The sequence below is a fragment of the Primulina tabacum genome, chromosome 3 (assembly GCF_025594145.1).
Source record: "Primulina tabacum isolate GXHZ01 chromosome 3, ASM2559414v2, whole genome shotgun sequence".
NCBI classification, from domain to species: Eukaryota; Viridiplantae; Streptophyta; class Magnoliopsida; order Lamiales; family Gesneriaceae; genus Primulina; species Primulina tabacum.
The window spans coordinates 11,092,998-11,232,295 of record NC_134552.1 but is presented as its reverse complement, the minus strand read 5'-3'; the positions used below and the strand labels follow the sequence as shown (position 1 = coordinate 11,232,295).

Sequence of the window (139,298 nt, the reverse complement as noted above, 5' to 3'; positions counted from 1 at the left end):
TTTGTTTCTTTGGTGTACCATAAACCTAAGTCAACTGTTCCAGATATATATCGCAAAATTCTTTTGACAGCCTTTAGATGAGTGACTTTAGGATCAGCCTAGTACCTAGCACACAAACAAACACTAAACATGATGTCGGGATGACTTGCACTTAAGTAAAGAAGACTGCCTATGATGCTGCGATACTGGGTGTTGTCAACACCTGCCGCAACATCGTCTTTGGACAATTTTTCAGTCGACCCCATTGGTGTTTTCATGTGCTTAGTGTTCTCAGTAGAGAATTTCTTCACCAAATTCTTGGCATACTTGGATTGACATAGAAAGATATCATCATGCATTTGTTTAATTTGCAATCCAAGAAAGAAACTTAATTCTCCTACCATGCTCATTTCAAATGTGGTAGACATGCATTTAACAAATTCATCAACATGCTTTTGAGAAGAAGCACCAAAAATGATGTCATCTACATAAATTTGACACACAAGAATATCATGCTTCGATTTTTGAATAAAAAGGGTTTTATCAACCTCACCTCTTTTGAAGCCTAAGTCAAGCAGATATTCAGTAAGCCTTCCATACCATGCTCTTGGAGCTTGTTTAAGTCCATAGAGTGCTTTCTTCAACTTGTAGACATGGTTCGGGTGGTGTGGATCTTCAAATCCTTTAGGTTGTCTTACATAAGCTTCTTCTTTCAAGATGCCATTCAAAAAGGCACTTTTCACATCCATTTGATATAATTTTATGTCCATGTGACATGCAATAGCAAGTAAAAGTCTAACCGATTCAATCCGTGCAACAGGGGCAAACGTTTCATCAAAATCAATTCCTTCAATTTGAGTATACCCTTGAGCCACTAGCCTAGCTTTATTTCTCACAACAATTCCAGATTCATCAGTTTTGTTTTTAAAGATCCATTTGGTTCCAATAACATTCACATTATCGGGTCTGAGAACCAAATCCCACACATCATTCCTAACAAATTGTTCAAGTTCCTCATGCATTGCATCAACCCAAAATTCATCTTTTAAGGCTTCATTTATATTTTTGGGTTCCATGAGTGAAACAAAACAAGAGTGACTTACTTGAGAGTATACGAAAGTCATGCATACTAGTCCCATCATTTTGCGATAGTCTACCTTCTCCTTTCTTCTCGTTTGCATTCCTCCAAATGTTTCTCCAATGATCTGAGATGATGGATGATTTTTCAGAACCTTGCTGGGAATATCAATCTCTTCATTGGTTACACTGTCATCATTCTCAGTATACTTTCCTAGTTCATCATTTGATTCTGCTAGTGCAGGTGTTGTCTCAGGTGTTACAACACCGGGTGCAACATCTGTGTTAGGCAGTATCTCACTTTCGTTCAGCAGCCCATCAATATCATCCTCGATTGTTTTTCCCGTTAGATCTGCAAGATCATCAAAAACAACGTTAATAGACTCCATAGTCGTTCTTGTTCTCAGATTATACACGCTATAGGCACGACTATTAGATGAATAACCAACGAATAAATATTTGTCACTTTTAGAGTCAAACTTTGCAAGATGGTCTCGGTCATTCAAAACATAACATACACACCCAAAGACATGAAAATACTTAAGGTTCGGCCTCTTTCCCATGATGATTTCATAGGATGTCATAGTAGAACCACTCCTTAAGTACACACGATTTGAAATATGGCATGCTGTGTTCAAGGCCTCGGCCCAAAATCTCTTGGAAATATTCTTTGAACTTAACATGACCCTAGCCATTTCTTGCAGTGTCATATTCTTCCTTTCGGCTATTCCATTTTGTTGAGGAGTCTTAGGGGCCGAAAATTCATGAGTTATCCCTCTCTTTTCACAAAATGATATAAAGTGTGAGTTTTCAAATTCTTTACCATGGTCAGTCCTTATCTTACCCACCCTTAGATTATGTAGATTAGTAATCTTAGCATGTAATTTCTTGAAAACATCAAATGTATCGGATTTTTCTCTAAGAAATCTTACCCAAGTAAAGCGAGAGAAATCATCCACACAAACGCATGAATACTTCTTACCTCCAAGACTTTCCACTTCCATTGGACCCATAAGATCCATGTGCAAGAGTTCAAGACACCGTGTTGTCCCAAAGTGTTGCAACACTTGATGGGGAACACGTGTTTGCTTACCCTTTTGACATGCACCACAAACATACGGAATTCCAGAGGATAAATTAGGCATACATCTCACAGCATCGTACTTACCAAGATTCTTTAATGTCTTGAAGTTTGCATGTCCCAATTTTTGATGCCACAAGTTTAATTCACTCACCTTTGAATGATTGCATACTAAGTCTTCTCCAAGTTGATAGCAATTATCAGCAGACCTTGTACCTGTCAAAATACGAGTATTAGAATTATCAAACACTTCACAATTGTCTTTATCAAACTTAACATGCAAACCGTCATCACAAAGTTGACTTATGCTTATTAAGTTTGAGTTAAGCCATTCGACATAAAGCACATTGTGTAGATTAGGCAGTCCATCAACATTCAAGGTTCCTTTGCCAGCAAATCTTCTTTTAGCACCACCACCATATGTCACATGACCACTCCTCAGTTCAACATAGTCAATCAAATGGTCTTTAGAACCTGTCATGTGGCGCGAACAGCCACTGTCAAAGTACCATATTCCTGCAATGTTAGTCTTTAATGAAGTATAAATAACGGAACATTGAATCTTAGCCTTTGGTACCCAAACCCTTTTTACCGTCGATTTTCTGTTGGCAGTGTTGCGTCAGGTGTTATACAACACCTGTGGCAACACCTGTTCTGATTCACATCTCTTGTAATCATCTCTCAGTTTAAAGCAGTAGGGTTTGATATGACCAGGTCTAAAACAATAGTGGCAGATAAAGTGGCGTTTTCTGGATTTTGACTTCTTGGTAGATATTTGCCTTTTAGATGGAGCACCTTTTTCAGTTTGTGTAGCATTTGAGGTTTCAACACTTCCTTTGATAAAAACAGTTGGTTTTCTCTCAGTATTGGAAGATTCTCCAATTTCGAACAGACTGTTCGGATAACCAAGTCCAGATTTGTCATTTTGTCCAATCATCAAAAGTGAATCAAGTTTGGATGAACTTAAATTCATCTTGGCAAGAATTTGAGTTGCTTCTCCAAGTTCCTCTTTGACTTTGCATAATTCCAAATCTTTCTTGCTTAAGATTACTTCAAGTAGTGAAATTTGTGACTTTAACTCAGCATTCTCTTTGGAGAGAATTGCATTTCCTTTAGTTCTTTTGATCCAGTCTTCATATAATTCTTCGTACATCGTCTGCACACTTTCTAGAGTGACTTCATCATCATCTACCTCTTGAGTTTCAGACTGACTTGCCTCCGCAAGGGTTGTAGATTTAAGACATACTGAATTCGAAGAGGTGTTGCGGCCAGGTATTGCAACACCTGTGGCAACACCCAAAGGATTGATTTGCATTGAGCGTTTTTCCTTGATCACAGAAGATAACGATGTGTGATTTTCAGATTCACTTGATCCTTGATCATCATCAGACTCTTCATCACTCAAAGTGACAGCCATGCCTTTGTTTCTTCGAAGTCGATTGGCACACTCATTGGCATAGTGTCCAAATCCAGAACACTCTCTGCATTGTACTGAGTCCAAATTTCTGACATTTGATTGGATTTGCAATTCAGTTTTTGGTCGAAATTGTCCTTTCATAGGAGTAAACTTTTGAGCTTTTGCATAAGTGGTGATATTGGGCAACACAGATTTTTGTCCAATTTTCTTCTTCTCTCTCATTTTCTTCAAGTAATCACCGAATTTTTTAGTAATTAGAGAGATAGAATCTTCACCTAAATCAGATTCATTCACTTCTTTAGATATTTGAAGGATTTCATCATAAGAGTCAGTTGAAACTTCAAGGGCTATTGTCTTCCCTTTATCCTTCTTTTGTAAATCAAAATTCATCTCAAAAGTTCTGAGGGAACTCATTAATTCATCCAGGTTGATTGTTGAAGTGTCTTTAGATTCTTCAATTGCACAAACTTTGACATTAAATTTCTCAGGTAGAGATCTTAAAACTTTGTTCACCAATCTTTCATTGGACATGGGATCTCCAAGACTGTGAGCTTCATTAGAAAGTTGTCTCAACCGGCTATCATACTCAAGAATAGACTCCTTGTCCTCCATTCTCAAACTTTCGAACTTTGATGTCACCATCCTTAGCCTAGTTTTACGCACACTTGCGGATCCTTCATAGTACTTCTGGAGTATCTCCCAAGCATCTTTGGCGCATACACAAGTGGTGATTAAATTAAACATCCTTGTGTCAACATATGAAAATATAGCATTGAGAGCCTTGGAATTAAAGTGTGAAGTTTGCACTTCATCGACAGTCCATGTACTTTCAGGTTTGAGCCGTGTGTCTCCATCAGCATCCTCGAGTTTTGGTGGACTCCAACCATCAAGTACACGTTGCCAAGCTCTTTCTTCAGTGGATTTAATAAAAACCATCATCTTTACTTTCCACAATGCATAGTTTGATCCATCCAACACGGGAGGCCTAAAAACAGTATTTGTTGATCCTTCCATAATTCCTTTTCACTCTGAAAACAAAACAAAACAGGATCTCACTTAGTAGCGTCAAGTGAAAGCTCTGATACCAATTGAAAGTTCTGTTTCCACAGTGTATGTGTGAGTTGATAGTGAGTGTTGTGTGTATCAGAATGTAGGTGTTGTGCGTAGGTGTTGTAACACCCACGACAACATGCAGCGGAAATTATGATTTTAACACACCTACACGTAGCTGGAATAATGATAATAATACGAGATACGAGATGTAAATTATGCACAAGTATAAAATACTTGTGCGGTGCCTCAGAGCAAAATAATTCACTAGAAAAACTTGTAAGTTTACAAAAACCAATACTAGTGAAAGAATAAAACAACTCCCTTATTAAGGCGAGTAACAAATTGCATCCTAAACCTCTAACAAACCGTATAACCAAAATACATAGGATGCATCAACTGAGAAGTGAAAAAAATCTTCAAAACTCCACACACTAATCAACATGGTGATTAGGTGTTGTCTTCGGATGTTGGCAGCACTTCACAGCAACAAGTTATCAATCACGAGATGGCTTCAATCAGAAAACCTTTTCTTCGTACAAATGCATCTCTGTCTCTCCGAAAGTTTTTGCTCTGTATCGTCACTCTCTCACCCTTTTGTTTCTTCTCCTTTGAGTCCTATTTAACATAGAAAAACCAATTTCATTAGGAAACAAACTCTTTTTAAAATAAGGATAATATTTTAAAGATATTGTGATATCATATCTTAAAGATATTACGAGTCATATCAAAATATAGTCTTATATCACATATTGAATTTATAAGAGATCATATCATCAATTTCGAGATTATCCTCATGTCTAGAAATGACAAAATATTAAAGATAAAAAAAAAATATATCAAGGAATAAAATCTCTTTCACTGTTTGTTTTTGTATTTGTATGTATGCTGCGGTCAATTTTCCTCATAATCTTATCTTGGTGAAAGCCAAAAAAGTTGGTGTTAAAGCAAGTCAAACGAAGACAAAAAATACTAATAAAAATTAAATAATAGAAGACAGAGCGAAGTCAAGGTCTTGAAAGTAAAAATGAATAAAAAAATGTCAGCACAATTAGTTAATGCAAATAATAGGTTATTGAAGAAGCTGCAGACAAATAGGCCCAGCACCTACAAATAACGAGGCCCACGTAGAGGTCGATTAAATATTGAATTAAAGTATTGTTATGTGGAGTTTTCATATTAAGTTATAGGGATAGTTGTTTGCTCAAATTTTGGAATTTGATTTTCAAAATGAATATAATTGTTACGATTCATTCAACTACTTTTTCTCGATACAAAGTTTCAAATTTTCTGTAAAACATTGTATTAAACTTGTTTGGAGATTATAAACAAGTTGAAGGGAAAGGAAAGAAAAAAGTGTCTTCCAAGTTCAGGAAAAGGGAATTGGTTGGTAATGTCTGCTCTTGAAATGTGACTCAAATTTGACATTAAAATTTCTTTTTACAACAAAATAACACGGAAATGTATCAGCATGTCGGAAGTTAAAATAACGAGACTATCAATACCGCTTCCGATTTTCCATTGCCTTGAGAAGCTCATCCGTCAATTATGCAACTTCTTTAGCTTCATTTTGCAATTCTTCAGTTTGCCTCCTGGTTTTCTGAAGAAAATTGCAATGTTAAATGACTGTGGTATGGACCATCTGAATAGCTAAAGTACAGGAACATCATAGTTCAAACCGCTGAAGGAAACCGATACCCATGTTTTCGAGTTGGATATCACGATTATTATCCATAACAATGAAGAAATTTGTATTCACTAGAATCTTTAATTCACTATAAGTCAGTACTCGTGTGTTAGTTGAGTTTTTTGTTATGAGTAAATATACATCAAGTTTTTGTTGACGCTCCAAACGCTTATTTCTTGCTTCTCCAGCTACTGATGAGACGTCCTGGAACTAAACAACAGATGAAACAGCAGAGTTCTTTAGATGGCTCCAACCAGGTGAATGTGATAGCTCAAAGAAAAACCAGATGGAAATTACCCCAGTTTTCCTGTAAAGAACTTCAATTTCTTCCCTTATTCTAGCTCTGGGCTTAACATCAGCACCACCATCAAACAATTTTTCTCGTTCAGTTTTCTTCTCGACGTGATCGAAGAAAAATTTCTAGTTGCTCCAAGGACCTGGCCAAATCAAGACCAACACAAGTAATATTTTTTTAAATTTCTTTACCTTTAGCTCTGTTCTATACTTCATGGGATAGGATAGATTCCGAAGGCACCAGCTCATCTTTTTCAATGTCATCTGTGTAAAATCCTTGCATAAGCGTAAAAGAGCTCTGAGATGGGTCGGTTGGAAGAATCCAAGAACAGAATATGTTGTATCATTAAAATCGAAATCTACCCAAGTTGTTAGAATAATGACAACACATTATTCTAAATCAATTCCTCTAGTTCCAACCTCAACAACTTTTCCGGACTCAGATTCTGCCAATTGTGCCATGTTGTATCGCTATGCTCTCTGTTTTGCGGTCAGTAGACTTACCGTGGAGCTACTGTCTCTCAGGTATGATTCCGTTTTTTTACAGTGATCGCAACAATATTTTCTCCTTGAATTGAGGGTCACGACCACCATCTTCTCTTTTTGCTGCAAGAGCAGAATTTCTGACAACTACAGGGTTTGATTTAGTGTGTGATGGATTCATCAATTGTTGTTTCCTGCTCTCTTCTCTTCTCACCTCTGCGAATGACTGTTTAAGGCTTTCTAAGGTAGCGAAAAACACTCGTAGAATCAAGTTATCAAGAGTTCGTTGAAACTAACAAGGACAGTTCTTCTCAAAAAACAAAAAGAAAAGTTTGGTGGAATTTGAAAACTAGAAAACTTTCCAAGAACATGCACAAATCTACAAATTTACTTGAAGCAATAGTTATTGGTTTTTCGCGGTGATCACCAGAAAGTGAATCCAAAGATGGATGATAAGGCAACTGCAGAAGCTGTTCACAAGATGCTTCATACTTCAGAACAGACATTAATCCGTACTCATCGCCAACATAGCTGTCACAGAAGAGCAGAAGTCATTTATCACAAAGCCAATTCCAATCCCATTAGGCCAACCAGTACACTACTCTACGAAATGGAAATATCACATGTTCATATCAGATTTCGTACATAAAGGAAGAGCCACTGGAGATTGGAAGAAGAAAAAGGCAATCAGCCTGAAAAAACATTTGATGAAAAGCATGCATTCAACTTTCAATGAATGAATACAGCAAACCAAATCAGTAATACGAGCCCCTGAGAATATGCACAGAATTAGCAAATCATTCTTATTATTGTATTTGAGATATCGGCCCGAATACATGTTGATGTGGTCCAACCCATTAAAAAAGCCCATTTGTATTTTCAACGTAGTTACAACATTAAATTGCGTGCCTATCCGTATTGAATGATTTCATACGTATATTCTCCCTACTACCGATCGTTGATCTCTTTCTCTCCAGTTCGCTGCTGGTTTTTTCTGCAAATTCTGAGCTAAATTAGTAGAAGAAGGCGTCGTGATGACGGTTCCAGCGACCAAATATCAAGGTTTTTTACTCCTCCTGCATCTCTTTAATTTTTTTCTTACTATTTTCGCTTCCGTGGACTGTGATTTGTGGTTTTTGCTTTGTTATTTGGATATTTCGAGTGATGCATTCTGTGGAATTTAGTAGTTTCGTTTTAGTGCGAATTCGGTGGAGCTGAATTGCATGGATCACCATGGTAAACGAGTCGAGATTTGTTCTAATTTATTTCAAATTTGTGAAATTTGATACTCACAGCTTCAAAGCGTTTTTAATATGTTCAAGGTGTGTAGATCAGTTGGATTGATTGAATTCCCTGGTAGCGTAGTTCAATTTCGTTTGTGTATGTTTAAGCGAGTGTGAAAGATGCCCAGAAGTGTAGGGAATAAGAAATGCTAGCAAGACCATGAGCTGGGAAGGCTTATGAAAAAGTATGCGGTGATCTATATGTAATAGGTTTGCATCAAAATCAATTTGTTCAACTGGAGTGGATAAATAAAAGATTTAGTAGTTTTAACTTCTGAAATGATTTGATTATTATAATACTATGTGGGTGCAGAAAATAAATCTGAAGAGGCGAAGAGTGCTTTCGTTGATCTGCCAGCTTTAGATGTTTCTGTCGCATTCCCCCAAGCAACTCCAGCTTCCATCTTTCCGCCTTCTGGTAAGGATAATATCCTTGGGGTTTTAAATCACTATTGAAAAATTGCATGAAAATGCAATTATGGATGTGCTTTTTTCATTAAATTTGGCTACATCATTTGATTTGTTCATGTTCTCTCATACCTTTTACCGCACTCTTTGTTCAAGAACCATGGAGAGTAGCTAATCTTTCTCAATGGGACACCCGAAACCTCTATCTGAGATATTTGCTTGTTTTTAATTAGAATTATACTTTTCTGAAATGTTTCACTTTGCGTTTTCATTATACTAATTTAAACCTCTGAACTCACATGACAGTGTCGGACTACTACCAGTTTGATGATTTGTTGACACTTGAGGAGCAAGCTGTCCGATATAAAGTACGAGAGTGCATGGAAAAAGAAGTAGCTCCAATAATGGCAAAGGTATTTTGGTCATCTTCCATACAATCATGACATTACTGTCGCTTGCTTTATTATTGTGTCTAGTAAAATCTGTTATGAATGGAATAACCCTCCGTTTATTTTTTTATTCTTATTAACCACTTCATATAAGCAAATGAGAAGTTGAAATTTTTAGCATTTACTCTAAGAATTAACTTTTTGAAATGGCACCTTTCTTTGCTTCATGTTGGATCAACCTGAAATTGGGGTTGGGAAATTGCCTTTTCAGTATTGGGAGAAAGCAGAATTTCCATTTGAAGTTGTTCCAAAGCTCAGTGCTTTGTCTATTGCTGGCAGCACTATCAAGGTACTTAAATTATAAATTTCGATTTCCAGTTTCTGATCAATGGACACAAACTTGTGGCATTTAATTAAATGTATAATTCAGGGCTATGGGTGTCCTGGCCTCTCTATCACCGCGAGTGCTATTGCTACAGCAGAACTTGCCAGAGTTGATGCCAGCTGCTCTACTTTCATTCTGGTTCATTCCTGTTTGGCGATGCTAACTATTGGTTAGTCTGAAGTCATTTGCATGATTTATACCTTCTAGTTACTTACCAGTTTGTTCAGATAACTTGATGCTTAATGACGATGATAAAATCAAAAAGAGATTTGTTTGTCTGTCAGGACTCTGTGGGTCAGAAGAACAGAAGCAGAAATATTTGCCATCTCTTGCAAAGCTTCAGACTATAGGGTGTTGGGTGAGGATATTGTTTGCACAAGGCTGTATTCTAACACGTTATGCATCTTTGCTTCTCTGTTTTTAGTAACTGGAGTATGTATTCAATGGAACTTAGGGTCTGACAGAACCTGATTATGGAAGTGATGCTAGCTCTTTGAGGACAACTGCAAGGAAGGTTTGGTTTATTAGCTTTTTTCCCCTCATATCCCTATGCTTACGTTATCAATAAGTCGAGTATAAATTTTGGGGGACATGGTATGTATGGTCTTGTTCTCCATTTTTTAAATTAATATATCGGTTTTGATTATCAGGTTGAGGGAGGTTGGATACTTGAAGGCCAGAAGCGTTGGATAGGAAACAGCACTTTTGCAGACATTTTAGTTATATTTGCTAGAAACACTGCTACAACTCAAATAAATGGGTAAGTATAACTTTCTCTGATGTCCTTTCCACACAGTTAACTTTGTATTTTTGTATGCACAATGTCTGAAAATGCAACTTGGGAGATATTGCTACTGTGTTTTTATGCCTTCAAATCATCAATTTTCCATTAAGGCCAGGTCTGTGCCTTGCTGTTTCTTGTGATCCCTCGAAACATTGCCAAAATATAGGCATGTTTGGGCTTTAAGTTTTCCTATACCATCTGTCTACATCACTCATGGTAGAGCTTCATCTGCACAGATTCATCCTAAAGAAGAATGTTCCAGGTCTGCAAGCTACTAAAATAGAAAATAAAATTGGTTTAAGAATGGTACAAAATGGCGATATTCTCTTGAAGAAAGTCTTTGTCCCTGATGAAGACAGGCTGCCTGGAGTTAATTCCTTTCAGGATACAAGCAAGGTATTCTCAAGAGTCTTGAAGGTTGATGCAATGTTTTAGTTGGTTGTTTGTTAATGTGAATTTCCAGACAGATAACATGGGAAGCTTTATGGACCATCAATAATTTCTCTCGCGAATAAATTAGCTGAATGATATACTGGCTTCTTGTTGTAGCCTAGCTTCTTCTGAGTTTCTATGTGAATGCGACTCTCACCTTTTACTTTTAAATACTTTGATCCTCAAAATACATCTGTACCTGCAAATAGGTTCTTGCTGTTTCACGAGTAATGGTTGCTTGGCAGCCTATTGGCATTTCAATGGGTGTTTATGATATGTGTCACAGGTATTTAAACCCATCGTATTTTTTTGTGTGGTTCATTTAATAGAAGTTTTTGTAGGCTTTAACGTGAAATTGATTGATTGATATTAAAAGGTACTTGAAGGAAAGGAAGCAATTTGGTGCTCCATTGGCAGCTTTTCAGCTCAATCAACAAAAATTAGTCCTCATGCTAGGAAATATTCAAGCAATGCTCCTCGTGGGGTGGCGGTTATGCAAGCTGTATGATAGTGGTAAAATGACTGCTGGTCATGCTAGTATGGGCAAGGTCAGATATTACCGTTGCTCGATTTTATCTCAGGGGTTATTTATAATAAATTTAACTGATTAGTTTTTGTTCAATCTAGTCGTGGATTTCATTGAAGGCCAGGGAGACTGTTTCTCTTGGGCGGGAGTTGCTGGGTGGAAATGGAATTTTAGCCGATTTTCTCGTAGCGAAGGTTAGTGGCAGCATGCTAAACATTATATAAAAGTGGCATTTCATTGCAACAGTTGAGAGTTAGGTGTTTTTCTAGTTCTATTCTAACGAGCCATTATTGTGTAGTTTATAACACCATCACTTTAACATGCGACTTTCTTTTGTCAGGCCTTCTGTGATTTGGAGCCAATATACACGTATGAAGGTACGTATGATATCAACACATTGGTAACTGGCAGGGAGATAACTGGAATAGCCAGTTTTAAACCAGCCGCATTACGCAATCGAAGCCGCTTGTAAGCTGTACACTTTTTTTTGGATCGAGTTTCAGAAAAAGGCTTCGTGTTGGGTGGATTGATTTAAATTATTTTGGTCCTTTTCGATAAATGAATGTAGTAATTGATGTTGGTGGATGATGGATGATATTGAGGAATTTGTCGCATACCTGTTGTATGAATTAACTTTATGGCATCACAGAAAAACTAGATGGACACTTTGTTGCGACCAGTTTAAGGTTCTGCTCGTGGTTGTGTGTTGGAATCGTTGCATTACCAAACCAAGGTTACAGCTGTGCACCTAGATACGTATTAGCAAATTAGCATACATGACGTGAATTGTGTTTTTTGCTTTGTTAGCCTAATATGCCTCCTTTCTGTTCATCTGCAAGAAAATACTGGTAAGAGTATTATATTATACGTGTTTTAGATAGCATATGATGAATACTGGGTATCCGAGTGTTAATCGATTTCTTGGAGTTGATGGTATGTGGTTTCAGAGCAGCTTTGAGATACAATAACACATTGAACTATGATTGTCTTGAATCACATCTCAAAGGTTTGGAGGGGTTTGGTGTCGTCTGTGAGCTTTGTAAAGTGCAAGTTACACGTTACGATGTGAGGGTCTCGATGGAAACAGTTGAGAACATCCTATGGAAGTATCGGTGGCAAAAAACTTTTCTGTATGGAAAACAGCCAGCAGGTTTAGGCAAGACCTTAACTAGCGAACAAACTTCGAGAAGCTGGAGTACATATAGTTGTCCCTGTTGATATTTATGGACTCTGAATCACAAATCTCTTTTGCTCAACTAGATATCGGTGAAGGTTTTATTCTCCCCAGTTTCCTTCAATTGTTCTCTAATCCTACCGAATATTTAACTATTCCAATATTTTTGCCGGCGCATACATATTTCAGGTGGTGTTTGAAGATCACAATAATTTTTTTTAATCATTTGCAAACACTACCTTGGTCGTGACCTAAATTAAGTTGGCGGTCAAGAACCTTACAACTTTGTGCGGGACAGTATTTCACAAAACTTCTCAACGCATCCCCGACATCACCAGGACACACTCAGTTTCTAATCCAACCCCGACTGAGTTGCATCTCTCTGATATCTATTCGAGGATCCACCACCTCTCTGCTAGTTCATGCTTTTTCGAATCTTAACAAAAAAATCCTCAACAAGCTGTAACCGAATTTCACTTTACTATAAAAGTTTTCTTAACCTCTCAACAATTCCCATCGTCCGCACCACTTACGTCATTACTCTTATCAAATCCCTAACCTAAAGAAAGGATAAAAGGTACAACATAATGACAAAAGCTTTTATTTTTATATATGGCTATAACTAGCCACAGCCATGGCATGATAAAACACGCATCATTGGATCCCATGTATTTTCATTTTTTGAAAAACTTTATACGCCCAAATAACTATATTGAATATAGAAGTGGGAGTCATACTCACACTCGGTAGGTTATATGGGAAGAAATGAAGATGCAAATATGAAATCGATACAATTTAAGGAGCAGGGAAATACCTAATTTAAAAACGGAAACTTAAACAGAAATGTCATCCATTCAGCTGACAGAGTGTTACAAATGACATATCCTGAATGTTCAGGATTACCAACACAAGCCCGTCTTTCATGTTGAACTCAGCTTCATTTTGAATCATTAATGGACGCGTCCACATCTCACACACGCGTAAGGAATGAGTCTCAATAACAAAATCCAAGAACATAAGACGATGTTGTTAAAAAAGGCAAAGGAAATGCAACAATGATGAATAGCAGGCTATCACCTCTTCTTGAAGCCATATTTCTTCCTCTCATAAAACAGATCAGTTTTAGCACTCCCCAAGTTGACTATCTTAGGGCATCCATCCCTATCTTTTTCAAGCTGGGTGCACTCCTTGCAATAGTAGGCATCAGAGATCCCCACCCCACCACAGATGACACACCGGCCTTGGAAAGATCCATAATTGCATTCATCACATATACGAACAAGTGTGCACGGGCGCACATAGGAATCACAAACCACACATTTTCCATCATCTTTCTCACAAAGCCTTCCTATAGCTATCCCTGGTTGCTTGCGACACATGATTAAATCTGGATGATGCTTAGCCATAACCTCTGGAAAAATTCCTAGAAACAGTCACTGCAACAAAAATTATCAAGTTTAGGTAAAGCAAGCAATATAGTCTATCATTGCCAAAAATCCAATTTGCTTAGGACAGAAGGGAAGGTAAAAAAAATTACGAGAATAACAGACGCCAAATGGAACCATTTACTCCATGATCTTTTTTTGATAATAAAGAAACCAAATATCTTCTTAAACGTCATGTTAAAGGCCTAAATATTATTTCTCGTGCATCAAGCTTGAATTCCGATACAAATTACCTTTGCCTATACAGGACCAAGATCAGAAGTGATCTGCATTGTTTCAAAGAAAATGAACTTGGAGATGTAAAAAACAGGGAACAAAACTTTGCAGTCAAGTTTCTCCTATTTCTATTTACAATTGTGCCTTTTATCGAGACAAAAGATACAATTATTACAGCAGTATGTCCTAAACACCACTAACTGAAAGGAAATGTGAATGAAACCACATAAAAAATACATACAATGCGGGTCATAGCAGGTTCAGTAATCTTCATGCTCAAAAAAGAAAGCTACCAATCGTTACCCAAAATCTACTTCAATTCGTTTTTCCAAAATAAAAAAAACCTAAAGATACGAAATGTTCCAAAACATGAAATTTTAGGTCTTCGGATAGGGATGGAAACGGGATGGGTTTACCAAAATCCGGGACTAGTCTCGCAAAGGAAATATAGGACATGGGACCCGCCCCACCCCAAACCCGGTGAGTTTACTCCGGGTTAGACCTGCAAACCCGTTTGTATATACATCATCATCATCATCATAGCATATTCCCGCTAGTTGCGTAATCGGCTACATAGATATTAGTTATCCAAAATAAGTGATTTTCGCATATTTCATCTCTTAAACCAAAAAATATCCTCCTCAACCAACTATATCCAAGTTTTCAATAGTCTACTTCACCTTCTTCTCCTTTAACTAACATTTTAATCTAAGATACATTGGATTGGACCGTGTTTGGTCTCCTCTTCACATGACTAAACCATGTTAGACGTTTCTCCATAACATTATCTTCTATGGTTGCTACACCTAAATAGCTTGAAAAACCAAAATATTATTACAATTTCTTTGATAAGGGAAAAAGCAACCATGAGTGAAAAAGAATAAATGATCAATGCTCCATTCTCATATAAATGCTCTATAAAAATTCCTTATCATCATTTTTTAACATTTTCTAACTCAGAATTATATTTTAACTCAGTATAATATACTTTAAAATATTACATACATTAGCAGAAGCTACATATAAAATGATGATTCAAAAAATTCTAGATAACATGATATTTACAGAAAATATAATCACAGTTTTAATACCATATCCTACAACATATTTACTCAAAATAATTTTCCAAATTCCTCGAATGTTCACAAAATTAAATTTCCAGCAACCAAATAATTAAAAGGAAATTTATGTTCAAATTCATCAGTAGTAATATTTAGTAAAAATCCAACAAATATCTAACAGATGCTGTAAATTGTAAGGAATGAAAAAATAAATGAAGAGTTGGGACTTGGGAGGAGCATGGAACATACAAAAAAAGGAGAAGGAAATAGGGTGTATAAGAGCCCACGGCGGCGGTCGGCACTTGACTCAATATTATTAAATTAAACATATAATAATAAACAAAAACTGCCTCCAATTAATCATCCCTGCTTGCTTGACCACTCCAAATCATCGCTGTGTCAAATTTTGTACCCTCAAATAACTCGTATTCCTCCACACTAACCCTAATGAAATCACGAAATAACAAAACAGAGCCTATTTTAAATCTGCCAATTTTGAAGCTTGTGATCGATTGTGCGTGGTGTGTGTGTGTGTGTGTGTGTGTGGGTGTGGGTGTGGGTGGGAGGGACGAGAAAGAACGAGAAGTTGCACAGAACCTGGTGCGAGATGTGCTGACGTCAGAGCTGAAATAGAATTGTAGGGCAAGCAGTGGGGTGGACGACCGATTTCCTTTTTATTTTCTTTTCTTTTCTTTTTCTTTTTCTTTTTCCTGGAAATTCGGAACAGCCCCTCATCTTCCAGTTATTGCACTTTCACCCCGTTACGGTCACATCTCATCCCTTGCATATTGTTTGATATGTATGTCAAAATATGATCTCGTGTTAAGTAATTTACAAATCCATAGAGATTATTCTTCAGAAAATTGAAGCTAATAATTTAATATAATTCAAAGTATAATTATTATTTTAAAGCAATCGACATGTTATAAAAGAATTGAATAAAAAACACTAAACTCGTGTATATTAGTATACTCTACTGGTCAGAAAATATGATCATTTTTAGGAGTAAGAAGAATTAGCCCATATTATGATTAATTATGATGAAATCATACTAGTTTAAAAATAAATCTCCAAAGGAAAGATTTCATACCATTCAAAAGAAATAAGTAACACACCCAAAGCGATGATTCCACTTGTCCCCGATATTAAGAGATTCCATATAGATGAAATCGTGGCAATCTTTCTCCAAAGGCGAAGTGCGTAAAGCGTTCGTGGATTTGCTGGATCAACATCAAGTGCAGTGCATATTCACTCTAAATCGGATCACGTCACTTTTTTTTTTACCATCTGTCCCACGATGGATTATTTTCCGGCAGACTCTTCTTTCAACAACCGGTAAAACCTGCCTACCTTCTTTATTATTTCTTCATTTCTCACGCCCTTTCATCGCCTTTCGAAAAGTGCACGTAATCTGAGGTAGCACCTGAAGTTCTAGGTTCCACCACACAGGAGCTCAATTCAAGTACTGTAGTTCCAACCATAGTTGTCAATAACGCATAGCATCTCGTAGCGCAAAAGTTGCCCATGACTATAGCACATAACGTAACGAGAGTTATCTGAAAGTAAAGCACCATAAGTATATAAATATATAACATATAGTAACATCAATTCAAAAACATTAATTTTCAACATAATATTCATCAACTTTAATCGTAAAATATTAAAACCTGAAATTATTTTAAGTTTTTTCATTGAAATATCAGATAAAAGGCAAAAATAAAACAAAAAATACATAAAAATATAATTTCCAGCAAAAACTTAACTAAGTACATTCCAAAAAAACAAAAAATATTGGGGAAAAAAGACAGAAAATAAACACATAGCTTCGCTTTACAATAACGCCGCTATTTCAGCTATCATGATTGTCGTTGAAGTGCCAATAGCGAGGATAGCGACCGCTATTGCAAAGTCCATGGCACATAGCGGTCAGTAGCGATGTGGTGTTCGTCACGCTATTCGCTATAACGAGGGGCACAGGGGCTATTGATAACTATGGTTCCAACTACAAATTTTCTTTTGTGAAACACTGGTGGGAACAGAAAATTCCAACATATATGGACCAACTAAAATCTGCAAAATTATCCCATCTAGTTAACGAAGATTGCCGTAGGATTTCCAGGGGACGGTAGGTTAGAGTTTAAAACGGGGGCATACTCCCCAGCCTTTGCAGCAGCATCAGCATCTGTTGCAGACAAAACTTCCAAATGTTCGAGACCCAACTGCCGCTTGATCAATTCCGAATTCTCCTTAAGAACCTCGATTTCACCGAAAGGAAGCTTCAGATCCAGCGCTTGTGCACCGACGGCCTTAGCTTCATCTTTCTTGAACCTCAAGAACGGCATACACAGCTTCTGGATTTGTTTAAAGTTTCCTTCTTTACCAATATCGCTTTTTTGTAATTCGGAAAGGATCTCTTGATCAGGCGCAAAGGTGGTGGTTGCTGCATCGAACTTCATCTGGAGTATGTTCAGACATACCTTTTTCCAGCCGTCATACTGTTCGTTTACAAATATGAGGCCAACTGTCGGCTTGTTTTGAATGTTTGCTGCGGGTGTTTTGGCTTTCTTGGAACCGGAGATCTGTTTCTGCAAAAGCTTTCTCATAGAAACAATCGAATCTTGCAAATATTTGTTTGCCTTTTTTAGGGTAAGATCTGGTGAATCAGCTTCAGGCCATCCAGCTTTCACGGCATACCCATCCTTCTTCAAGAGCTCCTTCCACACATATTCGGCGTAATGTGGGCAGATCGGAGTAATAAGTCGTGTTTGGACATCCATAAATCGCCATAATAAATCACGGTTCATTCCCCCTGAAGCACAAGAAAGTCTATACTCGTCCCTTGCAGCTTGAAGATCATAGAAACCACTTTTTAGGGCTTCTCGGAACATGTATTCACTATAGTTCTTCTCAGTCATCTTGGCAGCAATATTTAATTCATTGTTGAACACACGGTCCGCATAAGTGGCGGCACGACCGCTTCTTAAAGTCGACTCGGCGGCTAGAACCTCTTCCATCCATGAGATTTCTTTTGTAAGACGTAATATCGCAGCATTAGCAGTCTCGAAGACAAAATTGGCATCATCCATTCCATCACCAGCATCTGCAAGGGAGAATCTAGTGGCATCAGCTGAAAATTCCTCAATAGCTTCTCGAAGAGTCCTGAAATTCCCAGTCGACTTCGACATTTTCTCAGAATTCAGCATAATGTGACCGTTACATCTGAATCCACGAGGCCAATGGTGCTTCGGCACGAGCGCTGTGTGGTTGTATATACAAAAGGTGAGATGATTTTGGATGAGATCCTTGCCAGATACTCTGAGATCAAATGGATACCAATAATCAAACTCTTGCTTCATCTTATCAAGAAGAGATGAAGATATTTCCGAGGATTTGGGATACGGTCCACCAACAAATAAGAAATCCCAAACCTCATCAGTTAGCTGTTCTGGTTTTACAGAAGATCTATCAGCCCCGTACATTTCCCCTCTCTGCAAAACATGTGCTACAGTATAGTATGCCATGTAAAGAGTGGAATCTGACAAAGACTCGACTAAGAACTCTTCATCCCAGGGAATACGAGTTCCTAGCCCAAAATTTCGAGAACATGCCCACTGATTCAACCAGCTCAAGGTGTGCTCAAAGCTGTGTCTTGCTTCTTCAGAATAAAGATTCATGCTAGCCAAACACTCCTCGGCTGATTTTTTCCATTCTTCTTCACCGTAAGTGATGTACCATTGATCAGTCAAAGCCACAACACACTCATCGCCAGATCTTGACATAACTTTTTTTTCGGGTTCACTATAAACCACACCAAGCTCCAACTCTAAAAGCTTGTTCCTTATCAAACTTTTAGCCTCTTGAACTTTCATTCCAGTAAACTCACCCACAAGCATGGTTCCCTCGTAGAATCCTCCCTTGTATATAATTTTCTTGGCATCATCGAGCTTTTCTCTTTCATTCTGACTCCTAATTTTTTCCTCAATGCATATTCTCTCTGCTGACTTGTCTCCAAATTCAGGGTGGTGGATGATGGGAATGATCTCGAAAGGCACAACCCATTCATCCTTCACACTGTACTTGGCTCTAAATGCTGGCTTTGCTTTCAAATCTTGGAGGGCCATGTAGTCGTCTGGAGAATCACTTGGAACACTGGTAACAATTCCAGTACCCTTGTCAGTAAGAACTGATAGCATGGGCAAAGTATATATAGTTTCATTAAATGCTAAAGGGGATTTCAAAGGCAGACCAATTAGATCTTGACCAGTCAATTCTAGCAAACAAGTTGGTTTCTCTGGAAAACGCGATAGCTTCTGATAAGCCAAATTCAAAGCAGCCCTTCTTGTTAAGATGAACACCTGGTTGTCGTCAATTTCGAAAGCCCCGTACTTTCCATCAGGCAACACCCAACAATTGGTTTGCCCATACATAGTCTCTGGTCTCAATGTAGCGGCAGCTAGGTAAACCTTCTTTCTCTCCAAGACACTCATCTTTGAAGGGAACGGGCCAATAACTTCCATTTTTATGAGAATATACTCCTGTGGGATAACACCTTCACCAGAAGCCCGATCGTGATCAGCACACGGTTGGCCATCCAAAGGTGAATATATAGTATATCTCAAGTCCTTAACAATCTTTCCCATTGCTTTCAATTTCCTCATTTGCCACCTCACAAATGAATCGAAATATAGGTTAATATCAGTCGTGATAAATGTACGCCTCCAATCACATCCCAGCCCAAAAGCCTTTAAATCCTCTACAGCCAATGGTGGAAAAAAGGTTAGCCAATGATACGGATTTGTGAATTTGACTATCTCCTCGTCGCTCAAACCATAACTCTGCATAATCTCCCATTGGTACTTGACACCACCAGACTTCGCCACAGCTTTCGATTTCTTACCTTTAAAGTTACCACCTGGTTGGGCTTCATTCCCTTCACTTCCATTCTCCGGTTTCCCCTTGGGCTCACCACTTTCTTCTTCCTGAACAATGGGAAAAACTGGTGGGTTGCCAAACATCTCGATCTCCCTGCTAAGCTTATCAGCTGAAGCCTTAATTGGCATCCCAGTACAATGAAAAGCAAACGGCAAGAGCACATTTGCTCCTCTCAATCTATGATAGGCGGTAGCAAATTCAAGCTTCGAAACGGAAAAGGCATGGCCCAAATGGAGATATCCATTCATATATGGGAATGGAAAGTTACCAAAGAACTTCTCACCTGGTTTTGGTGGTGAATCCTTGGGATTGGCCAGAAACACATTGCCATCATCCCACATCTTCTGTACCTGTGACTCAATTTCCAAAAGTTTATCCCTCCGAGCAAAGCTTTTTCCTGTTTCTTCCGTCATTTCGTTACCAGCTAGCCCACAAAGGCTGAGAGAAGAGAAATTAACGTGTCAAATTGATAAATTATGGAAAGCAGATAATGCTTTACGGCACAAGTATAATTTCAATAACACACAAACATAAAAGTGTTTCAGTATCATAGAAATTCTAAACGTAATTTCCTAGCAATCTCCGCAATTCCTAGGTAAACAAATTTTTAATGTTCTTAAAAACGACATGCCTGAGTAACAAACTTCTTTGCAGCTGACTAGCATTGCACTTATAACCACACACTGCAAGTGTTAATAAAAAAAATAAAGTGCAAATTTGACAGAATCTTGCACGAGCTATTTACCTCCAAAATACCAATCCTATAAAGAAAAATTGATGACAACACACACTCAAAGTCATAATTTTCTACACATCTTCTGGTATACCAAATAGAAAATTAACAAAATAAGTCACAAAAACATGGTGTCATTTACATTCGGCCACACAGATCTATAAAAATACCATCAATTATACAATTCTATTCCTTATACAATAAAATACATAAATTTAAACAACAATACACAATAATTTGAAAACATGAAAGAACAACAAAACATACCCTGATTTAACGAAATTGAGGATCTCAATGGGCGAGAGAAGGTTGCGCTGAAGAGTATGGACAATGCGTCTCAGTAAAATATGGGACGCCACAGCTTAGAAGTAACAGATAAGAATGAAAGCTCAAATGTAGACTTTGGCATAGGGTTTAAGGTCGGAGTACTTCCAAATTTGATTGCTCCGATAGAACACGGGTCGGGTCGGGTTTGTTCGAATAACCCGACAAAATTTGAATTTGAGCCTCTTACTAAGAAATTTTACCCCAAACAAATATGAAGTTACTTCTTTAAAGCTGCGACACTAATCGTATGTTGGTTGAGATGAGGGCATCGGAATCGGAATCAGGTTTCTAATTCTATTCTGATGTTTGACAAAAATTAGAATATAATTTGGAATTTGATTTAACCATTATAAATAATTTATTTTCCGTTAAAAAATCTTGTATTGTTTATTTTTTAAACGATTTGTTATTAAAAATATTTATATTTGACAAAAATTTGTGTGAGACGGTCTCACGGGTCGTATTTTGTGAAACAGATTTCTTATTTGGGTTATCCATGAAAAAGTATTACTTTTTATGCTAAGAGTATTAATTTTATTGTGAATATCGATATGGTTGACCTATCTCACAAATAAAAATTCGTGAGACCGTCTCACAAGAGACCTACTCTTTATATCTATATATCTATATATATATAAAAGCAGAGTTTTTGCCAAAAATAGTAATTTCTCGCCAAAATGTCATTTCTAAAAAAGGAAAGTTATATCATGAATATTGAAATATGTGTACTTCAATAAATGATAACTTCAATTATTGTTTGCATTGATTATATCAATTCATTTAATTCAAATTTGAATTTAATTCATTTTTATAATAATTCAAATATAATTTATATGTTATATGTTTTTTATTTTTTATTCAAATTGAAACTAAACTCTATTGAAAACATAAATTACATTAAAAAATTTGCATTGATTATATCAATCAATTTAATTTGTGATATGATTTTGTGTTACTATTATATATATGATATCCAAAATGCATATTATTTCGAGATTATCTTAATTTGAAAGAATTAATGCATTGTAATTTTATTCCAAAACCATATGTATATTATATATCTTGAATTGTCTTCTTAAAAATTCAAATAAAAGAGTCTAAGAAAATTAAAAAGATATATTCAAAAAATGGACATTAAATTACCCTCAATAAACATGTATACTACCATCAATAATAAAAAATGTTTGGCACCCAATGCATGCAATTCGAGATTTCCATAATTTTAAAGAATTAATGTATGGTATAATATGTCAAAAGCGTCCAATGTATATTTTTTGTCTCTTGGTATGTCTTATTTGAATTTTTAATTATAAATAATGCAATATTGCATATTATATTAGAAACCAATTTTATTCTATTTATCTTACTAAATCTATCTACTCCAAAATTGAATTTTGAAATGACTCCTCTTTTTAGCACCATATATGAGTTGAATCCTTCCAAGATGTAATGTTCGTTTAAATTTAGATTTGTTCGTTGTTAAGAACTACCTGCATATGGAAACAACGAGACATCAAGTTTGAAATATGTCTTTCATGATCGAGAAGTAAAAAATATTATTCTTCTATTTGTACAAAACTTTAATTATTACGAATTACTAATGTGATAATTTTCTTCTATATTACAAAGTTTACAGATACATGATAGTATAAAATGTCTCGTAATAGAAATTATTAAACCAATTATAAAGAAAGTACACATCTTATTAGAAAGACCTTATAAAATTTATTGACGTTGTTTTGGAATACACATAGTAAATGTTAATAAAATAACTTTTCTGATTTATACATAATTTACTTATATCACATTTTAATTTTTCTTTCAGAATAATAGGCTGTTGTGTATATTATGAAGTGATTTTGTAAATAAAATCGCAACCCATTTGGATAAAGATATTGATGAAACAATTATTGTTATCATTTAAATATGTCAAACACGTGTCATGTCACAAAATTGTTTGTGAATGTGGATTTAGACGAAATTACTGAATTTTTAAAAAATAATTTCTCATTAATTTTATTTGAATGTGATTTAAAAATATTTTTTTATCACATGTTAAAAAATAATAATATATAGCTTCTCGAAAATCAAAGAATTAAATATATATTAAAGTTGGTGGTCAAAATCAATACACTAAATATGATAAGCATCATGTCATTGCCTTAGACTAACACAATCTAAAATTTTGATATATGATAGTGATTATTAGCAAAAAAAATTAATCGACATATGTTTTTAAGAAAGTTTTTTAAAATTAGCGAAAAAAAGTTTTTATTTTTATTTTTTTATAATTATATTATTTTTTCAATTTAAATATATATTCATTTTTTACTAATTTTTAATAATAATATCATTCCGTGCATCGCACGGGTTAAATACTATTAAATATGGAAATTAAAGTTGTGGAGTCGGTTATTACGATATAATAGCAATCTGTTGACTCTTAATTTAGTTGATTTATTATTATTAATGTTATTTTTATTTTTATCATTATTATATTATTATTTTTTATATTTTTAATTTATTATTAATATTTTTTAATTAAAAAAAATTATAGAAGGAAAAGAAAACGTGAATAACTACATAAAGAAAATAAATATATGAGGCGTAAGGCAATGGATGGAGAAAGAAGTAGATGTTTTAACTTTTAAGTGTATATTTGGAATCTAATATAAGAAAATGCAAATTTTAAAAATTAATTTAAGCTAAGGTCAAAATTGATTATGGTAGCTTCTAGGAGGCCTTTTTTAATTATGCCCCATATAAATACCCATATATCGTTTATTAAGGAAAAAAATATGTTTTAACATATGAATAATATTTTTAAAATTAAATAACTGTTTTAAGAAATGAAAAAGAATAAAGTTTACTAAAAATGAATAATTTATCAAATTTTGATGAATTAGATTTTTAGTATTAAAACAACTATTTTTTTAATAGAAACAAATTATTTATAGATTTTTTATATAAAAATATTTTAAATTGATTTTGAAATAATTTTCTCAAAACTATAAATAATTTATGTTTGTCAATTGATAACATAGATGTTTGGATAGATAATACTTTATAAAATTTGAGAAGAACGCCTCAATTTACGAGCAAGTTAAATTATTTTATTTCTTTCCCACAACTCAAATTAATCTCCTACCGATTTTATTAAAATCTTACCTAGTTAAATGAAATTTCATTGAATATCAAGCTTGCTTTGAAAGTTCATATCTCCGAACACGGAAATTGTATTTTCAATTCAAAATCCCATAAGGTTGTGTCTGAGAAATTCAATCATATATTTACTTATTCAGATTCGAATTTCAACACTTCTCGCACCTTTTTTGTCGTGGGAAAGCAAAGCATAACATTGCATGACGACTGTTTTCGCATTACTTGATTGGGCCTTCATAAATTTACAAGCGCCGAGATTAGACTTATTCGATATATCTTATAGTTAATTGATCGTTTATCAAGCCATTTATCAAACTTTCGTAATCATCCGTAGCAAAGGGGTAAATTGAAAAATTAAATAAAGGATTGCGATAGAACAGCATTACAAAAGAAATGCTTTCATTTTACAACTATAATAATAAAATCAATCTTAAAGTGAAGTTTACCCGTTCTTATTCTATGTTTTGCCTCTTTCCTAGCGAATATATAACTTTTAGGGTCTAACACACACACAGGGCATTGGACTCCTGACTAACTAGGGTACACATTCTTGCTTGATTCGATTATTTGATATACCTGGTATATATATATCATCCTATATATATTATTTATATACCATTTAAGTAACTTTTGCAACGGGTTGTGTTCGAACCTGGTTCATCTCTTCTTGAGCAAGCAGACATCCCAAGGCAGGACCACAGAATCCATACTACATCAAGGATGAGCTCCAGCTTACATTACAGCAGAAATTTCAAAAGATTGGCGAAACAAAACACTTTCGAGTTGTGCAGGTCCCTGTAGCCACAGGAAAGTAAAAGACCATTTGTGTATAAATGCTAATAACCCATAGAGGATGCAAGATTAAGCCAAGCATACCATTGTATGTTAGGGTATCGACACATGCTTGGAATGCAGACTAGCCAAGCTAATCATGTCTCAATAACCTGGGGAAAGCTTGCCTTGCCCAAATATACCTGTTGCATTTCCTCTTTCCAGATCTAGATAAAGTAGAATTGACAGCGTGAAATTCTCCAGACTTGATTTATTTATGATAAATCTAAGAAGTACGAGTCATACCATCTCACGGAATTCTAGTCGAATATGTGGCACATTTGTCCTGTGTATGTCATTTCCATCCGGTCCTCGTTTAAAGTACTCCGTCCCAATCCAGTGAGACTGAAATAATATTTCAAGACTGAGCATCAGCACAAAGCTCAGTTACATACGATGTTGGTACAGAACAGAACGCTTCTAAGTGGAGGATGATAAATAAAATTCACACTGCATATACTTGCATCAGATTAACAAAAAATTTGGCTCAACAAACAGATTTATAATTCAAAGAGCATACGTGTTTCTTAATTATCAAGAAAATTTTTTTTTGTTTCGATTAGCTCAAACTGTCTTTCATCAAAAAAAAGTTAATTTATATTTAAGTCTTGACAAGAAACTAATTTTCTTTTAGCCAAGTACTCAATTTGGATGGATGATAATAATTAGCCTAACGTCTTCGATGCATAGTCCACATCAATGTCATTGACATTAGTAATTCCCATATTAACTCCATACCTTCAAAGCATGTGAAAAACCAGACTGATAAACTGAATTCCGAGCGATCTCACATAAATCACATGAACTTAACTTCCAAACCTAAAATAGCAAAAGGTTATAAAAAGAGTCAGATTTCATGAATAAGTAAGTATACAATTGGAAAACTAAGTTGGGCACACTTACAGAAGCAGCTATACTGTACTCTTCAACCAGGGGTTCTTTTGTTAAGTGGATCTGTAATGGATCATCAGTCGAGAGGGACACGTTAAGACCCCGCAAGAAGAATGTGGGAAAAGGATTTCGATGGTAGTCTAAAAATAGAGAGTTGTTGCTCAATGGTGACATCGCCAAACCAATCTGAATTATATGTCAGATCAGACCACTAGAAACTATCATAGAATAAGATGAATAGCATATATCAATCTCCGCCTTCTTACCTGGGCTAAGTAGTACAAATATTGAAGGACAGGAGATTTTCTCAGATTGATTCCATGTGCAATATTATGAGATGTAAGAAATGTTGCCGCAAGATGATCTATATCACCAGCCTGATTACACAGTGTAAATGACGTATACAGACTATAAAAGTAATGGACATTAAGATGAATGAAACCTGACACACTCACCTCTCCAGAATGGGGCCGGAACTTAATAGTTGTCATACCCTTCGACTCACGAAGCTGTACTGACAGTTAAAGTGACATCACAAATTTCGGAAATAGAGTACCAAATTGCAGGACATTAAATCAAGCATGGCATGTAAAATCATTTATGTTTATGGTGAAACAAATATGTGTCACAATTTACTAAGGAAAGGGGACAAATGCATCCTCACTCATAAGGACATTATCATCAACTAAAACATATCCCGAATAAACCGACTCTCCATAGACAGTGAGCGCTCACTTCACCTGTCCAAAAAGCTACATAAACAAATGGCCCTCCATGCAAGCATGCAAATACAAGTAGAAAAAAGGAACGATTTCTCACTACGACCTTTGAGACCAGGTAAGAGAGAAATTGTTTACAAAGTAAAGCCATGTACCTTGTTCAGGGTATAGAGGTTAGCATAGCAGTAGTATACATAGTACGAAAATGCAGGATTAAATATATTGGTCCACTGAGCAGGTGTAGGCATATGTTTTGTAGGCCGTCTTTCAGGTTTGCTTTCATCATCCACAAGATCCAGTCCAACAACCTATTTTGACCAAAGGTCGTGGTAGTTTAAAATAATCCCATTAAGAAATAATACTAAACATCCGAACCTCTGCCATAAATAGTTAAATTTCAAGGGCTATGCGACAAAAACGACCAAGCAATAACTAAGGGTAAAACAAAAGAAATAGCCCAGAAGTAAATGATACCAGTCTTGTACCAAAATGACTCGTGTCCACTATGAACAATCACGGCATATAGCATTCATTATATTAATAGAACCAAATTGGTGATTTTAGGTAAGCCCATTTGCAATTTTAATAGATTCTGATCTATAAACGTACTTGATAACTTGGAAGGGAAGTCATATGAATTGCATCATAATAAATTTAAATAAATATAGAGGAAAATTACCTGCTTTAAAAAAACATGCAACTGTGGATGTGAATCCGGATCGACAGTCACCTCAAACAAAGGCAGAAAGATGTTATCAAGGATGTTCTGAAATGAGGTGACAATCCCCATCTCCTTGTACACATTGTAGAGCCTAGGAAGCTACATGACAAAATTTCTAAAGTGAGAATGATAACAATCACATTTCTACATGATAAAAGAAGTTCTGGCAGATAAAGCTGACAATGCCAAATGCACAAGAAAAACTCTGACAGTCAACGCCCCACGTCGCAAATAACTTTTTTGTCGATAAAGAAAAGAGATTACATTCCAACCTACTTCATTTAATAGAATTTTACATTAAGATCAAGTTTCCTACTTTATTTTTCTCTCATTTTACCAAGTACCTTACCCGGAGTTGCGTCATCACAAATATAAATCTTTATGCATGTGCGGATTCCATGAACTTTATCAACATTCAAATGTTCAGAGAAGCACAGTATCAAATTACTTTACAAACTTTCTGGTTGATTGAGTGATGCTCTTCTCATGCTGATATTTAAATCAAATAGTCTTGTTTGAAAAGGATGTAATATTTATTCCCCATCAGATGAGTTCCTCTTACAAAATAAAATTCTATAATATAATCACTGGCGAGTAAAGTATATGATACACGAACACAGCAACTACTTTATTAAATGAATTAGGTACCAACATTTTACCTGAATCAACCAGACAACATTTTCACTGTATAGATCATTGTTTACAATCCAACTTGCCATTTGATCCCACTCACTCATTTTTCTGCCATATATTGATATTCGATATTCAGCCATCTGTTCAAGTGCAAGAGAAGAGCTCAGGACCAAAAGGAATATCTAAAGAAATGGCATATACAGATTATTTACTTTCTTTCCCCTGAAACGTATACTCTAGGAACTGTAAACACAGCACAAATAAAATACTTGTGAGGTGAAAAGATAAGAATTTAAAATGAGAAGACAAACAAAAAGTAAATTAACAATTGCCAACATTGTGGCAACCCAAACAGAAATAAGGCCCCTAATTTCATACAAAATTGTATTCAGTAACAGATAAATCCACCAAATGTTCTCCCAGACACGCACTTGATATTTACTTGCGGCCAAATCCGAAAACACTTGCTTAGTTAGCTCACCTAAGAAACGACCTGCTGGAAAAATTCATTAGTTAAATTAAACAACATCAATACATACGATCAACCGAAATCAAGAGGGGGTGAAGCTTAAATCAGAGGGGGAAGAAAGCACTTGATATGATCTCGTGACAACATCAGAGATTACCTTGGATCAGATTATCCTGCTTCAAAAAGATCTCCCTTAGTCTACTCTGACCACAGGGATTATATTTCAAGTTAAACTTGTCAAAGCGATGAAATGTGCTTTTATCAGCATGGACATCTAATAGATCAACATTCAGGTCGTAGCTGTCAAATATATCCAAACAAGAAGTCATTTACAGATTAATAATTATTAAAAATAAAATTCATAATATTTCCACTTTTCTGAAAGTCTGTGCGTCCTTTCCCTGAAGTGTAAGTCCATATCATTACCCAGTCAAATCCAAACTCTCAAAAACCTCTTTCAAAGTAAGATATGTCCCATCTCTGAAAATAACAACCTGAGACAAGGATATGAGGGTTAGCCATACGCAGCTGCATGACAATTAATATATTTTACTTAACAGATTCTATAACTTTGAGCTCCATTTATATCTTCCTTATACCTTTTGATCATTTTAATCTCATGCAGTCATGCTAAATGCTGTTGTTATTAGAATGAGGCCGGAATGAAAAGTAATAGAAAACAAAAACAATCCAACAGATTACCTCGTCAGGCTCCTTCCTCAGCTTAGACTTTATAAACCTTAAAAGATGTTTCTGGTTCATGCAAGCTGAGTGATGGACATGTGTGTCAACTTTTCTCACATTATAAAAATCTCGATGTGGTGCACTTTTTTGAGCCAAGAATTCTCTGTCCGCATTAAGCATCAGATGAAGGTTGAATTTCTGCTTCAAACACAGTTCAAGAATAAATCAGATGAACAATAATAAAGGCACATCAGGAGTAAACATTTCAGAAAAGTAATAGTGAAAATGATGAATGAACCTGTTCTAGAAGAACTAGCCTATGGTGACAAAGTGTTCTGATATTCCCAGCAGAAATAATTTTAAGGATATGATGCAAATCAGTGAAAAATGTGGTAGCATCAGCAACAGGATAAAGTTTCTCTTCAGCTGTAGTAAGAGAGAGAGAGACATTTAGGAGGCATACTACTAATAGAAAGTTCTATCAATAAAAATATATCACAGCTTACACTCTTTATTCGCATAAACATGAACAACTCCATCTTCCATCTGAAAATAGTGCTACATGAATTTGAAATACAAAAATCACGGTGTGACATTCAATTTTAAAAGACATCAGTGGCATATAAGAAACAAAAAATAAAAGGAAATTTTACTTAGAAAATCAAGTGTAAAAAAACTGAAACATGGCTTCGTACAGAGACTTACATCAGATTTCACCTCTGGAGTATGATCAAATGGGTTTGGAATTGGCTTTGGGGTATTAGGAGCAGATATGATTTCCTTTTCCCATGGAGAAACAACTTCCCTAAATACGTAACGCTTCCTCATTTCAAGACAATCTTGCAGATTGCAGTAAACTTCTGCTTCATCAGCAGATGGTGTCTCTGACAGCAATAACAAGGAACTGAAATCAATTTCTTGCATGCATACGTACCAAAGCCACCGTCCACGCACAGCACTTTATAAAAGTAATCAAGATGATCGTGCAGAAATTATTTTCAAAAGAAATAAACATAAAACTTCTCCAGTAAATAGTCGGCCATCAGAAGATAAAAGATGGAATCATATTCAAAAAACAAAATTACTATTCAATATCAAGAGTCAGAACCGCACATTTGTAACATGAATTTCATGAAATATCGTTCGATCTGAAACATTTGACACAATATTGACCAGTAATACCTCCAACTGTTTGACACATGATGATTATAAATAGGGAATATCTGATTCATATTCAAAATTATCGAATTTTAGCCGAATTCAAACATGTTCAAACTTCTTTCGAGATGAATTCGAGTCAAATTATTTTGTTCGATAATTCGCAATCTTTTATTTGATATTTCATATGTTTATTATATTATAGTATAATAATAAATTTTTTAACTATAACAATACACTCAACATCCCTCACTTTTCACCCATTTTTGCTTAGTCTTTGCCTCTTGCCCTCATCGTCGGACACCTCTTATTCTCCTCCTGAATTCTGACCACCTCCGTTCCACTGCTTGGTGCTGATTAATGTATATCGAAGCTAATATCGAAGAATATAAGTGTAGATCTACGAATCTAAGTGTAAGTTAGCTATCATTCGAAATGAAAATTATGATCAACTTTGAAGCATTGTTATATTAAATCCCATAAACAATAAATGATGAAGGTTTTTGCTTCAACCGTTGTAAGCTAAACTCTTGGCTTGGCGTGAATGGAAAGCTATGGCTTCGCACCTCTCACTGGAATATCACTGAAAACTATTCAATGGAAGAAGGACTGGCATAGATGACGACAATACCTGTAGGAGAAATTCTCAATCGCACAAAAGTTTCTTGTTCTGGTTCTTTTCTCAGAATATCAGCAGCAACAGGATCAGGTTGAACACCATGAAGGTCACCAGATACACTATGTGAGCGTATTATGTTTGATGTAACCATTGGCATCTGTTCTCCATTTGCATGGATATGATGATCTGGCACATTCTAAAATATGCTTTCAACTCAGGGCGCAATCAATTAAATACTCAAAACTTTTCTAAAAAATGTGAAAGGTAAATCATGGTTTGCAAATGCTTTAGGAAATCTAATTGTGCTGCTTGTGTTTGTTCCTGAGCAATTTCTATTTATCAATTCAGCTCACCTCATTTCCATTAGTATGAATATATGTTGTGTCTAATTTAGCGGCATCAATCAAATTATCTTCGGCGTCTGAACATTCTACACTCTCAAATGCACTAGCACTAGCACTAGCAACAGGTGATTTGGGAGAAATGGGTCGAGTATGATGGCCTGCTCTCATTGTTGAACTAGCGCCACCGGATTTCCCTGAAATAAAAGAAGTTCCCAAGCTTCATTATTAAGATAATCTATAAGGAGAAAAAATAACAAAACAAAAAACATAATTTCTGCCACCGGAATAATTGGCAGTAGTTACTGCCATTAAAACAAAACCAAGCTCTTGCAATATTTCATAGCCAAGGGAATTTTCAAACAACAAGAAGCATTCTTAGAAAAATTACTAGAACAAAACAAAACTCTTGCATTCACATGGCTTGTGATGTCAACAGCTCCTTAGCTACATTTTCTACATATTACACAATCATGGTAGTTTTCCGATGTTCCCAACCAATTATTTGTATAACTTCGATTTCTATGTTCGCCAAATACAGGTAAATATGGATTTGGCATTCTAAACCTACGGATGCAATATGGTAATCTAACCAGCAGTTCCAAAAGACTTGATCAAATTGTCAACAATTCCACCATTCTCGCTAAATTTTTTACAATGTTCCTAAAACGGGCTTCTTAAATTTAAATAAGTGAAGATGGAACACAAGATAACACAAAATCAGCCAATATAGGCGTTATCCATGATATAGCACCAAACAGCTTGACTTGAAGTGCGATGTATTCAACCGCAACACTTTTAACAGCAATATGTGCTCCAAACCTTCAGCTATCCTCCTTCCCGATGACGCATATTGAACCCAATTAATTGACTCGGTCAGCTAAACAAAAACGACCACAGTGCCCAGCCAAATTTGCATAGTACAACAATTATTTAATTTTTGTCCCACTTTTATCATATATTCATGTTCACATATATGTCCAGCACACACAGCTCATAAAAACAGATTAATTACTCCTGTCAGAATTCCGGTATTTGGATACCTTCAGTTAGCGTGTGGAGCCTCGGCAAACCAGGAGGGATATAATCAATGTGCACCGGACCGTTCCTCTTCTCCTCAACTTCGCCACCATCACCGGAAAAATCTGACACGTCAGGAAGAGACGCTGAACCACGGCGATAGCTCCCGCCATTGGCCTTCCGCCTCCCGTAGCTCCTTCTCGACGGATAATGCTTCTTGACATGCTCCACAGCGTCCCCGCCTTCATTCACCTCCTCTTTGTCCTTCTCTAGCGCTTTCGCGAACTCCAATAGATGATTCAAGGTTTTACGGTGCATATAATACGCCGAAACCGCCACAAACGACGCTCCAAAAAGTGCCGCCATAGCCAGATGCAGCGAATAAGCATCCATTTTTCTGTACGCATACAAAACACAGATTACAATTGTACGTCTGTGGAATTTGTGTGCGTTTCGATTGTTATCGACAGCGCCGATAAACCCTACTGGGGTGAGTGGGTACAAGGGAGCTTGGTTTGTATTACTCGGTAGGCGATGGTGAAGACGGGCGCTGCGCGTATTTATGGGGAAATCTGAGAATCCGAGATATCGCACATTAATTAATACTCTTTTATGGGTAAATTAAAAAAAAAATTACTCAACAAAGTTTATTCTGCACTTTTATAACCAAAATTTTATTTTTATTCTCTAATTAACATATTTATCCATTTCTTTTCACTGTATATCATATATTTTATTTTTTATTCCTATTAATTCTTCTTTGTTAATTTATATTAATAATAAAACTTTAATAAAATTATAAGTTTTATCAAATTACTTGATTTTTATACTATTAATATTATATTTTTATTATTTTATGATTAATGTTATATTATTAATTTATCTCTCATCATTTTTTCCAGTGTTATTTTTTATTAGTTGTTTGATTATATATTTTGAAACAAGGTTTTAAATTATTTAGTATTAATAATTTTTTCTTATAATTAATTATATTCTAATCTAATTTTTATATTTCTTTATATTTTTTATTAAATTCATATTTTTTATAATTAATATTAGACAAAAACTTGTGTGAGACGGTCTCATGGGTCGTATTTTGTGAGAATGATCTCTTATTTGGGTCATTAATGAAAAATATAACTTTTTACGCTAAGAGTATTACTTTTCATTGTGAATATCGGTAGGGTTGACATGTCTCACAGATAAAGATTCGTGAGACCGTCTTACAGAGACATACTCTTAATATTATCATTATAATTATCGATTCAATATTTTTTATCATAAATGATAATTTTAACTAATTCTTATTATTATTAAAATTATAGTATTTTTTTATTAGTTGTATTATTATCAAATTATTATTATTTAAAAAATAATGTATAGCAAGATAAATTTACTTTTATTATTTTGGATAATGATTCTGATTTTACTAAATTATACTGACTTATTGAGATGAGAAAAATGGAAATAAGATGTGTATATTATTAGGGGTGTGCAAAATTTCGATTAGACCGAATTAACCGATCGAACCGAATTAATTCGAAAATTCGGATCGGTTAATTCGGAAGTTCGGTTTTGAAATTTTAAACAATCGGTTAATTCGGTTAATTCGGTTCGGTTTCGGTTTTAATTTGAAAAATTCAGTTAAACCGAATTAACCGAATTAGTATATATATTAATTTAAATTGTATATGGACATTAAAAATGCATTAGAAGGACACCCAAATTTTCATACATTAGAAATAAGCTCATTCATTCAATGATTTTATTTTCAGTATTTTTATTTGTTATTGATATTTTTTGTTCAATGTTTCTTGTTATTTATAAGTCCTCCATTGTTGTTTTTTTTTTAATTAGTATTTTTTTAAAAAAAATCAGTTATTTCGGTTAACCGATTTGAAAATCGGTTCGGTTAATTCGGTTTCTATGAATTTAAAAAAAAATCGCATTTTTTAAAAAAAATCGGTTAATTCGGTTTCTATGAATTTTTCGATCGGTTCGGTTATTCGAAAATAAAATCGGTTAAATCGGTTATAGGTCTATTCGGTTCGGTCAGTAACCGAATAGACCGATTACACACCCCTGTATATTATGACATCTTATTGATGTTATTTATTTTTTTTAAAAAAAATGTTGTGTAGTTATCACAAAATTCGATGTCTGTTTTTATCATAAAAATAATTAATTCAACTAATTCTTATCGTTAATGAAAGTTTAATTTATTTTTATTAGATATATTAATATCGCATTATAATTGTTATTAAAAACATATGTGTAACAAGATAATTTTGTTTTAATTATTTTGGAACGTTATTTTTAGGACCGAGCGCTTGCCGCTTTATCAAAAGTTATAGCTAGTAGTAATGGTGCAACTCAAATCTTTTAAACCGCACAGCAGCTCAAGCACCACGATTCGATCGCTATACCAAATAGGGACAATTATTGCATCCAAAAATATCCCTCCCAATAATTGCACTCCTTGCAATTAATGGGAATCGAACATGTAACATTGGCTCTGATACCAATTTTAGGACCGAGCGCTTGCCGCTTTACCAAAAGCTATAGCTAATAGTAATGGTGCAACTCAAATCTTTTAAACCGCACAGCAGCTCAAGCACCACGATTCGATCGCTCTACCAAGCAGGGACAATTATTGCATCCAACATTATTTAATTTAGTAGATTATGCTAATTTATTGAGTTGAGAAAAACGGAGATAAGATGTGTATATTATGATGATTTATTAAATTTTTTTTAAAATAAATAAACATGTTACGCAGTTATCATGATATATGGTTAATACTAAATATGGCCTAAAAAGTATTTAATTTGATATAGCTCATACTTGGTTCTTCCATGTTAATACTTGAATTTGATGAGAAAATATTGAAGGCCACCATAAATGAAATTTGTGTTGATGTATCTAGAGAAAATGCATTAGGATGTATTATTAATGTTATTTATAGATTTTTTTATGCTAGATTAATCATTATAAATGAAGTCTTCTTGGAGTTTTCATTGAAAATGCATTATGATGAAGTATTCATGTGATTTAATACAAATAAAAAATTATTTATCTACTAAATATTGAAATAAGTGAGTACTTGAATTAACCTATAAATATCTTAAATTAAGATATCAAATACCCGATTTAGCCTATTTGATACACATATTTGTTTGAAAATACATTTTATATTTAACTGGTCACCATAAACGAAATCCTCCTAAGTTTTCATTGATGATTCGTTGCGATGAAATATTGATGTGATTTAATAATATATAAAAAAAACATGTTCTGACCAACCATCAATTGAGTGAGTACTATATTTAATTTAATAGTACTTAAATTGAGATATCAGAGACCTCCTGATTTAATGTGTATGATGCCCATTTTTTGTTACTTGATAATACTAATTTATAATTCTTATTGTTATTCACGAAATGTAAGAAAATAATTAGTTTGATATTATAGTTATTAGTATTTATTCACGATACTATTGGTAATTGTTCATTATAATTAGAGCAGGTCTCTTGTGAGACAGTCTCACGTATCTTTATATGTGAGACGAATCAACCATACCGATATTCACAATAAAAAGCAATACTCTTATCATAAAAATTAATGTTTTTTCATTGATGACCTAAATAAGATATCTGTCTCATAAAATACGACCCGTGAGACCGTCTCACACAAGTTTTTGAATACTTATTGATATTCATGAAACACAGGAGGATGTTTAAATAAAACTTATATATGAAGTATTAATTAATAAATAATAATGCTCGTTGAAAACGTTTGAGTTAAGTATTATCATGTTATTTCATAAATACAAATATTTATTGTTAGATGCATTATTTGTGATTTTATACGGTTTAAAAGATTTTTGTCGCATTATTAACATCAGTTATAATTTTTGGTAAATCAGCAGACGCTCGATGATACATGTATTATGAATGAATACTAATATATAATATCAAATCAATTATTATCTTGATATTCCATGACCACCAATATGTATCATAAATGAATTATGATGATACAAAAAATATAATAAATAATAATAAGTTTTATGAATGATTACCTTTCATAAGTTGAGTATCATTCATAATACTTATAATTGATGTAAAGAAAACATAATGAATTAATATAAATAATTATTATAAATGATCACTCTCACAAGATGATCAATCATTCATAATATTTATGAATGAATACTGGTGAATATAATGAAAAATTCTAAAAAAGTATAACATACTACGTAATTAACTGTATTATGTGATGAACAAGTACTAAAAAATCAAATCTAACACTAACTTCATTCATCGATACCATACAAAAATTGAGTATTTTCTCAAAAAATTGAGTACTGCAAGGTAAAATAAAATATTTGTTAATACAAATTAAGTACGTTTTAGGTCAAATCAATGTTTATCGTATTTTAAGATGAGTATATAACGTGTTTATTTTAAAAAAATAAATAACATTAATAAATCATCGTATTACATCTTCAATGACAAACTTTAACACGTACTTTATTTATTGCTCGTCACTCGAAGATCAAATATTTTCTAATAAAAATGAAGTTTCAACATGACAAAATCAAGTATATGTTAAATCAAATTATGTACTTGATAGACTTAATTATGTAATTGTATTCAATGATAACAACACAACATGTTTATTTTAATTTATAAATAACATCAATAAGACATCATAATGCATATTCAGTAGCAATATCAATACATATTTCATTTATTGTGATCACTCGAAAATTGAATAATTTCTCATGAATATCAACATGACAAAATCAGATATATGTTAAATCAAATAGTATTTGTTAGATCATATTAAATATTTAATTGTATTACATGATAACTACAATTAAAGTTGGTTAATAAATTAATAAAATGTGTGTCAGATATAGGTACCAACCAACATATGTTTTTATATTTTAAATTAAATTCAATATCACAAACCATCACATCGTGACGTGTTCGTAGTGTCACTTTGGTTTTTTTAAAAAACCTAAAAGAATATTGCATAAAATTCAATCATTTTAATAATCACCTTGGGTCATTTGGTTTTATTAGCATGATAATTTTAAACCGGACAAGATCTCGGTTCGAAATTTTCCCTCCTGCAACAGATCAATCCCACAAAAAATAAAATCATTATGATAATCCAATATCTGATTACGAATAAATTGCAAGCAATCTTAATTCTTATTATAATAGATAGTGTCGATTGTTTGTACAATGACTCGACTATTGGAATCATACCCGATTGTGATCGGAATAAGCTGGTTGAGGTATGTTTTTTGTGCATGTATACGTGGTCTTTGCGAGTGGATGGTGTTAGTGAAAGGTCTTTTTCCTCATCGACGTGAATGCAAAACGTGATCAAAATGATGCTACCAAACGATTCCTTCAGGAGAGGGGCAAAAAAAGTGTTACCCATTTTCTACATATCCACCTCACGCAAACATCAATAACTTGATTTATCATAACCCAACTTATATGTGTGTGTGCGCGCATATGAAACGTGTTTAGAAGATATATTCAGTCAAAAATCTTGCTCATAATATTATCCCGATGATCAAAATCAAAACAAACTTAATTATTTGACGTTACAACAAAATTTGTTTCTCTTGTATATATATATATATATATATATATATCTATATCCAATTATACATTTAATTTCGTTTTCTATTTTTTTTAATTCATTTATTTTTCAAAATAAACCTCAAGCGCAACCAAACAAAACCCTCCTGTTTCAACCATCCCATCACAATTAAGTAAAGGACAATCGAAATCATAGTCTGATTCAGATAGTGAAAGCCAATATTTATTATATTACAACATATTTTATTTCAGATATTATAAAAGTCGAAGCTTGGATATTTAATTATTTTTAGTTACATATTATATTCTATTGTGTCATCACAACATTTTTTCGAATGGAAAAACCGGTGAAAAATACTTAATCAAAACATTTTTTTGGGTTCATTTCTTACCCACAAAATCGTGATATTGTGTCATACAAAATGTGGTACACTTCATGTGGAAATGTGGTACTAAAAAAGTACCCAGGGACTGAACACAAAAAAAATCGACGGCTCGGAACTGAAAGCCAATTTCCCGTTTTCGAATCTCAATCATCGTCCCATCAAATCCATGACTATAGTGCGCATCTGATAAATATCGCAGTTCCTTCAAGAATCAATTACGGTTAAGTGGAATGAGATAATTTCTCAAGCAAAATCGAACACTCTTCTCGATCTGTTTATCAATAAACTATTAAGAACAAATTAAATCAGATGAACAAAGGTTGAAATTATTGAAATATTCCGTCATTCACAACCACCAATAAAAGATTCTTCTAAAAATTAGTAATCTTTTTCACAAATCGAATAGATCAAATCTTATACATAAACGAGGAAAGTAATTAAAAAAAGAGAATTTTATCACTTAAAATGGTGTGTGAGATAAATTTTACGTTGATTTGGGCACCTGAACATGTTGGCAACTTCGTAGGAATGCCAATTTGGTCGGCCACGATGAGAATCCAATTCTGTGTTGATTTGGGCACCTGAATCTGAAGCACAGGGAGCATAATGTGAAACATTTTGCAGTAAGGAGAGACATTGTTGAAGTTCTATTCCCATGTCCCTACTTTTATTTATATAGTACAGCTGCGGACGTGATGCGTATGTGTACAATATTTATTATAATTAATTTATATTAAAATAAATTTCACGTCATAATTGTAGAAATTATCGAGGTGATATAGTGTAATTTGATTATGATAATATTGAAAATGAGTTACAGTGACAATTTTGGGAAAAAAATAATGATGTGAGAGCAATTTGAGAAGAAAGAGAGCGTCCTCTTTTATCTATAGCTGATATGTTTTTTTTTTAATATAATAGTATAGATAATATGAATATTTCTCCATTAAAAAATAGTGAAAAAAGAAAAGAAAATTAGCAAACAAAATTAATAATAATGTAAAAAAAACTAAATAATAGACAATACTAATAATGATTTTTGTTAATATTTTATTAGCAGTTTATTTTTTTTAAAAAAATAGTTATTTATTAAATATTTTTTACTTTATTATTATCATCATTAAAATTTCATATTATTAATTTTTTTTTTCAATTTTATTATTCTTAGTTAAGTTGTTATCACTATTAATATTATTAGTTCATAATGTTTTCATTTATTTATATGGAAAACAAAAAGAAATATCTACAAATAGTTAAATTATCACGTGGATGAAGTAAATGTTTAAAATAGTGCTCTTTCCATGGTAATCCCTTCCATTTTTTCCTAATTTGTTTTTATTTTCACAATATTTAAACTTCAAAACATATTCTCGCATAAAACCCGATATTAAATTTACGGAGAAAAAAATTAAGAAACTCATCAACGGATATTTTATTGATTTGCTTGAGGTATTTTTGTCTATTTGCGTGAAAAAAGGTAAAAAAAATATATGATAATTTTCAATACATGAGGTATTTAGCTACTTTTTAAAAAACTAGAGTTTTTTTACCGTATATTAATATTTCATTTGAAGTTTCATGAAAGTTCAAAGTTGGCAAAAACTTGTGTGAGACGGTCTCACGAGTCGTATTTTGTGAGACAAATATTTTATTTGGAGTATCCATGAAAAAATATTACTTTTTATGATAAGAGCATTACTTTTTATTGTTAATATCGGTAGAGTTGACCCGTCTCATATATAAAATTCGTAAGACCGTCTCCCATGAGAACTACTTTTTTAAAGTTTCACATGGAGCTTGGATGTTATTATCTCGAATTGTATTTGATACATAACGAAGTATATCTTTTAGGAAACATTTGACTTTATTCTTTTGGTAATATACTAATATTAACTTTGATTCTCTATTTATTTTTTTAGTTATTGTATTTTTGCTATTGAAAATTATATACATGCATATGATAATTATCCTCGTCACTTTAGATGCAAACACGACTCATCCAAACAAAAAATGCTCGATCCGTCCTTGGCCACAACTTTGGGAGATAATGCAAAAAATAAATATTTCATGATCAAAACTGGAAGAGTACATTTTCTAGCAATTTGGTTACTATTTTTAATGGTGAGTATGAAAATTTAGTTAGTGAACTTTCGTGGGTCCAACTGGAGACGATCAATGTGGAATTTTAAGGCAAATATCAAATTATTCTGTGGTGGTGATGGCAAGTTGCCAAAGAGGTACTAAATAATATACACGTTGAATTCGTTCACCAGACAATGGCTTTGCTCGATAGTTTGATTGAAAAAGATAATCCGATGTGTTTAACGATTGAATTTTGTTAGTTGTCCAATAAAAGTTGGATAAAATAGTTGGGAGTTATATATACGGGCTTAGACAAACTTCTCATTTGAACTAGTTTGTGGAATTGAATTAGGTCCAAATATCAATTTTAACATGATATCAGAGCTCAAGTTCTACCGTTATGTGTTGAACTGTCTATAGTTGAGCTACACGTTTTGCCCATTGATGCGATCCTAGTGAAATGGATGAGCAGGGTCGGGTGCTCCACTGGATCAAATCAATAATTTATAGTGTTGGAGAATTTGAGTGAAGGTAATGACTTGGATTAACACCTGCAAACAATGAAAGGAACTCGTGAATGGGCGCCGGAGGGGTGTCCGGCGTGGCCACTCCGATGCTTAAGTCAGCAGGTTGAAGATGATAACCAGTGTAGCTTAGATAAAAGTAAAGGCTACTGGTGTAAATATGTGTGTTAGCATATGTGTTGGTGAATGAATCATTCTCCAGAACTATAGAAGAGAAGAGAAGAGGAAACCGAGGTCCCCCAAATGAATTACATACCTGCTATTTATAAGAGAAAAGGTAGTAGGTATCTTGTTTTCAATGTCTTCTTGCCACTTCCTTTCACGCCACCCTATTTTTCCATCAAGTCACATCAATAGGATTCTGTCAAGTGCGCTTCTCGAGACAAGATCTTATCTTCTGAACCACTCGAGTGCGGCACTGTTATCGAAGTGCCCAGGTAGACTGCCTTCCGGGAGATTTATACAAGAGCCCGGGCATATGACTGCCCGCGGAGTAGAGCATGGGCTTGCACCTGCCCGGGCTCAAGTGAATCTGCAGATTGATTCTTCTGGAGCCGGGCAGGTGCAAGCCCATGCTCTACTCCCCGGGCAGTCATAGGCCCGGGCTCTTGTATAAATCTCCCGGGAGGCATTCTACCCGGGCACTTCGATAAGAGTGTCGCACTCGAGTGGTTCAGAAGATAAGATCTTGTCTCGAGAAGCGCACCTGACAGAATCCTATTGATGTGATTTGATGGAAAATTAGGGTGGCGTGAAAGGATGTGGGAAGAAGGCACTGAAAACAAGGTACCTACTACCTTTTCTCAAAAACAGCAGGTATGTAATTCATTTGGGGGACTTCGGTTTCCTCTTCTAGAGAATGATTCATTCACAAACATATGTTAACACACATATTTACACCAGTAGCCTTTACTTTTATCTAAGCTACACTGGTTATCATCTTCAACCTGCTGACTTAAGCATCGGACTGGCCACGCCGGACACCCTTTCGGCGCCCATTCACGAGTTCTTTCATTGTTTGCAGGTGTTAATACAAGCTATTACCTTCACTCAAATTCCCCAACACTATAAATTATTGATTCGATCCAGTGGAGCACCCGACCCTGCTCATCCATTTCACTAGGATCGCATCATTGGCGCTGTCTGTGGGAACTTGAGCTCAAGACGTATATATTGTTTCCATTCAAAAGTAAGTCCGACCTTGCTCGGCACCTCAGTAAGCCCAAATCTGCTTGGCAAACATACAAGTCCGACCAGCTCGGCACTCAGATCTTATATGTGGATTTTATATGGGCTTAAAGCTCAGCAGCTACCCCGAATGGCTTGGAAGAGCATTTGCTATGCACTCAGTAGCATACAGCTATGTTAATCACCTAATTTAGCTCAACAAGAGAATTTTCACTCTACTAAAAATGAATTCGGATTCAATATTTCCATGTTAGCGATTTGATTTTTAATAAAACCAATATAGCAGCAAGAGCAGAAAGGTTAAAAACCCGGGTGAGATAAGGCCCCGACACCATATTGAAAGTCCGGGAGTTATGAGGCCCCGGTACATTCTCTTAAGCCCGGGAGGTATGAGGCCCCGGCATATTCTCTTAAGCCCGGGAGGTATGAAGCCCCGGCATCTTATTCTTGAAAGTCCGGGAGAGACGAGGCCCCGACATCTTATTAAAGCCCAGGAGGTATGAGGCCCCAGCACATTCTCTTAAGCCCGGGAGGTATGAGGCCCCGGCATCTTTTTCTTGAAAGTCCGGGAGAGACGAGGCCCCGGCATCTTATTTAAAGTCCGGGAGGTATGAAGCCCCGGCACATTCTCTTAAGCCTGGGAGGTATGAGGCCCCGACATCTTATTCTTGAAGGTCCGGGAGAGACGATGCCCCGACATCTTATTTAAAGTCCGGGAGTTACTGAGGTCCCGGCACATTCACTTAAGTCCGGGAGACATGAGGCCCCGGTTATTATCTAAAGTCCAGGGCTCCGTACACTGGCTCTGGGCTCCGCACCTCGACCACTCCAAGACCCAGGGATCCGTACCCTGGTTATTCTATAAGTCCAGGGATCCGCATCCTGGTTCGGGCTCTGCACCTCGACCACTCCAAGACTCAGGGCTCCGTACCCTGGTTATTCTATAAGCCCAGGGTTCTCAAACCTGGCTCGGGGCTCCACACCTCGACCATTCCCAAGTCCCGGGACATGTTCCGCGGCCCAAGGCTCCGCACCTTTGTTATTTATAAGCCCATGAATCTCAAACCTAGCTCGGGGCTCCGCACCTCGACCATTCCCAAGTCCCGGGACATGCTCCCCGGCCCAAGGCTCCGCACCTTGGTTATTTATAAGCCCAGGGTTCTCAAACCTGACTCGGGGCTCCGCACCTCGACCATTCCCAAGTCCCGGGACATGCTCCCCGGCCCAAGGCTCCGCACCTTGGTTATTTATAAGCCCAGGGTTCTCAAACCTGGCTCGGGGCTCCGCACCTCGACCATTCCCAAGTCCCAGGACATGCTCCCCGGCCCAAGGCTCCGCACCTTGGTTATTTATAAGCCCCAGGGTTCTCAAACCTGGCTCGGGGCTCCGCACCTCGACCATTCCCAAGTCCCGGGACATGCTCCCCGGCCCAAGGCTCCGCACCTTAGTTATTTATAAGCCCAGAGTTCTCAAACCTGGCTCGGGGCTCCGCACCTCGACCATTCCCAAGTCCCGGGACATGCTCTCTGGCCCAAGGCTCCGCACCTTGGTTATTTATAAGCCCAGGGTTCTCAAACCTGGCTCGGGGCTCCACACCTCGACCATTCCTAAGTCCGGGAGATATGAGGCCCTGACAATCTATTTTAAAGCCCGGGAGACATGAGGTCCCGACATCTTATACCTAAGTCCAGGAGATATGAGGCCCCGACATCTTATGCAAAGACCGGGAGACACGAGACCCCGGCCATTTTATCTCAAGTCCATAAGACACGAGACTCCGGTAGTTCATCCCATTTCTGGGAGACATGAAGCCCCCAATGCTTTTATAGAACAAGATTGATTATCTCTTTGGGAATCCAAGCATGACTGATCGGGACAGCGAGTATGACTCTAGCCCGACTATTTAAGGGATGGGTGATGATACCCTCATAAGAGCCCGGGTCATGGATGACCCGGAATATCAAATGGATTCCCAAATCCGAGTGAATCTGCAGATTGATTCTTCTGGAGCCGGGCATGTGCAAGCCCATGCTCTACTCCCCGGACAGTCAAAGGCCCGGGCTCTTGTATAAATCTCCCGGGAGGCATTCTTCCCGGGCACTTCGATAAGAGTGCCGCACTCGAGTGGTTCAGAAGATAAGATCTTGTCTCGAGAAGCGCACCTGACAGAATCCTATTGATGTGATTTGATGGGAGAAAGTAGGGTGGCGTGAAAGGAAGTGACAAGAATGCACTGAAAACAAGGTACCTACTACCTTTTCTCTTATAAATAGCAGGTATATAATTCATTTGGGAGACTTCGGTTTCCTCTTCTCTTCTCTTCTCTAGTTCTGGAGAATGATTCATTCAACAACACACATGTTAACACACATATTTACATCAGTAGCCTTTACTTTTATCTAAGCTACACTGGTTATCATCTTCAACCTGCTGACTTAAGCATCGGAGTGACTACGCCGGACACCCCTCCAGCGCCCATTCACGAGTTCCTTTCATTGTTTGCAGGTGTTAATCCAAGCTATTATATTCACTCAAATTCTCCAACGCTATAAATTATTGATTCGATCCAGTGGAGCACCGGACCCTACTCATCCATTTCACTAGGAATCGCATCACTCATAGTTGGATTATTCCTAAACTTGTTCGTGGACGTGATGTGGGTGTCTTAGTTGTCCTTTATCGGTTGGATAAAATCTCTGAGAGTTGCATATATGAGTTTGGTCAATCCTATCTTCTTGAATTAACTTTTGGGATTGAGTCAGGTTCAAATCACAATCTTAACAAATTTATATTATTTTAGACCAAAAAATAGATCAAGCAAAATGTTTAATAAATTCCAATAACCATATCGTCATGCTGCGTGAGGCGAGCTTTTTGACAAAAAAAAAACCTGCTTACGTTGTGGCGGCCTTTAATATGGAAATAAATAAATTGACCATAAATTCCAGATGTCAACTTTCCTGTCCCTTTCTCTTTTTTAACCCCCTTGATATAAATAATATAAAAAATGATATTTTGTGTAATATATATATATATATATATATATATATATATTTATATTTAAATCTAGCGATGTTCGAGTGGCCAACGGACATGAAAAGATACTAGCGTTGACCCAAGGTAATATTTATTAAATATTAATTATTTATTAAAATTTTGAAAATATCTTCTCATAAATATGCTCTCTTTTTTTTTTTTTAGATATAATGTTGAGAGAGATCAAATTTACGTCTATGAGATATACGTACAAAGTCCGGTCTCACAATATGTCCTTTTCAAAGCAAGGTAAATTAGTCTAAATTTTTAAAAATTAAATTTAAATTTGCATTCATTAATTTATCTTTAAAAATATATAAATTTTTGCACTCCTTGATCTAAAAAAATATTTTTGTATTCATCGTACTCGTATTTTTTCACGAAATCGTTACAAAACATTAAAAATATAATATTATTATATGATTTTTTGAGAACCAACCTGTTTCGTTCAATACGTGTCTTTGTCATTTATATATTTTTTTTTTGCAAAAATTCTAAATTATATTTATCGACTATAATCTCAAAATTCGCATGCATATATATCCGTGTGAATGAATGTGAAGTCTCCGTTGGCTACCAACGCATTGACTTGGTGAAGTAAACGCCCTAGGCTCACATGGCCAATTGGCAACGACAACTTGTGTAATTTCGAACCATTTTGTTTGTTTTTTTATTAAACATTGTTGTCTATGTCTTAATATCTTTTATATTATTAAACGAATTGAAATTATATCAAAACCATATTTTTTGTCAATTGATCCAGCTAGGGTATGGAATACACATTTTTTCTTCGAAATATGAATTTAAATTGTCTACTAATTGTGTATATATCTTTTTTTAATAAAAAAATATGTAAATCACTGGGATTGATTTTATGGCATATTACATAAATAATATTTTGATTTTAAAAATCAGACATAAAATATTTATGACACTAGATAAATGTGTTTTTAGTTAAATATATTTGATTTTTAAAAATGTAAGTGTCCGAATTGAAGTAGCAATACATTTTTGCTTTAAACTTACTTTAGCTGTGCATGACTTGCACGTCCACCATCCTCAAAGTCTACTCTTCTCGGTTGATTAACATCAAGTTCAAAATATCAAATACTAATTTCAAACATCGAATGCTATAATAATAACACTAATCATCTCTCTAGTACATCATTGTATCGGAATGGTGCTTGTGAGAGGAGCCTGGATTTGTCTCTGCGGTGTTTTACTGCTTCAATGCGCAGCCGCGGCCACCAGCTCCACCGTAGCGGACTTAGATGCAACGGATCCGGACACCGACACATCAGACATTTTAAAAGGAGCCGTCATCACGAAGCATGGCTGCCCAAGTAAATGCGGCGACTTGACTGTTCCTTACCCTTTTGGAGTCGGGAAAGGCAGCGGCTGCGGCCTTCAGGCAATATACGAGCTCAACTGCAGCGACGCTTTCGATCCACCTCGGGCGTATATTGGCAACATCCAAATCTATGAAATCTCCGACAACCAAATGCGAATCTCGAACGTCGTGGCGAAGAGATGCTACGATGAATACGGCGCAGTGGTCCAATCAAACACCGCCTCTTCCGACATCACCAACACGCCGTTCAGCTATTCGGAGCTGAACAAGTTCACGCTCATAGGCTGCGACGATTTGTCTCTAATCAGCGGCATTTCTGGCCATGTCTTCACCAGCGGATGCGTTTCACTTTGTTCGCAAGCAGAGGATGTGGCAATCGGCTCCTGCTCGGGAGTTGGGTGCAGCCAGACTTCGGTGCCCAAGGGATTCAAATACTATTTTACCCAGCTCTCAAGCCTTGGAAACCACACCGCCGTATTCTCTTTCGATCCATGCAGCTATTCTTTTCTTGGTGAGGCCAAAAGGTTCACTTTTCAAGGGGTTTCGGATTTCTCTGACCCAAATTTCGCTCAAATGGTCTCTTCCACCGTCCCGATCGTGGTCGATTGGGTGATCGGGAACTTGACTTGTGCTGACGTCAAGGATTCTCCAGATTACCTTTGCAAGGCTAATAGTACTTGCGTTGATTCGGATACAGTGTGGGCCGGCTATAGGTGCAGGTGTGAAGATGGATACGAAGGCAACCCATATCTGGAACCTTGCACAGGTTTTATAAATTACATTTCTTATAATGATGATAAACTTGATTGATTTAATGGTCTAAAACCAGAGTTCACGATGTTTTGTGACGACCTTTAATTTTGCAGATATTGACGAGTGTGCGGATCCGAGCAAGAACAATTGTGCGGAAAATAGTTGCATCAACACACCTGGAAATTTCAGATGTTCTTGTCCGAAAGGACAGACCGGAGATGGTAGACGGGACGGGGACGGTTGTTATGCTGTTAATTCACAGTTCCCTGTGCTCAAGGTGTCGTTAGGTAATTCGGTTCCAATGCTGATTCTATCTTGAAGTTGAATACTGGCGAGTGATAAATTTAAATTTTGGATTGCTGGTAAGGAAAACTTGTGAAATTTAAAACAATCGAAAAAATCTTTTGATGTTTTTTACCTCGTTCTTGGGAAAAAATGACACGGGTTGTTGAGACGATGCTTCAACCTTGGTAATTTCTTAACATTATTCAGCAGAAGATCCACTTTTAGCAGGTTTTAATCAAAACAATAATCAAGCGTCAGCTTCTGTATTGAAGCCAATTTATGCAGCTCAATCCGTCATTTTGTAATTTTCAAATGTTTTCTTGATATTTTGGAGAATAATGTGAATGTGCTATGTTTCATTTATCACAACACGACTTCCATTTTCCTGAAATGCAGGTATAGTATTCGGGTTTCTATCCTTGGTCATTGCTAGCAGCTTGGATATTGTTCAGCGTGAAGAAACGGAAACTCATAAAACAAAGGGAGAAATTCTTCCAGCAAAATGGAGGTTTCTTATTAAAGCAACAAATATCTTCCCGCGAAGGGTCAGTGGATTCCAGCAAAATATTCACGGTTGAAGATCTAGAGGAAGCCACCAACAATTATGCAGATGACAGAATCCTCGGCAGAGGCGGATACGGCACAGTCTACAAAGGAATCCTACCTGATAGTCGCATAGTTGCTATAAAAAAATCTCGAGTAATGGATGAAAGCCAAATAGAACAGTTCATAAATGAAGTGGTGATACTCACCCAAGTGAATCATCGTAATGTCGTCAAACTTTTGGGGTGTTGTTTGGAATCCGAAGTTCCTTTACTCGTCTACGAATATGTTTCGAATGGGACGCTTTACGAACACATACACCACAACAGGGGAATGACTTGGTTATCATGGGACAACCGTTTAAGAATCGCCTCAGAAGCAGCAGATGCCCTTTCATATCTTCACTCAGCAGCATCGATTCCTGTCTTCCACAGGGACGTAAAATCTGCCAACATCTTACTAGACGAAAACTACATTACCAAAATCTCGGACTTCGGGGCCTCCAGACTAGTCGCCCTGGATCAAACCGAAGTCACCACATTAGTCCAAGGCACACTAGGATACCTGGATCCCGAATACTTCCACACCAGCCAATTGACTGGAAAAAGCGACGTCTACAGTTTCGGGGTCGTGATGACGGAGCTTCTGACCGGGAAAAAACCAATCGACATGGAAAGAAGTCAAGAAGAACGGAACCTAACAACGCATTTCATAATGGCGATTAAAGAAAACAGACTGTTTCAGGTTCTTGATCCCCGAGTAATAAGAGAGGGTTCCCTGGAGCAGCTCCAGGCCGTCGCTGACTTGATAAAAAGATGTTTACACTTGAATGGCGAAGACAGGCCCACCATGAAAGAGGTGGCCAGGGAACTCGAAGGTTTGAGGAAGTTTAATCAGCATCCTTGGGCGCAACAACCGGAGATTCACGAAGAATCTGCGGGATTGATGAATAATGGTGCCGAATCAAACGATCTTTATGCGGCTTCAGCCAACCCTGCGGATCTTTACAGTATTCAAATGACTGCTTACAACAACAATACAGGTGATTTCTCTGGAATATTCAGTTTGGACAGCACCAGCCAAATGATGTTCCAACAGGTGAATCGGCCCCGGTGATTTTGGAGACATGCAATAAGTATGGAGCATACGTGAAGTTTTGTGAAATTTAGCTCTTATTTTTCTTTTATTTTTGGGTTTAAATAATTTTTCCGGAATTTGATTAAAGATAATTCCTGGAAATGTGTTTCATTGTACGTTATATATTGCAACGTATCGCTGGATTTATTGAAGCTTCTTTATTAATTAAACGTGTTTTATTATCAACACTTCGTTGTTATTTAAATTAGTTGAAATCGCAATTGTATTCTCACTAAAATACATCAATTTTATTTTACGTATAAATTATATATCCTTCAAATATGTTAAGTTGCTTGTTCTCTACTGATTTTCATGAAAATTCTTACGCCAATCAATGATGAATTGACGACCTTTTGAAAAATTATGTAAAAATTATGAAAAATATGTAAAAAATCTCTACAACATTCCAAATTGACCTTTTGTAATATTTTTTTATACAAATTATAGTTTCAAATGTTTTTATAATTATTTTCTTTAAAAAAAATTCGTGTATTTTAAATATTTAAAAATATTTGATTTAATAAAAAATATATAATCCAGAAACTCCAAAACATTCAAAATATACTCTTTTATTTATATTAATTTAAAATTTTAATTTTAATTTTTTTCAAAATTATATTTTCTTCACCTTAATTATTTTATTCGTTTATTTTTTTATTATTTAATTTGATTGTATATATCATTTAATTTGTGGAGTACTAACATTCCTATTTAATCAAAAAATTATGAAAATTTCTTTAAGAAAATAACGATGAAAAAATTAAAAACTATATTTTGCATAACTAATATTGAAAAAATGGTAAATTTTGAATGTTAGTGGAGATATTTGAATTACAAAAACTTTTTCTATTTTTTTTTAATGAATGAGTAATATGTTAGATAATGTACAAATGTTAAGGGTAGTTATTATTATTTTTACATTTATTTCATTTTTTTTTGTAATCTTGATAAATCTGACAGGAATGAAACGTGATTATCCCTTAATACTCAGAAAATAGTAATTTGCCGCAGTTTATAGTGCGATTAATAAAGATTGAAGTCGCCGGTATTTATTTCACTCAAGATTGGGTCTCTATACTGGAATGTTATTCTCGTAGCTTCAGGCCCCTAGATATTATATATCTATCATACTTATCGACGATCGATGAACTGATCGGATTAACCAACGAATTTTAGTTTCTGTCATTATGTATTAAACATAGACAAATAATAGAAACCACATTCATTTTCGAGATAATTATTAGTATTTTTAAGAGATTTATATTTTCTAGATTTTTCACACCGAGTGATCAATTACGATCAAGATAATATTTTTTTTAAAAAAAATTAAAAATCGGTGATTTTGTCCCTCTGAATTTGTGCATTTATATTTAATGTTAATAAAAAAATATATATAATTTTATACAAGTAATTGTCGAACTAGATAAATTATACAGACAACTCTCAAATTTTTTGGTTGGATTGACGAGTTTGTATAAATAAGACGTAGAATAATATTAAATAAAAATAATAGTATATTTGATTGATTATTAAATTCATGATGAGATGATGAATTATAATTTTATATTTTTTAAATAATTTAAAAATATAAATGATAAGATTATAATTTTGATTTAATATACATAAAATAATGAGAAAAAAATTTTTCGAATTGGATTATTAATTTTACGGTTAATGAGATCCTATATACGTGGGCACTACCCTCACTTCATTTCAACGGGTAAGATCTTGCCACACATACAATTTCAAAAAAAAAAGTGTGTCATATATATGCATAAACAAATTTTGGTCATCATCACTCTCATGGGGATAATGCCCACATGAATGAGATGAAATAAAGCTGATTTTACCAAGCGAAATAATGAAAGAAAGCGATGTGGTGTAATATATAGAGCAGCGCAGAAAGAATGAGCGGCCACACAACAACACGGGAATGCTGAAATCCTATTGGGCGAAACTCGTGGGAAAATTTGAAACTGCCACGTGTATCCCCACGCTCTAGATTCTTCTCGAACCCAATTCCTACCAAATCTATAAATTGCCTTTCCCGTAATTATTCTTCCTTGTTGCTCCTTAAACAAGCTTATAGAGGGAATTTTTTTGTGCGAAATTAGGTTTTTATTTATCTAGGATCGAAGCATGAAGGCTCGTTTTGGGCTGCTGATTATGGCCGCCGGATTGCTGCTAATGGTCTTTTGTGAATCGAAAAAGCTTGATCCTTACAAGGTAATGTTTCACGTGTTATTCGTACGTGTTGTTGTTGTAATTGTAATTATCTTATCCTTTTTTGCTTTTTTTGTTCTTGATTTGGAGAAGAGTGACTTAGGATTAGTTTCGGTGGAGTACCGAAAAATCATCCATGCTAGTTGTCATTCCTTGCGATTGAGACTATCTAAACAATCATGACAATGCAGCAAGTTCTTCGAAGAATTTGGTTGCATCGTTATGCGTGGAGAGAGATACAGTGAAGACCTCGACTTTTTCCTTTTATTTTGTGCGGAAGATGTTCTTACTTCTTCGAAATTTGAATGGTTATTTATCGATGAAGGGTTGGTTACACCCCTGTAGTGTTCCGTTGTTTTATTGAGAAGGCTTACACCCCTGTGTGCAAGTGTCCCGTTGTTTAATGGTGCCGTACCCGTATTTCTTTGTTTACGCGTGGGACTCTAGCTTTCTAGAAGGAGTCTAATGCTTATGCATAATGATGATGCAGAGAAAAGTTTCAAATTTTCCTTTGAAGAAAATATTTTTAATATCAGTTGCTTCAGTTTGCATATGCAGACAGATTTATAGTTAGATTTACCTATTTATTGCGAGACTAAGTTCTATGACATGCTGTTAAATCAACTTCCCGTTTGGAATAAATAAGACACTCGCTTTATCCATATTAAAATTAAAACTTAAAATTCTAGTTTATTATTATCTGAAGTACATGTGACAGTTTTGAAACAGCACAGAAAGTTGAGCATTATACTTCTTCCATCGAGAATTTCTTTTCATCACTTGATGGAGAACTTTTTTCCATTTTTTTTAACTTGAAACAAATTTATATGTTCTTTCAGGTACTCGGGGTTGATCGCAGCACAAGTCAACGCGAAATTCAGAAAGCTTTTCACAAGTAAGTGTCTGCTTTGGAATTTTGTGCTCTTTATTGTGTTTCGTTGGTCTTCTTGTTGATTATTATGGTCACATGGAAGTTTTATACTTCTTGGCTGATTTTTTGCATGTTAATGTGTTTTGTCAGACTATCACTCCAATATCATCCAGACAAAAACAAGAATAAGGGTGCCCAAGAGAAGTTTGCTGAGATTAATAACGGTACAACACTCTCATCTCCTTTGAGTTCCGCCAATTCGACGAATTCAGCTGCTACCGTTCAATATGAAAATAGAAATACAGTATTTTTAGAAGCCGTCCATGCTTTGGTGGGGTTAGCAAGGATTCATGGGGGCATAAAAATAAAAAATGCGTAGTGGGCTATTAGGCCAAACCTGTTTAAATAATGCAATAATAAATGCCATGAGCGTATTACAAACGAACCATGATACTGTTTTGTGTGTGTGTGTGTGTGTGTGATATCATTCAAAATGAAAACATTTCTGCTCTACTTTAGTCTCGCATAATGTCTAATAAGTTGTGGGTGGTGGTGCCTTTTGTTTTCATTTCCTTGTTTTCCCTGATACCTTTTCTTTTGGGTTCTATCTTCTATGGTCTGGTATATTCTTCTCTTGGTGAAATCTCTTGATCTTTGTTTATTTAATTTTTTCCAGCATATGATATATTATCTGACGAGCAGAAGAGGAAAAACTATGATCTTTTTGGGGATGAAAAAGGAAATCCTGGATTTGATGCTAGCACTTCTGGAGATCATGATGGATATACCTATTTCACTGGTGGCGAGCCCGGAGAAAGTGGGTTTAATTTTGGGCCAGGTGGACAGGGAGGTTCAAAGTCATTCTCATTTTCTTTTGGCGGTGATCCTGGTTATGGTGGGCAAAGCTCATTTGGTTTTGGTTTAAATGATATATTTTCCAATCTTTTTGGAGGTGGTAAGGGAGGAGGGAGTCAATTTGGTGGCTTCGGTAGTTCAAGTAGGTCTCAGTACGGAGGTCGGAATTCCGATAAGAGCATTTTATCTGTAAATTCAAAATTCTATAAGAAAGAAATAAATGATAGAGGGATGAGTTGGCTCTTGTTATTTTACTCTCCCGATCTCCAAGGGACACAATATTATGAATCTATTATAGAGGAGGTTGCCGCTCCACTGGTGGGAGCACTGAAGGTACAAGTTCATTTTCTATTCACATACTATTTATCTAGATAACATCAACTCATAGAATATGGAAATGTTAACATACACAGGTTGGAAGCGTAAACTGTGAATCTGAAGAAGCATCATTTTGCAAGGAGCTAGGTGTTCATTTACGCAGAGCTCCAAAGGTTTATGTTTATTCGTACTCAAAAGGTGAAAGTGGCTCTTTGGTCGAGTACAGTGGTGATTTAGATGTGAAAGGCTTAAAAAGTTTTTGTCGAGACAATTTGCCCAAATTTTCGAAGGGCGTTAACTTGAGTCAGTTCAAAGTTGCTGCTGAAGCTGTAACATTACCTAAAGTGATGCTTTTGTCTACGAAGAAAAGTACTCCTGTTATCTGGCGGGCACTTAGCGGCTTATACCACAAACGCTTTGCATTCTACAACGCAGAGGTAGTTTTAAGTGTGCCTCTCCTACAATACGAGGAATAGTTTTTTGTGGGTTTCGTGGGTGCTTACATTTTTCATGTCGTGGTACACCAAACTTGGATTTATGTTTGATGTTTGCTTTATAAAATGAAACTAATGATCATCTTGAATATTTATAGGTTCACGATTCTGATCCTTCTGTGAGGGCGCTAGGGGTCAATTCACTTCCAGCTATCATTGGCTGGCTATCAAATGGTGAGAAAGTGATTCTCAAATCTGGGATATCCGTGAAAGATTTAAAATCTGCTGTTCAAGACCTCAGTGGCCTACTTGAAAATTTTGAGAAGAAAAACAAGGTTGCTTCAACCAAAACAAACCATCCTGAATCAGGAGATAATCACATACCCTTGCTCACAGGATCAAACTTTCATGATGTATGTGGAGATGGATCTCCCGTCTGCTTAATTGTTGCTTTTAGGTCATCCAAATCAAGGGACAACCTTCAAACAATTTTAAAATCTGTAAGTAAGAATTTTTTTACTAACGAGTGTAACGACTTATGATGTTAAGAATAACCTATATTTATTCTGTGATGATGTAATAGAAGCAGCAATCTCACTGTCTTTATCTTTGCTTGGTCTTTTAGGTGTCTCAAAAATCATTCTCCAGAAAACAGACTGGAGTCTCTGGTCCGAGGACTTCAATTTCCTACTCTCTCCTTGATGCTACCAAGCACCAATCATTCTTAAATGCTTTCGAGAAATCAGGTTTCAAGTCATCACAAAAGTTCTTGGTGGCCTACAAACCAAAGAGAGGAACATTTGCTACATTTCAAGGTGACATAACTGAAGAAGCAGTCGAGAATTTTATAATTTCGATACTGAACGCTGATGTGCAGTTTACCAAGACAAAGCAAAAGCCTACTCTAAAATGAAAACCAAAATCCTTGTCACATGGCTAGCAAATTCTGTCGACCACATTCATAACGCGAAGATGCCCGCCCCTCTATCTTTTTGTGCTTACGCTGGGCATGTAAAATGTATACAAGGAGTGAGGCGAAGAGGGAAAGGTAGAAAGATGGACTTTGAAGAATTTGAGAGTATTAATAGCTATTTTCTTGCAATCTTTGAGATTGTATCGTGTTTTTTTAGACACGGAATATGTGAAGGATATAGTAATTAGAGTACATCTTCTTTTGTAGTTTTCCATGAATGATAGAAAGTCCACAGATAATTTATCTGATAAACAACTAGTTATGCTGATGTTGTGAATATAAAATGTAAATGCAGATGAGATGATTGGAGGTTTATTTCAACTACAAGTTTAAATTCGATTTTTTTTTAAATTTTTTTTCATGGTTAAATAAGATTATTGATCATCATCACTATCATTATCAGTAATCGAGTGTTTCTTATAGAGAATATCTTCTGGTTTTTTCTTAGAATTTTGGCTTTACCAAACAGTTCATTTTTTATAATTCTTCATAATTTAATAAAACACAACAAAATGTAAATTAATAATCCTTATTAAATATCAAAATTTAAATATTTAATCATAATCACATGTAAAATGCCATCAATTTGGTTTCTTTAGACAAATTTTGCCTAAATTGTGCAATAATATATGAAGTAAAATAATGTAATTAATAGTTTAGAAGAGTTAAGTATTCATCATAGTTTAATGGGGAAATTGAAATTAATTCTTCTTATGATTAATTTAAAGAATTCCATATTTTAGTCATGCGACTAAAACAAAAGTTAAGAAATTTGGGCTGGTGGAAGCCCAACAAAATTGGGCCCTTTGTCCCATTAAATGGACACCGACTATAAAAACGAGTGTTCACTCTAGGGTCTTTGGAATTGCGTACTGTCATCGCTCGGAATCGGATGTTCACTCTAGGGTTTTTGGAATTGCGTACTGTCATCGCTCGGAATCGGATTGCAATATTCGTCGGGGAGGCGTTCTGATTTCACAACCAATTCTCTTTCGCCATTAGAGCCAAGGTAGAAGTTTTTTTTTTTTAAAAAAAATCGTCGTCTCATGATTCCAGGCATAACTTGGTAATAATTTTATCTGTTTTTCAATTTTCTATTTCGTGTCATGTGTGGTGATCTGTAACAGTGGAAGAAGAAGCGTATGAGAAGGTTGAAGAGGAAGCGCCGAAAGATGAGACATAGATCTAAGTAGTGCATTTCTTTTATTTCTAACCCAGTGATGTATGTAACAAAATTTTGTTTTACGGTTGATTATTTCCCTTTTGTTCTGTTCTGATCGAGTTTGATTATAATTTCTAGAATTTGGTTAGCTCTATGTGATAGAAGGATTACTATCAAGTTCCCCCGACCATTTCCACCCGCACGACCGACAAGACAGAACTAGTTTAGGTGGATTTCTTGTATACCTTGCTGGTTCGATTTCACAGTGTCAGAAATCCGAGAAACTCGAAAGTATAGACCTCAGTGTTATTGATCTTAAAGATTCACCATCTTCCAACCGTTTTTAAGGCCTGGACAATCTTGTATACAAATTATTCGGGGTTTATACATTTGGTGGGATCATTCCTCAGTCTCTCTTTGGCCTTCATTGCAAAATCTTTGGATGAGTGATGACCAACTTAGTTTCCAAGTGAAGTGGTTCTCCCCTTGATGTTCCTATTCTGGAACAAGAAGAAACATACACTACAAAAAAATTTCGGTGTTAAAAACCGTCGCCTTATTTTTTTTAGGATAATATGGATAACGATAGGGTTGAGTTTATTTATGATTGAATTGTAATTTGGATAAAATATATTTTATTTTGTGCACATAATTAATGAATCGTTTGCATACATAGATTTTGTACGTATATATGGCAGAGCAACAACAGCAACAGGGATCACCTCCGGATGATGGTCGTACTCCGATATGGGTCGCAGATGGCATGTAAGTTATAAAATTATTATTTTTGTTTATTTAGTCTCATTTTTTGGTAAAATAAATTTGTATAATTGGCGTCGCTAATTTTAAAAAAATTTCGATAACAGATTTCAGCCGGATCACAATAAGGTTATACGGTTCATTACTGCTCAGTTTTCGTTACAGACATGCGATGAAGGTTATTCATGGAAGCGTGTCACTGAAGACCAGCGACAGTGGTATTGGGAAGGGTTCATTGTAAGTTTTGATATATAGATTTTTATTGTAATTGCTTAACATTTTGATTTATGGTTTTAAAATTAATTTTACGTCATAGTAACAATAAATCTCATTACTGTTGTCTTGCATTTTATTGACAGAAAAAATATAGATGGCCAAATCATCTCGACGATACCATCAAACGGCTATGGTACAAGAACATAGCTACACTGTATCGTCGCACTATTCACTCGTGGAGGCGTGCTGATCGTCATCCGCAAACAGTCAGCAACGAACGTTGGGCTTCATGGATGTTGGCATGGAGTGACGAGAGGTGGTTGGCTAGCGCAGCCAAAAACAAGGATAACAGGAATAGCGAGCCAGCAGGACCTGGGACTGGCACTACAAAGCACATTGCTGGCTCGAAGACTTACAGTGGACATTGCCAGAAATTGGTAAGTATGTTAATATTTCATTATTAAACATTGTGATTATTATTAAAATATATGATTTTACCGTCTCATAATGCAGCGAGAACAACATCATAGAGATCCGACGTCGTGGGAGTTATATGTTCACACACACCGACACGACGACGGATCGTTTGTCGACGAGCGTTCACGGCTTGTTGATGTAAGTATTATGTTTAATTATAGTTATATCATTTTAAAATATGTTGGAAAATATTGTTTTTATATAACTTTATTTTTTTAAAAACAGCAAGCCATGCAGGCTTACATGCACGAGTCGTTGACACCTCTCGACGATGGGACGATTCCTAGTCCGCCTACTTCGGGAGAGGTGAACAGCATGTTCAACATGGTCGTCGGTGGACCGAAAAAGGGACGAATGTATGGCTGTGGTTCCATGGCCTCCACGATCTATCCGGATGAGATGGCTCAACGTCCACGTGGAGGTTCGAGGAGTTCCAGCAGAGGATCGCAGGATACAGAGAAGATGCGAGCAGAGTGGGAGGCACAAAAAAGCATTAATGAGCATCTCCGTATCGACCTGCAGGCGACACAGAGCACTTTGGAGGCGACCCAACAGGAGAATGCGTCGTTGAAGGATAGGATGACGAGTCTGGAGGACCAGGTCCGTCGACTCATAGCTGGAGTACCACAGCCACAACCACAACCACAACCACATACATCTCAACGATTTCTGTATGGTCGAGGCTCATCTAGCAGAGGACGCGCTTTATCAGGGTCATCATATTTTGATGACCCATCATCGCATAATCGACGTTGGGGCAAGGTCCTGAGGTACTCGCCTGAGTACATTCCACCGTCACAAGACTCAGGTCACGACGATGATGATGGCGATAGTGACAATGCACACGACGACGATGATGGCGATGGTGACAATGCGCACGACAATGATGAAAATCAGTCTCCTTAGTTTTTTATTTTATCTACGCCTGTATTTATTGAAACTTATGAACGATTTGTTTTTTCAGTTTTATGACATTATTTAATTTTGTTGTTCGTTTATTTTATCGCAAAGTTTAATCGTTTCATAGATTATTTACAAATTTGAAATTCATTAGTTTAGATGATTTGAGGAGATTATTTTATAACATGAACAAATAATTATAAAACTAATTTTTTATATTAAATTATAAAACTTTTTTTATAAAAAAAATTAGCTACAGTTAGCGACATTTTTTAGTTAAGTTACAAACTGTCGCTAATTAGCAATGATTTTCGACTAAACAGTGACGGTTTTCGACTAAATCGTCGTTAATTAATCGTCGCTGATCTACTCAAAATCGTCGCTAATTAGCGAAGATTTTTTGAAAAATCATCACAATATGATGGCGTTGTCGACTTTATGGACGGTTTTAAGTTCCGTCGTTAAAACCATTGCTAATTTGACATGCGACACTTAATAAGAAAATTTTTTTGTAGTGATATTCTGAAAAAAGCATCGCACCATAAAACTGAACTCCTTAGCTCTCAAATTATTGCAAGAAAATTTCAAATACCCCCAGCATCAACACGGGGGTGCCCTTTTCTTGCGATCAAATACCCGCCAACAACGGAAACACGTATCAGACACCACAAACTCCTCCGCCTTCCAGCCGGTGGCAGCCATTGGCCATTGAAGAAGGAGCCCCTGCAGATATCCCACTCCCTAACTGTGTTGTTGATGGCTTTTGCGGTAACGTCGAAGCAGTCGACATATTTTCATTAGCCGAAACAATGGAAGGCTTAGCGGAAAATGGCGATACATGTTCTTCTGAAGAGCCTGATGACTCTAACCAGTCCTCCAGATTTCATAATTCAAAGGTTTCTTCCACATGCCCAAGCCCTAGCTGCTGCATCTCTAGCACAAAAGAAACTGATGTTTTCTTCTCCACCGAGTTCTAACGCTAGTTTTTCTTGACCAGTTGGTGCTAGCAACTTAAAAGGCTGCAGCTTTCATAGTTTATACCGATCGCTGGTGGAGCCCAAGGGGGCCGGACCCCGCTCCTGGAGCTTGCAAAAGTGATAGCACTAAGGAATCAACCAACAGACCAAAAATTGTTGAATTTTTATAGCATATTTTAGAACATGTAAACTTTTCCTCCTAACATATTTTTAATACATGTTAACTTTTCCTCCTAACATAATTTAGGTATCGCATGATACACAGCGAAAATTAACGTAAAAGAAGATTATTTAAAAGTTTATGGAATTTATAAGACTTGTTAATACATCTTTTTTATGTTACAAGCTATTAATTAATCTTCACCTACCCGTGTTTAAAGAGCTTGAAGACATTTCCCCTTCAGAAAATGAGTTATGTACTGCATTGGTGATAATACTATCACTTAACCCTAAAGCCAATAATCTTGATGTAATTTCTTCACTTCTCCTCGAACCAACTGAGCTTAATTGATCCAATAGTGGCAGCAATTCTTCTCTATTAAGATACTTCATTACTTGCCTCATATTAGGCCTTTTTTCTTCCTTTGGGTGAGAGCACAAAAGGCCGAGTCCCAACACTATTTCCATCTCTTCAACTACGTAATCTGACTTCAAATTGACATCAACTGCATCAAATATGCTGTTTACTTGCATACACTCTACCACCCAGTCCGCCAATATGACGTCGCGGTCCATCTCAAAAACTATAGGTGCCCTCCCACATGCCAACTCTAGGAGCAAAATCCCAAATGCAAAAATATCTGTTCTTGTTGAGGCCTTGCCAGTTCGAGTCAGTTCTGGTGCGATGTAACCTATCGTTCCCACCACATTTGTCGTGTGAGAGATTTTCCCGTGGTCGTAAAATCTAGCTAGTCCAAAATCTCCTAGTCTCGGATTCATATTACCATCTATTAGAATGTTACTCGACTTCACATCCCGGTGTATGACGATTTTTTCCCACTCCTCATGTAGGTACAACAACCCAGATGCAATTCCTTTGATGATATTAAATCTTTTCTCCCAATCCAAAAAATTGGTGCTGACATTTTCGGATTTGTACAGTAAGGAATCGAGACTTCCATTTGGGACATAGTCGTAAACTAGGAGGAGATCCTTTTTGTGCTTACACCATCCCTGAAGATTCACCAGATTCTTGTGCCTTAATCTTCCAAGACTCTCAATTTCTGCAGCAAATTCCCTTATCCCCTGAATGGAATTGTTAGACATGATCTTTTTTACTGCAATTTCAGTCCCATTTGTTGGTAAAACACCTCTGTACACAGCTCCAAATCCTCCAATTCCAATCATTTCACTTTCTTTAAACCCTTTCGTTGCCTTGTAAAGATCCCAGTACCGGAATCTACGAGGGCAATCCAATTCCCAGTCCTCCAAATGTTCAAACTTCATCATTCTCCTATACAAAAATATGCTTCCCAAAACCATTAGCAAGAATAGAAGCAGCACAGAGAAGGTTACAATAAGTACTTTTCTCGCCTTAGCATTATTTCTAGGGGATTTTTCAATAGGCTTGACAGGAAGCCCATCAAGATTCAGTGGATCAGCCATCCCATTAAGCTTGAAGCTCCATCCCAGGATATAGTGTGAGCTAACTTTTTCTCCAGTGGCTGCCGAAAATCCAGCATACATGGAAGATCTTAAATAGTTGGACAAATCAAGGTTTTCAGACATCAAAGGTGTGGCTGGCTTAGGATTAAGCAATGGAGAAAGTGTGACATTCAAAATTTTTCTGTGACCATCATACTCGATCCAAGCCTGGATTGGCGTTCCACTCTCCATGATAATCTCTTTGTTCTCTCTTGTTCCATTAAAAGCAAACGTCGCCGAATCAGTAGCCATGGATTTCATCCCATTCACATTAATCCCAACATGGTTCCCTTCAGTATCCGAGTTTTCTTCATGCCCATTCATCGTGTCGAATTCCACAAGAAAAACATGGTTTGATGGGCTCCCATCATTCCTCGAGTTGAAAATTCCCAGGTAATGACCTGGCTCTGGATCCGGAAATCTTGGCGATGGAGCTAGAACGAAGGCTAAACCAAACCCACCTCTGTTTGCAGAAGAAGGGATGATTTGAAACACAAAATACGTGGAGAATGAAGAAGCATTAGGACTGTTATTGAAAATGGGAATTGGAGTGGGATAAAATGCATGGCCTATTACATTTCGTTTATTTTCTGTAAGTCTTAGAGCTCCATTTGGTTCAATGAGACTTGATCCATCTTGAAGAAGAGATGAACTGTTGAATCCATTGTACGTGAAGTTCAAAGACTGAGAAATGAAGAAAAAGTTGAACAAAACGAAAAGTATTATTATCAAGAAACTGAAAGATGGAGCCATTGAAGATGTGATTTTTGGAGAATTGAAGCCAAGAAATTTAACTAATATAGATTGAAGAAAACATGTGTGGACTTTAGAGATTATCGACCCAAAAATATCAAGGTAAAGGGAATGTATGTAAGTAGTTTATTGGTAGCATTTAACTCAGAATTGAATCACGCGAAGTGGTGTTAAAGATTGGGGTATTTTTCCATGATATATGTGCACTGAAGACTATTTCCATCAGTTTTCATATATAGTTGGACTTGGAATACTTAACCACGATCGATTTAGATTTGAAAATATATTTTTATAATTTTTTATTACAAATTACTTTGAAAATTCAGAAACCAAATATTTGATTTTCGAGTTTTTGCTTGAGCTTCACTTCCCAAAGTTCAATATAAAACATCATGTTTACCTCTTTAATAAAATGTAAATAAGCAATTGTATATCTGAACTTGCCTCGATTAGCATTAATTTTTTCTTAGAACTTGATTAAACCAAGTAAGAAGATTACTTTATAAATAAATTGTTTAATTTTGACATAATATATTTAATTAGTTCATCGCAGCGAAAGAAGTGGAATGAGTTTCTTAGATAGAATAAAAAATAAAGTTTTAATCTTACGATTTTCAAACTTAAAAACGAATTTAGTTTGACAAATGAATTGAATTAAATAAACAAAGAAAACTTCAACGTTTGAAGCTAAACTAATTAATGATATCACAAAAAAGTATAATCACTCGGAAACATGAGTTCTACTAGTCCACAAAATACGTGCAGAAACTTCTTCTGCATGACAAAAGTTTACGCGTTTCACCAAAAAACTTGGAAATTTTTGGTTTCAGATCTTTTTTTTATTATTATTAAATGAATGTTTTCATGAAGTAGTTTTGAGATTTTTTTGGGATATAATGCATGTTTGGATTATTTTTTGAGTAGATATATGGATAATGATATATGACGAGGTATTCTAAGTTTTATATTGGTATGTTACAATATATTATAATACTATTTTTTTAAAAAAAAATAGTTAAACAAAAATAACTAATAAATAATTTGGAAAGTATAATATAATGTTTGCTGAAACTATTTTTTGGAATATGCTTAAGGCTTAGCTGATTAATCTGCATGTGGACAAGTTGACTCCAGACAATATATTTAACCACATGGCAAAAACTTGTGTGAGGCGGTCTCACTGAATTGTATTTTGTGAGACGGATCTCTTATTTGGGTCATCAATGAAAAAATATTACTTTTTATGCTAAGAGTATTACTTTTTATTGTAAATATCGGTAGAGTTGACATGTCTCAGAGATAAAGATTCGTAAGACCGTTTTACAAAAGACCTACTCTAGGTACATGATATAGTAATGCAAAAAATTCAAGATTAAAATTTTTTTGTTTATTTAAATATCAACTATTCTACTCGGTCAACTATTTTTAATTGATTGGTTAAAATTTCAAAGTTGAGAGCCAAATTTCAATAAAAAGTTGAATTTTTTTCATGGCTCGATAGATAATTTGATAAGCCGATGATTTTTTTCCGTGTTTCAGAATTACGTTATGATGTGATCAATTTTTTGTGGTCCTTAAACGAGTTTAATTATATGGGTTTACCAATCCCATGGTTCCAACTACTTACAATGGATAAATATGAACGATGACAAAAATCTGCAAAAAATTTGAATCTATATATTTTAAATATTTTTTTCCAAATATAATATCCACAACTTCTCCGAAAAAAAAAGTTTAAATCTAACCAAACATAAATATAATATTTTATCAAATAAGAATAAACCTAGTTTTATTCCATTTTGACCGATTCATTATATATGAAATTTCTTCATCTTTTCCAACAACAAACTCTCACCAATGGAGTCCCTCTCCAATCCATCACCATTTCATTCTTCTTTTCACTCACAAATCTCACCCCATATGGGCTATTACTATCCCCTTGATTCACCATTTCGATGGCCTCAAGTATACATTTCTCACTCAATCTCAATCCCTCCACTCCAAGTGATCCAATTACTTGTTGATCACCACCATATTGCCTGTTCTCCTCCCATTTTCGCTCCAACGTGATCGACGAAAAGTAAGGCTCCGCGAAGAGAGATTCTAATGCAACCCTTGCTTCTCTGAGATGGTATGGGAAACTGAACTCCATCGACTCGAGAAAGGCTCGGAAATGAGTGACATTCGAATCCAAGAATGTTGTATAATCACCACAAGTTGTCATATTGCTATACCATGTATCACCATCACCATAAGTGATGATGCCCTTGTTGAATTTTATGTCACAATTTGTGACATTTTGTAAGAAATTTTCAGCCACTTTAAGAAATTCAAAGACACACTTCTTGCTCTTAATTCTCCCCATATGTGGGAGCCCCACCATGCAATTGAAAACGTACCAAGATTTTCTCCCACAAGATTCTTTCTCTATGTTCTTCATTTTACATTCCAAATCCATGAATCCGACCTCTTCTACTTTCATATCTATGCCACAGGATCTCGCGTGATCGCAAATCCTGATCTTCGTCTCCTCGAAGTTCCATATCGAGTGGGTAAATAATTCGCAATCTTCACCGAATCTCACCGATGTTACTCTCACCTCCTTGCATCGATATTGCTTTATTTCTTCCAAGAACGATGATATTTGAATCCCCTCTCCAATGTCGAAATCGAATACATGTATGATATCCACATCGCTAGGCATGTTTTCGATAATAGCCGAATTTGCCACAAAGTGAGCAAACTTTCCATGCGGGAAAATCTGATAAAATGCTTTGAATGCTGCATAAAAATTACTCATGGACTCTTTAATGAGGTAATCTGATTCATTATCCAGATGTCGAAACATATAATACAAGATACGTTCCACAATCCCTCCAACCGGATTAACTTTCTTTATTATGTGTTCAACAATCACTCTTGACAGCAAAGTTTCTTGATTATCTATGGCTTCTGCATAAGCCACTAGGAGATGAAGAAGGCATAGTTCACTGCCAACTTCCATGCCTTCCAACAATGAAGGTATTTGCATGGATGCCGAGTCCATGGATGCATGACAAACATCCATTGCACGATGATGATCCACATCATCCTTGAAGATTATGTGATCGAATTCGTCAAAATCCATCAGGAAATCTTCTTTTGAATAATTTTCTTGTACTTCATGATCAACAAGTTGAGGAAACTCCATGCACTCATCAGAGAAGATGGACTCAAGATATTGCTGCATTGATGATGAAATTTCGTGGGAGTCCTCCGTTGCGAAAAACGGAGGGGAGAAGGCGTATTCGTCCACACAATGTTCATCTTCCATGAAAAATGGATCAGAAATATTGTTGAAATGTGGCCATAAGGATTGATGAATATCATACAGACTCATCCTCAAAGGGCTTATTAGAGGATACGAAAGAATATCGAAATCTTCAGTTCAAAATCTAAGTTGAAAGATGAATAATTTGACGATACGAAGATGCAAATGTTTTGGTGAAAATATATACACATTACGAGACATAATCAGGATAAGACATTTGGCAGCAGATTCCCATTAAAAGGTACCTTTTTTGGCCTTTTGGTGATTGGACCAACTAGTCCCTTCAAATTTTTGGGGTCATATTTTCTTAACCATAAGTTTGTCACCATAATTTATCAATTTAGTAAGAAAAATAATCATTTCTACTGTCATATATGATTACTGATATAACAAAACAATTAAAATATGATATTTTCGATGTCAGACGATTAAGATTTATATATAATTACCATCGACCGTAACTTTAGATATAAATCACGGAAGCCAAATTTCTAATTCGCCCGCTTTGACCACATTGTTGGTCCGTCATGTATTTGCATGAAGGTAAATTCGACTTTAGTGAGTAAAGAATGCTTTGGATAAGAATTTAAAGATTATGGATGTCTCAATTTTTTTATTTAGCCATGCATTCGTCGGAAGCTCACTTATATTCGGCAATGAAATGAGACAAATCTGTATTCTATAAGGTGTTGTCTGTCAGAAAATTATAATTGTTTTCTTCTTATAATATGGAAAACCTTGAAATTGGTGTTAATTTAGACCTTTTTCATGTCTTAATGACATCAAGAGAAACTAAACCTTAATCTTGCATGTTTAATAATTCGGGCCAGGTCCTTATATTTTAGAGTAGGTCTTTTGTGAGACGGTCTCACAAATCTTTACATGTGAGACGGATCAACCTTACTAATATTCACAATCAAAAGTAATACTCTTAGCATAAAAAGTAATATTTTTTCAGTGATGATCCAAATAAGATATTCGACCCACGAAATTGATCTGTGATACCGTGATACCGTCTCACAAGAGTTTTTGTGTATGTTTTAATACAAATTGATTCACGTTTATAATTTAAGGAAGTTTTTTGCTTAAATTAATGATTTGAGGATCATTTAAGAATGGTAAATTACTAAATTTTCCTTATAAATGGTCTTTTTGAAAGGTCCTACACATCTATTGAAAAGCCAGTTTTTGGAATTGTTTTTTTGGTTTTATTTATTGACTTTCATTTACTCCACTTTTAATATGACCAAGACTAAGAATTTCCCATCAATTGCTTGACACGCACACACACAATCACGCAGTAATTAAAAATTTTAAATATAATTTGACGTACCTCAATTAATAAATAATTCATGACTGATAAAACATAATATACATTAAATTAAAGACATCAAACGTTAATGGAAAAAACAAAGATGTCGTCTTATCAAATTGTGTCACGTCGGAATATGGATTTGGATCGAGTTTAGAAACCAATAATAAGAATATCATTTATAAATATTCGTGAAAATTCTTCTTTACAAAAGTCATTAAATTAGATCATGTCGGAATATGGATTTGGATCGAGTTTAGGAACCAACAATACAAATATCATTGGCAAAAATTTGCGTGAGACGGTCTCATGGATCGTATTTTATAATACAGATCTCTTATTTGGGTCATCCATGAAAAGTATTACTTTTTATTGTGAATATCGGTAAGGTTGACTCGTTTCACAAATAAAGATTCGTGAGATCGTCTCACAAGAGACATACTCAATCTTATTTATAAAAATCCGTGAAATCCTTCCACGTTTTTCATTGTTTATTTACGAAAGAAAGTCGTTAAATGGTTGAAAATATAGAGTTGAGTTAAGACAGAAAAAAAAAAAGTTGGCAAATAAAACAGTGGCGTACAGCAAACTGGATAAAGTAGGTGATAGTCGTTTCAGTAAAATTCAATACCTTGAGGTTAGGAGATACTTATTTCTGGCCTTCACATAAGGATTTTACCACATTATATTTAGAAATTAAAATAAGAACTCGTTTAAATGTCGTTTCTCTCTTATTAATTAAATAATATCATTTTTTTTGTTTTTTCTATTTATTATTAACTTCTTTCTTTCATTCTTTTTTTCTTACCCCGTTTAGTACTTGGATGATTCAAATATGTCATTCCCTGAAAAATATCTGGTGATGAATTAGATTTGGAAGATGAAATGACGTCTATTTGAGAAAGATGTATGAGTTCGAGCTCACGTAAAAAACAAAAAAAATCCGTCATCCACACACTTCCATTTTAGCGTTGTAATAAAAAAAATCATTGAGAATGCAATGGAAAATCTTCTTGCTATTTCATAGAGCTTCCAAAATTTTATTTTTTTATAAAAAATTAATTTAATTTAGTTTTTTACTTTGAAAATTCAATGAAATGGGACAACTAACTCCAGTTCTGTCCTTTGTTAGAGTTGCCAACAATTCCCGGAAGAAGGATGGATAATTTGGCAGATATGAATCAAACTTAGTAAATAATTATATATATTTGGCATTATTGTGTATGATAATTAATAATTCTTAAGTATATTGAGATGCTGTTGATGACAATGAATAAATATCTTCTTCTTATTTATTTATTTATTTATTATTATTATTCATTATCTTAAATGACTAAAGAGCCCTCATTTCATGTAGTAGCAAACAGTAGGAAAATAAAAAGATATTATATTATAATTGATAACTTTAAAGATGATTCTTTTCATTATTTTTTCTAATAATCAACAAGAATAATGATTTTTAAATATGATACTTTTATTTATGTTTAAATATATGATATTTTATAATATAAAGTTTTTGTGTTGCAGGTGATATGAAATCTTGCCGTTAAATTTTAATAGGATTGATATAAATTTTTTATCTTATTACATTGACTATGATATAGTTTTTTTTTTAATATCACATGTTATATAGTTATATAGTATTCTGAAAAATGATAACTGTGTCTATCTAAAGAAAATACGAATATAAAATTTTGATACGACGCTTACCATCGCGCTTATATATACGAGCATCATTTAGATGATACTCACATATTGAATTCTGATGCATAATATATGAGTTAACGTGTCGCCATTGAGGTTTTGACACGTGGACGGCCACATGAGCATGTGGTCATTTATGTTGGACAACATAACATTTTCATATTGAGTTAAAATCTCATCTTATGTAAGTGATATAGGTAGTTTAGATAAGAAATTCTAGTATGAATATTTATTTTTTGATTAAAAAAAATTGAAAGGCAACCACAATAATTAGGAAATGAAGCCGGTATTCATTAGAGTCAAAATTTGTACTTATTCTTGATATTGCATTATTCTATGTATTATGTTTCCCAATCAAGAAACCCATAATTGGACGCAATCAAGGGAATATATTGTTTGGTGACTTGACATACATATATAAATATATTTAATCATGTGGTTATATATTCATATGGAAATTGTCTCTACAGCCAACAAGTCTTCAAGAAGGGACCATGACTTCCCCCCCAAAATTTATAAGGCAAAGGCTAACATCTCAATAAAATTAATATAAAGTTTTGAGATTTTATATATATATAGAAAGATTAGATAATATTTTTGAAAATACATATTATTCAAACAAATTTATTGTCAGAAAAACAATTAATCTATGACATTTTTTTTATGATGATGAAACTCACAACCGATCTGGTTGTTTAATATTAGTGTGATTAATAGACCTCAGCTTATCTCATATTTGAGCATGTCTCTTGTGAGACGGCCTCACGAAGATCGTCTCACACAAGTTTTTGCCCTCATATTTTATATTAAAATTTTTTCTTTATTATTTTATTACATATTTACAGATTAATTTTTGTATATAAGAGGGTACCCGAATGTCCACGCCCAATACTTGATCCTTCGGCAACCAAGAAAGATGATACAGCCAGAAATACTTATGCCCTCTGGGCCGATGTTTAACCTAACATGCTCAAATCAATACATGACTTGCAATCAAGAAATGGACTTTTTTGTTATTGATGATCATGATTTCTCCTCATCATTTGCCTCCCACGAAGAATCCTCTGTGATTTCTTCGAACTCATATGATCAAAACATGTTCCAAGATGAGTTTCTCGATCTTCAAAACCTTTGTGACGAATATCACATCAGCTCATCCATGGAGGGGTTGGAGACTATACCAAGCGCAGAATTCATGGAAATCTGCGAGTGGATAAATGAGACTGAAGATGGGAATTATCGCCCTGCATCCGGGGATCAAGAATTGAGTTCTTGTGTTTCCTTTGAATCTGGTGAGAACTCGGTGGTTGGCATGTCGATGATTTTGCCTGGGATGGAGTTGGAATTGGACGAAGAATTACGCCTCCATCACTTGCTAAGGGCGTACGCAGAGGCTACAGAGAATGGAGAAAAGGATCTCGCAGACGTTCTCGTCAAATCCACAAATGAGAAAAGTAGCGCCATGGGGAGCACCATGGAACGCGTCGCATTCAGTTTGTTCCAGTTCAAAGAAAAGCACTCTGAATACTTGATACTAGAGTCAATCAAGAACTCGATTGAAGCTTTCATGGCGTTGTATCAAGGGCTTCCAACTGGGAGGTTTGCTCATCTAACGGCTAATTCGGCTATCATCGAAGCTATGCCGAGTGATGCGGCAGAAGTACATGTGATAGACTTCGATACTGGAGAAGGGATTCAATGGGCTGCATTAATGGAGTCTTTGAGCCGGAAGAACAAGCCCCTGAAGCTCACATCGGTGAAATTAGGGGGGGAGTGCACCTCGTTTGGGGACTTTGAGGAAACAAAGAAAAGGCTTCTGGATCACGCTAAACAATATAACTGTAAACTTCGAATTGAAGAAAAAAATATGGAGGATGTAGTAAATGAACTAACAAGAATGAAGAAAAGAGGAGAAGGGAGAAAATGGTTGGTTTTCAATTGCATGGTGGGATTGCCCCACATGGCAAGAAGGCGGCCAAGATCTCAAGTCTTGGAATTCCTGAAAGTAGCCAAGGAATTATTATCAAAATTCGCAGGAATTTTGACACTTGGTGATGGTGAAGAAGGGTATGGTTTCAATACTTGTTCAAGCTATCACGCATTCTTTGACAAACTCTTGAGGCATTATCATGCGCTTTTTGAGTTATTGGAGAAGAGTTTCCCGAGTTACCTGGCAGCGGCAAGAACAACCGTAGAAGGTCTTTTTCTTGCACCTTTTATGAGCCCTTTTGATTGGTTTCAAGATTGGGAAGAGATTATAAAGAGCCACGATGTTCAAGAAGGAATGGGGTTGGAGGGCCGGGAGTTGAGCAAAAAGAGCTTGGCCGAAGTTAAGGAGATGGTGAATGAAAGAGAGGGTCCATTTAAAGTCAAAATTGAAGGTTATAGAGAACATGAGATGGTCTTGGAATGGAAGGATACACCATTAGTAAGAGTTTCCACTTGGATGTGAAGACACAAGAAACCGGCAGTGGTGTATCAACGTCCAGCCGTAGGGGTGTTCTGCATAAGTTCGATTCCTTCTATTTTCCCCTTGTACATTGACAGACGGTGTATATTAAAATATCGAAACTTGCGATACAGAGTGGTTATCACCTTATGGTATTTCTGATCAAATACTTCGTGTTCATGATAAAATTCGGAAGAGGTGTATCGGCCTTGGAGAAATTCGGAGAAAACATATACAAAAAATGAAACCTAGAAAGGAAATAGCCTCATTTTGAAGTAATTTAAGTAAAAAGAAAAAAGTGTAATTATCGGAAACCTTGGTTAGCCCTTTCTAACTTAACGTTCACAGTTCCCACTCGAAAAATGCAATCTTCGTGAAACTCTGAATTCCGATAAACTCGTTACACAAAGACTAGTAAGATAGAGCAGTGATAAAGGCCGAAACATATCATAAATCTCACACACAGCAATTTTACATCCAGCGATGAAACACTCACAAACACGAGGACAAGATGCAGCTTGCATTTTGGAAATTGATATGTGTGTTTATCAAACAAAATCATTGTTGTCATTGGAATTGACCAAATCCCAGATTAAGTTTTATAGTGGGTACAGAGTACATTAATATCCACTGTAATCTGAAGGATAATGAGCGAACTCAAACTACCTGAAGTATGTCGAAATTTGAGGGATGTCAACATCATTGTCTTCATCATCCTCACAAGCCACAACAACATCAAAATGACGTCGATATGGAGGCACCTCAGCTTTGGCCACATCCTTCACCAGATGCACCATCTTCCGATCCATGCGCTCCTTGTGCCTCGGAAACATACTATTGAAGAGCAAGCAGCTTCCAAAGGATATACTGTAAGCATTTAGGCCTTTATTCTTGAGCCACTGAAGCAGCTCTCTTAGAGTTGGGTTATCTTTCACGATCCACCTGTCCCAAACTGTCCAGCTCAGGTCTTGATGTTTAATGACTTTGGGAGGGACAGGTTCAGCCATGGAAAATAAAGGAAGCGCGAGATTTGCAAATGTGTTGCGGTAGTCTTCAACTTTATGATGCCCATCAAGAACCTTGTACAACTCCAGGCAAACAAGACCTGTGGCCATTGCAGTGGAGGTTGCAATTGCAGGAATAATTCTACCAGCGATAAATTTGGCTTTTAGTTTATCGACTTCAGGAATGCTATAGTTTCTTGCCCTCATATTGGCAAGACCAGCTATCAGGTCCATATGATAGTTGGTGTCATCGTCCTGCAGATCAGAAGAATTCAACGAGGCATACAAGATTTAAGTTAACATATTTCCTGATGCTAAGAAAAGAAAACCTCCAGGTTCTACAACGACAACGTACTGTTAAGCAGTTGAAATATGTGATAACCAGTAAGACCAACAATTATGGAGTACATGGGTTTGAGATGATTCATAATTGCTCGAGAGAAAAAATTAGAGGCAGATTTAGTTTTGATTAATGTTCAAGACAATATATATTAATCCAAAAATAGATACGTAACATCCACTTTCTGACAAGACTTATTTCTTAACAATTGTGATATTGTTTTCACGGCCTTTACTTCAAAATTGACAAAAACTATCTTATGGATATTCTTAAATATTTTATGAAAATGATGGTTTCAGACAACTAGTTAAATCAAATAATTCCACCAAATCTGACCCCTCCCCCTTCATTCTATTGGGCAGTTGCATATGCACAAAGAACAAAAAGCAAAAAAAGAATTGACCTTTTCAAACTGAATTGGATTCATTTTATAGCCTGGAGCCAATTTTTTTCGGCACATTTCAAGCTTCAGGATCAACTCATCAATGATAACAGCATCATCCACAGATGCTGTTGAAAGACTGGTAGCTTTCTCATCTGTCACAATTTTCACATCTTTCCTCGGTAAGAAGTCAGGGACAATCACTTTGTCAACAGCATCAGCCAATTTTTCAGGTGACTCCACGAAGTCCGGAATTGGTATGCCAAAAACTACTGCTCTTAATATTGCTCCAGCCAAGACAAACTGAAGATGGCTCAAATCATCAGTGGAAAACTGGAGCGCTCGCGGAAATCGCTTTGGTGCAGACCAGAATGGAGCTCCACTACTAGTAGCAGCATCTTCAGGGAATGTGTATGTCAGCTGCTTCACCCGGTTTACAAAGTAATCCTCAAACCTGATTACACCATCAGCATAAAATTAGGAGCTTCTGGAATAAATTTTATCAGAGAAAACAACAAAAAAAGAACGAGAAGTTATACTTCAAGCGAGTCCAAGTAATGCAGTCCTGGAATGTGTCACATCTGTCCCTGTCAAGGCATTCAAGAACTCGTTCTAAAGTGTCTCGGGCCTGAGCATCACCAGCATTTTTCATTGCGGATGTATACTCACTTGGATTACTTAGATATGCATTAACCTCAGTCGGCGTCTTCTCGAGCAAGCCCTCAAATTCAGACCTAGCCCATGTCAAACAGTGGTCAATGTTGTGTGGAAACGAATGCACGGTGCACATAGGGGCCTGTTTTTCTGGTGGATCCCTTGATGCACCATAGTTTTCAGTAAGGTGTGGAATTACCATCTGGGTGTTGCACTTGGCACCCAAGGTTCCTGACTCGAGAAGAGGTTTTTGGAAGTACAAACACCTCTGATCAATGTAAAGCCTGGCATTTACATTATCTAAAGCATTGATGACAACACTCAAGTTCTCCCAGAATGTGTCATCAAACACATTTTCAGTCTCAGGGCTAGCACGATTTTGTAGAGCTTCAACATGAAGACGAGGGTTGATCAGAGAGGCGGCAGAGGCAGCAACTGTTGACTTTGCTTGACCAATGTTCCAATCACGGAAAAGAAACTGCCTGCTAAGGTTGCTCTTCTCTATAACATCATCATCAGTAATAGTTAGTTTTCCTTGATCGCCACAACAGACTCCCATCAAAGCTACATTTTTCAAAAATTCACAGCCCAGTGCACCAGACCCCACGATGAAAATTTTGGCATCCTCCAGTTTCTTCTGTAGCTTAGAGCCAAATACAGAGATTTGAGCATCGTAGCGACAATTCAAGGGTTTTACGTCATTTGGATCCAAGGGTTCCGATGGAAGAGATTCAACAGAGTCAAAATAGAAGAACTGTTGACCAAACAAATCAGTATGAATCAATATTCAAGAGAAGGTCAATATTGTATATGTATTATGCATGATCCTAGTTTAAAGAACTTTTAAGTTGCAAGCGTATTTCATGTTCTAAAAAATAGTAATTGATTATCTTTCCTTTACAAAATTATAGTATGCATTATGCATGTTCCTCGTTTAAATGACTTTAAGATGCGATTGTTTTTCATGTTCTAAAAAATAGTAATCAATTATCTTTCCTTTACAAAATTGTAGCATGCATTATGCATGATCCTCATTTAAAGAACTTTAAGTTGCAAGTGAATTTCAAGACTAACCTGAAAAAGTGGATGGAACTTCCCCGAGCAAGCCTTCACAACTTCCTGACCAACAATACCACCAAACATGGCAGCCATAGGGTTTAACACGGCCCTGGCACCAAAAGCAAAGTTTCTAAGAAGCTTTTGGTCAATCTCTTCCAACCTACCATCAGACTGGCCATTATTAATATCAGTAACTAAAGCTATTAATTTCTGGGCATCTTGCTCAGATCCAGCATTAGGGAAACGCCCAAACTCAACTATGAACTTGTCCAGAGCTTGAAAAGCCAAGTGAAGAAGAGGTGGCCGGTCATATTTGGAAAAGTCGCTCAGAAGGTAATCACCAGGATCCTTGAGTGCCTGTCTCAATGGCTTGAAATTCAACACTTTCGGTGCCTTTACTTGTGTGACAATTCCACCTCTCTGATAAGCAGAATAATCAGTAGTGTCCTCTTCAATGATGAAAGAGTAAGGCCTAGCATTTTTAACTTTTCTTGGTTTTCCATCATTCAATTCTGCCATCCCTCGCACTTCAGAAAATACAACTAAATCTCCATCCTGAAATTCAAGCCTCTCGTCATCGACACAAGCCACGAGGGCTGGATTGTCATTGCTAATGGAGGCAATAATGCCTGTGTGTGGGTCCTCACCATCGACATCAAAAACCGTAAATTCAGGACCAAAGTCACAAAATACACTTCCAAAAAGACCTCGAACTTCAGATTTGATAAAAGCAATTGGAGGGTGCTGCTTGTGGCAATAATCATCAAATTCAATAGCCTTCTCTAAGCTTAAATTTGTAAACACAACAGCCTGGATAGCATAAATAGATTAGTAAGATCACTAAACAGATCTATAAAGTACAAGTCATGATTGAGATCTTCATTGTAGCCTAAACAGTACACATAAGCTTAGCATGTTGTTGTACAAAACATAACCAGATGTTACATGTAAAACCTATATAGAACTCTGTCGACTACATTGTAACTTGTAAGGTATCAATACGATATACCCTATTTGCTTCTGACTTTGGGGGAAATCACACCCAATTATCAGAGTTTCTTCCTGTGCGGATGATTGACATACACCTGCAAGAGGGCAGCTGAGGAGGGACACAGAGAGAAACAAACAGCTTGATCACACAAGATTCTGGAAGAACAATCAGATGCTGAAGACTCAAGCAGAGAACCGTGTGAATTAATACTACATTGCTGAATTATTCAAACACAAATGTAAAGCTACTTCATGGATTTGACGATAATAAAGCAATCAACTGATAAAAATTGTTAAATAAACAAGAAGCAAATTGAACAAAAACATCCAACAAAGATTTCGCAGGAGAAGGAAATTTTAACTAATGCACCTGAAAATCAGAAAGTTTCTCTTTATTTAACTCGGTAGTTAGTGTAGAAATGATGACAGAATTGTTGAGTTCCTGTAGTTTGGGGACAGCGGCGAGAGCCCTGTTCTTTCCCAAATCTTCTTCTGAGAAGATAAAACTGCTAGACAAATCCCACAACTCCACAGAACCCTCATCATGTAGAGTAACCGATTTAACACCGGCAAGGACAAGGTTTTTCGCTGCAAACAAACAAAAGATCAGAAACATTCATCAAAACGACATGAACCAGAACTCAAAACACAAATTTCAAAGTTACGTCAGATTGCAAAAATACATATATAATTAGAGATCAAAAAACCACAATGTTATGGAACGATGATCGAGTTAACATGTATATAAAGCCATAATATATGCAAGGAAACTTAACATGTAAACTAACAGTTCAACACCAATCAGGCAAGGATTCAAGTAAATTTAGAGGTTTGCCGTAATCATTCCGTATTACAAGCAAATTGCGCAAACATTCAATGGCACAAACATACACGTATTTCATAACACTATAAGCGATATATGCAACAGATTGGCATGGTGTAAACAGATTTGCAACTATCCAAAGTACACGCAGTGTCGCAGATCGCTCCTACCTATTTCAGAGCCAAGGCCTTGCACTCCAGAAATCAGAATGTTTGATGCGAACAATCGGCGCATGGTCTCGCGTCCGTACACAGCGAGCTGACGACTATGCAGATCCTCGTCGATCTCCAGCGGCTGACCATCGCTCATCGGCGACTTCTCGCTGGTGGCGCGGTTACTCCCATTGGAACTTCCTCTATCCATGTTAATAGAATAGGTAACGGCTTTTCCAGACGCAGCGGATGCGAGCCCGCGTTGCTTCTTCAGGGAAGAGGACTCGGAATCAACTCCTAGCGCCGCTGTAGTTGTGGTTCTCTTCACCGGAAGCATAAAGTCCAGTGAACTGTTGGAATTCACCATATTTCGATTAGAAAAAATCAAATCAATCGAGAGCAAAGACCGAAATCGAAATCAAAATTAAAACAAAAACAAAAGCGAAATTGTATCGAACGTTTCTTGGAATGTATACAGGAAAAAGGAGCTCAAGAAATTGTCCCTGCAGTACCTGCAAGAGGAAAGAATAAAAAGTGAGAGAGAGCGCGCTTACCAAAAAGGAAGGGCGAGTTTGCGTGTGAGGGAATTGATGGGTTAGGGTTTGGGGGCATAGAATGGAAATGACCGGGTAAGATTGTGGTGGGTGAAATTACTGCCGTCGATTTTGGTTGAATAAGTAGAGTCGTCCATCCCACTTTTGAGCGGGTTGGATTGAAATTTTTCGACCTATTAAGAAACGGACTTAGACGAGTCAACTCGTGCGAGTCACGGGATGAGTTATGATTATATGTGTATTTTTAACTAAAATGAATTTTTTTACATTAATTATTTTGTATAAAATATAGACATGTTATATATTTTAATAAATATTTATTTATTTATGAAATTTTTAATTAATTATAATGATTTTTTGTTTTACTTTATTTATTTTTATTATTTGTGAACTATCGATAGATTGGCTCGCCTAACCAGTAACCTCCCTTGGTTTGGGCTGGGTAAGGGATATTCGTCCAGCCTCATCGTGAGTTAACCTATTTGCCAGTATAACTGAAGAAGTTGAGTCTCGGAGATTTTTGGTTTGGAATAAAAGTTAGACATGATCACACTTTGAAACCATATCTTATGAGGTCGAGTTTTTGGGATTAGCTCACCCCACAATTTAAAATATCTCGACTTTTAACCGTAATTTTTTTTATGTCTCATGATCGTCGGTTATGGTTATGGTTATGGTTCACCGTCGGTCATGCGTAAGATCTTATAAATAATAAGAAAATGTTTTTGTTACATAGAACAAGTTTCCGCTAAAAAATTCATGTTAAAAAAACTAAAGTAAATTAATGTTATATTTAATAATGTTCCAATTTCCAATATCATTGATTAATTAATTTTGTAAAAAATAATAATATTTCTCATATATTTTTTTATATGTATTGACTTTGAAATTATATTAAACAAAAATATATTAATATATTTATATATATAATTAAAGTAATAATTTACATTATAAGATGAGAATGCGAATATTTATTATTTCACTGAAGACAAATTTATTCGATCGACTTAAATATACAATGACACACATAAAATTTACGAACTATACAAGTATTTACAATTCTTCTCCATAATACAATAAATTCAATAAACAAAATAATTATTTTAAAATAAAAATTTATCTTAAAATTCGATACTATGTATTCTTTACAAAAAAAATTAAGAAATTATCTTAAAATTCGATACTATGTATTTTAAAGAAAAAATACTAACTTTATAATAACGTGTTTGTAACATATTTACGAAAAATTATCAACGAATAAATTTTTTTTTAACTAACTTAATTTGAATAAGTCTCATATGAGATGATATTACAGATTTATATTCGTCCGACAAATTGACTCTATCCATACATTGAGTGAAAAATAATAATTTTAATATACAACAATATTTTTTCATGTGTGGGGTCGGTTAGAAGATTCATCTCACAAGTTGACATATGAGACGGTAATAATTTTCGTGAATTAGTTTTAATATTTTCTTATATTTAATGTACAATTTAGTTTTAATATTTTCTTATATTTAATAAAAAAATTGTATAAAAGACAATATATGTTTATGCCAATATTTTTAAAAAATCATTTAAGGACATATTAGAAATTTTAGAGTAAATAAAGAAATATGAAGTACATTTTTCAAAAAGTGGGATGTAAATAATATTCCTTTAAATATTTACATTGATAGTATGTATTCATTTAATTTCGGTAACATTTTTTGGAATTTTGTGTTACTTTTATATATTTAATTCACCATATTCTCTAAATATTAAAAAAATAAAATATTTATATAATATTACACTTGTCGACTTTTAGTGAAAAATGTTTTCGTGATTTTTTTTTATATTTTTTTTACCAACAAAATATATCCATTTTATTAAGAAAATCAATGTTCACATATACAAATTAACCAACCATGATGGGAAATCCTCATTCACCCAACAAAATGGCGAGGGAGAAGAAATAACAAATTATGCTAGAGAATGCGCTATGATATTAGCAGAGCATCTCATGTGTTGTAGACTTAGTATCCACGGCTCCTTAATCAGATTCTTAATCTCTTCTACACAAGAGCCAATATATCCAAGGTCTGAAGATGGATCCATGACTGCTTTGCACGGCCATCTGTGAGTCCGAATAAATATGAGTGCAGACTAACCCCCTCTGGCATACTTGTTTTATTCCTTCCTGAATAGCTAACATTTCCGCATGAACCACCGATAATGGTGGCTCGATTCTCTTTCCAAATGCCATGACCATATTCCCGTCCCGATTTCGAACAACCCCAGCAACCCCGTAAATGTTAAGATGTTCATTAACAGCCGCATCCACTTCTAGCCGTAGCTGCTGAGAGGATGGAGGAGTCCAATCCTTTGTCACATCGGCCGCTGGTTCAGCTTTGTTAGCCTGTGATGCATTCCTAAGGGCCCAAATTCTTCGATATAGCTGTCATTCCATTAAGTCGGCATTGTTAGTTTTGCATCATCAGTGTTTTGTGTAGCACAGAGTCTGCCACGCCAAGCGCTCCAAGTACGACATGCAAACCTCTCAAATTCGGCTTTGCTTAGTTGGCTCATCATCCAATTACATATCTCCATCGTATTCCAATCACGGACTTGCTTTAGGGGCTGTTTATAAATCTGTCCCTTCCAGTAAACTTTGGCCTCCGAGCAATAGAACAGAGCGTGCGTCGTTGTATCGCTCCAAAAACCGCACAGCGGACAAACGTTCGGGACTGGGACGTGATGCTTTGTCAGATTGCTTCCTGTTGGAATTAAATCCAGGGATACCCTCCACCAAAAGATCTTAATTTTTGGTGGAAGCGTGAGTTACCAGAGGAACTCCCACCACTTCATCATTGGTAACATCGTTTGATTTTCCGGCATATCATAAAGCCCAATTCCTGTCATATATCACTCTTTCACTGAATATCTTCCCTTTTTATCGTATTTCCAGTACCTGGAATCAACTCTCGGTGATTGCGGGAGGAGGATCTGATGGATTTCATCTCCAATATAAGGTAAGACTAATTCTCTTATAGCCACTTCATCCCATTTTCCATCCTTAATAAGAGCTCCCACCTTGAGTTCATTTAAGTTCGGATGGCCAAGGTTAGTAAGGTAGTTGCGATACTTTGGCACCCATTTATCTTGAAAGATGCGTACTGAATTTCCATTGCCTACTCGCCTGTATAATCCTTCCTCCAGTAGTGTCCTGCTCTATAGGAGTGATCTCCATACAAACGATGGATTATTCCCAAGGGGAGCCTGCATAATGTCTCCATATTTAAAGTAGCGGACTTTGAGGACTCTGCCAACAAGGGAATCAGGTTTCCTCAGAATTCTCCAAATCTGTTTGGCAAGGATAGCTTTATTAAATATCTCAAGTTTGCGAAACCCCATCCCTCCCTGGCATTTCGGTTTACACATGTAATCCCACTTTTTCCAATGAAGCTTTCTATTGTCTGCAGTAGATCCCCACCAGAATTTGGCACATTCTCGTTCAATATTATTGCAGATAGATCTGGGGATTCGGAAACATGACATGGCGTATGTGGGTACGGCCTGAATAATTGACTTAATCAACACCTCCTTTCCTCCTACCAATAACAACTTGTTGCCCCAGTTAGCAATTCTCTTGGCCACTCTTTCGAGAAGGTATGTGAACTGGGCTCTTTTAACCCGAGCTGAGAAGGTTGGCAGACCCAAATAGATTTCATGTCCTTGTACTACTGGAATGGATAACCGTAACTTAATGAGTTCTATCACATCTGTCTTTGTGTTCGGACTAAAGGAGAGGCTCGATTTTTCAAAATTTATTAGCTGTCCCGACGCCTTAGCGTACTGATCCAGACACATATTAATTTGTTCGCAATCGCCCTCGGTTGCCCTAAAGAATACCAGGCTATCATCAGCAAAGAACAAGTGTGAAAGTTTTGGACATGAGTTTGCAATCTTAATTCCTCTGAATTGGTTTCGCTCCTGGAAAGCGGACAGCATCGAGGAGAGGCCCTGCGCGCATATCACAAATAAGAATGGGGAAAGAGGATCTCCTTGTCTAATGCCTCTTTTTGGAATTAACTGGCCGAAAGTTTTCTGATTGATGCGGAATGAGTAGGAGACCGAGTTGATACATCTCAAAATATTTTTTTATATTGATTGTTCATATATCAATATTATCATCGTTTTTATTATTATTGTTGTTGTTATTTAATTAGTACTTTGATATAAATATTTTAAAAAAAATTCAAAAACTAATTAATGACATTTTTTATTTATTTATTTAAAAATTTGATAAATTAATAATAGATTATTTTTAATATATTTTATATTTATATCAGTAACAGTTTCATTCAATCATATATAATGCAATTATAGATAATTTAATTTGACGTCGAGACTGTTATCTTATTTGAATATGATCTCAAATAAAATATTTTTTTATAATAATTAAATATATTAATTGTATATGAGTAATTGTTTAAATATGTATACTTACTAATTTTAAAACTCCATACATCGTACGTGTCAGATATCAAATCATATAAAAATAGAGTTGTTATGTATAACAGGTTCCAGGCAAAAGGTCCAAGTTAAAAAAACGTGAATTGATATTATATTTAATAATGTTCCAATAATATCATTGATTAATTTATTTTTATAAATAATAATGTTCCTCATTATTTCTCTTATATTTATTTAAATGTATTGATTTTGAAATAGTATTAAACTAGAATATAACAATAAATTTACACATATAATTAAAGTAATAATTTCATTTACATTAAAAGGTTAGAGTACATTTATTTATTATTATGTTAAAAACAAATTTATTCAAAAAACTAAAATATACAATGATTCATAAAACAATTACGAACCATAAAAATATTTACAATTATTTTTGTAATTCGTTAAATCGAATAAAGCTATTACGTAAGCACATTTCATGTTCGCTATCTTAATTTGTATGTTTACAAAACTTTTTATTATATTTATAACAAATGTAATCTTGTGTAAAATTGCAAACATAAGAAGCAAACAAATGTAATCTTGTGTAAAATTGCAAACATAAGAAGCAAACTGAAACTGAATTTAGTCAAATTGAATTTCTAGCGAGTTTCGGTATTTTGATGATATCTCACAGTTAGATGATTCAAATGACAATCCTCCAACTCGAATTATCAGAAAACGCAATTTAAAACAAGTCGTATTTCATGTCAATTGGGTATAATCGGATGTTAAATAAATTTAAAATATATATAGTTCAGTGGTTAATAGTTGTTTACTTAAGTCAAATATGAACCAATATATTTACTTTTTAGAATAGAATTAAAAACTGTACCCGCTCGCCTTGTCACGGGCCGGTTACGGGTCACGGTTATTTGTGACCGGGGCATGTCTACTAGGCGACTGACATTAGTAGGTTCGGGTTCTGAGAAGGTGGGCTGCACTGGCCCGGCTCACTTGAAAAATGGGTTTTATGATTTCTGGGCCCAAACTGGCCCATTTGAAATGTAACTGCCCAACAAATTAGGGGCAAAAATAATATTGACGTCGACAGCAGGATTCGAACCTGCGCAGGCAGAGCCCAACAGATTTCGAGTCTGTCTCCTTAACCACTCGGACATATCGACAAGCTATCAGAGAAAATAGAGTTTAATATTTTTAACAAAATTTAAATATGGAAAAAGTTAATTTCCATTCATTATTTTCTCTCTCATTCCGATTTATATGTACAAAAGGCTGTCACATCAATTTTATCATATTTTCATACTTTCTTGTTAATTTTTAATTTTTTTTTATTAAAGGTTCAAATACGAAACTAGACGAAAATTCAAGAACATGAATCATAAAGTCAGGGCAGCGAAACCCACCTATGCTTGAATTCAATCTCAGATTATAAATTATTTAAAACTGTTTACTTAAAAATTAACAAATTTCAATTTTTTTGCCACCAAATCCATATATCTAAATGAGAATTTATTTTCTTTTTATTGTGTGGATGTGATGTTTTTCATTTAGAATACACACATCTCTATTTTTATTGGGAAACATCATAAATTGGATGACAATAAACTAATTTTTTAAAGCCAAAATTATGACTTTTGGGGATAACAATTTTTGCCATACAAATTTTTTTTAGATTATTACTATAATATACAAATAAGGGTGTATTTACTTAATTCATCGTCCACTCAACACATGAATGATGAATGATAATCGCTCTTCTATACATCAAATGACTCAAAACATGATCAATATATATTAATTTGACCATCTTCTAATACACGTCACGCTATATGGACAGGGTCCAAACGCACGTAGTAGCACGAATAAAACAAAAACTTGTGTGATACGATCTTATGAGACGAATATCTTATTTGGATCATTCACGTAAAAGTATTATATTTTATGCTAAAAATATTATATTTTATTATAAATATCGATAAAATTGAACGAATTAACGTACAAATATTCGTGACAGCGACTAATGCACTAATAAAACCCGATCTCCCGAGTAGTGGCCAAATCAAAGGATGCTCTTTATTAGACAATTATCACCGTCAATCGGAAAACCCTAAAATTTGTCTGTTTTGTTTGTTCTACTCTGAATTCAGATTTGAGAGAGAAAGATTTGTTCGGTAGTAGGGGAGAGACATCGAGGAAGATGGATGTGGAAGAGTTGATGAAGTACTGCAACAACTTGATCGATTTCTTGAAAGACGAGAAGGATATAGTTGGTCTCCAGCATTTTCTGCGCCATTCAAAAGCTCTTCAGTCTCAGTGCGATAAAGATTTCGACGAAGTACAGTTAACCATTGAAGGTTATTATTATTACTCCAATCGGCACTGTTTGCTGCATCTTTTATTGGGTTATTAAATGATTGGGCTTGATCTAAGTTCTGCCGGTTATTTAGTATTTTTTTGTTGTTGCACCAAATATGTATTTGTTTCGAACAATCACATATTTGGTAGAGTTGTATACCTTCATACTGATTATCCTATAGGATTTCTGTTTTAATGCTTCGTGTCTAGTGAGAGCCAACAAGTACAACTATGGCTAGAGTTCATACTGTTTCATTGATTTGTTGAGCTGTTTCTAAGAACATAAATGCTGTCAATCAGTTTGACAGACAAGAACTAGGATGTGAGTTGTGTTTTTTTGTGCAGAATTCTCTCTCTCGAGCTCTGGTATAGCATTTTTTGTAGCAAAGCTACTCTCTTGACTATCAACTCGATTAGAGCTGCTATGCCACAAGACACGAGAGTTCAAATACTAAATTTAGTCCACGTGATACAATAAGACTTTTAAAGGTGATTTGAGTTTCTTCACGATTTGATGCCGATTTGTTCCTGGTGATGCTTTTAAGTTACCGAACCTTTTTATGCCTCGAGTTGTTTTCATCGTTGAAATTATGTGTCTGTATTTTGTAATTTTCTGTAGCTGCATCCATATCCTTAAATGAACATATTTATTTAGTTTTGGAGATGAAACTCTCTCCCATTATGGGTTGATTATTTTTTCACTTGCGTTAATTAATGGTACTTGTCCCAGACTACGAAAAGAAGATAGAAGTATGCAGGCAGAAAGAATCAGCTGCGGAATCTGAATGCATTGCTGATGTAGAACTAGATTTGCTCGAAAAAGAATTGGAAAAGAGACAAAAACTAGAACGAATGCTTAGAGAAGAGCTTAGATAAGTATTGGGTTCATGTTGCTGATTATATTCCAAGTCTTGAAAAACTACTTTCTATTCAATGTTGTTTCCAATTACATTGTATGACTTCCTCTGTTATTATCAACACAGTAACAGTCAATGGAATTGATGATCTGGAGCTTCAGAGGGCCTCTCTTGAAGAACAAATGCAGACCCTAAAGAAATCTGAGCAAGATGAACTGAGATCCGAGTAAGACTTATTTGAAAATTTTGGGTATTTTAAGTTCTGTTGTATTGTACTATGTTTGATTTTTAATTATTTCTGTTTTCGTGTGGCCTCATGTTCTCATGGCTTAAAATTAGTGAATCATTATCACAAATTTTCTTCTTTACCCACAGCGGCTAAGCAATTTTGTTTTTATCTTGTAGGATGAAGCTTTCAATGCATGCGTCCGTCACAAACATAATCCCAAACTTGGATGATCTATCCAAAATATCAGGCCGTATCCTTTTTATTACATTTAGATCATATTTTTGTCCGAGCTTTCGCCTTTGTCGAAGGACCTTTAACTCAATGAGTTCAGATATCGTGGTGAGAGAGAAGAAAGTTGTTGACAATTTTGAGTTTGATCCAGCAAAGCATTCCACCTTTGATGCATGTAATGGTATCTGGAAGATGATAAAGTTGTAATGAATCTGAATTCTGGTTTTGTATTTAATCTAACTTGTAATTCATGGACAACTATTCAAATTACGATTATCATTGGAACTCTGATGCAAGCTTGTTCTTCATGGCGAAAAATGTGTAATCTTTTATTTATCTGATCTTTATTGTCTATAGTCTGATGCTTCTTTTGTCTCTGCAAATTGGTGCAAAGTTTCAAAATTTTATTTGTATCTTGAAAAGTCGATATATGTTTCTTAAAACATACTGATTTATGTTTCAATTGAATACACGAGGGGAAGATTATGAAATGCAGTTGAACTTAACCTGGCCCATGATCCATTTTTCGTCACCAATTTCACCTCCAGATGAATCCGGTTTCCAGGTTGTGTCCTGCTTCCGACGGCATCCCTCTGTGTAGCACACTAGTGCAAGTTTGACTTTGTTTTTTTATTTAAAATAATAAAGAGTAGAAAAAGGGGAATGAATTAGGTCGCTACATTGCCAGAATTTGTTGAGAATTCACATGTTTACTTTCTAAGAACTCACTTCTACTACCTGCACTGCAGTATGTTAAATCAGAAGGACGAATTATACCAAACTTTTAGACCTTGTTGGCCATATTATCTTGGGGCATAACTATTACAACTACTCGAGACGAACCAGGATTAGTCTGGTAAAAGTCCAGATACTTAATTTACCAAAGAGAAAGAAAAAAGAAAGAAAGTTCTGAGTAACCCTTTAAAAAATCGCAAAAACTTGTATGAGATGGTCTCACGGGTCGTATTTTGTGAGACAGATATCTTATTTGAGTCATCAACGAAAAAATATTAATTTTTATGTTAAGAATATTATTTTTTATTATAAATATCGGTAGGGTTAACCCGTCTCACAGATAAAGATTCGTGAGATCTCATAAGACAAAATATCCTTCACTTATTCCGAAAAGGGGGCGTGCTTTTTCCGTTGCCAACACAAGTGATTTAAATTCCAAAATTTTATCCAAATTTATTATTTATGTTTCTTTTTTGATGAGTTCATTATTTTAGAGGGGGATAACAGCGTACACAAGCACAAAGGCACTGAAAATAAAAAACAACCAACCATTTGACCTATGGCCCCAATTACACACCAATTCTTCCTACTCCTATGTTTGTTTCTGATGAATACATAGTATTTCCTTCCTCATATTTGTTTTTCTCCAAATCAAGATTCTTCTTTTACAAAGTATACTCCAAATCCAAACATTTGTTTGTTTCAATGGATTAATGTGAATTAAATTGCCTGAATATTGATAACTTTTTTGTTCAAAATCTTCTCAACTTCTTGTATATTCATTGGAAAACAGAGAAATAGAGTCAAATTTTCAAAGAAGTATGACGACTTATCATATTTCCAAATGATAATGTTTAATTTCTTTCAAAAGATTTTTTTAACGAAAACAATAATTTAAATTTAAAAAAAAAATAGATTTCAAAATGATTTGTTCTATACCATTTGTAGGCTGGCTCATTTAAAATAAAAGCAATTAATTAGCAGTGGCTAAGTGACAAAGAAAAATTATATAAATAGGCAAGAATTGAGAATGGCCTTTCAAGAATCCTCGTAAACATGGAGAAGAAAAAATTAATCTCCTTGATCAACAACTCTATTCTTCTCCCAACAAAGTACACCATTGCTAGGGCCGCTTCACTTCTCAAGAATGGAGCCAAAGGTAAACTTACCTCTTCCAAGAAAATTTCTCAGCCATTATGTTTAGCTTCTCCGTAAGTCTTTATCTTTTTCATAATGCAGAAAAAAGTAGTGGGTTGATTACTCTATACAAAGATATGGAGGCGTGTGCCGGATACACGGATATACGGGTGATGTGGGAGATGATACACTCGTCATATCCACCCATTGCAGAGAGGGGAAACAGCAGCGATGGCTTTAAGTTATGGAAATCATGTTTTCAAACAGAATGATAATAATATCGCATTTTTATTCAGAAAATTTGATGCGATTTGGCTTTGCTTCATCTTTTACTTCTGTATTCGTTATTTTTTGAGAAAAACGAGCCAAATCTCTTATTCTTGCGATTTAGAATCAGTTGTTCATGTTCTTGAAGTGCAGAGCATAAAGGATAACAAAACTTGTTGCTAAACATATCGTCTGGCTAGTACAGAACGATTTCTTATTGAAAACAACGACAGTAGGATAAATTTTGTCTTACACTTCAACATTCAACAGTAAGAAACCAAATATCAGAATAAATATTCTGATATATGTCTCGATTTCTTTAAAGTACTCCGTCACCTTAATGAAGCAGCATCTGATCAAAGTGCCACACACCTGCATGGTCGAAAACAAATATTTATTTAGTCATCAGAGAGATTTTTTATGAAGTTGTGAATACATCATGAATAATAGTCGGATATGGTCATACCGTGTCCTTTTCCAACCCTCCTCAATTGAGCTACATATTCTGCAATTTTCTTTATGGCTTCGACCTGGAAAGTGCGAAACAAACTCGTAAACTCGATTATATGCCTTTTTTGTATTTTTGAGGCATTCGTAAGTGCAATTTGATTGGTAAAACAAAGTCCACCAAGTTGATGCTTACCTGCTCCCCTAAAAACTCACTCTCTATGAAATCTGTCATTTGAGGATCATTATTTTCGTTTGCCACCTGTTTAGAATCAAAGAACAGAGATCAGCAAACGACCAGAGACATAACTTGACAGCATAAAATGTCTGAAAATGCTTACACCGAGCACTTTGAGAAGTTTCTCATTAGTTAACTTCTCCAAGGACAAGGCAAGTTCCATTGCTGAATCAAGAGATCATAGAGAATTCCAGTAAGATTTTTACAGAATATATAATATAATGGATTCCATTGAAAATGGGATCCTGAAAAAAAAATGCAATTGAAGAAAACATGATTTAATAGGTCGAAAAACTCACCATACAGTGCATCACCCTTCTCGATATGATCAAAGTCGGTGGGTGGAAGCTTGATATGACACAGGATAACTTTCCCTCCTCGCTTACTCTACAATTTCTAAAAGTTAGAACCAGAAAAAGGCGGCAATCACAGTTAAATAATGTCTATCTAAGATAGTTTGATTCTTGTGTTTTCTTCTGGTGTATGAGATGTGGCGATTGTATATATTATTGGGTACGAGTCTACATGAAATTTGAAAATTATTCCATCGTATCTCTGTTGGATTCGCCAATGGACAACAGCATATCATGCAATACCTGATATTTCATAAGTTTTTCTGCATGTTCTCTTTCTTCTTCACTGGACTCCTTAAAGAACCTGCCACAAATCATTATATTAAACATTCAAATTAAATCATAAGAAAAGTAACGTGAGATAGAAACTTAAGAGCAAGAAAACACACGAGGATTTTGCACTTACTTTGCTAGGCCTTTTAGAGCAACGTTATCCCTGTCAAAGTAGGCATAAAGGGAGTGGTACACATAGGACACGGAGTATTCCACACTGAAACAGAAGGAAGTATCCATATTAACGGCATGTAGAAACATTCTTATGGAGGTCAAGTTTAGTAGTACATCTAAAGTCTTGGGTTATTCCAACAAACAAGCAGCAGCTATGGTCATGATTTGAAATCTTGAAACACCAAACGAAGATATGCTCCAATAAGAGGCCCCGAATTCATAAAAAATACCCCAGCTGGCCAGATGGCCGAAGATTCTTGAATTTATCAAGCTTTTTGAATGTCATTATCCCCTTCTGAGTAAAAGGACCACGATATTTACCCACCGGATGAATAATCAACGTAAATCAACCCAATGTAGAAATACAGATCTTAACAACAAATTTTTTAAAAGAAACAAGCGAAGATTGTCCAGAACTCACTTGATCTGCTCATTAATGGCATTCTCACACTCTTTGGAGTACTTCTGGCGAGCAAGTGAATCAAGAGGAGCCATTGGGACCATAAATTCATCTTTCTTAACCTCTTCAAATGGCTGAAACACAAGCCCAGTGAGTGGCAAACTCGCGGTCTCATTCGAGGCACGGGTCGCAAAACCTTTGTCGCGTGTTTTCGCCAAAGAAAGACTCAGGCTTGAGGGAGAAAGCGAAGATGTAAAGGGATTCAAGCAAGGAGATGGTACAGTTGAAATGGCATTTGGATTGGTTAAATCTTGTAAGAACACAAGATTCGAAGCAACACGCGATGAAGGCATGGAAACAGCTGAAATCGCCTGAAGAAACATCTTTTTCTCCAAATGATTAAAGGGTTTCAAACAGATCACAAAACAGAAGAAGAAGAAGAGGTAGGAATTGGATCAACACAAGTGCAGAATGGGGTGGCCGTGGGATTCCTTGAAAGTCCGGTGGCTGAACTATATAGATATGGCGAAGTCACAATTGTAAACCTGTAGCCATTGAAGAAGTGACACGTAGCGTACAAAATGGGCCCATCTGGACAATGGCGTGTGGCAGGCTCGTGGCCTAATCCATAATTTTGTGGCATTTAATGAAATATCCGGAACCCATCATTACCTAAATTCAAAAGGTATCTTGGCTTCGGTAATCTGTTCACACGACGTGGAGTTCTTGAATTTAATCCGTTAATTTTTAACTTTCGGATTTCGGTTTTTCTGTTTTCCATTTCGAAAAATGTTTAATCCGATACCCGATTTTTTTTTCTTCAATTCGATTTTCTAACAAAACAACACGGTTATTTGATTCGGTTTGAATAATTACATAAAGTAATAATTAAAATATAATATATTTGTTTAGTAAAATTTTAAAATATAAATTTTGAATGGATTAAATAAATAACAATCCACTCAAATAATTCTTAATTCACTAAATATCTATGTCATAGAATAAACGGTCTAAATAAAATTATTAATTTAACTAAATTTCTGATTTTTCGATGACAAACAAAATTTTAAATTGAATGATATAAACTACGATTTTAACATTAATGTCCGAATTTAAAAATTCGATTTTCAGTTAAGCTTCGATTTTTAATTTTTTCGATTTAAATTTACAATTTATTCGATTTTATCCGCAAAATTTGAAAAACCCTATTGAAAATTGCCATGGAAAGATGTTATCTTGTTGCAGTGACTTGTCCAAAGATAACTTTAAATATTTTGGAATTTTGCCAATATTTAATTGCTTACGGTGATCCATTTCAGCTTTTAGGAAATGATCTTTGGCTGCACTATGATAGCAGAATTAATACTTTATTTGCAAGATCGATTTTATATTGGTCTAGTGGTAGAAAAGCACCCTACTCCGGCTCCGGTACCGGTTCGCATCCCCGCTGATGCACGTTATTTTTTCGATTACGCATTTTTTTTAACAATTCCTACGCTTAACAGGAGACCAGAGAATCCTTTCCAAGAAACCTAGGTAAGATCCTATGTAAATAGGAACTTACCAATTCTTAAAAAAGTTTAATCTTGGTTTATCTGAATGTGGATTAATGTTCTAAATATTTGTTTTCAAAGAAAAAAATGTCAGTTCAAATTGAATAAACAATTCACAAAATGCTACATATAATATTCAAGCATGAAGCAAGTGAAAAGGGTCCAACATCCCAAGATTAGAAAGATACTAGAATTTGTCAACACCTATCCCATCTCTGAGTACCTCGTATGCATCCCTGCTTCTGGTTTTCCTAATACCAGCAGTGAAATGAAGCTTTGATTGTTCGGATGTAATACAAGTCACTTTGACCCAAATCATCACTTTAGTTTTGATTCCCTCTATGTCAGCCAGCTTACCCTTCTCCAGATATCCGGTTATAGTATTTGCAAAACGTAATACAGATGAATCCTTGTAACCAACCTCACAGATTGATGGAATATAAACAATCAGCTTCTTTGTTTCCTCGTTGAACTCATAGTTCGTGGCATCACGGGGAAATATTCCTATAGCCAGGTCATACTCCTTGAGAAGTTCTTGCAGAGGTTTTTGCATCTTTCCTGAAAAGACAAGTTCTTAGTCACACTTGACGGAACATACTCTGATTAATTGTTGTATAACTTTCAGAACAAGGACCAAATGTTCAGAGCAGATCTAGAATTTCGGGAGAGAGGGTAGACAGAATTAATTTTGGTGGAGATAAATCATGCCTTGATAAAGAACTGATGCTTAAATTGGTGAAAGGTTTCATTTTTCATTTCAAGCGAAGCAGTTTGATACTTTCGTTTTATGATATAGAAGAAACATGTACTAAATGATGCGTTAGACGTAAGATTTTCTTTCCATAAGCAATTTGCAGAATCTTAAAAGTGGAAATGCAGAGAGAACAGCAAGAATAGAACCTTTCATCTTATTAACCAGCCATTTGGCTCCTCCTTCGATACTATTTGATATTGACTAACAAAGAAGAAACCAGATTAGCGTCAGGACAAGATAAATGGGATGCAAGAAATTGACAAGCAAAATAGCTCAGAGGCGAATATGTCATCATGTCATGAACAATAGATAATAAGCAGTAACGAACTACTCAAGCGACGTAATCCCCAGTAAAGGCAATATAACTCGACAACATTGAATAAAATAGCAGGCATTCAAGATCCAAAGCGTTTTTTTATGTTAATGGAAAGATGATTCAATCGATCTCCAGGTTTCAGGCTATTGCATAATGCAAAACTTAATTCAGTGAAAGAAGAGAAAAGGCGACGTTGTGGACAACTCCTGTTAAAAGAAAGTCTCCAAATATTGAATACAAGGGAATGCAATCACGATTTAATCCAAAATGTAGCTTGACGTGTGTTCTGCAGTTCTTCAACAGAAAAACCATGTTGGTGCTAAAACTACTCGAGACGCAATTATCAAATCACATCACCTCATCGGTATTTGTGGGAAAAAATTTTGAAACTACAAGACGATTTCGCAATGTCCTTATAGTTTGCTATTCCCATTGTAAAACTTTTGTCAAAATTTTGGCATGTTCAGACAATTGTTTCATGGATCATAGGTGTTGAATCTTGAAGAGCCAACCTTCGGTCATTTCAAGGCATCGAAAATCCTGTTACTCTTAAATCGAAACACACGCACATTTTAAAAAAAATTGCACAATTCAGAAAAACGAAGATCCAAAATTCAAGCAATAAATTTTCGAATTCGCCAATTCTGGTAAACTAAAATGCAAAATTCAAGAATGAGAGTCTTACATTAATCTCATTTCCAACCGAAGCAAACTCCTTGTTGGCTTTTTGGCCCAACCAATACGAACCCACCTTGTTAAATATCTGATCCATCAACAGATTCACGAATATCAGTTTCTACAATGTGAGGACAAATTCACAAATATTTCACGATCTGCGAATGATTCCGCGTCTTCGATTTTCTCTCTCTCACGCACGTGGTTCCAATTCAAGATCGAGAGAGAGACTTCTTGATTAAAAAAAAAATTAAGAAAAAAAAAAAAGAAGCCTCTTCCCCCAGATTTCGATGGTAATGGATAAAGTTGATTGCGGGTGTGAAGTTCTAATGTACGGTGAATTTTTTTTGCTACCTTCTCATGCAACCATTGTCCCACAATTTCAAATGAAATTTTTGAAAGTAAATATATTTAAAATTATATGGGAGAATCATATTGTATAATCATGTAATATAAAACAAAAATTTTGACCCAATTCATGAAAAAATAAAACTAACATAAAAAAAAGAATAATTCGATGTATGACAATACAAAATTTCAAAAATCTCTAATTTTATTGAAAAATATTGATCATCTCTTTTAAATCGTTAGATCTAAGAGAGTCAAAAAAATATCTATGTTTTAATAAAAATATTCTAAAGAAACAATGGCGCTTGTATTTTTATATATTTATGGCATTACCAATATCATAATTCATACATAGAAAAGTAAATACACCTTAAATATATTATCATGTAAGATGCAATAGATTTATACCAACATCCATCTCAAGATCGTGCCTTAAAAAAATGCACATTTCCGGTATATGAATATCTCTTCATCTCATATACCTTTACTCCTTACTACACAATCCTTGTTCAGTTGTTTTTCTACGATTATCTGATTCAAGTTTGCAAAGATTTTATTTAGTAGGAAAAAAAGCAAAATTACACATACCACACATCAAATGTTAATCACAGCATCTATAATAACGATAAGAATAAGATAATATCAATCCTTTTGAAGTAAACACTTTGATTTTAAAGTTAAAAACCTATACTAGTTGCACAGGGAAAAAAAACAAAAAAAAAAACCTATACTCATTTTCGTACAAAAGTAAATATACAAGTTCCTCTGTAATGAAGAATGAATCCTCATGAATTTTCTGTTAGATTCAACACCCTTCTTTCGAATGTTTGATTATAGCATGAACATTTTCCTTGAGCTTCTCGATTACCTGAGTTCGGAAAAATAATTGTTCTTTCATCCTGAGGGTGAATGAATTTGATAATAGGAAGGAAGATGTGAAAGACGTACCGACGATGTTTTTGCCCATTTCAGAACTGAAGCAGCGACGTACTTTGAGGTGGTTGCGACCTCTATCATCATAAGTTAGAAAATAATCTGAATTTTCAGCAGCTTCTGCCACCCATAAGCCATTGGCTTGATCTTTAGGTATCTTGATCAGATTACAAAATCCAACCTGCAAACAAAATAAGCTGGAACTTTTGATTGAACCACTTGTATTTTTCAAACTAATTAAGGAACACAATGCATGTGTGCTACCCGACAGTTCGGTTTGAGTTATTACTGCCTATACTCATGCAGATTATGATTTGACAAGGTGATAGAGATGAAGTTTATCTAGAATCACCTCAAGTAACTGCTTTTATAGCTGTCATTTTGATTACATGACAGTTCACCAACCAAATGCAACATATGGCCGAACTTAAGAGGATAGTTAGCAGTAACATTAAATTTGAGTTTTATTTGTTCGGCAATAAATCAGCAATAAGATGATTCCATAGGCCGTACTTAGGGGTTTTGAAGTTTTATATGCTTACCACAGATCCTGCAACATTTTTGTTGACGGGTGCAAATGACTCACACTCAACATATGGCAAGCTGAAACTGACAGCGAGTACTGCATCTAATGATTCTTTTGGACAAGATTCGGGTGTAGATCCATCAGTCACAAACACCCACTGCTTTTTTCGATGACCTTGTACATACACCTCTCCCACGTAAACAACAAATGCAGCAATATCAAATTCACTGTGAATTATGAGAGCAACATTAACAACTGTTTTTAATTTTTATGCAATTTTAGAAGCATCTTTTGCAAGTTAGATCAACCTGGAGAGAGAAACTTCACCCAAATTTGATATTGTTATTGATGAGCGGGGAACGAAGAATGGTCTGCAAGAAACATCCATTATTGTTACAGTCATGCAATTTATTTCTCAAAAACCACCTGTGCAGCTGCTTACTCAAAATTTTCCATTTTTACAGGAGACAGAGGTGTCCAAGTGCTAGTTGATCCTCTTGTTTGTAAACAAAGAGTGCCTGAATCAGAACTAGTTGGTGCAACACCTCCAACAGAATATGCTTTGCCCTCACACAGCTCCTGTTTCTGTTCCAGTAAGAAACAAGACACTTGATGCATCAAAATTCTTGTAACTACAAACGAAACTAGCATGTAAATTAACACAGTAACAGTATCCAAGGAAATTGCAAGTAACAAGAAAATTTATGACATGGATGACAAATAGATTCACCTGTTTCTCAGTCGGGTACCATATTGTAATCAAGCCTTCACGCGGACAATATTTCTGCTGATGACATTTATCTGTTAACCCAACAACTTTTACCCGCAGAAATGGAGTTACATCTCTCTCACTAAGCCCAGCAGCCTCCAGAGCTTTCTCAATAGATTTTTCCATGTCTATCTGTTTAATTGCCTAATACAAAGGAATTGCTGTAGAACTCTTGTATTATGTATGCTCAATCAAGAAACAAGCGTTCACGTACCTTGAGCTTAGCTTTATAAGAAGCAAAAGAACTTAGCTGTTTTGAGCTCATCCCTGCCATTAAGATTTCTGGTTCAGCAGATGTCTCAAGTAGCTTCATGATGTTGGCCCCTTCTTCACCATCGTGGTTGTATTCTATATCAACGTTTGTTTCCCATTTGAATGCAGATATGATCCCTTCCACAACAGCAGATCGCCTAAACCCCAAAAAGAAAAGGAAAAGAAAAAGAAAACTCAATGATCAGGCACTGGATTTTCTTTAACGCAAATTTTACACAAGGAAAACTCATCTAAAATTTATGGGAAAGTAGAATGATGTAACTGTACAAGGGGTTTAAAAACTCAAGATTTAACCAAGATGCACGACCTTGAATTATTGATTATTCTTTAACTTTCTCTTCAGTTTCAGGAATCTAATCAGCTAAGTGATCAGGAAGCAACTATGAGAAGGCAGAAGCTAAGATATACTTTATGATTATAGATTTTAGAACCCAGAACCATAGACCAGGCTCACCAAGAAGAACTTGGTATGGAAGGTGATAGTTTTTTTTCAAACTACTATTAATCTTTTTTAAATAAAAAAACACGAGTGAGGGGCCCAAAATTGGAAGCACCTGATAAGGAGCAAAACTTACTCTTTTTTTTCAGTTTGCTAGTGCCTAGTTCTAAGGTCCCACATTCTACTATTACCAGAAGTTTGCACAGGGATAAGTAAAATTGCCACAAAGAGATTTCTCCCCGTTCCTTTTTCTATGCTTAAATATCCAAGCTATATTTTCTAACCTCAGGATTCTATGATGTCACTGAATGCTTCATGCATTTCAAGTGAACTGTAAATTATGTCAGGTTTACCTAATCTAGAGGCACACTAAGACGATATTATGATACTGAAGTTACTAAAAAGATTTCTCTTAAAAAGAAGCTCAATCAGTTTACAATAATGAACCAAACATCACCTTTGGTTATATAAATGCATCACTTCAGTTTCCATCCTCTGCGATCTCACGGTGACATTCCCGCTATTCAATCTGAATGAGATAATCTGGTCAGACGCAAAATGGACAAGAATTATAATGTGCGACACTTGGGTTACCTTTCCCTGTACAAAATTGGATATATCCTTGTAATCCCAATTAATGTGCTGGGGATTGCCCCTCCAGTACTCTTGATGGATCTAAAAGCTAATGGAGCACCAGCACTTTTACCTATACACATATGAAGCCAATCCGGAGATTTAAGGAGACCACAAATGTGTAAGAAGATATTGTAGAACGTGTGAAATGAAGCACACTCACAGAACCCCAATCGTTCAGCCCAGTGACATCTGTATGTACCATTTAGGTGCAATGATAAAACAGATGTATGTGATCCCTGAAATCCAAGTTAGCTCTAGTTCAGAAATGGCAATGAGTACAAAGTTTGGCAAAATGAAATCAGGAAATAACCTCTAAGGGTGAAATAGGCCCAATCCATCCACATAGTTTGGCGCCCCAGATCTTCAGATGACAATACAAACTGTAAGTTTTTTAAAAATTGACAAAAATGTCAAACAGTAGAGGAAGCATACTTAAACTAGTAAAAAAAGATATCATACCCTAAGCTTTTGCCCCAAAAACAACTTCCGAGAAGCTAGTTGCTTGGATAGTGGTTCATCCAAAAGAGCTTTAACAGAATACCTATTAGATTCTACAGTTACACAGATGGAAATCAACTTTCAGTAAAAGCATTAACGAAAAAAGTTCTTTACCACCCATCAGTTAATTCTATTTTGCCATCTCCACCATTGACGTGCCCTTCCAATGCAACAGATTGAGGCCCAGACTTAGGGTCACCATACTCACAAACAGAGGAAATGCACAGCACCATCATTGAAGAAGGTACCACATCTCCATCTAAAACTTTCCTGATTGCAGATCGATGGCCATGGACTACTTCTCTCTCATATCTAAGAATGATTATGCAATAGGGTATCAATAACTTCCCCAAACCAAAACTTAAAAGTAACAATAGGAATCATGCATACCTGTATTTCAATTCTTCAAGCACGTTAGAGACCGTCAAAAACTTTCCCAAGAATTTGTCCGGATACCTCCTCTCATATGAGGCAAGTTTCCAGACGATCCACTTATAATGATTTGAAACCCACCTATATGAATTGACATTGAATTGAAATTATAGATAAAAAAGTGGGAGAATGAACCAAAAAAACTACTGTCAAATATGAGAATTATACACCTCAAGTCAATTCAAAGCATACAATAACAACCATAAGCTACAGAAAGACGGTGCCATGAATAGAACAGTAATCTCTTCATAGCCAATCAAAAGTAACAGGTATTACATGCATCTTGCATGGCCATGTAAATTATGTTGAAAGAGAACGAGATTACTCTTTAGTTAAGCATGGAGAAGAAGCTCCCGACTTGGACAGCATCAGGTGCAAAGCCTCTGGTCCAATGTCAACAGAAGCTTGTTCACTCTGAAATGTGTAGCTTTCAGCAGCTTTTGGGTTCATTTTCATCACATGTGCTGGTAAATTCTCCAACTAGTTTAATAGAGAAACTTAGTTGTCATGTCAACAAGAAAAGTAATCAGTAGAAGTAAAGATTATTACATGTAAACAGTACCTTTCTTTGAATGGGTGGAAGTAGTGAAATGTAGTCCTTCACATATGCTCTTGGAATCTGGCGTGGGTATCGCACCGAAATCTTCTCTTTGCAGCATCGTTCTTTAGGAACCAGTCTAGATAAATCTAACAAAAACATATCATTATGATACATATGATGCCAAGAAAAAATTTATGCTCAAAGCTTGATCCTTTACCATTAGGAACCGAGGAGTTCTTTGTGTTCAAAGGGGTGACAAATGAGCTTCGAGGCTTTTTGAATGGAGATACAGAATTGATCCTTCCATTTCTTCGTTTCTTGCCAAAATATCGCTTACTATCAATATGATTTATGCTGGTGCTATTTGTGATATCAATCAAGGCGACATTTGATGGCCTCTTCAGATGATTGAGTGAATCATTTTCGTTTTTGGAAGAATCCACATTTTCTGATAGTCGCTCACTTTCAAAGGAATTTTGATAGCAAACAAGGCCATTATAAGAGGTGGAAGAGGTGCTTGCAGCCTCTGCATCAAATTTATTGATCAAGTTGTTCCCAGGTTGCTGTAACTTAAACCTACCCATCAACTGCTGGTGGTATGAACTTGATCTAAGAGGAGATGTAAAATTCCTTGAGGAACAGTTGAAATTTTCTGTTGTGTTTTTCGAAACAGGTGTGATCAGATCAATTTTTTTCTTTGTACAACTGGCTTTTCTATTATCGAGTGTAGAAAGCACTGAATCAACTGAGTTTGCATCATTTAAAAAAGAATCAAACTCCAAATTTCCCAGAAGGCTTCTTGCTCTTTGCAATGCATCGTTAGAGACCGATATAGATCTACCACCAGCAGTATGAAATTTGACAGGAGAAGGCTTGTTAGCAGTATTCATGAAGTCTGGAAACTCTTTGGACTCACTCTGGATTGAATTACCGTTGGTACCGAAAGGTGTCAAAACCTTGGTATAGCTATTACAGTTTAAGTTAGTGAAATCATCAGTCTTTAAATGAGGTATCCTTTGCCCACCAATGAGCTCTGTACAAGTCAATTGCTTTTTGGTCTGTTGAAAGTCATGTAAAGGGTCATCACCATAATTTTCTTCCATGCCTAATAATGTTTTTGCTCTAAGTAGGCCAGCAGAAGATATGCTGACTGTTTTACCAGAGCCTGTCTGGAACATGGAATTTGACATGCTACCTATATCTTCAAACCTATTCAGCAAACCAGATTTCAATGGCTTCAGTGAGTTCATCTCTAACATTGGTTTTAACAAACCAAGTCCATTTGCTCTCTCATTTTGGCCTGCAATAAGTTGTTTGATGAAAGAGATGCTGCATCCCTATACCTAGAAATGCTTAGAGACAGTAATACTTCACCAAAGCAACAAGATCATCAAAGTTCTTTAGCAGTTTCTTGATAAATTCTAGGATCTTATTGAAATTAGCGTATTAGCAGGCGACAATCAGATTGTGTTCCACAAAAAACCTTCATCAGATTACATTAGTCCAATAACTTGAGTCATTGCCTTCATAAGTATCTTGATATTTTTTAAAATTATGACTGTCTTTCTGAAATGAAAGGACATGAACAAAATTGTAGTTCTATAAGCAGATTTTGTGTAGACTATCCAAAAAACTTCTCCTTTTCACTGACACCCTCTACAGAGATATAATGTTCTGAAATTATTTAATTTCATTGTTAAGCTACACAAAAAATATTTATTCGGCTTTGAAAAGGTCGAGACTGAGAAAGGCGAGACAATTTTCTCAAAATAAATTCATATTTAAGTGTCGAAAAATTTAACTTTGGTCATCAGTATTAAAAATATAACTAAATCTAGAGGATGACATTCCTTTAGAATAAACTATTAAAAGCAAGCCAGCTTCAAGCTGGTGATCTAGACATTGAAAGCTAATGCCGAATAATATGGTCAAACATTACAAGTGCTGGGAAAATTTTACATATTTGTAGGATAAGTTTTAAAAATAAATAAAACAGATAAACTATCATCCTGCGGGGCTGCAGCAAAAGAACAGAAATACAAGACAATAGGAATCAAAATCTCTACCTGCATCAGCGAACACATCACCCACATCACCGAGAACAGAACGTGCTTTTGCTATTGAAGACTGCTTCACCGCAACTGATTTCCCCATTCCAGTTCGAAACATAGGTGAATTATCCAGGTTACCCTTCTCATTCTCCAGTATTTTTGAACGACCTGCTTTTTTGTTGTGTAAAATCCTTTTACATAAACGAGCGTTTATAAATTCAAAAATCGGAATTAAACAGATATAGAAATTGCCTTGAATTAAGAGATCTTGCATGGATGGAAGGCGAGAAGTGTCGTCAACAGTTCGTAGAGCTGGGGCATCGCTTTGACCTTCTCTCCATAGCTGTTGATCGGATTGTTCCCAACGGAAATGACTCTCGGCGTCGGCGAAAACCTGCCATGTCGACATTTCTCGGTCGAAAAATGGGGATTAGCTCCTCTGGTTCCCGATGAAACCATTGTCGGAGTTCAGATTCGGCATTTTAACAAAGCGGGAATTATGTGAACTTCTTTTCTGAATTAGCGCCAATCATATGGCAAATCGGCTTTATAGGTCTGGGCCTCCACAATCGGGCCCAAAAATACATTGGGCCTATTTCATTCTCCGACACAAATTCTTTTGACAGTCATCATGAAACGTGTTCGACTTATATTATCAAAGTAAATTAATATTTTTTTTTGAAATAGAAAATAATATTTTAAAATAAAACATGTCGAGTTGAAAACCATAGAACAAAATTAATATGAGACTATTTTTACCTTTAGACATATATGTCCGGAATAATAATAATGATAATAATAATAATATTATTATTATTATCATTATTAATAAAACACAACATTTGTCCATTTGACATTAATAATTTTCTTGTATATTATATTTTTTTTGTTCTCGTAAGCTCCATTACACACAAAACTCAAATGTCTCAGTAGCATCTCAGAATTGCTTTTTAAAAAAGTTAGGTAAATGCACGAATTATTTTATCTAAACGAAGCATGTAATAATATATAATAATCGAAAACATAAAAATTATACAACCCACCATTATAGCTGTAGCATAGGCGAAGGCGTGAACATCTATCTATCCATAAGTTAGAAGGGGTTGCTGCAACAAAATTAGTAGTAGCCAAGGAGGCAAGTACCCAAGATTTGGGTTTCATATTACAGCGTCTACCGCAATCCAATTAGAAAAAGTTCTTTACAGAAACACCAGGATTACACACGAATGTGGAACAAAAGCAATGGCATTTAGAGTTAAAAGATACACATTTGGCGGTCCAGAGGTTGGAGCTTAGAGATGGGCCAGCCGCCAGAGAACACCGGTGTTTCCAAGATTGTCATGCTTTGCTCAGCCAAGCTGCAAGGTTTCATAGCATATACCTTCACGCTTCCAGGGATCTATAATGACAACCTTTGTAAAGTTAAGGAGACATATACGTGGGCAGGCAACAAACAACATAAGACACCCATTTTTAATTAAACACTGTTGATATCTCCACAATGGCATAGTCACCGAACAATACATAACCAAGAAAGGACAGGAAAGAAGAAGGGGATCAGGAAATCTTCAGTGCAGATAGGAAGACAAGATGATAGCCATAGCATGAAAATAACAACCAAAAACCATTAACATAAAACATGTCAATTTCGTGAAATTCAAGGTCTCTAACTAGAAAAGAGTGCAAAATGGAACGTGCTAAATAAAAGTATCACGGTAGCAGCATAAGGGAGAACAAACAGGCATGCTTTTAGGTGTATGCATAAAACTACTTCATTGATTTGGCATTACGAAACCGGCCGAGGAAATGGAAAGAAAACTAGATTTGGTCAATGATAACGCCTGAACCATGAGGGAGCTGGCAGTATCCAAACAAAGAAGATAAACAATAACCATCGCCTCAGACTAGTAGTCACAGAAGTACCAAGAGAAAAATCAGCATTTGGTTGTTATTTAATTCACACCTTCACATTTAATGTAAGTAAAACTTACAAAAATAACCAGATGGCAGACAATAATGCTCGATCAAATTGAACAATAAACCAAGTATAGTGCGTACACGACGATAAAATGTGTAATGGAGCAATTAACCAGAGATAATAATGATAAATGCAGAAGAAATGGCTTCCTTTTTAAAACAAACCCAAACTAAGCCAAGCAGGAAGTTTGGCTTGGATCGCCGGCAGTAAGTAAAATAAAAGAGACCAGAATATATAGAATGTTGACTAGATCAAGCAAAAATCGCTTTTGGTGAAAAGGAAAATACTCGAAGGGCACAATAGTATGAGGGTCAATCTTAACTGTTCGATTTCCATAAGTTGCAAGTTTGATGGTTTAAAAAATAAGAGAGGCACTATTGCCAAAGATTGTAGTTTTCAGTAAAATTGGTAAAATATAGCAACCTCAATACGAGAAATTCAAAACCTATTTAAACTAATAAAAAAACTTATCTGCGTGACAAAAAGTCTTCAAAAATAATATTGAATTCCGACCATAGAAGGCTCGATGGGCTAAAGTGCTAACTAATGTATCGCTCCAGCTATAGATTAATAGATGTGATAGAAATGACAAGAAAGTGACCACTTAAGCCCCTTTTCGTTGGAGGCTAAACGTAGAAGATCCGATTTAATTCAGTTAGCTTGAATAAGTTCCACATAAGAGAGTCGATTTACGCCCACTGACCCACATGAGAAACGTACCATTATCAGCCATACAGAAACTCCTTAAAATGCAAAGTAAACTTTATCTAAAGCGGCCTCTCAAGTCTCACCACCCACTACTGGCACATTGCTATGAAAAACTTCTGCAAATCTATTCACGTTCAATATAAACCAATACACGTATTATTTTATTGGGATTAACAAACAATAAGTAATTACATTATATTCAACTCCTTTCCTCGTGTGTTTTGGTTTCATGGCCAAAAACCCCTGCAAAGGAGCAATAAAACTACAAAAAAAGGACTGAATGGAAAAGGAGCAATCAAACTACCTAAGCTAACAAAAAAAAGGATAGCCGCGACCATCACCAAATTTATTCCAAGCCAGCAACTTTGTACCTCAACCTCATGTTATGATTCTCCTGCGAAAAGTGAAAAACATTGTTGACTCAAGAATAATACTCTACTTGATCAAGTTTCAACAGTTATTTGATCAAGCTTAAAATCTTTACTATCCTCCTCACCTGCTCCAAAACTTTTGCAGAAGTCTGCTCCACGGATCTTGATAACCCATCAATCTTAGCCAGCATTTTACCATATAAATCCTCCAACTCGTTAGTATAGTTTACTGCCTCCGTGCCCACCAATTTATTGAGCCTGTGAATATCGAAGCCTTCTGCGTGCATGTCCAGCTGCTTCTGGTTAACCAAATTCCTCTTTGTACTCCCCAAAGTCTGTTCTTTATCATCTTCTGCCATCGCATCCGAACCCCTGGGTTCGAAATCCATAAAAGGGAAAGGCGCATTTGGGACAAAAAAATCGAATTGGGATCGAAAAGAAGGCCCGATGTTGATAATAGTCAAGCTCTTGGGCTCGAATGAATAGGCCGGAATGCGATACTGGAAAGCCTTGTATTCATGCGTATGGATCAACTGATCTTGAAACGGCGTCGTAAGGAGGAGAAAGAGGGATGGGGGGAGGGAAATAGTGGAATTCTGAGGGGTGAAAGCGAGGGAAAGAGATGAAGAGAGAGTAAGGGTGGTGGTGGAATCTCTCAAAGAGGGGCGTAGGGGGGTTTTGCGGCGAGCGGAGAACCAGCCGAGGAGGGAGGCGGTGGAGGGAGAGGGAGAGGGCGGAGGGAGGGCGAGATGGGAAGGGAGGGAGAGGAAGGAGGTGATGGTGGCAGTGATAATTTGGGTGGCGGCGGCCGAGGTGGAGTCATCCGACAGGGGAGTTGGAATGGAGAGGGTTGCGTGGCCGAAGAGGAAGCCGTGGAGGTCGGCTGGGGAGGCGGCGGAGCGGTGGAGAAGCGAGGCTAATGTTGCGCCTGAGATGTTGACTTTGTCGATCGGAAAGTCATCCATTTTGTAAATAAGAGAGAGGGATTGGTTCAGACGGGAAATGGAATTATCGAAAGTATTTATAAGTGTGAATTTCATAATGATGACAATGAATTTGTTAATGAGTAGGTCTCTTATGAGACGGTCTCACGAATCTTTATTTGTGAGATGAATCAATATTATTGATGTTAACAATAAAAAATAATACTCTTAGCCTAAAAAGTAATATTTTTTCATAGATGATTCAAATAAAGATCCATCTTACAAAATACGACCCGTGAAATCGTCTCACCCAAATTTTTGACTTTTTTCATATATTAGCTGACTATTCTCGTTTTATTTCATTATTCATCAAAAAGGCTATTTTTAAAAATAACATTGTTTGTTGAACATTCTCCAATATAGTCTTCTTTTTTTTCGAAGTAAAACAAATTCATTACTTCATAATATCTTGATTTACAATACTAAGTAATCAAGTTGGTATATCACCAGAACACCAAACAACAAAAAAAGAAACATCAGAAGCTTCACGAGCTAACCGATGAGCAGCCCTGTTGGCCGATCTCGGCATGTGGTTGATAGACAAGAAAGCATCCGTCTTCAGCATAGTGAGAATATCGATTGTGAGCATTCCACTCGGACCAAGGTCAACTAAGGAGCTGCTAATGGCTTGAGCAGCAGGTATCGAATCTGAGAAAATATTAACATCGTGAAGACCAAGATTAAAACAAATCTCCAATATAGTCTTGAATAGATTATTATTCCTAAAATACCTTTTTTATCACCATTTTCTATATTTCGGAATAGTTAAATAGGATAATTCCTATTTTCCCGTACATATTTTCATGGAGATTTTATGTACGTTTTTTATCATTGTATTTTTTAATGAAAATTGTTCCATGAATATATTTATCTTTTACCATGAAATAATTTCATGTTGGTTCCCTTGAAGTTGCATGAAAACATAAGTAAATTAAAAGTCAAATTTTGATTATGAGGTTCTATATAAGGCAATTTTTTTAAACAAAGCCTTCAAATATAGATTATTTGAACATATGAAATTGATACAATGTGACGAGGTTGTTGTTTGATTGACGTGTTTGACTTGACAAATAATAGTTTTTCGATAATAAAATGTTTTTTCTTTAAATATAGACAAAAACTTGTGTAAACGATATCATGGATCGTATCTTGTGAGACATATTTCTTATTTGGGTCATTCCATGAAAAAATATTACTTTTTATGCTAAGAGTATTATTTTTTATTATGAATATCGGTAGGGTTGACCCGTCTCACATATAAAGATTCGTGAGACCGTCTCACAAGAGATATATTTTAAATATAAACACCACAATTTTTTCATTTATCTTAAATATATAGTTCGATTTTCATTTTTAGAATTATTTTATAAATTATTTTATCAATCTACTTCATCATCGAATAAATTGACTACTTCCAACATTTTTTTTATCTTAATAAAATATTCAATAAATAATATTAAAATTGAAAATTTGAATTAAAATTTACTTTTTCAATAATTTTTTTAATATTTATGAAAATATACACAAATCTAAATATATATGACAAATATAATATGTGAAACGACTTATCACGTTGGAAAAAATAACTAAGCATATAAGTAGGAGGAAAGAAATTTATGGAATTGAAAATGATCCAAGCAACTCGAGTAGATCCATATAAATCCTTGGAATTAAAATCCACGAAATCATTGGAATATACTCCAATAATCAATCAATTTTAAATTATTGTCAATATAAATAAAGAAAATAAAGTGTAAAAGTAGGGGTGTCAATCGGGTGGGTTGGGTCGGATTTCGGGTCAACTCGCAAAAGTTTTTTCTTTTTTTTCAACCCGAACCCGAAGCAACCCGAAAACCCCCAACCCGAACACGAACCCGTATAACCCGACTCAACCCGTCTAACCCGCCTAATTTTATTTATTTTTTTAAAAAAATTAATGAAAAAAATTCAAAAAATAAAAAAATAATATTTTAATTTAAACACATAATAACAAAATTTTCGATTTAAATTTGAAAGTTTAATCGTAAAAAATTAAAAGTATATTTACTAAATCAAATAAAAAATTGTTAAAAAAATAAAATATGCAAAATAAATATTAAATGATGAAAATTTATCATATAAATATACAATAAATTTTGTTCAAATATACAATATATAAAAATATAGGTAATATTTTAAAAAAAAAATTCGCGGGTCAACCTGCGACCCAACCCGACCCAACCCGAAACCCGCCTAACATGGCACTAACCCGAACCCACCCAATCCGAACCCAAAAAACCCCAACCCGAACCTGATTTTTTTCGTGTTGGGACGTGTCGGGTTGACGGGTCGTGTCGTATTTTGACACCTCTATGTAAAAACGGCAACTATACTGTAGGTGTTTGGTGTAAGTTTGCAACAAACTTCAGTATCCCATTTACTAATCATCATGTCCAAGTTAGCCCAATGGCAATGGTCTCGCATCACATGCTTCGATAAATTTTATTTTTTCTAATTTTCACTAAGGCCATCTCCAATCCAAAATTCTATTTAAAGCAACTCTACTTTAAAATAATACAATTTCTGCACCACATATTATATTCATCTCCAACCCATCTACTTCAAATCTTACTTAAAAAAAATATTCTCAGAATATTCTTTTTCAAAAATATATTTAAATTATTTCTTATTAATTATTAAATATATATTTCTAATTTTATTAATATAATTATAAGTATCGTTTAATATTTATTTAAATGGTTTAATTTAAATTGTTTAATGATTATTTAAATTGTTTAATAATTATTGTTTAATATTTATTTAAATTGTTTAATAATTATTAAAAATTTATTTAATTGTTTAATATTATACGAATTGAAACATAAATTATTTAAATTGATAAAATATAATAATACAAGACATTGAATTAAAAAAATACATGACATTGAATTGAAACATCCAACCACGGGCGAGAGATGCCACAATTGCAAATCGTGATTGAAGAACGCCAAATGCACGCTCCACATCTTTCCTGCATGACTCTTATTTCATCGCAAAATACTGCTTCTTTGGACCACGCGGATCATGGATAGTCTGCACAATAGTTGACCATTTTGGATAAATACTATCAGCTAGATAATATCCAATATCATATTCTTTGCTTCCAATATTGTAATGAGTTGGAGGAGCAATTCCTTGTGCAAGATTGGAAAATAGACTGGACGACTATAAAACATTTATATCATTATTGGTTCCGGGTATACCAAAATATGCATGCCATATCCAAAGATCATAATCAGCCACCACTTCTAAAATGATTGTTGGAGAACCACTACGACCTGCATATTGTTCCGCCCAAGCCGTGGGGCAATTTTTCCACCTCCAATACATACAGTCGAGACTTCCCAACATTCTAGGAAAACCTCGTTGTTTGCCAATATAGAGTAGTCTAGCAACATCATTGGCCGTAGGTGATCTCAAGTACTGCTCAGCAAAAACTTCCACTATATGTGGTGAATTGGTAGGTGCATTTTGACCGGTACGTGCATTTGAAATGGTAGGTGGAATTTCTACTATAAATATACTCCTGATTGTTTGAATGAATTATCAAACATTACAAATCATACTCCAAATATCATATTTCTTCAAAGAAAATCAATGGACTCCAGTAGCCGAACATCTAACTACTCTATCGAAGAACAAATAGCATTGGCTGCATTTCAAGAGGAAAATAAAATTTTGTACATGGATCTGACCACAATTGGTGATCCAGAAATGCGTCAAATGGTTCAAAATGAAAGAGCAAGAATTATGCAGAAAAGAGACGAAGGACGTCGTCAACGTGAAGGCAACACATTTGGAAAATTTTTTGGTGATTTTGGAGGATCTGGATCAAAATCTGATTTTCCAGATTATTGATAATTTAGTTTGATTCTATTTTATTATCCTTGCACTTAAATTAAATGTATTTGATTTCATTTTTTTATTTTAATCGTGTGTTTGAATGTTTAAATATTATTCAATAAATTTGTGTATTCGATTATGTTATTTACAGCAATGATTTACATTAACCTTTCAATTTATAGATTAATATGTTAATCAAATAAATTTCAATTATTAATACTAACAAAATATTTTTTTATTTAATATATTAATTAAATGTTTTTAAATCATTTAAAATATATTAAAAAAATCATATATTATTAAATATATTATTTATTAAATTAATCATAATTTAAAAATAATAAAAAAATAAAAAAAAAGACAACACCCTGCGTCAAATTTGACGCAGGAGGCGCTGGGCGGCCCGGTTGGAGGGTATACGACAGGAGATGTCCTAAGTAGTAAGTACAAAATGAATTTAAAAAATAGTAACTGATTTGTGGTAATTGATTTGTGGTAAAAGACGTACATGAAGATTAATTCAAATCCAATACATGAGTAGTCGTTTTGTTTTTTTTTATCCTAAGTACATGATATTTAATATAGTTTTCCAAATTATTTGAATTTCTCATGTTTTATGGATTTGATACTACCCAGAACCTACGAAAAAAATAAATTCGACAAAGCATTTAACAACTCTCATTTTTGTTTTAAATTCATCATGAAATTGAAATTGATATAGCATCAGTATCGAGAAAAAAATAAGTATATATATATATATATATATATATATATATATATATATATATATATATATATATATAGAACAATGATACCCTGCACACTCTTTTCCTGCACACATGTAGGCAACTGCCTACGTGGCACGCCCACAACCACACAAAATTTTTTGTTTTGTTTTTTTTTTTAAAAAGACTGACTAATCATGAACCGCCACGTAGGCGGTGCTCATGATACCCTGCACACCTGATGTGAAGGGTAACAAATTCGTGTGTATATATATATATACGTAAATTAAGAATAAGAATTTATATGGCTTTTGAAAATAGATAAATAATAGTTTAGATTAAGCATCTATGTAAAAGTGACGTTTGATTTTTCAATTATTAATAGTGAGTCGGCTGGAATTTCGCATAAATGAGAGAATATATTCGACCACCAACAGGTTTTCAAAATAGATAAATAATGAGTAAGATGATCTCACGAATTTTTATATATGAGACAGATCAATCCTATCGATATTAACAATAAAAATTAATACTCTTAACATAAAAAATAATGAATAAATCTTTTGTGAGACGGTATCACGAATCTTTATATGTGAGAGAAGTCAACCCTACCGATATTCACAATAAAAAGTAATACTCTTATCATAAAAATAATAATTTTTCATGAATGACCCAAATAAAAGACCCGTCTCACAAAATACGATCCGTGAGACCATCTCACACAAATTTTTGCGAAAGTTAATATTTTTTCATGGAGGACCGAAATAAGAGATCCGTCTCACAAAATACAAAGTTTTTACCATAAATAATAGTTTGAAGAATCACTACGGAATGAGAGAATATATTCGACAAAAACTTGTGAAATTTAAAAAGAAAAAAAGAAACTAAAATTCTGCGTTCATCTTCAACGCTTAGAAAAACTAAAACAAAGTATTAAACAACATTTCAATCGTTGTGAAAGACAATAGCAGAGGCAAAGCTCCTTTTTCCGACGGACCTCTTCTGTGTTATTTCCCAACCTACATCCTCCCTGTAGCGTTCAATCTGCCATTGCAATAACCATTAGTCTAAATACAATAATAACAGAAGAGAACACCAGAAGCTTACCGTGTCCAGTAAGACCTCGTTATCTCTAAGACCTCCAATTACATAAATGGATTCCTTGAGAACTGCAGCAGCTGAGTATCCCCTGCTCTGCTTCATTGGATCTCCGGTCATCCAGGTTCCAACACGAGGGTCGTATATCTCAACACTCGGTACCATTTCAATTCCATCAAAACCACCAACAGCATATCTGCAAAACGGCATTCAAATAGAGTCCTTGAAAATCGACAGGTGATAATGGTCACAAGTATTGAACGGACTTAACGGGAATAAAGTGTGATCAGTACCTTTTGAAAGAAAATACAAAAAATGGACTTACATCTTTTCATTCATAGCTACCAATGAATGGCAGCCTCTCCTTGTGCTCATACTCTCGATTCTGGTCCAAGAATGTTCTCGGGGGTCGAATCTTTCAGCAGATCTAAGATAGCAGAAAATCCAGAATAAATAGTGAACCGGAAATATGGACAAGAGAATGGCAAACTGGCTAAACAACATACGTCAGATAATCAATTCCATCATATCCTCCAACAGCATAGAGCGCGCCATTGAGTTCCACAGCTGCAAGAGCGAAACGCTGTAAAAGAAAGAGCCATGTGAAACCAAGAAAAATGAAACATTCTCCTTCATTCCAGAAAACAAATTGGAGAAGATGCAGTGATTGATTTGTACGACATATATGCAAATAATAACTCTCCCTAAGGATTCACCAGGCAGAAAACAAAGCAGACAACATACAGGTCTTGGCAATAATAGCACCTTCTTTAAATTGAAATACTTGCACATGTCCAACGACTATGTTTGCACATAATTAGTGTCTTTCAATAATGCAGAAAAGTTATAGCAATAATACCTCTAATATGTCAACACTGTATAGATCTTCTTTTATTATTATAAGAAACGGCTCAGATTACCTTTTGAAGCATTGAGCGTGTAGAAATCCATCGTCCAACATCTGAATCAAACATTTCTACATCTGAGAAGCATTCAGCCCCATTTCCACCACCAACAGCAAAAATTTTTCCATGTATAGTGGCACTAGCTAGGTGGCCTTTTTTTCTGTTCAGGGAAGGACGCAAAGTCCACTGATTGTTGACAGGATTGTACGACTCAACTTCACGCGAACAGATTCTAACTTTTAAATATTGAGTAAAAAAGGGGAGACAACAAGGAAACGAGAATCATGATATACCTGTATCATACAACAAAGAACCATCTCCGCCACCAAATACATACAGTTCCTCATCTAACTTTGCAACTGAGGCATATGACCGCAGAGTAGACATTGGCTTGAGAGATTTTAAGACATCATTCACAGGCGAGAAGGAATGCAAAGCCTTTGACCAGGATACACCATCATATCCACCTACTAAAAATATTAACTCATTGAGATCTGGAGATTCAACCGCTGTTTCATTGCCAGTTGAAGCACTGATTGTCAATGAAGTTTCAGGCACGGACTCAAATCTCATGCATACTTTTTGCAGTCTCTGAATTTCCAGTTCTGCCTCAGCCTAAAACAATATAAAGCATCAGTTAAGAATGTTGTAGGGATTTTTACCTCGCCAAACCATTTAAACATCATAATCAGAAAGCATATTGTCGAGTAAGAATGGTGGATGTTAAACATTAAGATGCTCTTGAGAAAACGAAAGGTTAAAAAAATCAGTTGGAATAATAATCAGACAAGTAATCCATCCTATTTATTGAAGAGGGCTCAACTTGAATAGGTAAGCCAATGTGATTTTGCAAGGAAAAAGTAATACCAGTTTCTTTTCCAAAATTCCCATTTTACATGTTTGTTCTTGCTTAAAAGCCTTCAGCTCCTCCATTTCCTGACACAGCTGCATTCGTAGTATAAATAAACAAATATATAAATTTAAAGCTAGAACGGAAAAAGGTTGTCCTTCTCAATCAAGCACTCGCATTCAAAACCTAACCTTGTCATGTGAAGATTACTTAGATTCAATTTCAAAATTTCAACAAAGCCTAGCAATCGCTTAAACTAGGATCCCCTCCAAACTTAAATATAATGCAAATCAAAATTGAAAACAAGGGATATGGATAGTAGAATACACTAAATTCTACCCAAATATCATGAAAACAAATGTTCACATTATAAACACTGAAACTTGAGAACAAATTGAAAATCTCATAAATGTTTGATCTTCTGGTGTCGCATTAATAACTTGAATTGCTTTTAGAAAGGAATACACACATTCTATGTTGTGTCTTTGACCAGCTTTATGCTGCTGGAAAGTTATAAACATTAAATTTTTCCTGAATAAAACGTCGAACTATTTTCACTTCCTGACTGAAATGCTTGATTTTCAGAAATATACCTACGATATACATCAGGGATTATTAAAAAAAAATGGGGATTTTGGAGCTTGGAATTGATGCTACACAAGTTCATAAGAATATGGGATAAGTTTGAGTTGCTTTAGAGAGGCGTGAACTGTAAAAAAAGCATAGATTGGAGGATTTACAGAAATGGCTAGAGTTACGAGAAGAAGACGAAGGGCGATTATAAATGTACTATATGTCTTACTCAGTTACTCATTAAGCCATCAGGTAACTCCGATGTCGATCAAACTTCAGCAGAGCTCAAAAACATCCAAGACCAATTCAATTTGCTTGTTTCCTATCCCAACCAAAATAGCCTTTGAATATTGAAACAAATACCTGTGCTATGGTTGCATAAGAATCAAGAGAATGACAAGGGCTTTCATTATTCCTGTTTCCCGAAGTTGACATGCCATTTTCATAAGTCTCATGCTCCAAGTCCACGTCTTCCATGTAAGTAACTTCTCCAGATTGTCCCGTTATAGCTGCAGCTGAATGCTGCACGATGCCGGGCCAATTCTTTTAGCTTCATGTGTATAATGTCCTTTTCTTCAGGTTCTGCATTTTTGTTGACTACAGATGCCTCCATCAATAGGTTGTATCCATTCAAACACAAAGAATCGTCTGAATTACCCAGTGTTCCAAAAGGATCATGAGAGTTGGCAAAATCATCTTTAAAATATGGTGGCTCTGGAGCTTGTGTTTCCTTTCTTTGGATGCTTAGAGGAAACCTCTGCTTTGCTAATAACAATTTTGGGGAATTTTGGGGGGTATAAACACTTGGAGCAAATGCTAGAGAGGTGAGTTTAGAAATTAACTTGCTTGCTTGAACATGATCCAACTCAAACAAGAAATGATTTTGACTGTAGTAGTTGTCAACAATTGTTGGCTTGAATATAGTTTCAGAAAGCGGCTGGCATTCCAAACGCACACGTATTTGAACCTTTGTGCAAAAATAAAAAAAATGAAAAATAAAAGATCAGATACTATAGTCTACTTTTGAAGTTTGACATATTCTAATCACCCTCGATTAAACCAATAACAACAATAAGTGGTTTCCACGTAATACCTGAGCAGGATACCTTGTTCTCTCTGAACCACCTGAGGTCCAGCCATATGAATCAATATACATTTTCCCGGAGCTAACTGCTTCATAGATGCCATAAAGTTTCCTCTCGCTGTAATTGAACAAGAATAGAGGCAAACCTGGTTCGATGTTCTTTACATATGAGAAGTGCTGAGCTGGGAGTCCTAAGTAACATAAAAAAATAAATGCCACTGGAATAACACAATTGCAAACACAAATTTATCATGAGAGGCTGCATTTAACAACCTAACAATTTAGAACAATGTACTAATTTTATGAAGATTATACAAACACTGTTGAAACTAACCAAAAAGCTTTTTGGTGACACATTCGCTCTTGGTGTTATTCGTGCAACCAAATATGACACCTCCCAGTTGGTTTTTACTCAAATTCCTACATTTCACAATAGAAGCCATCCACGAAGAAGAAGTTCCACTGAGACTAAATATGTGATTTCTCCTCCCGATACTGCATAGGGAAGCATGTAAAAGAAATTATGAAATAACCAAAATTAGACGAGAAACTGAAGCCACAACTTAAGTCCCAAAAAAATTAAAATAAAAGGAACAGATAGAACAAAGTCACAAACAAATTCGACAAAATATAGAACCATCAGATTCAGAAATTATCAGGCAGTCATTTTTTCTTTCTTGCTACTTATACACAAAAATGCAATCAACAATGTTAATCAAGATCCAGGAAAGTAAATGATTTTGTTAAGTTCTCTATGAACAAAAGCACAAAGCAAATACAAATAATCTTCATAAGCTACCTAAATCATTGAAATGAAAAATCATTCAATCATCCATACACACACCAGTATCCTAAAAAAGAAAGGGGTATATGATTTTTTTTTCTTTAGTTCAAGAATCATAATTTCCCCTAGGTCAAATTCATCTCTTCGTCTCACAAATTACCCTCCCAAAGCGTCCATTCTAAATCAACTTGCAAGCATTACGAAATCGACAAACATTAAAATTTTACAATCCTTTCCTGTATTCACCATTAAATTTAACTTCAAACATAATTGTAACAATATTTTCGAGATCCCCCAAGAACATCATCACAGCTCTAATGAAACGCTCATTTCACAGTCTCCCACAAAATACAAACACTTCGATCAAATCCATCACCAGTTCAGTAAACTACAGAGAGAGTAAACAATCATATTTCCGACACAGAAATCTGATCAATGTTGTTCTCAAAACAACGATTGCCGGACCCAAAAAAAAAAGATAAAAATAACATCACAATCGCCAGAAATCCAATCTAAAAGTAGAAGAAACAAAGCGAGAGAACCCAAAATGTTCATCTGTCCCAATGGACACACAACAATCAATCGACACAAAAAAAGAAACACGCAGAAATCGTGAAAGAATGAACAGAGAAAGAAAACCTCCACACTCGAGAAACGTGAGAGTATCGAGAGAATAATGTTGACAGAAAACCGCGAAAAAAGAGTTTATAGTTTCATAAACCAGCACCTCGGCGCATGTTATCTGCGCTGGCCGCCTATAGAACTTCCTGCTAAAGGACCTTTTTTATGGTTTCGGTAATAAAATATAATATCTATATAAGAGAGGAGGTAGAGAGACTCCTGTAATTGAAACTTCTCCGGTACAATTTATTAATTATATTTTTTTATATTAAACTTCAGTCTCATTTAAATAGATATAATATATTTTATTTATATTAATCCAAAAATTACAATTACAACATTCTTTAGAACATATTTTATTTAAATTCTGTCAGATATTATAATTTGTTACATTCTTGCTTCCAAATCTATTGATTAGCTAAAAATCATAAAATGATTGATTTCTTGTGTGAATTAATGAGTTTTAATAACTTCCAACATAAATGTGAAAAATAATAATTTTATGAGAAACAAAAAATATTGACTCTTAAGTCTGAATAACAGGTGTGAAAACAAATGTGAGTAGTTAATATAGTATCTGGTTTTATTAATAAATGATAGTTAATTTGATTTTATTGATTAAATTTGAGATAAGATGATAAAATATTATTTTGTTTTTTTTAATAGTTTAAAAAATATTAATAATACTATTTATTAAAGGTGATATTGTAATTTAAAATCAATTATTTGATTGACGTAAAATAATTAAATAATATGACAAAATAAATATGAAATATGATAGATAAATTATCATTTGATCAATAGTATGTCATTTGAAATGGTTTTCCGTAGTTTGTACTAAATACTAAAGTATAGTTTGATACATGAGATAAGAGAGAGATTGATAAATAATCATCTCTTATCACACGTTTGGTATCTTTTTAGAAAACTCCTGATAATATAATAGGTCCATGATAAATAATTTTATATAGGGATAAAATATCCCTTTTATGAGATGTGATAATTTTAATCTAATGATAAAAACACCACAAATGACTTAATCGCCCTCAATATATAAAAATCATAAACCCTATTGTTCTCTCATTTTACTTGTATGTAGAAATTAAAATCAAATAAATATTTTTATTTATTTTTATATATTATATAATATGATAATTTTATAAATGAACTTGAGATAATTATATAAATGATTTATATAAATCTCAATAAAATTATTAGTATCACTCGATTAACCTTAAAAATTTATATTTGACTTGACTCGCAAAATTAAGGGCTCAATTATCATATTATATAATATATAAAATTAGGTAAAAAAAATAAATAATGCAAGTACTGTCGGCGCATGAACAGATAAGAAATATGAACTCAAGCAACAAATGTAAAATTATAAAATTTATTATGATAATATTAATTTTTCATTACAATCTAATATATAAATTTAATCATTCTTATTAAAATCATACCAAACGTTAAATATAATATCCTACATCTTATTTATCGTTAACTTATCCTTAAGTTATATATATATCACATGTTTATCCTATCATGTGTACCAAACTATACCTAAGATGATAATTCTTTTCTGTCATACATATGAGTAGGATTCATAGTGTAGGAAATAATTTAATATAAAAAAACTGATGAGGAAACCTACTCGTAATTTAATTTAGAGTATTCTTTTTGAGAGACGGTCTCACGAATCTTTATCTGTAAGACGAGTCAATCCTACGGATATTCACAATAAAAAGTAATACTTTTAGCATAAAAAGTAATATTTTTCATGGATGACCTAAATAAGAGATCCGTCTCACAAAATACGACCCATGATACCGTCTCACACAAATTTTTGCTTTTAATTTAATCAACTAAATATACAAAAATGAAACCGAAAAAAATCATACAAAAAATATACCATATATATTAATATCACAAATTTCAAATTTATTTCCAAACACTTGAAAATAAACGTGAGTGTCAACTTGGATGGGTCGGATCAGGTTGAGCAGTAATACTATTCAAAAATTGCTCAACCTGAACCCAACCCGAACCCGAGAGCTCTCAACCGAACCCGAATCAACCCGATTTTGAATTTTTTTGTAATTTTTTTTAAAGAAAATTAAATAAAATTTTAAAAAATATTTTAATTTAAACACATAATAATCAAATCTCACTCATATCTATGATTTAAATTTGAAAATCTAATTGTAGAAAAATAAAATATATTTACTAAATCAAATAAACAATTGTTTAAAAAATAAAAAATGTTCAAAATAAATATTAAATTATTAAAATTTATGATCTAAATATACAATAAATATTTTTTCAAACATAATATATATATAAAAAAATGTAGGCAATATTTATTAATCATATGTTTTTTAAAAAAATTTAACATTTTGGGGTCCACCCAGGTCGACCGAACCTAACACAACTCAATCCGATCATTTTTTTCGGGTGAGCTATCTAGTTACCCAAAAACCCAAATCCAAACTTGATTGTTTTCGGGTTGAACCGTGTCATGTTGGTGAGTCATGTCTGATTTTGACGCATCTAAAAGTAAACCTTGAATTTATTTTTATATTTTCAAAAATAAATAAATAAAACAAACCGAAGTTACAACACACATTTCCTCGAGTCTCCTCTCCTGCTAACCACTCAAGCCCATTCTTGTTTTTCTTTTCACCTCAATATTTACACACAAAACACTCAGATTATCCCAAATTCCCATCACTTTTCCACATTCTCGAGTTTATTCTTCCCTTGCCTTCTTTTCTTCATCATGTTCGGACCCAAGTTCGAACCATTTCCGCCATTTTCGGAGTTTCCATCACCTTCCCAATTCAAAACCGTGTCAAGTCCATCATCATTTCTCATAGTTTTCCCATAACTGTATGTCTGGTTGAAACTCAACTCGCTCATTTCCGACACGGATTTTGTTAAAACCGGCCTCTGTCGTTTGAAAAACAAGCATACTACAGCACAGTCATCAATCTTGGCTCGAGGGTACTTGTATCTCCACGCTCTAACCGCATGGTCTACAAGATATTTAGCCGACATGGAACGCTTTCTTGATGATGCAACGATCCTTACCACTTCGTTGTTTGTTAACACATCCCATATCTGATAAGACAAAGAGTCTGATGTTAGATCATAAGTACATTATAAAAGAATCCAAGCCCAAAATGATATTGCATTAGATGACAGAACTACTCAAACATAGAATTTGTGAGAGCGGTTATTTTTTTGGAGCCAATGTAGCATCCAGTGAGCTAGAATTACGGTTTCTTTTGTTTTTCCTTACCCCATCAGTGGCTAAGACCACAAATTCATCCCTTTCAGTGAGTTTTCTGTATGTTACTTCGGGAGTGGAAATAAGGCCGAAATCTTTTAAACAGAAATCTCCGAAAGCTCTAGCCATGGCTAGACCAGGGCAATCTTCATGAGGCATCCATATTCTGTACACATTTGGCTCTTCATCCATTGCCATTACTCGGCCTTGGCAGCTTCTGATTCGTTGTGTTTCAGCTGATATATTTTAATTGTGAGGCTATATACGTATTATATTACAAGGTAACAGAAGATCACGAAGAAGAAGAAACACGAACATGGAAGATTTGGTTTAAGATCAACTGTGAGTTGTTCGGCAATAAGCTCATCAGTTTCATCTCTCGTGCAAAGAACAGCCCGAGAATCACCTAAATTTGAAATTATCAGATGTTCACCCTGAAAACGAGAAGCAGAAACAAGAACCATCAAAATCCATTATTTTTTGACGATGATATTTTCAAACAAATGAGAATCTATACCTTTTTAAGAACAGATACCGTTGTCGTCCCACTGCAATAGCTTTCAATCGAGACTTCATTCTCGAGTTCTTCGTCTACTTCATGGAAACACTTGATCAGTCTGGCCTTCCATGACAAGAAATACGGATTCTTGAAATCTGGATTTTCACAGTCATCGTAATTTTCCACATCAAGAGCACAATCATTTCCCTCAACACTGGGCTGTCTGTACAACGATGATATCTTTGTTGGTAAATTTTCGCGAATGTAACGTGCCACCTTGTGGCCAGAAGGGCCGTGTCCATCGAACACACCGCAGAATAACATATCTTTGTCTCCAGAAAAGCTCTGAAAACCATGGTATTTATAGTAGTTATTGTAGTTAGCCTGTCGAAATTCCTCATATCATAAAGCAAATGAAAGGGAAAATGAACATCTACGAATAACATGGATTCATCATTTGAAAATCGTCCGTCAAAAAAAGAAAAGAAAAAGAAAATGCCATAAAATTATCTGCATGAATCAATCACTGATGAAGAAATTAATCAACAGAAAATAGAAAAATGTGTACCTCCCAAACAGTCATGGCGTCTTGGTTGATCCCTTTCTTCCCTTGCTGAGAGAACATAGACACGTATTTAGACGATCCCTGCAGCCTAACGCGTGCACCAGCCTCGCGAGTTAATACTATGTTTTCGTCTTCAAAATCTCTCTCGTGTTCTTCTCCTTCGACCAAAAAACCTTCGAAATTGCCTCCCCTTTGACACGAACAACATGCACCCATTTTCCGCCCTCGACTTCTCCTCTCAAGGGATGAGAAACCCAATAATTAAAGCCACAAAAAATGTTCTGATCCTCGAAGGTTAAAGACAGACCCTTCTGATCAAATTAATGGTTGATCAATTCTAAACAGATTTAATCGTAAGCTTCTTTGGGTAGAAGAAGAATCATTCAGAGGGAATATGGCCAGTTAGATGGATGGATTGCAACATGATCAGAATGAATTCCAAAAGAATCCATTAAAACATCGCAACAAACTTCAATACATTTTCAACATGGGAATATAAAAAAAAAATTGGGAGGGCTTTTTGTTTTTTGGATGACAAAATATGGCCATTCATGCAACAATGGCACATTTGACCTTACAGTCAGACTCCGATCCCACCCTTTTAGGGAGTAGTCGTGAACCTTTGCCTTTTTTTTTTTACTATATTTGACTCGATCCTGCATTTAATGCAGAGTTTTATTTTATTTTATTAATTAAATATATGTTCTTCTTATCCATGTAGAGACTAGAGATGGCCGGCCATCCCTCGAATTAAGTATGTATTATTAAAATTGGCACTTTTTTGTGGCTTCGTTTTGTATTATTGTTTTTCTTATTTTCCTTTCCCTTTGTTCGTTTGTTAAAACTTTGGTAATTGAGACGAACTTTAGTTACAATGGTCTTATTTTGTTTTCTCATTATAATGACTCGGGTTCGACTCATCCCACCCTTTATAATAAAATTTCAAAAAAAAATAAAAATTGATCATTGGGTCAAATCAATATATAATTTAAAAGGTGATAGATTTACAGCTTATGTGAGAATTTCAATTATAACAAAATATCCTTCCATAAAAAATAAAATGCTAGTCTTTATTAAAAACCAAAAGGAACACCATGCTCTCTATAGTTCTTGTTTGAAATATACAGAAAACTTCAATATATATTTAATATATATGGGCACTTTTTTGGTTTTATTTTATTACTTTCTTTGAATAGTTTTTGTCCTTTTAATGTGGTGTTTTTTTTTTAAAAAAATCTTACTGTCTAATTAAAATTTAGACCATTATACTAATTGACTTATAAATAATTTGATAAATCCTTGTATAAATTTTTTATATGTTTTTTTCTTAAAATAATCATTCTTTTCAAATTTCGATGTTATCAATATCTGTATTTTAAAATTCAAATATATTTATATATATATTAATTTTTTTAAATAATCTATCATTCATATGAAAGATAATTAAATGAAAAATCCATAAAATTATCAGGTTTAATTAAACTATAACGCGTGCGAGATCACTAATATCATTGATCGATTGGGCGTTGGTGTGGTACCAAAATGGTTTTGTATTATTTTAATTGATTTTAATATTTATTTGTTTTTCCCAAATCACGAATTTTCTTACGATTTTTTTTATTAAACACATACCGAAGACATTAACAAATTATCTCAATAATCATTATTTACATAAATAATAATCCAAATATATGTAACGAGACTTATCAAATAAAGTCTTTTAAGGATTTGATATTAATCAACAAATATCTCACACATTTGTAGTTTACAAGCTCTGAATAAAAAGTAGTTTAAAAATTGTGTATTTATATCCAGAAACGTGGAATACCGATTCTAGCCCGACGGTCTTACGAATCTTTATTTATGAGACAGATCAAATCTTACCGATATTCACAAAAAAAAAAATAATACTCTTAGCCTAAAAAATAATACTTTTTCATGGATGACCCAAACAAGAGACCCGTCTCACAAAATACGACTCGTGAGACCGTCTCACACAAGTTTTTGTCCTATGAATTGGTCCGAAATCAAAACAAAAACCTTACAAAACCAAAAAATTGTCTAAAACGTTAAAATTCCAAGTATAGACAGACATGCATCTAAGAAACAAGAACCATAACAAAGTTTATGTTTCCCATCTCTATAAGTTTTCTTATTCAATCAACAGAATCATTAAAAGAATCAAACAATTTCATAGGGAAAACGCATTGTTTTACTAGACAACGGTTCACTAAATATAACTGTACCCTTTTGCCTCAAGGGAAGAATACATAGCCAAAAGGAGAAGGAAAAGAACCTACAACATATTCATTTGTTTGCCAAAGGAGACAATGTAAATATAACATATGATATGGTGAGCAATTACCACCATTGATGCACTAGAACTCCGCTCTTCCTAAGAGAAGTTAAAAGATTCAGGCACTGCCCGTACGTTTTCTGGTACTTGGTTGTTCTCTCACCCACACAGCATCTTTGCCACCGATTGTAATGACATTCAAGAAAGATCTCGTCTATTAAGCAAATTGCTCCGGTTTGGAACAATTTCGGAATTAAATCAAATTCGGTCCCTTCCACGTCCATTTTCATCACTACATAGTCATTCTCTGAGACAGTGTTCTTCAACCAATCAGCAAAGTCGAATCCTTGAATTTCATCTACATGGGATGAGCTAGAACCACCTGACGACTGAATAGGTCGAATCCGGCCCATCCCCCTACCTTTCTCTACCTCTTTGTGACTAGGGTCTTGGTTGATTTCGAAAAACAAGGTCTCATTTCTGATCCATGCGGCGTATGGAAGCAAAGTGACCCCCTTCTTGTACTTGTACTCATCATGAAAGGACTCATCTGCTTCGATTGCATATATATCAAATGTCTTGTTCTGCTTAGGATATTGCTTCTTAAACCAGCTGACAATGCTAGAACCGTAGCTTCTAGCTCCAACATCTATATAAACATACCTTCGCTTAAAACTAATGTCCACCATCGAAGACAAGTACTTAATATTCCGCAAATTATCCTTTAGTGTAACCCAGGGTTTTAATGGTTCTTTAGCAATCAGAGGCTCCGCTTTCAGGATCAGTTCTTTTTTATAGTTGGAGACAAAGCAGTTGTCCACGGCTTTGCCAGCGGAAATTTTCACGCCGGGGACATTAATTCTTCCGGTGTTAGAATTCTTACCCGCTTTTTTCATGACAATCTGGCGAACAAATGGCATATCGGGATCATGACCCTGAATGTCCTCAGTCTTTACCAATTTACAGCAATTAAACAAATCAAGAAACGAAGCAAAGCTATACTTGTCTTTTGATGCCGTGTGGACCACCAGAAACCCTTCGGGCTTCAGGGTCCGCCCAATCTCTGCCGCGAAATCACCCGGCCTCATTGATTTCTCCACCACTCCACCTCCGCAAAACACAAAATCAAATACCTCATCAGCAAACGGCTGCTTAACACCTTCTCCCGAAACCACCAAAGGCTTCGAAGGTTTCTTAAAAATACCGATCGAATCATCCACACCATTCTCCCTCAAAGCAAAAACATCTGCTCCCGTCCGCGTTTCAACGCAAAGGGACTTCGAATTGTAGCTAAAAAATCCTTCGGAGATCAGATCCTGGAAGATCGACGAGTAGAAATTTACCGCCTTCTGGAAACCCTCAGTGGTCCACAGATCAGGAATCTTCTTCGAGGTCGACGGAACCGTTTCCCGGGAGCTCGAAACAGCATCTGAAGAGGAATCGGTTACTTGATCGCCTGCGGAGACGATGTTGAAATCCTCCGGCAAAGAGAAGAAACAGAAATCGCCGAAATCACAGGACTCCCCACGGATAGTTACCACATAAGCGAATCGGAGAGCGACGATAAACACGCAACACAACAGCAGACGCACCAGTATATTCCTCAGAAAACTCCGTTTACCCACAGCTCGCTCCATAAACAAAAAAAATAACCGAAAAAAACCCAATTCTTCACCTCAGTTTTCTCTATGTATATACATATGCACGTGAAAACCCTTTCAAAAAATCATCAAAACAGAAATATAAAACAGAATTTAGCGGGAGCAGAAGCGAGCAGAAGTGTGATTAGCCCCGACGAGAAAACAGAAAGGAGAAGGACAAGAGAATCGCAAATCAAGGGAAAGGGGAGGGACAAAAAGGGAAAACATGCCTTGGAAGGATAACTTTTAGGCGAAAATCACTCCGAAGAAGCGAGATTTCAACTCAATTTTTATTAAATTGCGCGCAGAATTATATATTTGGGACAGATTTTTGTATAATTGTGGTAAAGATTTTGAAGGAGAAGATTAACCAGAAAGGGAAAGGTATAGCGGCGTAGACGACGACAGAGTTGAGCGACGTGTGGGAACCAATTGACTATGCTACGCGGCGAGGGAAGCGACATATTTTAATGTGACGTCTTTTATACAATAAGCCTCTTCGGGCCCTGGGAAGGTCTGGCCCATAATAGTACTAGGCTAGCCCATATCCCAATCCAACTGTATATTCTAATACTAGGCCTCGATTTTTTAAATAGGGCCCAGTGTGTATGAGCTGGAAGTTTTCCAAGCCCATAATTAATATGGATATAGCCCAAAATGTGGCAGAAAAAGTTGAAAAGCCCAGCAATTGTTCAAAGTGGACCATGTAATATAATTTGGAAAAAATCAAAAGCGTCTCGATTTTTTTTCGTGTTATATAAATTAAAGTAAAATCTGTAAAATTTAATTTTTTTATAATTTTTTGTATTATTTTCAAATAAAATTAATTTGTTATGCCAAAAAAGGATATTTTGGGGATTGAAAAATTCACCTGAATATTAATTTGTTTCTATGAGACCCAAACTTAACATATACTAGCCAATGTATGCATACGTTGCGTGCATGTCCAGTAATTTTGTTAAATAAATATCTCCTTAAAAACATATAAATTAAATTTTAATTTAAAATTTATTTTTAATATATATATATTTATATAAATTTGATTTTTCATGTAAAGAAAATGAAATAAAGGTGATAAAAAAAAGAGTAGCACTTTTCTGAGACAGTCTTACGAATATATATTTATAAAATAACTCCATCTGATCCATATCTATAATGAAAAATAATATTTTTTGACATAAAAAATTATAATTTTTTTCATTTTTCGAGTCGAATATGAGATTTGTCTAACAAAATTGACTCGTAAGACAGTCAGTCAGTCTCACATGAGTTTTTGTTTAAAAAAAAAAAAAGACATTTTGAGATTATACAAATTACACCAAAACGCTATTTTGTATTATCCTTCGAGTATATATTATATGAAGAACATTCTAAAATCGATTCTCATAATAATTTTTAATCGTTCATCTGTCCATTTTTAAAAAATAAACGACGCTAAATTTATTCCAAGGATAAAATAAAAATTCCAAGAATATTGTTTTTCATATCAGGAAAAAAATGAAATTTTTCACAGAAAAATATATGCGGGCCAATTCATCTATATTAAACATCTTTTTGTGGACATGCAGCAAGAAAATCTTGGACCGGAGAATTTTTTGCATTTGCAGCCAACTTTAATTCCCGACCCCACAAATAATTGGATGGATATCTCATTTCGATTCCATAATGAATGATTGATCAATCTCCGACCCTAAATTAGGATCGTATATAATTTTTATATAATACGATATATTTAATTGCAGCTAATTAATAATATAGATCATGATGTATTAATCCTAAAAAAGTTACTAATAAAATTATGAATCAATATTATCAGAAATATTTTTGATGTGTCGTGTGTCGAGAAAAAAATAAATTATTTTATTGAGAGAAAAATCGAAACATGACGATAACCAGCAACTTGAAACGTTGAATTATCGTATGATCATTTATTGTTAACTATAACTTTTGTAAAAACAAAAAAATCTCAGTGTCTTGATTACAAACCTACAATTGATATTAGAATCAATATTACATATTCGAACTCATAAATTGTAAATTGGTGCAAAACACATACGTACAACTTAATCCTATATATTTACTTACATGGCCATGAAGACGGCGTGTCTTAATTATGAATGAAAACAACATTTATACTTAAAGAACCAATTTAGTAAAGTCTCCACCGATCTATGCAGTACTAGTATGTGTGTGTAGATATATTAAAAGGGGAAAATATATATGGTGGATATAAATGAACAAAAATTCTTGTGAGACGTTGTCACATGTCAATTTGTGAGACGTTGTCACATGTCAATTTTGTGAGACATATATTCTATTAGAGTCATTCATAAAAAAATATTATTTTTATGCAAAAAATATTATTTTACATTTTAAATATGAGCATGGTTGACTTGTCTCACGAATAAGATATATGAGATCGTCTTATATCCCATATAAATGTTAGGTAAAGGGTGCCAAATTTCTAAACAAATAGCTAGTTGGTATTTCATGATCATCATCCATCCACATATGCAGGAACAAAATTTTTTTGTGCGCGCGCGCACACACATATAGAGTCGCTAATCAGCGAATTTTCTTTCGTATCAAAAATTTATATATATCCAAATCTTATTATTTTTGCTGAAAAATTAAATTTGAATGTAAAAGTATTAAATTAATTATTCCAAGAATTAACAGTAAATTTATTTTTGGTATACGACACGTATATATATAGTAAAAAGATATATGAAACGAACTAACGAAGGCAGAGAATGGAAGTATGACCCAGCTATTTATTGAAAACGTGTTCCGTGGAAGAGACTCGACAAATGCAATGCACTAACGAAACGAAAGAACCAACGATTTATAAATTGACATATATAACTCATTATGCTTGCTACCTACCTACCTAGCTAGGGTTCCACCATCGATTAATGATTTATTCCACACTCCAATTATTAATTTTTATATCACAAAATTGACACATGAAACCGTTTCACATGTATAATTTTTTTATTCCACAACCGAGGACGACGATTGGGCGGGTGCCTAGTTCCCATCCACTGTTTTCGATCCGAGTAATTGAATTCAGTGGTTTGATTGTTGTGGGGATGATTTCGAGGAATGTCTCAATCTTGTACACGAGCGGCACCTGGTTGGATCCAGCTCCAATCCTTAAATGCATTGGCCCCTACCATTCATTATTTGAGCAAGATTCATTTCAAAATATGGAGGATCGGATGTCATATTTTATTTTACTTTTTGTTGGGTTTGTGATCGATTAGATGCAGGATACATACAGCTATATTTTAATATAACATAATAATTCTCGTAAATTTATAATGAGTCAGTCTCTTGTGAGATGGTATCACGAATCTTTATCTGTGAGACATGTTAATCCTGCCGATATTCACAATAAAAAGTAATACTCTTAGCATAAAAAAATAATATTTTTTCATGGATAACCCAAATAAATATCTGTCTCACAAAATATGACCCGTGAGACCGTCTTACACAATTTTTTGTCATTTATAATTGGCAATTAACAATAAAAAATATGTAAGTTACATAACAAGAAAAGAAAAGTAATATTCCCCGTGAAAATGCTTCAAATTGCTATAAATATATCACATCAAATATAAAATTGGAGTCACCATTTACAGAAAAGAACAAGAACCAAATTAATTACTTGGAATCTCTCTCAATTCAATCATTGAAAGGAGAGATCATTGTAGTCACGTTATGTATGTAAGTTTTTTACTTAGCTCCCTAAAAGCAATTCTTTCCAAATCCAAAGTTCAGCCCACCTCTTAGACTCGACTTCGTTGAACCGTATAATGTAATGATTTTTTTTTGTCACATATATAATTTATTATGTATATTAAGTTCAAGTCCACCCCAACTTTAATTACTCGATCCGTTCTCTGATTATAATGAAATGAACAATAAAATGATACCATAGTTTTGCCGAATACTAGAATAACCCAATGATGCAATACAAACACAAACTTCTCAGAATCAAATATCTCATCTTTGTTTACTACGAAATTAAATTTTAATTGTTTGGTTCCGATGCAGACTAAAAACTAGCTACTTTAATTTCTTCGTTAATTGCCATTGATTTTTAAGGATCCTAGATAATACCTTGCACCATATAAGGCCTAACAAATCTCGTGCTACATGTTACACCACATCATGTCAAAAGAATATAATGCTTAGACAATTAATGTAAAACAAAATTAAGTGATGTGACATAATTAGAAGAGGACCCAAATTTATAAAAAAATATATTTGTTATATATATCATATACTAAAAAATAGATATGAATTCATAATTCTCTAATTGATAGTATAAAAATATTTATCGACATATAGTTCTATGTACAATTTTTTTAAAATTTTTTTCTCTAAATTTCCCTATAAAAGGCCTTCCTCAAAGCATAACATGCAAGAACACCAACATCAATAAAGCCACTTTACTTCTAAAGAAAGTAACAATACTTGTTCCTTCTGTTATTCGTCATCAAAATGGAGGCAAAAAATGTGAATCTGAACACTTCAGCGCTGGAAAATCTGAACGCCACCGCGGTCGAAAACGTCTACAAGGCGTTATCCAGCGGCGACGACGCGGCCAAGAAAATATCCGGGCTCATTGCTAGTGACTTAGAGTGGTGGTTTCATGGGCCACAAAATTGCCACCACATGATGAAAATACTCACCGGGAAATCCTTGCCGTCGGATTTCAAGTTCGAGCCCCGGAGCATCGATGCCATTGATGATCGGGTGATCGTGGAGGGGTGGGAGGGGGCTCAAGTGTATTGGGTGCATGTGTGGACGCTGAAAGATGGACTTATCACTCAGTTCAGAGAATACTTCAACACTTGGCTGATTGTCAGGGATTTGAGGAGGCCCCTCGCCTGCCTGAGCGACACCACGTTGTGGCAGAGCCACCCCCGAGACCTCGCAAAACGGTCGCTGCCGGGGCTGATGCTTGCGATATGATGGTGGCCTGTGGCGGCAGGCGTGCGAGTGGAACTAAATATGTGCTACATTTTCCGGAATGAATTAAATTAATCTCTTGTAATTACTAGTAGGGAAAAAAAAAGTTTAATTAATATCCAATTTTAATGTAATATTCCTGGTATTAATTAGAATAGAAGTGAATTAAATTTGACATAAGTGATTAAACAACATAGGTTCTTTAATAAGGCAACTAAGATGGAACAATTTGCCAACATCCAATCAAGTCATGAGATTCATTGATGGGCCAAGCACAAATGATTTGAATCAGTTTGACTATACATTTGAAGTAGTTCAATTAAAATACGTTTCTAAGTCCCTAAATTCATTCCAATAGATAAGACATATTATTAGTCTGTATCATATTTGATTAAAGATAAAAATCACCACGGGTCGTAATTTGTGAGACATATCTCTTATTTGGGTCATCCATGAAAAAATATTACTTTTTATTGTGAATATCGATAGGGTTCACCCGTCTCATAGATAAAGATTTGTGAGACCGTCTCACGAGAGACATACTCTTCATCTCAATGTTATTGCACGGAAGAGAAATGAAATTTTACAACAAGGAAACAAAAAAATTTCAATTGTTGAAGCCCTGTGCATTATCATAAATTAAAGTGTTAGATTTTCCTCCCAAGTAAAAACTTGTGTTTTTTAATTCTGGTTCATATTCTGGTAAAATATTTACCCGAGCAATTTCCACTGATACGCCTTCTTTTACGCGACATTCAACTTCTTCATCCGTGACAAATCCTGGCTCAAATCATTGTACAGAGAAAGATAAGAAACCTATTCAAGTAGTAATAAATTGAGAGACGCCAAGTTTCAAACGACAGATATATTTCTTCTAATTTTTTTTTTAATAATTAACTCAGAACAAATTTCAAACACAAAGATACTCGAAAAATTTATCAAAGATTTGGCCAAATTCTTCAAGGGGGCATTGAATCTCTTAACCTCTTTTTTGCATGGTGACCAAAAAACACTTATTACATACTATGAAATCCATATGTATCGGATCTAATTGCGAAATAAACCTGAAAATGCAACAACTGTAAAAAAAATAAAAAAATAAAAATTGGCACCTCCTTGATAGTCAAGGATGAATCCTTGGGCATTTATTTGTTATTTTTTAAATACTAAAATTACTTATTTTATATTTGATATTGTAGTATAGCTATAGCCTCATTACTGCTATTGTGCAGTTCACAGTTATTGGGTGGGATGGGGAAAGCAGTGCCGTCTGGTGGACACTATTAAAGTACAACACAGCATTAGGATTTAAAAAAACCAACAAGCCAAAATAGAAATGTCATAGGGTCATTCAAACTCTTACAACTTTCTTGAAACACAAGTAAAATATCTGAAAAAGGACAACTATTGCATAAATCCACAACGATTAAGATTATAATAGTGGATTACAAAGATCTCTCAGAAGCCAAATCCAGCAGAGTACGGAAGAATCTGTGAGGATACATCGGAGGCTTTTCTTCAAGTGCCTACATGAAAATTAACTAACTCTTGAGTTGACTTGTATCAAATTATACACTTATCTACTGACTGACCAAGCCTCTCCCCATATCGAATGAAGAACATCATCAAGTGTAAAGTTCACCTGGTGAATTAATACGGTGGAAGGCGTCATCCCGGGAACAGTATTAACTTCTATGATTAATACCTGAAACAAATGTTATCGACATTAAGGTTAGGTGTTCAATTTCAAATATATGGAAAACATCAAATGATTTTATGAGTCCTCGAAACAAATATGATGAGACACAAAGTTACATTGCGAAAAAAATATCAACATCTTGTTGTTGGAAGAAATTCCAATGACAAAGATACATAGAAGTGAAATTATTTTGCAGCGGATAATAAATAGTTTAGTTATCTCACCACATAATTATATGGTTTCACTCTCATATTTTTAGCTGAACATACCTCGCCACTGTCAACGTTAACGAATGCGTCGATTCTTGAAAATCCCTCCAACTGCAGCGTATTTGCTATGAGTTCAATACGCTTTTTACATCTCTCTAAGGCGTCACTTCTGTTATCATTACAAAGAATATAAGCAAAAATAAAGAAGTTGATGAATAAAGCTGGAAATGGCATTGGACGGAAAATGATTCATTGCAACTTAAAAAAACATCAAAATCTTATTTAAAGTAAAGCATCTTTATCGCTTAGTAATAGAAATGAATTGAATGCCTAGCAGCAGCAGCATCAAAGAAAGGACCTCAGCATCAATTAGCGATGAAATTTCTTTCAGAAACAGAGTAAAATAAGGTAATTAAACCTAAATGCCTTCAATATAGAAATAAACACATCATGAAACCCATGATAGCAACTTCATAGGCAGCATAATGGACATAGATTGCATAGAGTACAGAATATCACTATTGCAGCTGTTATGCATAGTTAGATGAAGAATAACACAAGAAAAGGCACACACCAAACCTTATAATAGAGAGGGGAGGTGGTGTCAAATTGATGCCAGTACCACCTGACAAAGAAAAATCAATTTCATCAGGCGAAAGATTGTTTAGTGCAGTCACCGTCCAGGTTTTACAGCAAATTTGTTTTCTGATTCCGGGAAATAACGCAGATTTACCAATCTCAGATCTCCAACAGAAGTCAAAAGTACGGAGGTCCTTGTAAGGTAGACAAGTCATGTTTGTACATAAGAATCATTGATATATTTGACTCAAATTCAATGTGTATTACACGCATAAAGTTTTAGGCAATTTTAAAGGCACTCCTATTTTGTTTATTGAAAACAAAATGAACAGATCCAGGATATGCCAAGAGAACTTAGAAAACACCCACTCAGAAGAAGAAATACCTTGAAATTTCTCCTCGAGAGATAATATATCTCCGGATTCTTTCACGGTAATGCTAGGAGACAATGAATGCATTGATCCATGTTTTCCTACAACGCCAACCGTTACTTCTACCCATCTGCTGTTACCTTTCCATAGAAGATGGTGCATATTTTCCTCACTTGATTTGGAGGAAACTACTATCTCATCGGTCTCGATAAATGGCTCAAATATTAAGAGCTCTGGAGGAAGGAATTGGCATCTCAATCACTCCATGTGCCTAGAAAAACTACGGGTTAAAAAGTAAAATAAAAATTGTACATCAAAACAACTAACTGATGCAGATACCGAATTACAATCTATAAGCTTTACGTAATACGTTTCAAAAAAGGTCATAGTCCCACAACTGAAAAATTAAGTAATTATCATGGTTAAGTGAAAGTCGAACTCATACATGCCTTTGATAGACTATTAGGAGGAATCTGCGGAAGACAATTCTCCAGTGCTTTAACGTACACTGCTAGATCTCCATCGCACCTGTATCATAGAAATACATGTGGCATGCTGCAGCTTATTAAAGAAAACCAAGACTTATTCAAACATGAAGCTACCAGAACGGCATGTGCCAAATAAGAGGGACAAACATAAACCTACCGTAATCTTGCCACTCCAGTTGAGCAACCGTCTCTAGCTGGTTTAACACATAAAGTTCCAGACTGAAGTTTTGATGTCAACTCGTGCCAAACGTTAAGGACAGGCATTTTCAGGAAGTCATCTTTCCTTCTGACATCCTTAGGAATAGTAAGGACGCCATGATCTACGAGCTATATATCAAAATAGAACAAGTTTCTCATTTATCCTCTGCGGGTCTTTTTTGGTCAAGGACAATAATGACGATGGTTAGATCTCAAAATTACTTTCAATAAACCATTTGAAACTACATTTCTTGACTTTCTTTTCATAAGATTCACCTCGACATTTGTTACAAAGAAAAAAATGGAGAAAATATAGAGTTGGTAAGAAGATTTGTCAACAGGCAATATAAACCGATGCCGTGCTGAGAGATAGGTATCGTCTATCTATCTGCTAAAACTACCTTTCAGCCTTTTTTGTATATTTTATCCATCTAATATGCATCCACAGATCCACAACAAACGGATAACAAATGACGGTGCCAGAAAAAATGCAGATACGATGAATGAGAACAAGAGAATCAAGTTTGAATGTATCCTAATTTAACAATGATTGTGTACAAAGATGTTTCATACATGTTGGAGGGAAACTGACGTGGCAACTTTATCCATGCATGTCTTGGACGCCATCACACCTGGACCTAAAGTTTAAAAACTGAAAGAATGAATATCGTACCACAAAATTACCACACAAAAGGACCAACATGCTAATGAGCCACGGTCAAAGTTGATCTTAGTGATAACACTGAATTCTTTCCTTCCGAGCATGCTCCAATGAGATTAAAAAAAAAAACCTGTATAAGGGACTCCTTCAGCCTCCAATAATGATTGGAGTGTTCCATCTTCACCTATGCCTCCATGTACTGTCCAGTGCATTAGACTATCAGTATTTAATCATAAGAATTTTTACCTTCCCATATATATTTCTACATAAATACAAACAAGACTCTCTTCCTATAACAAATAGGATTCAAGTAAGTTTCATTTTCGAACACAAGTTAACTCTAAAAATTACTTTTCTAAATATCACATAAGTGGCATTAATTTAGCAGGTGGCTCCTAATTGAATTGTAACTTTGTAAGTAAACCCAACTTTCTTCTCGTACGGGAATTTTTATTTAATGGGGGATGACAGTCAACCTCCATGGTTAAAAGAAAAACCTAATACAGTCGGCAAAAAACTTGAACCCATATAAGGATGATAAACTTATTTTAGTACCCCAAACTAGTAGGGATTAAAACCATGATGAGGATTGTCAGGGGGAACCAAAAGAAAGCAGCAATATAAGTACAGACCAAAACCAAATACGGGACAATGACAAATGACAAGTGATTTATAAAAATGGAAGAACCTGCAATAAAAACTGTTGCCCCAACTGCCTTCGCATGCTTGATCCACTGTTCCAGGGAACATCTCTTCGGTAAATCATCAGATAAATCAAAACCTTGGAACCAATCTCGTCCTTTTAAGGCTTCCATGATGTCATTCATTACTTGGCTCCGCAAATGAAATGTCAATGCTGCTCGGACGGGTTCAATTGCCTCAAGACATGCATCAAGCACTTCTTCTGTAGTATGTCTAAGCACAATGGAATAACTGTACACCAAAAATTAAAATTGTATTAAAACAAGAAGAAAAAAAATGCTAAGAGAGTGGCATGATCAAGGATTGACTGTATTGTTGAGCAATTAAGCATGAGTATTCGTAAATACTATTATGTTGAGCATATAATACGTAAAGTTGCAAGCAGTAGATCAGGTAGGATAATTAAAATCACTATTAGTTGTTTATGCAATGTATGGTGTACACATACGGCAAGGACCAGACCACCCTGGAGCTTATTCCCATATTTTCCTTGTCCGAGTCCAAATTAGGTGAAAAACCATTTCCAGGAGCAAGCAAACATGCTATTACCTCAAGCTGCAAAGAAAAATAATAACAATAATATCACAAAAGATAAAAGTTGTGACTGGTGATTTCCTGAGATCGTTGTTAAAATAAAGAATTTACTCTTAAGCCCAAAAAGTGAATACTGTTTCCACAGCATTACATAGAAAAAGACAACTAAATACTTACATCATCAAATGCTTGCAGGTTTAGCCAAACATTAGTTCCACTCATTAAAGATACTTGCCGCTCCGATGTACTGCCACCAAAAATAACAAAAACTTTCTGGGCATCTTGATGTTCCGATAAAGCTTGTGAAGATTTCAATCTTAGCGAGGAACTTGAAACCATATTGTGTTCCAGGAGATTTGGAAACCGCAAGCAAGCATGTAGGATTATGGTCCGTAGGATATTAGAATGTGAAAGCCCAATCTACAAATGATCGTATCCGTAAAATGTAATTCACTTAATATATCACAGTAGCACAGTTTAATAAATCAGATTTATAGTTCAAAATATTTAATTCTCTTTACGATGAAATTGTCAGATATGAAAAAGATCACATAGAAAATGCTACAATAGAAATTTCTCATTCCATTTTTCACAGGGTAAAGCAGGTGAAATTTCAGGATACAACACATTACTTTTATTGGAACTGTTCACAACAGATTTTATTTAGATTGGAATAATGACTAGTTCCATCCACTAAAGAACAGGGCATAGGTTTGTGGTAGTTTCTAACGAAGGACACTTAATTCATACTTTGCACATATACCTCTCTCTTAGCAGGACCATACTATGAAACATAAGATAAGAACAATTGAGTACCAAAATAGTCACAGTAAGATAAAGAAGCATGTATAACATGAAATCCATCTAAAATTTTGCAAGAATGTACTAATTTGTGTTGGATATCACCAGAAATTCCATGAGTTCACAAGTGAAAATACTATTCGACAAACTATCCACATAAAACAAACATTAATGGAGCACCTTAGAAGCTTGCTGAAATAAGAAACTCGTTTGCTCCATCCCACTAACCTACAAAGAAAAAAGAGGAAAGATATTACTGCAAATCATGAAGTGAAACTAGGACAACATGATGAACATTAGTATCTCACCAGGTTAATGTCAGTGAAAAGTATTGTGCCTGACTTGGACTTTCCAATCTTATTGCCGGTAAGATAAGCCGTATGAGCAGAAGGTGGCAAAAACCAACCATCAATTCTAGCAAAATCACGGAGGCCAAGCCGTTGAAATAACAACGAAGCTCCTTCACGTATATTTTTTATAACGTCTTCTGGAAATCGAGGTGGAGTATAGTATGCTACCTGCAAAATTTGTATGGATAAATTCAGATGTATCCTTTAAGTTCAACATTTTTTAGGGTTGATTTTTTAGATGCCGAGAAATAATGGGAGATGTTCCAATGTTGAGTTACAATTATATCTCTCCATGTAACTATGCAGACTGACGTTCAGCTCTCCCTTGGTTTGTTTGCTGGAGTCAACTGTTCAAAATAGCAGTGAAAAAAAATAAAAACTATGAAGTTGTGCTCCCTAAGACATATCATTTTCTGGAATTTTTCTACATCTCCAACACAACAGAATTCACTTCACAATTGCAAAAGGAAGATTCCGCCAATAAAACAGTTTGCCATCTTGACCAATCTAGAAAAGTAGCTTCTTTCTGCTATATGATACAGAAATTATTAAATCCGCTTTGAACAGCAGTAAAAACGTATAACCTGAAAAGTTACTATTCATAAAATTTTTGAAATCATAATGAAAAGTATATTTATGCAGTGTGAGTGCGATTAACCATTCACACCTGTTTTGTTGGTAGGTACTTTCGCCGATAATTGAATATAACGTCCTTTTCACTCGGGTCAATGCTGCCTGGAGCTTGCAGTTCAACCTAGTAATCAAGTAAGCAAGTAAATAGTGGTTGAACCCAAAACAACCAGTTTAGAAAGCTAGCTCCACAGTGATGTCATAAATCCATGTATAACCTCAAAAGATTCACAGATTTAGTACTGACAGGATACCACGGAAAGCCGATTACATCGAACATTCTACATGCAAGATTTGGAATGTCACAGTTCACAATTAGTTCACAAATACCAAATAATCAAGAGAATATGAAAAGTTGAGACACCTCCAAGTGAAAATAGTTCACTAGATCAAAAAACCGGTCAACCAGAGTATGAACACATGTAACCCCCAACTACGACAGTAACTGACTTGTCTTCTTTTTACAAATAGAATTTTTGTTGCCTGATTTTCATCAGGATCACCTTAAAAAAACAAGTTATCGAGTTCTTGTCAAGCAACTTTGAGCAATAAAAATTAAAGAAAAAATTACTAAAAAAATAGTTGAAAGTGGATATCTATAGAGTAAAAAGTAAACAAGAGACAAATTTGAATTTTTGATAGAAGCGTAAATAAATAAGCATCCTTCATAAAAAGCAAAAAACACTGATAAATTTACATGTAACAAGAATAGAAAGTGTACACAAGTTCTATACAATTTCGCAGGCCACAAACCCGTAACTCAATCAGGGAATAATGCAGCTCAATTACTTAACATTGATGCTAGATTATCATTTTGGGAAAATTGAAATATACTCGAGAATGACCATTGTTGCATTCTGGAAAGAAAAATAAACTATAATATAATTGATACAACTCAGAGGCAGCTGGAACAACGACTGAATTAAGCATAAAACAACCGAATATAAGCTAGATATATTATGATATTGGACAAATATGCATAAGACAAGATATGAGAGAATGTACCTCTGTTGGCAGTAGAGCAACAGGCTGACAATCCGAACCAGGGCCCATGTCAAGGACAATAGTTGTAAATTCACAACCTCCTTCCAGAAAAATTTCAACAAGAACCTTATCATCAATTCCCTGCTCAAATAGAAAACAATGTTTGAGTTAAATGGATGTATCTCTAGAACTCAGAGATTTCATAAGCACAACTGAACGCTTGCTAAGTTTTTCAATGTGAGTTAATTAGCTTCAAGTTTGTCATTTTTCCCAACTATACTTAACCATCATAAAGTTTGTCAAAACTCAGATTCTTATAATTTTAAACAGGCTAAAGTCGAACTAACAAGTGCACATTTCCACCATCTGAAAACTAGTTTCATGCTTAAGGCTGTAGGACATATCAAAATCAATGTTATCTTCAAAAAGCCAATTGTTTCTGCCTTTCGGGCATACTGGTGATAAAAACAACTAAAACTGTTATAGGTCTTTCCTTTTTCATGACTGGTGACGTACTCATCAAAAAGTTATTTCTGGTCAGATAATGATAAAATAAAGAGTCAAATTTATATCCCTGCCGCCTCAAACTTCATCCAATTTCAACTTTGAGGGAGCAAGTATAAACTCTGGTGATTAAAAACTAAAAGGAACTACACATAAATGGACTGCATCAACTTACATCTGAAATAATTGCATTCGCTTTTTGGAGAGAATCAGTAACACCATAAGCAACTGTAACTCCAATGCTTGACCCTGCTCTGGTAGGTTTTACCTGCCATTATCACAAGAGAGCTTGGTCGCCCAGTAAAACATAAAGTGATGGCTTGTTACCACAGTACCGCACTCTCCAAATTTTCAGAGATGGTAAAAGTCCTACCACAACTTTTCCTTCTTCTGCATCCAGATGATATTTGGTAAACCAAGTTGACAACTCAGCTTCATCATTTTCAGTTCCCTGGAAACCATTATACCAATGTTACAGGTGTCATGTGATTGGAAAATGCAGTAATGATTTGCTGCTTTTCATACAAGAATTGGACGCATATGGAGCGCTCTTTTATGTGTGTGTGTGTGTGTTCCACCAATAAAAAAAACTGGAATTTATTAACTCTTCAACAGGTCAAGAAACTTTAGACAAGTGCATATTAGAACACTCTCTCACTTGAACTGGATTCCAATCAGAAATTGAAGTGAAGAAGAAACTGCTGCCAAGACAAATACAAGCAACAACAGAAAATTTATATACGGTTGAAAGGTTCAGGTTCTGAAAAGAGTAAAGACAAAAAGAAAACACTCTGTAATGATAAAGCTATATTACGACACCTAAGGTAACATGAGAATATAAAAACATGCATTCAAGCAAACAACTGAAACAAATTACCAGAAAAAAAAGATAAAAATCATTTCAGAAGCACATAAAAGGTTAACAGAAATTGTAGGGTCACCTGAATTAGAAAACTGGGTACTGTAACAAATCCATGTTTGTGAAGCTCCAAAGAGGCATCATGCTGCAATTTGTCAGAAAGTATGGCATCAAACTCGATCACTAATCAGAACCACTCCCAGAACACCACCAATCTAATTCAGCCAACTAAGTTACTATTACATGATATGATTGACTAAATTCATACCATCTGAAATGCTAGACCACAATGAAAACAATAGGAACGCTCACAAGGCATTCACTACATATAATTAGTCAAACGAAATTATTTATTGGCTAAATATTCGAGAAACTTACTTTATCAAAAGCCTTGCGACATTCAGTGGAGCGGGTTCCAACAAATGGAACGTTCGACTTTTCCAATAGCTCCTAAAAATATTTGTACACACGTGACATGATAATGCAATTGACCAATTAGCGGTATAACTTAAATATCAATCAAGAAGTTCATGAATGTTTAGTGTTGAATACAATCTCACTTGGATGCCACCATCTTCTCCAAAGCGTCCATGTATTACAGGAAAAACAATGTCCACAGAGGCGGCTAGGTGTTCAGCGAAATCAGACAAAGAATTGAAACCACGGGCAAGGCTGAATAGAATTATCTTGTATCGGAAAAAAAATTAACCATAAAGAAAAAAAGGCAAAGCCCAAGCAAAGTCTTACCTTTCAAGTTTGAAATCAAAGTCGGCAGGTGTGTTCGAGTACAACTATAAAAAAAATAACAAGATAACTCAACAACCAGATAATAAAAGCATTTTAGCATAAAAATCAGGTGTTTCACAATTCAAAAATTGTCTCATTTCACATAAATAATTATTCCAGTAGAAATTATAAGAGAGCAGTTATATGTATTGCAATGCAAAATTGGTAAAATACATTTCCTGCGTGTCCCTAACATATAAAATCGGGTATGGATATCACATTCATTGGATTCTCTTCTTTCATTTTTGTCCAAGAAAAGAAAGATCGAAATCTCAACCTCTTCGCCATCAAATTATGAATTTCAAATTCATATTTAGCTCAACCATATCTTAAAGTCAACGCGGCTACATTATTATATAAAGCTAAATATGGCAAGCAAGAGAGAAGCCTGCAGACCTGAGCAGATGATATGGCATATGCTCTGAGATTGCAGTCAATGTAATAGCAGCTTACATGCAAATCGTCACCCTGTTACAACAGGGCATATTCAAGAAAACAATGTAAGTATAGGCTGTATAGCTAAACGCTACAAGTTTATTACTGTCAAATCGACAATACAACAGTGGTCAAATCCAGGATAATCGAAGTAACACAAAAAAAAAAAAAAAAAACACACACACACACACACACACGACAAATATCTGTGCGCGTCAGTATAGCTCTAAACACCATGCCTGAATATGATCGAGCACCGATCGAGCAGAGTTTAGTGAAATTCCACGCTCTGCGGAAGGACCACCGCATACAAGTCCAACTCTCAAAATCCTACCTTCGTCGCTAGCGGTGCGATCACTCGCTACCTTCAGGTCTGCTATCCCGGCGGATGCCACCACTAGTCCAACTCCTCGAGAACAGCGTTGGAATCCCAAACTCCTCTTTTTGGATGGTGAGTTAAGGACAAGAGCTCGGATAGCGGATGCCGGAGTTGCCAGCTGTGCCAAGCATCCGTTACTGGGGCAGAAATTAAGATGCACGTGATTAGTATTCAGAGCGAGCGAAGAGAAAGCCATTGGAGTTAGGGACAACCAGGGTGGCGCTCTTAGGGAGACGAGTTGTCGGAGTTGGAGCCAAATATATAATACTGCGTGCGCTTGTATCGGGACGGCAGATTGCCGGTGGATTCTCTGTCGTTTTCGTTGGTGTCCATGGTATGCTGTCCTCTTGCTTTACTAAATAATTATATATATAAATAGAATCATGAAATTTATTATTGTAATGACTAATGGTATTTGTCCTATCGTTTTCTAAACAAATTATATATATAAGAAATTGTTATTTATTTTCGTAAAAAAAAATATATTGTCTGAAAATACGTGAGAATTGAATAAGTAGGAGCAGAATCGACAAATGATGAGCTATTAAAATAATAATTTGTGGCCGTTGGAATCGCTTTTTAAGTTTTTAATTAATTAATGGGAGATTGGCCCACTTGGAAACACCATAATATATATATATAGTTTTGATATATGCACACCTATATGAACACCGATGATGTGTCATTCACCTATTGAATGTGATGAAATATAGAAAAATTGCGCATCCAATGGGTGATTGACACCTCATCGGTGCTCACATAGGTGTGTGTGTAAAAGT

The 139,298-nt window shown here is 35.1% G+C and overlaps 19 protein-coding genes, 1 long non-coding RNA gene, 1 other non-coding gene and 2 pseudogenes across 37 annotated transcripts in view; 6 read left to right on the top strand and 17 right to left on the bottom strand.

Moving 5' to 3' along the window:
- LOC142538405 (uncharacterized) overlaps positions 1-4,568 on the bottom strand; it is a 5,040-nt gene extending 472 nt beyond the window's left edge. Inside the window, exons 1-5 of the mRNA XM_075643728.1 lie at positions 2,775-4,568; positions 2,150-2,666; positions 1,083-1,408; positions 528-992; positions 1-98 (exon numbers count right to left, since the gene is read on the bottom strand). The exon at positions 1-98 is cut by the window's left edge and continues 472 nt beyond it. Of these exons, the coding sequence (XP_075499843.1) occupies positions 1-98; positions 528-992; positions 1,083-1,408; positions 2,150-2,666; positions 2,775-4,568 (3,200 nt within the window). The remainder of the gene's footprint in view (positions 99-527; positions 993-1,082; positions 1,409-2,149; positions 2,667-2,774) is intronic.
- Positions 4,569-5,900: 1,332 nt separating this feature from the next.
- LOC142540262 (uncharacterized) lies at positions 5,901-7,836 on the bottom strand. The gene is made up of 3 exons (XR_012819070.1): positions 6,589-7,836; positions 6,433-6,495; positions 5,901-6,204 (listed from the first exon to the last, which is right to left on the bottom strand). It is a non-coding gene; the product is annotated as an uncharacterized LOC142540262 (long non-coding RNA).
- Positions 7,837-7,963: 127 nt separating this feature from the next.
- On the top strand, positions 7,964-11,954 carry LOC142540260 (acyl-coenzyme A oxidase 4, peroxisomal). The gene is made up of 13 exons (XM_075646270.1): positions 7,964-8,130; positions 8,665-8,769; positions 9,066-9,172; positions 9,420-9,497; positions 9,579-9,702; positions 9,818-9,891; positions 9,988-10,047; positions 10,184-10,293; positions 10,554-10,713; positions 10,959-11,035; positions 11,126-11,297; positions 11,377-11,469; positions 11,616-11,954. Exons 1-13 carry the CDS (start codon positions 8,103-8,105, stop codon positions 11,745-11,747), a joined length of 1,320 nt encoding a protein of 439 aa, XP_075502385.1. The 5' UTR covers positions 7,964-8,102; the 3' UTR covers positions 11,748-11,954.
- A 1,328-nt stretch (positions 11,955-13,282) lies between these two features.
- LOC142540261 (PHD finger-like domain-containing protein 5A) lies at positions 13,283-15,894 on the bottom strand. Of its 2 annotated transcripts, none has more exons than XM_075646271.1 (2): positions 15,769-15,894; positions 13,283-13,885 (listed from the first exon to the last, which is right to left on the bottom strand). In XM_075646271.1, the coding sequence occupies exon 2, from the start codon at positions 13,853-13,855 to the stop codon at positions 13,523-13,525; it is 333 nt and encodes a 110-aa protein (XP_075502386.1). In that variant the 5' UTR covers positions 13,856-13,885; positions 15,769-15,894; the 3' UTR covers positions 13,283-13,522. The 2 variants fall into 2 exon arrangements, with proteins under 2 accessions (XP_075502386.1, XP_075502387.1); XM_075646272.1 differs by lacking the exon at positions 15,769-15,894 and adding an exon at positions 14,128-15,382.
- Positions 15,895-16,889: 995 nt separating this feature from the next.
- LOC142540259 (leucine--tRNA ligase, cytoplasmic-like) lies at positions 16,890-21,273 on the bottom strand. The gene is made up of 2 exons (XM_075646269.1): positions 21,104-21,273; positions 16,890-20,541 (listed from the first exon to the last, which is right to left on the bottom strand). Exon 2 carries the CDS (start codon positions 20,514-20,516, stop codon positions 17,259-17,261), a length of 3,258 nt encoding a protein of 1,085 aa, XP_075502384.1. The 5' UTR covers positions 20,517-20,541; positions 21,104-21,273; the 3' UTR covers positions 16,890-17,258.
- Positions 21,274-24,691: 3,418 nt separating this feature from the next.
- LOC142540258 (AMP deaminase-like) lies at positions 24,692-32,977 on the bottom strand. 3 transcript variants are annotated; one of them, XR_012819068.1, is made up of 20 exons: positions 32,435-32,977; positions 31,404-31,588; positions 31,063-31,246; positions 29,979-30,157; positions 29,780-29,831; positions 29,572-29,699; positions 29,292-29,471; positions 29,016-29,083; positions 28,747-28,889; positions 28,552-28,613; positions 28,147-28,260; positions 27,446-27,586; positions 26,922-27,074; positions 26,503-26,556; positions 26,314-26,424; positions 26,060-26,233; positions 25,895-25,975; positions 25,403-25,501; positions 25,202-25,323; positions 24,692-25,120 (listed from the first exon to the last, which is right to left on the bottom strand). XR_012819068.1 is itself a non-coding variant. In XM_075646268.1 (19 exons), exons 1-19 carry the CDS (start codon positions 32,802-32,804, stop codon positions 25,255-25,257), a joined length of 2,535 nt encoding a protein of 844 aa, XP_075502383.1. In that variant the 5' UTR covers positions 32,805-32,977; the 3' UTR covers positions 25,116-25,254. The 3 variants fall into 3 exon arrangements, 2 of the variants coding, with proteins under 2 accessions (XP_075502383.1, XP_075502382.1); XM_075646268.1 differs by having other exon boundaries at positions 25,116-25,323; positions 29,780-29,819; XM_075646267.1 differs by having other exon boundaries at positions 25,116-25,323; positions 32,435-32,976.
- Positions 32,978-46,291: 13,314 nt separating this feature from the next.
- LOC142540257 (wall-associated receptor kinase 2-like) lies at positions 46,292-49,506 on the top strand (annotated as a pseudogene).
- Positions 49,507-51,198: 1,692 nt separating this feature from the next.
- Positions 51,199-55,333, top strand: LOC142540256 (dnaJ protein ERDJ3A-like). 2 transcript variants are annotated; one of them, XM_075646266.1, is made up of 7 exons: positions 51,199-51,546; positions 52,383-52,438; positions 52,565-52,638; positions 53,091-53,602; positions 53,683-54,024; positions 54,180-54,521; positions 54,647-55,333. In XM_075646266.1, exons 1-7 carry the CDS (start codon positions 51,460-51,462, stop codon positions 54,932-54,934), a joined length of 1,701 nt encoding a protein of 566 aa, XP_075502381.1. In that variant the 5' UTR covers positions 51,199-51,459; the 3' UTR covers positions 54,935-55,333. The 2 variants fall into 2 exon arrangements, with proteins under 2 accessions (XP_075502381.1, XP_075502380.1); XM_075646265.1 differs by having other exon boundaries at positions 53,683-54,027.
- Positions 55,334-55,859: 526 nt separating this feature from the next.
- LOC142540255 (uncharacterized) lies at positions 55,860-58,661 on the top strand. 2 transcript variants are annotated; one of them, XM_075646263.1, is made up of 7 exons: positions 55,860-56,003; positions 56,122-56,216; positions 56,833-56,921; positions 57,023-57,152; positions 57,275-57,568; positions 57,645-57,746; positions 57,834-58,661. In XM_075646263.1, the coding sequence occupies exons 3-7, from the start codon at positions 56,848-56,850 to the stop codon at positions 58,512-58,514; spliced, it is 1,281 nt and encodes a 426-aa protein (XP_075502378.1). In that variant the 5' UTR covers positions 55,860-56,003; positions 56,122-56,216; positions 56,833-56,847; the 3' UTR covers positions 58,515-58,661. The 2 variants fall into 2 exon arrangements, with proteins under 2 accessions (XP_075502378.1, XP_075502379.1); XM_075646264.1 differs by lacking the exon at positions 56,122-56,216.
- Positions 58,662-59,794: 1,133 nt separating this feature from the next.
- Positions 59,795-62,062, bottom strand: LOC142540254 (putative L-type lectin-domain containing receptor kinase VI.1). Its single transcript, XM_075646262.1, has one exon. It carries the CDS (start codon positions 61,880-61,882, stop codon positions 59,846-59,848), a length of 2,037 nt encoding a protein of 678 aa, XP_075502377.1. The 5' UTR covers positions 61,883-62,062; the 3' UTR covers positions 59,795-59,845.
- A 1,648-nt stretch (positions 62,063-63,710) lies between these two features.
- LOC142538404 (protein NODULATION SIGNALING PATHWAY 2-like) lies at positions 63,711-65,195 on the bottom strand. The gene has a single exon (XM_075643726.1). It carries the CDS (start codon positions 65,193-65,195, stop codon positions 63,711-63,713), a length of 1,485 nt encoding a protein of 494 aa, XP_075499841.1.
- Positions 65,196-69,208: 4,013 nt separating this feature from the next.
- LOC142538403 (protein NODULATION SIGNALING PATHWAY 2-like) lies at positions 69,209-70,660 on the top strand. Its single transcript, XM_075643725.1, has one exon. It carries the CDS (start codon positions 69,209-69,211, stop codon positions 70,658-70,660), a length of 1,452 nt encoding a protein of 483 aa, XP_075499840.1.
- A 428-nt stretch (positions 70,661-71,088) lies between these two features.
- Positions 71,089-76,752, bottom strand: LOC142540253 (ubiquitin-activating enzyme E1 1-like). Of its 5 annotated transcripts, none has more exons than XM_075646258.1 (7): positions 76,616-76,752; positions 76,080-76,411; positions 75,457-75,674; positions 74,112-74,906; positions 72,923-73,791; positions 72,405-72,837; positions 71,089-71,916 (listed from the first exon to the last, which is right to left on the bottom strand). In XM_075646258.1, the coding sequence occupies exons 2-7, from the start codon at positions 76,396-76,398 to the stop codon at positions 71,320-71,322; spliced, it is 3,231 nt and encodes a 1,076-aa protein (XP_075502373.1). In that variant the 5' UTR covers positions 76,399-76,411; positions 76,616-76,752; the 3' UTR covers positions 71,089-71,319. The 5 variants fall into 5 exon arrangements, with proteins under 5 accessions (XP_075502373.1, XP_075502374.1, XP_075502375.1 ...); XM_075646259.1 differs by having other exon boundaries at positions 76,520-76,638; XM_075646260.1 differs by lacking the exon at positions 76,616-76,752 and adding an exon at positions 76,574-76,597.
- Positions 76,753-82,160: 5,408 nt separating this feature from the next.
- Positions 82,161-82,242, bottom strand: TRNAS-CGA (transfer RNA serine (anticodon CGA)). Its single transcript has one exon. It is a non-coding gene; the product is annotated as a tRNA-Ser (tRNA).
- Positions 82,243-83,116: 874 nt separating this feature from the next.
- On the top strand, positions 83,117-85,105 carry LOC142540252 (kinetochore protein SPC24 homolog). Of its 2 annotated transcripts, XM_075646256.1 has the most exons (5): positions 83,122-83,433; positions 84,165-84,307; positions 84,417-84,517; positions 84,697-84,770; positions 84,852-85,105. In XM_075646256.1, the coding sequence occupies exons 1-5, from the start codon at positions 83,277-83,279 to the stop codon at positions 84,956-84,958; spliced, it is 582 nt and encodes a 193-aa protein (XP_075502371.1). In that variant the 5' UTR covers positions 83,122-83,276; the 3' UTR covers positions 84,959-85,105. The 2 variants fall into 2 exon arrangements, with proteins under 2 accessions (XP_075502370.1, XP_075502371.1); XM_075646255.1 differs by having other exon boundaries at positions 83,117-83,433; positions 84,697-85,105.
- A 1,942-nt stretch (positions 85,106-87,047) lies between these two features.
- Positions 87,048-89,286, bottom strand: LOC142540251 (ferritin, chloroplastic-like). The gene is made up of 8 exons (XM_075646254.1): positions 88,797-89,286; positions 88,335-88,418; positions 88,172-88,232; positions 87,875-87,962; positions 87,679-87,740; positions 87,534-87,599; positions 87,357-87,420; positions 87,048-87,262 (listed from the first exon to the last, which is right to left on the bottom strand). Exons 1-8 carry the CDS (start codon positions 89,156-89,158, stop codon positions 87,228-87,230), a joined length of 822 nt encoding a protein of 273 aa, XP_075502369.1. The 5' UTR covers positions 89,159-89,286; the 3' UTR covers positions 87,048-87,227.
- Positions 89,287-90,440: 1,154 nt separating this feature from the next.
- LOC142540250 (uncharacterized protein At5g01610-like) lies at positions 90,441-92,443 on the bottom strand. Its single transcript, XM_075646253.1, has 3 exons — positions 92,084-92,443; positions 91,229-91,283; positions 90,441-90,886 (listed from the first exon to the last, which is right to left on the bottom strand). Exons 1-3 carry the CDS (start codon positions 92,168-92,170, stop codon positions 90,516-90,518), a joined length of 513 nt encoding a protein of 170 aa, XP_075502368.1. The 5' UTR covers positions 92,171-92,443; the 3' UTR covers positions 90,441-90,515.
- Positions 92,444-93,213: 770 nt separating this feature from the next.
- LOC142540249 (protein BREAST CANCER SUSCEPTIBILITY 2 homolog B-like) lies at positions 93,214-100,129 on the bottom strand. The gene is given in 20 exon segments (XM_075646252.1): positions 93,214-93,289; positions 93,370-93,414; positions 93,416-93,535; positions 93,897-94,107; positions 94,189-94,251; positions 94,323-94,465; positions 94,611-94,793; positions 94,864-95,059; positions 95,819-95,890; positions 95,956-96,067; positions 96,158-96,233; positions 96,308-96,358; positions 96,457-96,538; positions 96,610-96,807; positions 96,886-97,008; positions 97,253-97,407; positions 97,490-97,614; positions 97,686-98,768; positions 99,535-99,687; positions 99,772-100,129. Coding segments are annotated over 20 exon segments (3,411 nt in total). The 5' UTR covers positions 99,929-100,129; the 3' UTR covers positions 93,214-93,226.
- Positions 100,130-100,521: 392 nt separating this feature from the next.
- On the bottom strand, positions 100,522-103,590 carry LOC142540248 (uncharacterized). 7 transcript variants are annotated; one of them, XR_012819062.1, is made up of 4 exons: positions 102,702-103,590; positions 102,547-102,599; positions 102,398-102,448; positions 100,522-100,918 (listed from the first exon to the last, which is right to left on the bottom strand). XR_012819062.1 is itself a non-coding variant. In XM_075646250.1 (3 exons), the coding sequence occupies exons 1-2, from the start codon at positions 103,539-103,541 to the stop codon at positions 102,552-102,554; spliced, it is 888 nt and encodes a 295-aa protein (XP_075502365.1). In that variant the 5' UTR covers positions 103,542-103,590; the 3' UTR covers positions 100,522-102,448; positions 102,547-102,551. The 7 variants fall into 7 exon arrangements, 4 of the variants coding, with proteins under 4 accessions (XP_075502365.1, XP_075502366.1, XP_075502364.1 ...); XR_012819059.1 differs by having other exon boundaries at positions 102,218-102,599; positions 102,702-103,588; XR_012819060.1 differs by having other exon boundaries at positions 102,398-102,599; positions 102,702-103,588.
- A 5,354-nt stretch (positions 103,591-108,944) lies between these two features.
- LOC142540247 (uncharacterized) lies at positions 108,945-114,247 on the bottom strand (annotated as a pseudogene).
- A 2,411-nt stretch (positions 114,248-116,658) lies between these two features.
- On the bottom strand, positions 116,659-119,035 carry LOC142540246 (putative protein phosphatase 2C 65). The gene is made up of 5 exons (XM_075646247.1): positions 118,438-119,035; positions 117,888-118,214; positions 117,687-117,804; positions 117,383-117,606; positions 116,659-117,201 (listed from the first exon to the last, which is right to left on the bottom strand). The coding sequence occupies exons 1-5, from the start codon at positions 118,648-118,650 to the stop codon at positions 116,809-116,811; spliced, it is 1,275 nt and encodes a 424-aa protein (XP_075502362.1). The 5' UTR covers positions 118,651-119,035; the 3' UTR covers positions 116,659-116,808.
- A 1,571-nt stretch (positions 119,036-120,606) lies between these two features.
- Positions 120,607-122,821, bottom strand: LOC142540245 (uncharacterized). Its single transcript, XM_075646246.1, has one exon. It carries the CDS (start codon positions 122,365-122,367, stop codon positions 120,796-120,798), a length of 1,572 nt encoding a protein of 523 aa, XP_075502361.1. The 5' UTR covers positions 122,368-122,821; the 3' UTR covers positions 120,607-120,795.
- A 5,836-nt stretch (positions 122,822-128,657) lies between these two features.
- On the bottom strand, positions 128,658-138,863 carry LOC142540244 (uncharacterized). The gene is given in 25 exon segments (XM_075646245.1): positions 128,658-128,876; positions 128,993-129,055; positions 129,319-129,427; positions 129,838-129,883; positions 130,223-130,448; positions 130,450-130,479; positions 130,658-130,736; positions 130,854-131,023; positions 131,468-131,532; positions 131,686-131,754; positions 132,244-132,488; positions 132,706-132,812; positions 132,969-133,211; positions 133,773-133,820; positions 133,901-134,110; positions 134,610-134,696; positions 135,578-135,697; positions 136,236-136,328; positions 136,434-136,511; positions 137,002-137,064; positions 137,298-137,369; positions 137,480-137,591; positions 137,667-137,710; positions 138,102-138,173; positions 138,380-138,863. Coding segments are annotated over 25 exon segments (2,868 nt in total). The 5' UTR covers positions 138,716-138,863; the 3' UTR covers positions 128,658-128,795.
- Between the last annotated feature and the right edge of the window lie 435 nt (positions 138,864-139,298).

What these genes read in the sequence shown, in the direction of transcription:
- LOC142540260 (XM_075646270.1), top strand. Translation starts at nt 8,103, where the DNA reads ATGACGGTTCCAGCGACCAAATATCAAG. An exon ending in TTTGGCGATGCTAACTATTG is followed by an intron (nt 9,703 to 9,817) that starts GTTAGTCTGAAG and finishes TTTGTCTGTCAG; the next exon opens with GACTCTGTGGGTCAGAAGAA. An exon ending in TTCAGACTATAGGGTGTTGG is followed by an intron (nt 9,892 to 9,987) that starts GTGAGGATATTG and finishes AATGGAACTTAG; the next exon opens with GGTCTGACAGAACCTGATTA.
- LOC142540253 (XM_075646257.1), bottom strand. Translation starts at nt 76,428, where the DNA reads ATGGTGAATTCCAACAGTTCACTGGACTTTATGCTTCCGGTGAAGAGA. An exon ending in AGAAACTTTCTGATTTTCAG is followed by an intron (nt 74,907 to 75,456) that starts GTGCATTAGTTA and finishes TATGCTATCCAG; the next exon opens with GCTGTTGTGTTTACAAATTT. An exon ending in ATTACTTGGACTCGCTTGAA is followed by an intron (nt 72,838 to 72,922) that starts GTATAACTTCTC and finishes TGGTGTAATCAG; the next exon opens with GTTTGAGGATTACTTTGTAA.
- LOC142540261 (XM_075646271.1), bottom strand. Translation starts at nt 13,855, where the DNA reads ATGGCTAAGCATCATCCAGATTTAATCATGTGTCGCAAGCAACCAGGG.
- LOC142540251 (XM_075646254.1), bottom strand. Translation starts at nt 89,158, where the DNA reads ATGTTTCTTCAGGCGATTTCAGCTGTTTCCATGCCTTCATCGCGTGTT. An exon ending in AAAAACTTATGAAATATCAG is followed by an intron (nt 87,963 to 88,171) that starts GTATTGCATGAT and finishes TAGAAATTGTAG; the next exon opens with AGTAAGCGAGGAGGGAAAGT. An exon ending in AACTTCTCAAAGTGCTCGGT is followed by an intron (nt 87,600 to 87,678) that starts GTAAGCATTTTC and finishes GATTCTAAACAG; the next exon opens with GTGGCAAACGAAAATAATGA.
- LOC142540256 (XM_075646265.1), top strand. Translation starts at nt 51,460, where the DNA reads ATGAAGGCTCGTTTTGGGCTGCTGATTATGGCCGCCGGATTGCTGCTA. An exon ending in GTTTGCTGAGATTAATAACG is followed by an intron (nt 52,639 to 53,090) that starts GTACAACACTCT and finishes AATTTTTTCCAG; the next exon opens with CATATGATATATTATCTGAC. An exon ending in CATTCTACAACGCAGAGGTA is followed by an intron (nt 54,028 to 54,179) that starts GTTTTAAGTGTG and finishes GAATATTTATAG; the next exon opens with GTTCACGATTCTGATCCTTC.
- LOC142540248 (XM_075646250.1), bottom strand. Translation starts at nt 103,541, where the DNA reads ATGGATGACTTTCCGATCGACAAAGTCAACATCTCAGGCGCAACATTA. An exon ending in CTGCAAAAGTTTTGGAGCAG is followed by an intron (nt 102,600 to 102,701) that starts GTGAGGAGGATA and finishes CACTTTTCGCAG; the next exon opens with GAGAATCATAACATGAGGTT.
- LOC142540254 (XM_075646262.1), bottom strand. Translation starts at nt 61,882, where the DNA reads ATGGCTCCATCTTTCAGTTTCTTGATAATAATACTTTTCGTTTTGTTC.
- LOC142540245 (XM_075646246.1), bottom strand. Translation starts at nt 122,367, where the DNA reads ATGGAGCGAGCTGTGGGTAAACGGAGTTTTCTGAGGAATATACTGGTG.
- LOC142540250 (XM_075646253.1), bottom strand. Translation starts at nt 92,170, where the DNA reads ATGGATCAGATATTTAACAAGGTGGGTTCGTATTGGTTGGGCCAAAAA. An exon ending in CGGTTGGAAATGAGATTAAT is followed by an intron (nt 91,284 to 92,083) that starts GTAAGACTCTCA and finishes CTTCTTTGTTAG; the next exon opens with TCAATATCAAATAGTATCGA. An exon ending in GCTGGTTAATAAGATGAAAG is followed by an intron (nt 90,887 to 91,228) that starts GTTCTATTCTTG and finishes TTGTCTTTTCAG; the next exon opens with GAAAGATGCAAAAACCTCTG.
- LOC142540252 (XM_075646255.1), top strand. Translation starts at nt 83,277, where the DNA reads ATGGATGTGGAAGAGTTGATGAAGTACTGCAACAACTTGATCGATTTC. An exon ending in TGCTTAGAGAAGAGCTTAGA is followed by an intron (nt 84,308 to 84,416) that starts TAAGTATTGGGT and finishes ATTATCAACACA; the next exon opens with GTAACAGTCAATGGAATTGA. An exon ending in CAAGATGAACTGAGATCCGA is followed by an intron (nt 84,518 to 84,696) that starts GTAAGACTTATT and finishes TTTATCTTGTAG; the next exon opens with GATGAAGCTTTCAATGCATG.
- LOC142540259 (XM_075646269.1), bottom strand. Translation starts at nt 20,516, where the DNA reads ATGACGGAAGAAACAGGAAAAAGCTTTGCTCGGAGGGATAAACTTTTG.
- LOC142538404 (XM_075643726.1), bottom strand. Translation starts at nt 65,195, where the DNA reads ATGGAAGATGAACATTGTGTGGACGAATACGCCTTCTCCCCTCCGTTT.
- LOC142540246 (XM_075646247.1), bottom strand. Translation starts at nt 118,650, where the DNA reads ATGGGTGCATGTTGTTCGTGTCAAAGGGGAGGCAATTTCGAAGGTTTT. An exon ending in TCTTAAACCAAATCTTCCAT is followed by an intron (nt 117,607 to 117,686) that starts GTTCGTGTTTCT and finishes AAAATATATCAG; the next exon opens with CTGAAACACAACGAATCAGA. An exon ending in TGGTCTTAGCCACTGATGGG is followed by an intron (nt 117,202 to 117,382) that starts GTAAGGAAAAAC and finishes TTGTCTTATCAG; the next exon opens with ATATGGGATGTGTTAACAAA.
- LOC142538403 (XM_075643725.1), top strand. Translation starts at nt 69,209, where the DNA reads ATGGACTTTTTTGTTATTGATGATCATGATTTCTCCTCATCATTTGCC.
- LOC142540255 (XM_075646264.1), top strand. Translation starts at nt 56,848, where the DNA reads ATGGCAGAGCAACAACAGCAACAGGGATCACCTCCGGATGATGGTCGT. An exon ending in ATATGGGTCGCAGATGGCAT is followed by an intron (nt 56,922 to 57,022) that starts GTAAGTTATAAA and finishes TTTCGATAACAG; the next exon opens with ATTTCAGCCGGATCACAATA. An exon ending in GTGGACATTGCCAGAAATTG is followed by an intron (nt 57,569 to 57,644) that starts GTAAGTATGTTA and finishes CTCATAATGCAG; the next exon opens with CGAGAACAACATCATAGAGA.
- LOC142540258 (XM_075646267.1), bottom strand. Translation starts at nt 32,804, where the DNA reads ATGGATGCTTATTCGCTGCATCTGGCTATGGCGGCACTTTTTGGAGCG. An exon ending in AGTACAGTATAGCTGCTTCT is followed by an intron (nt 25,976 to 26,059) that starts GTAAGTGTGCCC and finishes TTGCTATTTTAG; the next exon opens with GTTTGGAAGTTAAGTTCATG. An exon ending in GTTTTTCACATGCTTTGAAG is followed by an intron (nt 25,502 to 25,894) that starts GTATGGAGTTAA and finishes ATATTATTTCAG; the next exon opens with TCTCACTGGATTGGGACGGA.